Raw genomic sequence first — 117,804 nt, forward strand, 5'->3', positions numbered from 1 at the left:
TGAGTTGATTTTACTGATGGTCAATGAAAATAAAAAGATCTGACAGACAGAAGTCCTACCACAGCTTCAAGTACAGGGAATCCTGGTGTGGTGCCTCAGAGCTGGTTGGTGAAGATGCTCCAGGCACTCATGAGACTGAAAAAGTACCAGACGTGATGGCAACACCCTCTCCCTCATGTGAACTTGGTCTCCCATAGATTTTAATTTAGGCATTTTGTTCTTTTGAGGCATCTTGTCTAAAACCAGACTTTGCAAAATTTCACAGTAAATTAACGCGGTTTGAGGATGTGTGTGTTACGTAAATATCTGATTAAATATAACACAGCTGCTGCCACTTCATGTTAAAAAACCTACCCAGAGAAAGTGTGCAAGAAGAAATGAAAAATTATCTCAGCATGTTGTATAGGGGAGTGTTTTTGAGTTAAAGAAACAAGAATACAGGAGAAGACATATTGGGAAGACCAGTGAACAGTACAGGGAATTATACTGGAGATATATTAATAAAAGTTGTCCTTCGGCCTCGTGAACAATTGTTTTCTCTTAGTCTAGGGGGAAACCCTGAGTAAATTTACTGCTTCCTTGCTTAATGTACCCCAATATGAGAAAAAAATATCAACTTAAATCTCAGGTAAAAGCATTTTCTTCTCCCCCAAAAGGGCTTGCTCCAAGGGTTTGTCTTCATTAGCTGCGGAGAGCAGTGACACATTATTTTTGCATTCCTGTGGACTGCAGCAAATTGTCCCTCTTGGCTGTCATTGTTTCCTACGGAAGCAACAATGGCTCCATTTATCACGAGATGACACCACCCGGCATATGGAATTACTGTTCACACTGCAGCACCCAAAGGGATGCGGTAAATAAAACCCCCAGAACACCTAGCAACCAGCAAAAACATGAAAGGAAAAGTACAATCGGTTCAGAGAACGAAGCACCTTTTCATGAATCACAGCGCCTTCCATTTCTAAGCAGCAGCTCTGAAAACGTTGACGAACTTAAAAATCGCCTCACAGGGTGCAGGGGAGAAATCAAGGGGCTGATGGCACCAGGGAGGCAATGAAATTTCACCATTAGAAAAGGTTCTGATAAACACAGAGTTCTGTGGAGGCATCAAAGCATGGTGCAGCTGCTGGTATGTCAAAGGAGGATTGTGCTGCCTCCAACAACTCCCTGGTGTCAGCTCGTGGTTGGCGTCACTGACACGCTGGAATAAGCAAAGAGAGCAACTCCAGGCTCTTTTTTTTTTGTCACTTGCTGCTGGTGGGATCAGTGTCTCCATGTTTTCCTGTGCAGGAGGTAAAACCCCCCTTCCTGTACTGATGGAAGGTGTTTCACTGCAGGACACGAAGGGCTTCTCCCCGGCAGGGCAGCCAACATCCACCTCAGCTGAGAAATGCCTGAACTTTTGTGTCCTCCCGCAGGAATTCTGGGGTATGCCTTGGCTATTTCTCTGACGTCTGGTTCTGATAAGTTTTTCAGAGCCTAGTGTCTCCAAGGAATTCTGCAGGAAGAAAGTGGGTGAGGTCATTCAGCTTTTCACTGAGTTTGCTTTCTCTGTTTTCGGCCGTTCTGGTGAACGACCCTCCGGCGCTCGGGAATATTTCTGTCCCCTTTGGAGCTATCGACCACTCGTTGGTTTTATCTGTGCACACACAAAAGTTCCATGGCACTGGCGGGGGAAACAAGGTTGACATTAAGCAGGGCAACATAAGCAGCTCAGAGATGCAGCTGTGAGCTGAGTTCATTTATGAGCTCAAGTGCTGGCAGAGCCCGCGCTTGTTTCTCGGCCGCTCTGCTGGCCCCGGCCTGGCTCCGAGTCGCTGAAGGCCACGGAATAATGGCTGGTTTGTCAGCCCCTTTTATTTGCGGCAGAAATACTCAGAATGAAGCAACAAGTAAAAGAAAATGCGTCTTATTTTCTCTGCTTCACCAGCACTCTGCCTCGGCCGGTGTGTGACTCGCATACGGCTCTCCTCGGTGAGACTCTTCATATCAGATTTCATTTCTTGCTCCATGGGTTGCCATGGAGACGATGCTGAACCGCTGCTTTTGTAGGCCAGGAGATTTATGACTGCATCCCCAACCATTCTGCTCATCAGAGCCAAACAGGATTCTCTCCAGTATTATGTTTTTTACATAAACAGAAGGGAAAACAAGCAGGCCCTGCGTTTCTTGAAATATTTTTCACAGTCAAATCCTGTATTTTGGATTTCTTGAAGCCTATCAGAGTCTGTTTCTATATATATATATATTACAGGCTATTTATGCTAAGTTACTGATTTATAAGGAAGGTATAATCACTTGTACAAGCTCCTGAGAGCCTAGGCCCGGCAAGAGTTAAGTGCCTGTATCAAAACAGACCCTTCTGCGTTAGCCTTGTTCTTATCCTACTCATTCCAGCTTTTTCGCGGGCAGAGACAGTGGGATTCGGTGAAGTCACAGCATAAACGCCCTCTTTAGAAACGCGAACCATGTGATTTATGATTAGGTTATTGTTTATCAAGCCCACAGGAAGCCTGGGTGCTACAGCACACACAAATACAAAGGGGAGCACGTCCCAGCAGCACAAAAGAGCGCGTCGTTAATATTAATTGTTAGCCAATCCAAAGCATCTGACAACAAATCTTCCTGCTGCCCAGTCAGTCGGAAGCTCTGGGATAAACGTTCTCCTCCACCTTCCTGGATGCCATTAATCACACCGGATGCACATTGTCCCACCTTCCCTCAGATGGGTTCAGTACCAGACTCCCTGGCGTTGCACCAATGGCTAAAGGAGGTCTGCTCTGGAGCAGCTCCAGGAGACCTTTGGATGCTCTGGGAGCTGCAAGTGGAACTGAAAAATATCTTGTTATAATATTGCCAGGGAGCACTCGTGGGACACGGCCAAGCAAGCCCACGGGGCGCAAACACAAGTGGCAGCTGCTTCTCTCGAGTTGCTCGAGTGCCTTTGCCAGACGGGGAGACCACAACGCTTCCCACAGGGGAAAGCGGGTGCCAGGAGCGGGGTACCGGGCTGGGCTCACACGTGTCGCAGCAACACTCGCGTTTGCTCAGGGACAGCACTCTGAGGCGGCTTCGGGGCAGCGCTTTGGCTGGGCTCTGGATGAACAGCGTGTCAGAGGGATTACCTTCACAGTGCAGAGCAGAAAAGGCCAGTCATTTCACTCAGCACGTGCCTGAATATTCCTTATGGTATCCTTCTCATTTTCCTGTAGATTTTTTACCTCTTCACGTTTCCCATCCCCCTGGCAGGGCAGTTCAGAGCAAGGGTTCAGCACCAGTTGCCACTACACCTTTACCAGCAGCCTTCCAGGCAATTTTCCATCCATTAGCACGGCGGTATTGCCATCTAAATGAGCGCAAATCATTTTCCCTGTTAATATTTAATGAAACACAGACTGACCCATTACACTGAACCGTGACACATCCGGGCACAAGGGGAAGAAAACAAGCGCCAAACACAACCTAAATTATCTGTATCAAATCCTCCAAAAAGGCCAGAAATTCTGAATTTTCAGCTTGAGGCATGGCATCAGTCCAGGTCCAGTGGTGGACAAGTGCTCCCAGCTGTCTGGAAGCAGGGCTGGTTAACGTGTTTCAAGTGGGTCAGGCTGTCTCACTGGTCACCAGGGAAATGTAGGCCACTGCACTTCCATTTGCACAGCAGCAACTCAGCAGAGTTGTCAGAGTCACTAGGACACAAACCCCTCAAATAAATCCTGAATGTGGAAGCAGAGCTGAGATAGAGTAAATCTGTAGTTGGCGTCCCTGTGGTACAACCAGCAGTCCTTGAACAGATGCTGATTTATTGCTACAACAGTGCCGCACCAAGGCTTGCATCTGCTAAAGGATCCAGTCCTTTTGAAAAATATATGATGCCCCATTAATATGTTGAGAGGCATCTATTATTAACTAAGTAATTAGATAATTATTAACCTCAAAAGAGCAGATTTTCTAAAAAAAAAAAAAAAATCCAAATTGGCCTAAATCAAGCTCTCTGCTGCTACAGCCAGACTGCTCCCTGTAACCGAACCTGCAAATTTAAAGGCATTTATTTTGGGAACATGCACCATCACACAGAAATAGTGGTCCTTGGGCCCCAAATAACAGCAAAGGCCAGCTCAGCTACAGGAGCCTGACCGTGCTAACCTGGAGTTCTTTGTTAGAGAATAGCCAGGGAAATGGGCTGCGCTGCGGAGAGGATCGGAATCCGAGGTCGGCGGCGCCTCAAGGTCACCGTGGCTGCCAGGAGGGAAGGAGCCTGCAGACCACGAAGGAAAATAGGGAAATGGATCTCCCACTCTTCCCAAAGTGGTTGGCTCAATGAGGTTGTAATTAACACGGAGCAGCTCGCTAGATTAGCGTCCGTCTAGTATTGACACATATAGCCAAGGCTGGTAATGTGCTGGAGCAGTTAATTAGTGCTAACACGGCTCTGAAGATAGCGCAGCCCTACATTCCAGCAGGGTGGGATGGAGCAGTTTTGTAGGAGATCGCAGCAGTTTTAGGTCAACCATTGCAGAGCAATCCTAGGCTTACCCCTGGGTTTCACCAGTTGCAGGAGGGGAATGGCAATCCCTGCAGCTCAGGAATGCAAACACAGCTCTGGAGTTCCTACAAAAGTGCACACACATGGATTTGTAGCTGTTCAGAAAGCCCTACAAGCTTGAGGCATCCCTGGAGCTACAATTTTCTGAGCAGGAATGAGGCATGTTTAAAATGAGCACTTTTCTTTTATATAGAGAATGTTTGGTTTGGTAGAACTACAAATTGCCTGATTCCTGATGTTTAATAACCAAATCTATACATGTTATAGTAGAAGACCTTCAGAGTGAAAAACAAAAATTAGATGGAAATTCCAGCTCCCAATTTTCATGCTGGAATCCAGGGGTATACATTTATATATATTCACACCAACCATGGCAGTAGCTGCATGAACAATACTGTTATCAATTCCAGACATTTTTCAGGCACCAAGAGCATTATCTAGAGACAATGTAGAAGCCACATTGTTCAAAATCACATATGAATAATGCCACTGTTGACATTTTGAGTGTGCACGTAGCTCCCACAAAAGCACTGAGCATTTTTTCCTCCATATCCAAATACCTGCCCAGAAGATCAAAACTCTTTTCTTAATAAATGACTTAAAAAGTTGGACACATCATGTATCCTCATACAATTCAGTTTTCCAAATGAATCTGCTGTTAAAAGACATTAGTTCGTTCCTCTGAGTGGAATTTTAGGCATCAAAAATCTCTTCAGATCATGAAATATACATTACTTAAATATTCCAGTCAAGGGTCTTAATAAATTAATATTAAATAAAATAAATAAATAAATAAATAAAACCCCCATGCACATGACTGAAAAGAAAAACAGATTTGTGTCTCTGCTTTCCTCTCACAAGATTGCAAGTCTTCCTGGGAAGAAACTTGCACCCTTGGCTTTCAGCATTCCAACATCTCTCTCCATATCTGTCTGTCTTGCACAGAGAAGATCATCCCGTGGTCAATACCCAACATGCTCAAACAATATCACTGCAAACATTTCCAGAGTTAAAGTGCCAATCCAGCCTATTTCCCTAAATGAAACGTGCGTGTGGCAGAGCGATTTGATGTGTTCTTTATTCCCAGCTGGAGAGGGGAGCATCGCTGCAGTGATTTGAGTGGTTCTGCCCACTGTGTCTCACAGTTGCAAAGGCTTTTGGCTGTAGAATTAAAAGCCTGATGATTGCTCACCATTTAGGGAGGAGAAAAATGCATTTTTTTAGAATTTCAGACTGAGTTTCTCCAAAAGAACTGGCCTGGATATGACACAGAACGAAGTCTCTGATGACCTGCCTTGTTTCTCAGATGGGGTCACACACACACAACATCTACTGCAGGTTTTGTTGGCACTACATTCACTTCAGGAAGGATGTGGTGGTCCCTCACTGGCTGCATCACCATCAGGCAGCTTTGCTCCAGTGATGGTGATTCAGGGAACTGTGGATAGGTCAGGAACTCACAGAATATTTTAAATTGGTGGCTTCTCACTATGTTAACAGTACTCTCTTCTAGCAGCCTTTAACTTGGCCCCTCCCTGCTTGGGCCTTGGCATGGAGGAATCTTACTGATGAAGTTTGAAAATTATATTAACTTATTTGTGCAGCAACATGAAACCATTCAACATTTTATAAAAAAAAAAAAAACAAAAAACCCAAACCACTCCAAAATCCCAACATGATGGGTTTGGTAGGTGCAGGACACCTCTGTTTCAAGAACCTGAATTCCAGCTGAGCAACAAAAGCTAGATTTAGTTAACAAAACTAGATATAGCTGCTAAAATACCTGTAAGGAATTGGATTAATAAGAAGGGGAATCCTTCTGAGCCTCAGCAGGCAGCAGCCCATGCAGCCAAGTTAGCAACATAACCCAGCCCCAGCTATTGTTTTATTGGATTCCTGTTGGGGGGGAGAGGGGGCCGCAGAGCAGGAAGGAATTTTTATGCATAGATGCATACAGAAAAGGCCTGTTTTTTCATCTATGTAAAGTCAAAACATACTGGAACCATAAATTACATCCTGGAGAAGTGTTCAGAGTTTGTATCCTTTTAAGGAATACAGCCTAAAGTTTAGCACCCCTCTTCCAAGGTATAATCTTCCATCACTGGGAGATGCTGCTGCCTGATCGCAGCCAGAGAACTGGCTCGGCACCAAGAACCCCAACGTGCCAACATATGGAAACAATTGCTTCCCTTCAGATTGGAAATGACATACCCTGGGTGTGTGCACAACATCCCTCATCAATCACCCCAAATGGTTGGGTATTTGGACTCGAACTTAATATCCAGTGGAAATCCCCAGAGCCTGCTGTGAAGGGCAGCAAAGGTATTTACGCAGAGCAGAAAGCAAAAGAGCTGCTGCCCCAGACTGAGCCCCTCTGGACAAGGCTGGGTTTCACAGATCTTGCTCCAGTTTCACAGAAAAGCAGCTAAATCCCGAAGTTAGACCTCTTATTGCCTTTTATTTTCCCCTTTCCCTTGAAACAGAGCCACACTTGCCATTTAAAGGCACCTGTGACACAAAAAGTTCAGGGAAAAAAAAAAGTCTTTGGAGCAAAATCTCAGCTACTCTAAATAAGAACAGCCTACATAGCCAAAACCCACCCCCAGGACTCCAGAAAACCCCCACACCTTGGCAGCCTCAGCAAGGGAAGTGATGGCAGAAGTTTAAAGGTGAATATCTGTCCACAGGTTACACGCTTGGACATGTCACACCAGTGACAACCTCTCTGTCTCAATGAAGCTGCCATGGGCTTGCAACACAAGGGGAAAATTAAAGAGGATTTTTGTTGAATGATCTAGAGATCAGAAAGGCAAATTCCTGTTGAGAATGCAAGGAAAGCCTTCATCCAAGGAGTTCTCTGGGCCCATTCAGCAAAGGATGGTGAAGGGAAACAAGCAACTTCCTAAAGAACTGCTGGGACAAGTGAAAAGCCAGGAGGGGACTGTGTTTTAAATCAGCAGACACCAGTGATGGTCCAGGCACTTTTGGAGCAACTCCTTAGGCTTCCCAGAAAACTGAAATTGTGGCTCAGTAGAAGTGAACATATATTTTTCCATTGCTTCCACCAGAGCCAGGGGTTCACAGCAATGTTGGAATTCTATGCGTGATGCCACTGATTATTTCATGCCAATGCAACCTCTGGAATTAGCTCTCCTGTGGCTTATAGGAAAAGCAAGGTTTTCACATGAGGACAAGGGGCAGAAGCATACCTGGCTGTACTGTACAGGAGATAAAGCATCACCTGGGCTTTTTGGCAGGAGCGGGGCTGATGTGATGGTTAAGGCCCTGACTGGGCCACCAAGACAGACTGAACCCCCACCTCTGCTCCTGCAGCAACTCCAGGTTTTCTCCAAGCCTTCCCAAGGCAGATTTTCCAAAACATGTGAAGATGCAGACAAGCACTGTGGAGGATTTACAAACACCTCTCTGCAGGCTGGATGCTTATCAGCACCTGTTGGGGTTTTTTTTTGGTCCTGTCTGAGGGAACATTACAGGTGCCATTACTCAGATCCAGCCAAGTTCTGCTTCCAGGCACAGAACATTTCCATGCAAGTGAGAGAGCAGTGAGGTCATATCTAAGGGTGGGACTGAGCCCCAAGTATAGTAGGAAAAAGGATTTGCTGCGTGACAAAAATAGGCCAAGTGCCTTGGCACATCTGACAAATGCCTCAGATGGCAGGGCACAGCTTTGGGGGGCTATTAAAAGAGTTCCTGTTTCCAGGGATCAACTGATTCCTTGTCACAGGTAAGTTGGGGACCTCCTTCTCACTGGCAATGTAAATGGGTCTCAGCATCAATGGGCAGCAGGAAACTAACCATTATTATTTCCTCATTCCTAATGTTTCCCTTGCTGTCATTTGTTGATCAGCAGTTCCAGGCTGGATTCTGCAGATCACAGAGCCTGTTATCCTCCCTTACTCACAGGAGCCACTCAAATTTTAGGGGGAAAAAAAATTGCAGCCATTTACAACAGAGGTTGCCAAATCAGGCCCTTTCTTGCTGAAAGTGGGATGTGATGATCTGCCTAGGTTTGGATGTTTCCAAATGTAAAATAAAATTAGGTCAGAGCTGATACACATCCCTAAAGTCAAGGGCCCTGCTGCAGACAAGGATTTAGGTAATAGCTGTGATCTGCTACTAACAAGCAGTTAATTTGTGTTCCTTTCTGGTGTTTATCATTTGTAAACAGAAAGACCATATTAACACCTAACACTCGAGGAACCCCTTCAGTTGTGGGTTTTGTGTGACTCATCACAGTTTATGTTCACTAAACAGCTGAGGAAAAACCAGCTTGGTTTTGCTGCAAGGAAAGCAGAGTACCCCGATGAAAAGACCACAGCCTCTAACACATCTCAGCTTGAAAAAACCAGAAGTGGGCAATTACGGTTCCCAGCAGATACTGCTCTGGTGCAGGAGAAATATTTGTTGGCCTGCCCCTGGCTGGCAGACTGGCAGCTGTTGGGTGTGTACCACACAAAGAATACTTTCATTTTCTGGCACGGTGCAGCATTGCTGAAATACCAAAGGCCATGGCTAATTAAGTGGAGTGATGGAACAGAACGATTTGATGATAAGATTTAATCGGTATGAAGGTTCCCATAGAAGGGTTACTGTGTCTGTCTGGGAGGACCAGACACCCAGCTCAGGGGGGCATTGCTCAACTGCAGCTGAGGGGTAAAGGGCACAAGGGGTGCCCTGTGCTCGCTCCCAGTCCTGGCACTCCAGCAGCAATTTAGGGAACACTGGACCAGTCTTTTGCTGTCACAGTGGCTGAGAATCACCGGGATCAATGATAGCCTCTTTCCCCCACGGTGACTGCTGGAGGATGGAGTCACAAGGGAGCTCCTATGGAACCCGGGCAGGGACGGGACTGCTCCAGACACTTTACAGGAGCACGGACCCGGGGCCAGCCGTTAACTCCCTGAACGCTGGTGCTTTCAGCTGATCAGTCTGATTTTTCAATAATGAAAGATTATTATCTTAACTTTCTAAACAGGAAATCAGCCCCGGATATGCCACTCATTACACGGATCCTTGCTCTGGAGCGCGGCTGACACCACTGGAACAGGTTCCCCCAGTGCTCCCTGTCTATACCTGCATAGAAGCTCTCCCCAAGTCTCCCATTTGGGGCTCCAGACTGGACTGAACTGGCAGTGCGGCAGTCTCCAGGGATACAAAGTTCCACAAGGCCAAAAATCACTGATCAAAGCACAGGCCAATAACCACAGCCATATTAGGAGCAGTAAATTGGCATTGCCAAGGGGAAAGGCTGGCCTTTCAGAGCATTCTCCTTCCTTGGACATGGACAGATGATCCAGCATTCTGTCACAGCCACCTCCATCTGCCTTGACACAAGGCCAACACCAAACAGCCAGGAGAGCAGAGCCAAGACCTTTCCTAGAAGAGCCCAGAAGATTTCCCACAAGGAAATGAGATTTGCCACAAGGGAACACAGAGTTTGTGCTCAGCACATGTTTAGGTCACCAAGTCAGACAACAGCACCCATGGAAGGGTTACAGGCTTCAGGATCCTCCAGGTAAAGGTAAACACAATCCTCACACTCCAAATTTCACTACTACCTCTGCAATGACTTTCCCTGCAGAAAAAATTTAAAAAATTAAAACAATTTCCTGATTATATCTCTCACCCTTCTCAGTGTTTGGCAAAATCTGTCCCGGTTCTAAATGTGGCATTTTCTGCTACACAAGCTTGACTATACAGACTAAATCTTAAAACGTGGTTTCATAACTCCCATTTGGCTGTGAATCACTGCAAGAGGGTCTGCACAATTAAAAACCTTGCAGCAGCTGAGCTGTAACAGCAGCCACCTGACCCCCAAGCACCAGGTGGCACTGGCTAGAACATGCACCTATGAGTTAAATTGTCTCTGATTGTCACTCCCTTCTGCTAACAGTTGGCAGGGATCCCTGATGAGCCAAGAGCACTAATTTACAGAGATTTGTGCCTATCTGTATCGTGACGCTCCTGTCCGTGCTCCTCTCCTTCACTAGCAGGGAAAAAGAGCCAACAAGTGCTATTCTCTTTCCCCTCCCACCCTGGAGGAAAGAAAGCCAGCACATGATAGTTCTTGCTGCAACATAAATGATTTTCTTCTGATGCTGTTCCTCCCTTTGCTGCCAGAGACCTGGAGAGCCCAAAGATCTGCCCAGTCAGCATCACCTTGGCTTCTGTGTCGTGCAGAATGAATCTGCTTCATCAGTTACTCAAGAGAAAGAGCCCTGAGCAAGCAGCCCTTCCCCTCCTTAAACCAGGGCAGACAAGAAACTGTCCCTCTGCTCAAGGAAACATCTCCCCTTCTTCCTCCTCTCTCTCTTAATTAGTGTAATTGTCAAAGGCTTTTCCCTCCACATCTCAGATGGCTCAGAAGTTGCCAAACAGGGAGCCACTCTCTCCCAACTCGAAAATCTGTTTCTATTAGCCCACAGAAACAGAGCAGCTCAGAGCATTAGAGGAGAATTGCACTTATTTCAAACGTATCAGGCTCTGGTAGTTGGGAAAACACATTGGGTTGCTAGAGTACAATCTGCTGTGCCTCCAAGTGTTTTTTGGCATTAAACAAGTGATCCATAGGACAGGGGTTTTTTAGTTGAAGACAATGCAGTTCAGCCATAAGACTCTGGTCTCCAAGGCTGCTGCTGCCTCGCTGCTCTCCTGGAACACCCTTTGGTGACAGCAGCAGGCTCAGCTGATCCTCTTGGCATAGTCAGCAAGGGTGTTGGCTCCCAAACCAGTTGCCTCAGAATAAGTACACAGAGTGAAGAAATGCAGGATTGCAGCTGCTCTCCAGCAACTTCTTGCAGAACCAAGCTGTGATGAAAGTCACAGCAAGCAGCAGTTGAGGGTGAGTGGCTGATCAGACAGTGCTCCCAGGCCCCCCAAGGGACACCTGCTCTGCCAGCCAGGCAGCTCACCTGCTACTGACACGCTTTTAGATGAGGCTTTCCTGCTCACCCAAGTCTCATTTTATGGAGCACTTAGTTCCCCAAATGCCTGCTTGCAGGGAATAAAAGGCCGGTCAGTCTTTATGCTGACAAAACACCAGCAAGAGGGAGAGAGCCTGTCTGAGCAGTTGGTTAAAAATTGGTCTAGACTTGCTCTCATTAATTTGCTTTAGAGACGGCTGGGAAAAAGCACAGGAGACTGAATTTTACCTGCCCTGAGACAGCCCTTGTGGCTCTGTGCTGCTCAGCCAGTGGACACTGCAAACACTTGGCCACCCATGGCCCAACTCGGTCAAACTCTCTCAAAACCAGCAACTCTACCTTCAAATAGCTCAATGGAGGCTCTTCCAACCTCACAGCCTCCAGATGTAGAGCTTTTAAACAGAAGTCTTTCCTCATGTGGTAACTCCCAAAGGTTTGGTTTATCCATGCCAGAAGAAGGCTTGTTACTGATCCAGGGTTATACAGCAGGTGAACTCTCAGTTTTTATAGCTGTTTACTCAGGAAGGGGGAGAGAGCCAGGAGGAAACACCTTGAGTGACATCAGCAGGGGAATTTTTAACATGTACTGCTATATGGAGACATCTCTGCACACAGATGCTCCCCATAAAGTATACTTTGAAAAACGTACCTATTTTTCATTTCTGAATTTAGGCAAAAATTAACAATTCAACAGCTAAACTTGCTGGCAGTAGCCATAGTGCAATCAAGTAAGGTGACATCCAGTATTGGAGAAAAGTTCAAGGGTTTTCACCTGCTGCTGACTGAACTCAGCTGGTGCCTGGATCAGTTTTGGGGGGCTCTACAACTCAGTGGAGTTTAATGACACACCTTGGGACCTTAAAACCCCTCCAGTGCCACCCCCTGCCATGGGCAGGGACACCTTCCACTATCCCAGGATGCTCCAAGCCCCATCCAACCTGGCCTGGAACACCTCCAGGGATCCAGGGGCAGCCACAGCTTGCCTGGGCAACCTGTGCCAGGACCTCAGCACCCTCCCAGGGAACAGTTTCCCCCAATATCCAATCTAACCCTGCTCTCTGTCAGTTAAAGCCATCCCCTCTCGTAATACTGAGACAGGAAGTGCAAATCATTTCTACCGAGTTTGTTTTGGTGTCTTTTGCTCCCCAATAGTATAACTGCTCATTTAGCAGCCTAACACTGGAGCTAATTAATCCTGCACAACGTAATTGGGATTATGGTGCCACTGGTGAACATGAGCAGCATTTATCTGCGAGAGATATAAAGTCTCTGCTGGCAATTTCTGTGCCAATATTAAACACTCCATCACTATTCAGGCTAAAAGACTAAAGAATACAAGGAAGGAATTTTTACACCAACTCTACCCTCTGATAATATTCAAATATGTTTATACCGTTGTGTACTGGTTCAGAGGTCAGCATGCCCTAAATGATACTATTGATTACTCTAAAACCAGAACAAGGTATAATCTGGGTTTAAGTTTCTGCAAATACCAAAAATGAAATTTTGTTCTCATTCACAACGATTTTCTTCTGCTTACTCCTGATTCATATGAGCGCAATGAAGGTCAGGTTGTACAGAAAGCTGCAGTGAAAATGACTCCTTGCTTCTCCCAAACTAAGATTATGACTCACTCACATCTACCCCTGGATCCTGGTGGCACGAAACGGATTCCTGGACCGGGCAGCCCATTTTGAAACTTTGTTTGGTGTTTAATTCCTGATACAGTTCTGCCATTTCTTTCCCTGATCAGACCGTGGTGCCAACTCTCCCAAGTGCTACTGACTTGCCGATTTCAATGGTTTTGACTGCTCTTATCAGCTGCTTTGGACACTGATTAGCTGAGGACGCTATGCCTCATCGAATAGTGTTTCCTGATTTGCTGCCAGCACCAATGTTCAGCGATCGATTGTTCCCAGAATCCCCAATCACCTCTCTGCGCGCATTCCCAGATGCTCCGTAGTCTCCTCGTCCTTCTCCTTTGTCCTGCCCCACAATGACACCTCTGACACCTTCATAATGTGGTTACCAAGGGCTCCCCCGTCCTCTCCTTTCCGCTCTGTCATTTGGATCCGAATCTCCTTTGCAACAGAAACCAATTAGAAGCAATTAAGTGCTTGAGTTACAAAAGGAAATGGTTCTCAGTTACAAAACCTTCACCAGCCAGTTCAGTCATTTCAAGACAAGGGCGAACTGAACTTTTATCACAGTGATAAACCAGAACTGATACTGTGATCTACAGTTAATGTTTAAAAAAGAAATGCTCTCCATCAGGGCCAAAGGCCCATGTTATCTGACAATTTTCTCACGGTGGAGACTTCTCCCATTGCCTCCTAGAAGAGGAAGAATCACATCTCTTAAAATTTCCAGTTATTCTACATTCCAATCCCACTTACAAATAAATGCCTTTTATTAAGAGATTTTCTTGGACTTGACAAAGATGTTTTTCCTGTCTAGGAAGTCAGGTACATTAACAAAATCTTCAGAGAGTTCAGGTTAACTGTTACTGTCCTTTCCATTCGTTTAAGGGTTCTAAATTAAGTCATAATGAAATCTTGTCACTGGGTCAAATCTCATTAAATGAGACTTCTAAGAACGTTAGACACTGCCCAGCATTTTTTAAGATAGGGACTGTAAGATGAATGCCCTTTTTCCACTGGAATTCAGACATTTTTATATCAAAAATGTTACACTTCCAGTTGAGGCACAGCCCTTCTTTCTTTTCCTGCCCATATTTTGTCAATGATGAGGGTGAGCCTTTGGATCCCAAAAGCTAATTTCTGCGCATTTCTCAGGCTGCTAAACTTTATGTATTCCATCTTTTATACATCTTTCTTTTGGCTGGCAGTTAATTGCTGTCCATTGTTCTGCACTTCCCCTAAAATTCTGGATGTGCACAGAAGAACAAACACTTCCATAATAGCGGCCACATCTTTCAGAGTTCAGGAGAGGGAAGCTTTTCCCTGTATGGAGCTACTGGATGCTTGATGCTTTCCAGGATTCTTCCTTGGCTGCACACAGAAAGCCCGTAAGAGCAACTCCAGAGGATCCAGGGTTCACCTCTGGACACCACTTGCCAGATTTGGGGAATTAACAGGCCCAAGTTTCCCTTATGAAGCTAAACTCCCTCTATAATACCAGTAGTAGAAGTAGGCATGATTTCAGAAAGCCGAAACAGGGTTATTCTGCAAAATCTAGACTGCATAAAAGTCAATTACATCCATCTACTCTATGGCCCTGGATATTTCCCGCTACACTTAAAATACCACAGCAAAAAGATGCAAAAAGCGGGATTCCTATATTTTTCCTAGCCAAGGATCCCAAAAGTAGTTTATTAGCATGAAGTAATTAATGTTATTAACATTTATACTTCTGCCAGAAGAGGCAAGACCTGGGGTACTTAGAAAACCACATAAAAGATCTTATGAAAACCTAATTTGTGGAAGAAATGAGGGAGGAAGGAGCTTAGCTTTTAATCCTGTAATGAGGGACTCACTAATGAAAAAAATTACTTTAGAAGGCTTTCCCAGAAAATACCTCGCTTCATAAGATTAACTTGTATAACATCCCCATCTTTTGGATTTGGAAAGCTCTTTGAAACTCTGTTTATCCAACATTTGAGTGGCTAAGTTTAAAAAAAAAAAAAAAAAAAAAAAAGGAGAAAACAGAGAAAAAGAAATACCAAAGAGGCAGTTTGACAGAGGAAGTCCCTTCAAGAAAGGTATCTGTACCTAGGTTAGAGACATCCCTGCTCATCCCCAGGCCTGAAACACCTGGAATTGCACAGAGCTGGAGCTTGGCTCCACAGGGGGCCCTGGGCAGAGCCTTCCTCCTTGGCTGTGAGGAAGCACCTCCTGAAGGGGGCTGTTCCTGCAGGCACAGAGGAGGAACAGCGATGGATGGAGATAAATAGCCTGGATAGAGGCTGCCTCTTCCCCTTCAGCAGTTTGGCATGGAGCCTAGGATAATCCATCCCAGGTTGTTTGAGCTTCCCATTCCTAGCTCCTGGTCAGCTGCAGTATTACTCCATAAGGAAGTCAGGGAAGTTTTACCTTCCTGCACCCTGCTCAGTGTCACCAGACATACCTCAAGCAGCCTTTGGGTGCTCACAGTCTTGGAAAAACAACATAGCCAGAGCATTTTTTCTGTAATTCCAGTTTACACCAAAAAAACCTCTTTGCTACTGCTCCAGCTCAAAGCAGAAATGTGCTGCAAAGGAAGAGGACAACCTCCAAGGGTGATCTTTCTGCAGCCAGACCCAGCTTCCAGAGCCTGGGAGACATTTCACTGTGGCAGGAATCATGACACCCACCACATCCAGTTTAAATTACTCTTTCAGAGCCTCCTTCTCTTGGGACAGGACAGCTTCAGTCCCTACTTCTTTCAGAATCCTCATTTAGGCCCAAGAAATAACTTACCTGAAAAGGAGGAGAGTTTGGGGTTTACATTTACCGCCAGCACCTGAAGGAAATGACCCCTAATGTGTCACTGGAGCCACTTAACCTGACCACAGGTGGATTTAAGTTCTGTCAATGACAGATTTGTTTCCCCCAAGTGAAACATATCTGCAAACATAAGTGGGTACACTAGAGAGATTGAGGAAGGCACAGAGAAAACTGTCTACTGTGCCTATAGCAAGAGTTAAAAGTAAAGGTTTGGTACCTTGCAGAAGGATTTAGGCACCCTGGGTTCCTGAGGAGAGCAATGAGGTGCCAAAGTGGGCTTCCACTTGTTTACTGTAAGCCAATTGCCTCTGAAAGGATTGTAGGATGCAGTCACAGAAGGATTTAGTGGGGGCTCCAGGGAAGGAGCTAGAGGTGGTGAGGGAGGGATAAACTAAGTTTCAGGATCCTAGTAACACTGTTTACTGTAAAGCAGGATGAAGAAAAAAAAAAAAATTGGTTCATGTAATTTTGTTTTCTTGGATTAAACTTGCTTGACTCAGGGCTAAACTGATGGCTCAGTGATTGAACTTCCCTAAGCCTGCACATGCATGACTTCACTTTTTTAATATTAACATTTTCTTCATCATGAAAGAAGAGCAGATGAAATTTGAAGAGATGAAAGAAAACTCACTGGATACCTATTGTAAAAAAACCCCAGGAATTTATGGGAAAGCTTAAAGATTTGAGGGAATCCGAGGGTGTATTACTGTACCTACGCAGGGAGGGTTTTTGAGGAACACTGGAAGCCCCAGCTCTACCCCTGGCTGGCGGTTTTTCCCCTTGTGTGTTTGTTTTATTACACTAGACAGGCACTTTCTCTTTTCTGCATGCCTGGCTAATGCAATCCCCAGTGGGGTTACGCTGTCAGGAAGGATCACCCCCAAAGATCCAATGGAGTGTGGCTGGTGAGGCCGGGCTTCCCAGGGAGGCCGAGTCCTGCACAAAGAGGAGCCATTAGTGATCACTATCAGCTGAAATGGAAGAGGTGGAGGAGAGCAATGAGCAGGGGGAATATAAGGTTGTTCCTGACTTAGCTTTGTGCAGGGAGACGGATCAGTGGCAAAAGCCTGAAATAAAATGCAAAGGCAAAATCCCAAAGGGACAGAGCAGAGCGACAGAGGTTTCTGGGAGCTCGTAGGCTATAAAAACCTCCAGCTGACCTCAGACTCAAGGGGACTAAAAAAGACTGGAGAGAAGGGAGTGCCTTGGAATTGGCCAGTGGGATACGACAACTCTAATCTGAGGCAAAGGACCGGAAAATAAAATGGAAGCAGCTCAGTGTGGAAAAGCCTGTGGATGGTCCCTCCACTCCGTGCTGCCGCTTTCAGAGGACATCAAGAGCTCTTTTAAAGTGCTTCAATTTTTTTAGGCTGCTCCACTTGAAATTTTAGGTTGTCAATATCCTACATCCAAATCTGCAGCTCTTGAGTAAGGAAAATGGTAACCAGGAAACAGGAGTCTGAGATTCCATGCTGGACTAAGAATAAACATCTCTGTCACAGACAGATGGATTGCAGCTCAGCTGTGCAAAACATGAGAAAAGATGTTTGAGGAAAAATAAATTAGTGGGGAAGTGTAAAGCAGGGAATTGGTAGGATTTATCTCAGCAAAAAGAGTATTTTCTGTAGCAATTGTGATATACAGAAGCAGAACCAAACAGTCCTCACCTACCGAGCAGCAGGTATTACAGGTTACAGCTACTAATGTAGCCAAAAAATACAGTACCATAGAGGTAAAGATTCCCATTTACCCCTAATTTTCTAGGTAGCAGATTTCTTTTCTTTCCTGAATCCTTGCTTCAAGTGCATTAGTTCAGTGGTTGCTTTGGGTCACTGTGAATAGGTTGTCCTCTCAAGTATTTTTCTCAAGGCTGCAAGCCTTTGATTTGTGTTTATTTGGTTTCCTGCCTCCATTAGATATTTAAAATTCAGAGGGTATTTTCCCTTGCTTCTCTTGTTAGATGCATCAGTTGTTTGACACTAAATAATGTAGAGCTGCCATCTCATCTTTTCTTTCCGAGAATACAAGCATCTAAGGTGAAACCTGCCTCCTACTCCTCTCCAGAAGTTAATTCCTCCTGGCTTAGAGCAGCACAGAGGAGAATCCATTTTTTTCTCTTTTGCTTTTGTAGTGAGGGCAGCAAAGCTACCACATTGTTGCTAAGGTTCTTCTGAATTGATAATTCTGTGGCATTTTTAGCTGGATGGCTGCAAACTGTCTTCTTTACACCATTTGAAAAACCCAAGGGGCTTTCCTATAAAGCAATTTAATGTATCCCAGCCTTTCCCCCAGGACCCAGCACCAGGAATTCTGTAGTGATCTGCTTCAAGGCATTGAGCACATCAAACCATGTTAATTATCATGGCCTCATCACAGCCACTCCAGCTTTTATTTGCTCCATTTCCCCACAGACAGGTTTTAAAAAATGCAAATAAGTCCTGGCTGTGGCTTAAAAAAAAAAAATTAAACAAAATAAATTTCTCAGCTTTCCAGTGTGTTTTCATTTCTTACACTTCCTGAATGCTATCGGAAAATGCAAAAAAAGCAACCAGCAATGGTTATCTCAATAACTCCAGAACAATTCACTTATTTCATTCAGAATGTTGGCAAATTTTTAAACATACCTTGACTAAGCCTATTTCTGTCCCTTCCTCCTCCTTTCTTCCCAAAATTTTACAGAATTCCCACTGAAGGGCAGCTAGGGAGTGCCACATTTCCTACCCCACAAAGAACAAATTTTATGGCTGGGTCAGAACAGAGCTGTTCTTTCATACATGATAATTTCCACAAATAATTGCGCGCAGAGCTGTGAGGCTGTTCTTGGGAACTTCAGGGGTATTAACACCAGAAAAATTGGTTATTATTTATTCCACAGGACAAATCCCAGTCACATAAATAGAAGCTGGAAGCACTCACACACTGCCAGCTTAAAACAGGGATGCTGGAAGTATCACAAACACTTCTCACACGTATGGAATGACACCCTACTGTATCCATCAGATAAATACACCACGATTGCTACTTTAAATAACAAAATGTAAGAATTTAGTGGGCTTAACACTTTGCTTCACAGAAGTGATGTCACAAACATTGGTGTGGTGTCTTAGAAATAAGACAAAGCACAGTCTTACCAATCACTCTGCACCTACAGTTCAGTTTAAAACAGTGGAAATCGTTTCTTCCTTCTCACAGGCACATTGCTGCCTGCTAGATTATACTGGCTGCATAATGAATTTAAGGAATCAGCATTATGGCATTCCGGCTATGGCTTAACTGTGATAAACAGTGCCTAAATCCTATTCATCTTGGTATATCACTCATTCTTTGGAGCACACGTTACTATTTAGTCATCATTTTGTTTCCAAAGTGTCAGCAAACTTAGATAACTGCACAGGTTTTTTTTTTTCTCCCCGAGTTATATTGTGGGTCATTAGTGAGTTTTAACTTGGTCTGCAAATTTTTTGTCTGCCTGTCTCCTGACAGCAGGCAGTTATTGCTGGGAAGAGATGTTACTGTTAGTGCCCCTCACACAGGTTTTCCTACCTGATACTGATATTTTTCTCCCAGTTGAACTGAACTACTCACAGCAGTACAACGGTGGTAGAGCTCCAGAGTGGATGTTTAAGGAAAGTTTCAGGCTGGTTAGTTTTAAACAGGGGGAAAATACAAAACATCGCCAACAGCTGAACAAGACTCACAGTGAGTCTCAAATCCCTGCTGTGACCTGCCCAGAGCACCCAGCACCCCTCTAAACTGAGCATTCCCTTATCAGCTGATTGGCCTCTCTTCTCATGCCCCAAACATCTCCTGAGCTTTTGCTTCCAAGCCCTTTTTCAGACCCTCTTCTGCCAAGACCCTCTTCCCCAGCCGCCCCTTGTCTCTGTGCTCTTCACATAGAACTCATTTCCAGTGGTGCCACTGACTGCAGCTCCCAATAAACTCCAGGTAAATTTCTCCACATTGATCTCCTTAAAACTCCTATCCCTGCTCCCTTCCTGTTCTATTTACCATCTCTATGCCTGCGGTAGAATTTTATTTTAAATTTTATTATTATGTAAGGCTTTGAAGAGTTGCATGTAACCACTCTCTGCCCCCACCCTTTGCAGAACAACTCTGTAACTACAAATTGGGCATTACTGGTTTGCTTGGGATAGTGACTATCTGGCATGGCTTCAAGTGCTGAACTCCATGCAAGAAAGTCCTGACTTTTCCAATGTCCCTGAAACCAGAGTGATTCCTCTGTAATTAGGAAAAAACAAAAAAAACCCAAACAAACAAAACAAAACAAAACAAAACAAAACAAAACAAAAAAAAAAAAAACCAACAAACAAAACAAAACAAAAAAACAACCAACCACCAGCACCAAGAAAGTGGCTAAGTCTTTATCTTATCCCCCCTACTCAAACACTGTCCCATTAATAATGCATTTCCTTGGTTGCATGACCAATTACTGTTCCCACTAAAGTCCATGGCAGCATTCCAATGGAACATAAGTTGCTGCCTGCAGCAGAGGACTTGTGTCTCTTCATTGTTTGTTTTGTTACCTCCCTGCCAAATCCAAGAGAATGCCAGGTCACCTTCCAGCTACTGGAGAAACCCTGGTATGCTGGGTGTTCCTCTAATGCAGCCTGTCAGACCCAGAAAAGAATTGCTCCCAAAAATCCACAAGAGACTGGCCCCTTTTTTCTGGAACACACACCATGGTTATGATGGCCAAAATTTGCTTCTTGGTGCTGATCAATTGCCTATGAAACAAAAACATGGCTTAGAGCTTATTGCCCACTTTTAGAACAACACAAATGCAGGAAGAAATATTCTAAGACTTTCCTGTTTCCAAACTGCAGGAATCACAGGTGTTAATTCCTAACACCAAAGAGTTATTATAGCTATGGGAGAGCCCACAGTGCCTTTCATCAGAGATAGTGATGCTTGTTGGATTCTGAGCCAAAAACTTCTCCTACTCCCCCATTAATGCTGTTCAGAGTGTAATTCTTCACTTCTGGGGTAAAGACAACTTCATCTCAAACAACTGATTTACAGTATTATTCACCAGAAACTACTTTTAAATACTTACATTTGCATTTATGTATATTAAGTTTTACAGTAACATCATCTAATTGTGGAAGACAACTGGTCTCCTCCTAATTACTCAAACCATTCTGAAATTTTGATTGGTAAAACCTTCCAACCCACTCCTGCAGCCCTTTTAACCAAAAGTGAGGTTGTTCCTCCTTTGATCTTGCATGTCAGGATTTTTTATTCAATTATGCCAATATTAATATCAAATGAATTGGGGCAAGTTTAGTTATTTTAAGTCCCTACAGTGTTTTTTATTTTTGAGGCAAAAATAACTTCCCTTTAATCCTAATGCTTCTACTCACTACACAACAGACTGTGAGGAGCCTTGAAGAAAGAACGATACTACAGAAATCCCAATTAACAGGATTACTTTTGTACAAACAGACTCTAAAAAACAAACGAGAGCACAGAGCAGTGTTTGCCCTCATCCCTCACTGCAGCATTCCCTCCACAGCAGAGTGCTTGCAGCAGCACGGAGCCATGCATTAATCAGGAAGCTCGAGTGACTAATCCAGTTCCCTCTGTCTAGTAAGAGGATTCCAGCAGCAAACGTGCCCAGTTTTCTAAGAAGAAAGCAAGCCAAGCAAGGCAGCTCCAGAGGACATCAAGAAAATAAGAAGTGACAGATTGGTGTCACCTAAGAGAAAGTATGGCAGGAGATGCCACCACGCTTTTCTCCACACAGAAACCAAGAAAGAGCAGGTCCAGCAGAACATCCCTGTTCTGCAAGGTTACATCATTCCTGATGAGGCACAAAGCTCTCCTTCCGCTCACGGCTTTGGCAAGCTTTTGGGTTTTTTATTCTTTAATCAAATACAAACGAACCCATACATTTCTGAAATGCCTGTCATTTATGAGTTAAACTGATTTTAATTAACATGCCTAGCCTTTAGGCCCAATGAGGTGAATTTTCTTAAATTCTAGTGGAACACAAGTCAGGCACAACATTTTCCCCTCAAGAAAGTCAGCACTGTCCAAAATTCACAAATAACTTGTGGAAGTCTATTCCCACTATTTATTTCCAAGTCTCAACCCTTTTTAGATAGAAGCTATTAGGAGAACAGAATAGAAACTATAGATAGAAACTACTTCTATTTAAATAGAAACTATTTAGTGGAAAGTATTTCCACTTACAGCAAGAATGAAGCTGCCCTACACATCTTGCTGCACTGCATTTTGAAAAAATAAAATTCAGGTGTATTTACGGTCATAACTGAGTGATAGTAGTATGGAGTAGAAAAGGAAATACATCTCAACTCAGTTTTGATGTCTAGTTACCCAACTGTTTTTGCTTTTTTTTCTATCTTACCATTGGGATTCTTTGGCTCCTCAAAACCAATGATGTTCTCATTAAATCTAGAGACACTGCTCCGCTGTTCTGCACACTGTACTTTCACAAACGGGATGGCTTTGGACTCAGGATACTTTACCAGAATTTGAGGATTAAATAAAATGAGAAGATTAATGCCCACAGTGCCAGCCAAGGCTCCATTAGTTTCAGGAACACACCAATACATTACTTGCAGCACAGAAAAATGCTCTCTCTTCAGGTTTCCTCCCAGAAAAAGTGAGCACTTTAAATGGCTGCTTCCCTCTCCTCAAGCCTTGCCTTTCTAGGGAGTTGGGGTAAAATTCCCAGGTCCTTGTAAGCACCCAACTCCACTTCTGGAACATATTAAAACAATTTTTGGCTGCTCTTCCTCTGTATCCAATGAACCCTTTGTTTTTTGGCTTCCTTTCTCCTTGTTCCTCAAAATATGAGCAAAGCATGTGACTGGAAAATCTTTGACTAAGGGAGTATTTTCTGCCAGGTAGCTCCCAGGAAAATGTAAACTACTTGTTAGGCAGGATACAGTTTTCCACGAGGATGAAACAGTTATTGAGCTCCTGCTGCACTCGAACTTTGCCATTTACCATCAGCTGAACAAGAGCTATTGACCACGACTTCAACAATGGGGGCTTGTGTATAATCACAGAACAATTCATAAGCAGCTCCTGCAAATTCTAGAAAGGAGATTTTACTGCTTAATGCAAAGGTCCAAAGAAAGTCAATCTAATGGTGAGCAGAAATACCTTTCTGGTATTTCTAGGCACACCTCGCACTGATGTAAAAGTGCAGTGCTTAGGTTAGGAAATGCCCCTCCTGAAATTCAAACCATGAGCTGTAGATGTGGTGCAGCTGCCCAAACTGACACCACCTACCCCAGGAAGGGGGACAGGGCAGCCAGTGGGAACACCAGCTTTAGCATCCTCATAAAGTCTCCTGGAATGATCTAATCCTGACCCACAAGCACTGCAGCAGTGAGGATCTAGGTCTGATGCAGTCCCGACTGACTCCAGGATGCCTCTGGAGATAGCACTGGATACAGGAACTGGATCCACAGGATTTATTGCAAGCCCATGGCTCAGGACTTCCATGGACTCCAGATGACAGATGTGGGTGCAGGTTCCACCACACAGTCTTAACTCAGGAGCAAATACACATCCATAAGGAAAATCACTTAAAATCTTCAGTTTTAGAAAGAACATTAAAAAGGCAAAGAGATCAAAACATCCTTTATAGTAAGCATGGATGTAAGCTACAGGTAGACAAGGAAAAAACAGGGTGAGAGGCCACACATTTCATCATCTTGGAACAAGATTTATCTGAATTATTATGGAGAATTTTAAAGCAGAGCTGGTTAGATAATCCTAGTTTGAAACAATGTATTTATTTTGAATTATCACTATAACCTTTATTAATTATCACAAAGAGCCTGGTCTATAACAGACTTGTTACACAGAACCCTCAAGTGTTCCAGTTCAGTAAATATGTATTTTTTGTGAGATTACAAACAGTAGAACATAAATTTATTATTATTTTTCATCTAAAATATGACTCACAGTGTAAAGATTAGGTACCATCTGGTTGTATGTAACAAGTCTCATTGTGCACAAATAACCACCAGCATTTCTAAGCTTTTATCTGTCTTTCAAAGCTGCAATGAATTAGATATTGGCATTTTAGACACAAAATGTTGACATTCATGGTGTAAGTTGTCTAACACAGCAACCAGGAATTCTTACTTGGTGGGAACAGGGAGCATTTATGTTTATCCCTAGTACAGAAAAGCATTCCAATGCTCTTGTGACACTGGATGGAGGGAGGCACAGAAAATACGATGCAGCAGAAATGTCAGAGTTTTGTGCTTAGTGAGGTTCCCTCCTGTTAGTATCTAGTGTTGAAATCCAAGAAGTCAAGCTTGGAAATCTCCTTTTCGTTGGAAAAATTCGTTTTATCGATGCGGGAGCTTGGGCTTCCAACTTTGCTCAGCCAGGATTTCCTGCAGGAAAAATAAGAGAGGGTTGGCAGATAAGGAACTGCACATGTGGAGGTTATTCTCTGTCATGCCTTCACTCATTTTTACTTTTTTAAGAGCCATAAAAAGCATCTTTCAATAAGGAAATTACCCCAAATCTGTTATTTTCTCTTTTCCCTCCCCTTCCCCTTTAAAAGCAAACCCCACTCTTTAAAGGTATCAGTGTTCAGGGGATTTACACGATATTACATAAAGACACAGCTGACAAAAAGGCTAAAACAGACTTACTGCAATGATCCCTTCTAAACACTATTAATAGCATTCCAATAGGTATAATTACCTTCGCAGATTCAATACTGTGCTTTTAGCAAGGACCTACAAAACACTGATAACTGAAAAGTGTCAGGAAAACAGAATCCCAACAGCCAGTTTGCTCATGGCTGGCAACTAAAAGAATTGGGACTGGAAAGGAATGAGTTCAAACCCAGCAAAAAGGCATCAATTATGTCAGAGCAATAATGATTTGTAATAAATACTGAATGTTATACTGGATAACTGGATACACAAACACGGGAAATGCCGCAGGTGAGTGCTTACACAGAGATTTATTTACAAAAAAATACTTGGCCAGTATTTTTGATTGTAGTAAACTCCCACAAGTAGAAAAGAGAAAATATTTTATTGTACCATATTGAAGGAGAAATATATTTCCACACAAATAATTTTTGAAGTTAGTATAGATATCTAACTGATTACTATTAAAATAAATATTCATCTAAATTCTGTTTTGAAAACAATAGGAGCTGTCTTATTAATAGTTATGCTAATTATTCCTTTGCAGAATCACACTGAGCATTGTATACTGCAACATTCTAGCAGTGAGACCTAATTTTGATGTCTTTATAATGAGAATCATGCACAGAAATTACTTATCTTGAGCCACTAAATCAGTGTATCACATCTGAGATGCAGAAACACACCTTGCTAGAGATCCTACATGCAAGATTATTTTAAAAAGCAGTTTTTGACACCAGAAAACACTGCAAAACATCCCAAGGGGCTTCACTGGTTACCAGAGACAAATAATTTCCCCTTTAATCATGTTAGTCCCCCACAGATTGGTCTCATCAATAGCATGGACAGTGCTACACTTGTATTTAATGGGACTTGAACAATCAAACAGCCTCTGCATGGAAAAACTTCCTACAAAACAGCAACCAGATCCAGGTATCTCATCTTCTGAGTGGGACTTGCTTTATTTTAGCATAGAGAAATTAAAGGATCTGTCAGATGTTTCTACTTCTTCCTACCTCTTGTTCTTTGCTGTATGTTGCGAATGACCTCCCTTCCTGTCTTAGATGAAGCTTTTCCAGTAAGGAATATAAACCAAGAATAAGAGTCCAGGAGTAAAACAGGAGAACACAACTTCCCAGTTCTGCTGGAAGCCTCAAGGCAGAGGGGATATTTCAACAGAAGGAAACAAGCCTAAGGACAGACCAGACCCTTTTGTTTCATATTCAGGAAAAAATCCTGAAAATGGTTCTTGTTTATTTACCAGGGAAGTCTCTAATAGCTGGATGTCCTTGAGTGAGAAGAAAGAACATGTATTTGAAATACGGAATTAATCTTCTAAAAATAGAAATTGCTTTTTAAGTAATGTGATCGTTTGGTCACTATTTCCTTTTTTCTTCCCATTTTGAAGGCAAGCTTATCCTAGACAAAACCAAAAGGAACATATTTCTTGTCCAGCCTTCACATCAAAAATTCATCCCTGGGTGCTTCCAGCTCCCAAGTTTTGCTGGTGAAGAAATAACTACAATCTCTGACCAGAGTAAACAATCCATGCTCAGCTCCACATACTCCCTTTCACATGAATAAGGATGAAGCACAAATTATGAAAATCCAGTTAGAGCAACTCAGCTCCATGGAAACTCTTTACAGGACGTGTGTGTTATTCCTTATTTAATGCAGGGGGAAGGGGAGGAGGCAATACCTGGGAACTGCACAACTTTGGGGCTCAGCTCTGCATCAAGGGGACTTTCCTCAGCCATCTCCCTCTCTCTGCTCAAGTGACAGCCCAGTCACCAGCACTATGAAGAAGCACATTTTTTACAAGCTAAGAAAGCAGAAAATCAGTATTTCCTTAGAAGTTAAATGTCATCTCTAATCTCATCACTACCAGAAGTATTTTTAAAAATGGTTAAAACTTATCAGTATCCAGATCAACAGTGAAGAAAAGGTTCTGCACACTCCTCTTGCTTCACTCAGCCTTCTCAATTCCCATTCACCTCAGATCTCTTCACGTGTGCACAGATGAGCTACAATTACTTGCATTTGGAGTCTTAGCTTGTCATTTATAGCATCCATGTTAAAATTCACTGCTCCTTCCCACTTCCCCTCAGGAGTGCAAGGACTCCCTCCCCCTCGCAAATCTGAAGCAAATGAGGACATTGCTGAGAGGATACCACATAAGCTTACTCTTGTTTTAAAGTATTTATTCCCAAAATGATGGCTCCAATGAATCCTGAAAAAGAGATAACCTCTAAATAGCCATTTCTGACCATGTTTAATTTCATGGAATGGTTTGGGTTAGGAGGGACCTTAAAGCCCATCCAGTGCCACCCCCTGCCATGGGCAGGAACACCTTCCACTATCCCAGGTTGCTCTAAGCCCCTTCCAACCTGGCCTTGGATACTTCCAGGGATGGAGCAGCCACAGCTTCTCTGGGCAACCTGTGCCAGAGCCTCACCACTCTTACAGCAAAAAATTCCACCCCAATATCCCACCCAACCCTGCCCTCTGACACTTTGAAGCCATTCCCCTTTGTCCTGCCACTCCATTCCCGGTAAAGAGTTCCTCCCCAACAAAAGCACTGCATGCCCCTGAAGTCACTCTTGGCCATGCTCTGATCCCACTGAATTCTGGATAACCATGGACTTCTGACCTCCCCGTCCAGGGGAGAATCCAGTGCTCCTGAAACACCTTCCCGACCAAACCACACAGCTTCTCTATCCCTGTGCTCATGGGGGATACTCCTAGGAGCTTATTATTAGTAATTGGATCTGTCACTCTTTCCTTCTCTCCTTTCATAAGCCAAAACAAACCTTGCTAAGAGACACTGCCTTGACACCCAGGCAACAGAACCCTTTCCACTCCATATTTTCTTGGAAAACAACATCCAGAGAGCTGAGTTTCCACTCAAGGACATCCCAGTTTATATCTTCGTGGAGACATCCTAGCTGTGCACAGTATTCCAAGAAGGAAAACACTCCTACCTGTTAACTTGGCAGAATGGAACCTGGCCAGGTATCTGGAGAGCTCCCTGGAAAAGCTGTTTAAGGAGTTACATCTCTGTAACACAGGATAATCACAGAATCCAAGGTTGGGAAAGAACTCCCAGATAGATTCCAACCTTTGACCAAACACCATCCTGTCAACTAAACCACAGCACTAAGTGCTATCATTAATAATAATAATTAATATCACTGGCACAGCCCTAAAATCCATAGTGCTTGAAATACTACAATAACAGAGTAACTTTCTGATTTCCTGAATAATATTTATTTTTTAACTCCAATCTCTGCTACAAAATAGTTCTCTCTAAAATAAACGCCTTGCTTGGCATTATTCTCTGAAGTATTTATTTACAATATGAAAACTACTATATGAAAACTACTCCTGCAATAGTTCATTTTTTGTATGCAAAAAGATAAACATTTATCCTGGTATTGGAGAAATTTACAGTCCGTGGTGCTAGGGAAGGACCTGGAAATGCCCTCCAGCATTAATACATGAGGAACTAGGCACAGGTTATGAATATGTTCCTCTCCCTTCACCTCAAGCACAGCATCACTTAAGTGGAACAGGAGAAACCTGTGCTTTTATTTAGAGGATGAGAAAATAATGGCACTGGCTTGTTTACACTTTATTTCCCTTTGTTTAGGATAAAATACTGCAGAGAACGTTAATTTTTGAAGATTATATTTACATCTGTGACAGCATACAGACAAGGCTTGCAAATATTTATAAAAACCCTCCAAAAATATTGTTGCCTTCTGCAACAGCACTGTCCAATTTTCATAAATCCTAATATTTCCACATTCGCAGAAGAAATGTGGAATGCTCTCTCATGGATGTCTGGCTTCTCAGCTTTTGGGAAGAATTTTAGCCATGGTTTTCAAGCTTTGCTCTGTAATCTTTAGGGCCAGGAGCATTTACTCAAAAACCTTTGTGTTTATAAACCCCAATTCCTCTACATAAAGACACCTCCCACCTTTCCCTCCTCAGCCTACTGCAGAGCCATTCCTATTGGCCCTACACCTCTGCTCTTCCTACCACGAAAAGAAGTAATTGTAAAGAAAATTTATAGGGTTTCTTGTTGTGAAAAAGTAGCAGGAAGAATGAAAACCCTGGACAAGGAAAAAAAAAAAGGTGTGTTAGGAATACTGGGATTTGAGAACAAGGCAAAGTGCATTCCATTAGGCTGGCCCCACCAGAGCCCACCACATCCAAGCCAAATGAGGGGTTACTCCAGAGGATTAAAGTAAGGAAGCAAAAGCAGCAGGATTGAAGGATACAGACCAACCGGTGGGTGGCTGGAAACGAAGGGACCTGCTGAGGCGTGGGCATGGTGGCCCAGAATAGAGCTGCAGCCTGGAGGTGTGTGGGAGCCCGGCTGCTCCGTGCATCCCAACAGCAGGAATGCCTCAGCCCGTCGGGTATTTAATGCAAGGTCTGGAAGTGTTTTAGGAAGGAGAGAAAGGTAGTTAATCAAAGCTGGTGTTTGACTCTGTTTTTAAACACAGCTGTCAGATGAACGTTGTTAATTTGTTTATATTTCTTCCTTCCTCGCTGCACTCAGGGGCAGCATTTCCCTTGGGAATCCACAATGAGCTTTTCCTCGAAATATATTGAAAAGGATGTCAACAGCAAGGACAGATTAGCAGGATATGAGATTTTACAGATATCATGGGATATGGCCCTGAGCAAGCCTCAAATACACATTTTGGTGCTGTATTCCTATTTATAAACTTGAGAAAAGTGACTTATGTGTTAATCATCACATTGTGTGTGGTATTGGCAAGGATTTTTTAATGTCAAAGCGATCATGGCCAGTTCGCATCAGGAGCGAGTTTGGCTCTATGTACCTCAAATTTACTGTGACACTGGTATGTGATCTACGTTAAGTGTCCTCACCTATTGCTTTGTAGAGGAAGAATTATCCCGCAATGACAGAAACCAAGCCTGGAGTTGTTTTGGTTTTGTCATATACAACACCAAGATCTGTTGTTCATTTTCCTGCTAATCATCGTGGTAATCTTCAAGGAGGATTTAATCATTTCAACATGAGATCATAAGTATATTTTTATTAAAACTTATCAGCATACCTCTTTGTTTAGGCCTTGTTAGGCAAGTCACTTTTGGCTTCTTTCAGAGATCTTATCAGAAAAATCTCAGCAACACTGCAGTCATTTGTTCCAAAGTAAAGAAGTGAGTGAAAAGTCAACCCAAATTCGGCCATTCCAGTAACTCAAACAAAGCTTTTATGCCTACACTGACCTAGAGAAAAGTAGGAGACAAAGGAAACTTCCAGTTAAGCTTGTGTCCTGTCTCCCAGTGCAGTAAACATCCCAGGAAGGCAGCAGCAGCCAAAAGGCCCATTGTGTTTTCCCCCAGGAATGTCTGCCCCTACAGGAACACTTGGCTCCCCAGGCTGACTGGGAATTTTGGCTAATCCCTCCCACTGCAGGGAATGCCACTCAAGGTTCTCTGTCTTTCTACATCTATTAAACCCAAGGCCACAGGAAGCTTAAATGAGGAGTTACTGTTGCTGTTGGGGCACCAACAAAAGAAAAGCTTTTTCTAAAGCTCAGCACCCATCACCCCTCTAAGACTGAACAAGGACTAAAGGACTTCAGCCTCTGACCAACTTTACCCAGTAAAATGTTAATTAAACCCATACATTGGCCATTTCAGAGCCATAATGAATCATCACACTTGACCAGCTCAGCTTTACTTCAAACCCACGTCCTTACACAGCCTGGCAGAAATCCAAGAGCCACGGGTCCGGCTGACCAACACGGTCAGGAATTTGAAAGACAACACTGCCCTGTACTGCAGTCCCAAGGCCCAGCCGGACACAAGAGCCACGAGGAACGCCACCCACATTTCCACACTTGCTGCATCTCCTCAGAGGAGACACTTACACCGAAGAATAATTTATTACGCAAGAACTAAAAATAATGCCAGGCCAAACCAGAGTGAATTCCTTCAAGCACCACTGGGATTCTATTTGCCTCAAAAGTCTCCCTTACTTTACAAATGTGTGCATAGTTAAAGGATTGGGGGGGAAAAAAAAAGTTCACAGAGAAATTGCCATTTCCAATTATAAAAGTCTTAAAGAAAAGCATCAACACTTTTAAAGCATCCTTTTGTAAAGCTCTGAGCAAGTCTGAGGGCCAATATTTAACATTTCCAGTGTTGCAGTAACTGCACATAAATTTAGGTTTTCCTAGAATGCCTCTGTTGGAATATTTCACAGGCTAACAAGGTTGGCCTACAACTAAGAACTTCGGGTTTCTTTCTATCCTTAGTTTGCAGAAGAGTTTCGAAATTTTTTTTGTCCAGCATTCAGCCAGCTCAGCTCTATTTTTTCCCCAATTTTACACTATGTGTCCTAATTTGTTAATTTAAATTGCACACTTTCCAAGGAAGCAGCTACACCTCCCCTTTTAACCTCCCACCTCCAACTGCTTTTTTTAAAGCAACTGTGATGTAACACAGTAGATGTTTCAGAATATAAGAGCAACAACAAAATGTTTTAAATACGTAATATTAGAGAGCACAAGTGCTCAGGAAAACACCAAGTATATTCCACTAGCTAACAGCCTGCTTAAATTTTATAAGCCAAGAAAATTAGAGCTTTACCAAGACTTGTTTTCATAATGCTCTACTTTTGGTTACAGATATAGCTCCAACAAGCAGAAAGCAAAAAATTAGCAGAAGGATGTTGCAAGGATTCTGTTCTTGATTTGACAAGAGCTCCCTGTGGTTTCCAGCACACCAGAGCACGGAGGTGCATCCAGCAGGGTGCGTTTACAAGGCAGGGAACACCGCACCTGTCATCCACAGGAAGCAAACACAGTATTCCCTGGAAAGCAGAGCAAGGGCTAGGATATGTATTATTTATTGTTTCCATCATATAACCCCCCAAGACCCTCTGTCTGCTCTGCCTTGAGGTAAAGCTCCAGACACAACAGCCTGAGGCAGGAGGGGCTCCAGGATGGGATGTGCCAGGCTGTCCCTTAGAGGCCATACGGAAGGAAACACCCCTTTCCACACTGTCACATCCCAAGGAATTGTATTCCACTGACAGTAAGAAAATAATCTTCCTTCTTCAACACATTGCTTCTTTATCATGTTTTTCTTATGACTTCATCCGTATTCAAAATACCATTTCTGGCAGACCTGATGTCAATTTCGTTTTTCCCTGGCTTTCCAAGTTCCATGAAGTTATGCGTTCACTCTCTGCAGGCAGGTATTAAACACCTCCAGCAAACTTCAACAGGAGGGATGCTGGATAGATCAGCTGAGATAGCAAATAAAAGCCAAATATAACTCAGCCAAAGCTGCTTGATTTCCTCAAAGTTTACATTGCAACATCTCTAATTGTTGGACTTCATACTTTCTATTAATATTAAAAAAATACAGAAAATACTTTTTCATCACAGCCTGCCAAGGGCAAAGCTCATCCTGGGGTCCATGGACTGTCACTATGAATATACTCACTGAGGAAAAATAAACACCCTTAAAGCTATTTAAGGCAGCCATCAGAGCATGAAAAAGTATCCCAGTTCAACATTTCTTTGTGTAAAAAATTGTTAAACAAGGCTTTTAATACATGCTGAAATGAGATCTGATATGTGTTCTTGCTGTTCAGTGTTGTACTACATTGCAGTTTTATTAAACCTCATTTTCAGAGTATTTACCTAAAAACATTCTCCTGTTTATCTAGAACAGTGATAAAATTAATGAATCAAAAAAATAAATTTCTTTGAAGCATTTTTCCTATAAAATGAATCCAGACTGGAAATCCCAAAATTTTGCCTTCTCAAGGCAGCTCTGGAACTTCCTACTTGAAGTTACCACTTACAGAAAACAAACCAGGTTGATTTTATTATCATTGAGGGTAACCAGCTTCATCGTTCCACCTTAACTTCCCATGGGTTCGGACATTTTCCTGCTCATTCCAAATCTGCCCATTAATAGTACATGATTTTGGCAGTGAGAGCTTCAGACTTCAAAAAGTCAGAATAAAACCAGAGTTCTACTAAAGGCAGCATCTTATTTCTACTAAAGTCAGCAGCATCTTGTATCTACTAAAGTCAACACTTATTAGGGACAGGGAGATAGACCTGATGTCTACTTTTACAAAATTTAAACAAAGGACTACAACTACAGAAGAAAGAAATATCAAAATCAAAAGAAACCATCTTCAGAAGACTCTTTCATACTATTTATGCATTCCCAAATAGGTCTTGTTAACAACTATTTATAAGTACCTTGTCCAGCAAAAATTTTTCATTTTGTTGTTTATGCCTCATAATTCCTTAATATACAGCAGGTTTTGATATTTTTTGAGATGCTTGGTAAGAAGAGAATTATTGGCAAAGCATAAATACATTCCTAAACTCCATCTTCCTGTTTTTTCCATTTTTCCTTCAAGCTTCAGGGGCTGTCAAGAAGTATCAAACATCTCATTTGTTTTCTGTAATTTATGACATTTTCTTTTTTTTCCCCTCTCCTCTTTTTTGAAGTTTCCTTCTGCTTGCACAGACCTGTTCCTGATGGCTTTTCCCATGGAGTCTGGCTGCTGCAGGAGCTACATGGGTTGGGATGTGAATTGAGAATTACAAAAAACAGCATGGAAAACCACAACTAGTGGCTCATTTTACTGAAGTTTGTCTACAAGTATTTCAGAAAAACCCTCAACTCATTTCATAGTCAGCTTGGAGTTCCTTTTGGTGCTTCCAGTGACAAAGACTTCCAAAGGCAGGGAACTGAAACTCTCACACTGAAGACACAGAGGGATTCCTAGAATAACACCTCTCAAAAGGCAAGCTCAGGCTCTTTGATTTTCTTCATGGTTTATTTGAGCATTTCTAAGTATACAGAGAATAAAAGATGTTTTCAGCTTTTGGCAACACCAAGACCTTCAAAGCAAAACAACAAAAGTAATAATTTATAGGAGGAATTATGCAAACTTCCAAACATTAGCAGTGTATGACTGGAGGAGCTGCTGTGAAATAGTAATTTCACAAAATTCATGTCAGAACAGTTCGTGTCATCATGCTTTTTATAAAAACAAGCTGCCTGGATGTCCAGAAAAAACAGTCCAAACACTATATAAATCATATCAGTTAAATATGAACTTCACAGCAGCTGCACTGAAATTCAGGACAGACCATGTGTGGGATGAAGAGAGCTGCTAGACCATAGATCTGCCTCCAGATAAAGGCACTAAAAGCCTCCAGGAATCCCCACTCCAAGATAAGGAGTTTTACGAATATTTATGATGATATGACAGATTTGACCTCCAAACAGATGTCACTGAGATCAGGAAGGAGCTCAAGAGTACATCACCTCTGTGAGTCACATTCCAGGCTCTCAGATTGGGTACCAGTAAAAGGAGGAATCACTGGAAATCTTTCCAAAGGCACAAAAACATAATTTCATTCTTTATAATCTCAACAAGCAGGAATAATTGTCATTTCATTCAGCACGACGCTAGGACACGAGTGCGAAGTCAGTCCCATTTCTTACATCACGCTGAATCCTTCGCCTGTGTTTGGAGAAATGAGTGGTTTCTTATTCTGGTGGAATTTTCATCAGCAAACCTACATGCAAAGACATCTGAAGCAGCGTAACTGCTGCTACTGTGTAAATAGATCCTACTGAGGGCAAATCTGCATTTATACCTAGGATAAAAATATATGAAAAGATAATCTTGACTGTGACAACTCCACACAGAATATATTCTCAACCACATATTGTTTTCCAATTCCAAAGACATTAATTTTAAACCAAGCCATCCCTCAAACCCTTGGATACCAACCACCAGAGCACATTTCTCTTGGACAGACATACTCAACTATTTAGGCAAACCAAAGTCCTCCAGGAGACTGGAAATCTTGGCACTGGGAAGTCAACAGATGTCAGAACCCAGTCAGCAAGTACTTCTAGGAATTCATTAGCCAGTGAACACCTGTAATGCTGATTCCAAGCATTAAACACACATAATGCCATAACCAACCTCATACAGAGCCACTGCATCAGTTTTCTTTGCAGTCAAGGGCATTTGGCCATAGAACTTGCCAAATTATTAAATAAATATTTCAAATTACATCAATCACTTTCCTGCCCTTGCATGAAATTCTGTGTGTGGACTGTGGAGCCCAAATAAAGAACCTTGCATTACAAGTTCAGAATTCAGACATGGAACTTGGCTCCTCAGCAACCTCACTACAGGACAAACATCTCAAGGGGTATTAAAGAAGGTGCCTGCAAGTAAAGAAATGCATCTCCACCAGAGAACAACTTTCCCCCATAATACAAAGCAGCAAAAACAATTTTTATTTAACTAAAACACCCGTTTTGGCTTGAAACTTAGTACAGGACATCACAGGCTTGCCTATATATTTATTTTTTAACCGAAAAAATGGAAACAAGTTCAGAATTCAAATATTGACAGATCTTCTACTACTGTGATGTAAATCTTTCTGTTCTTTCATTCCCCTTTGACTTCATGGTACAAACAACCTTCTCCCCTTTATGTCATATTGCTTATTTGTCCCTATATTGATACAGTATGTAGAAAAATGCTATGACATTACCTTAATTTTTAACCCTCTCAAATAGATAAAACTCCACATTTCAGCTTTAAATCATTATTTTCACCCCCTTTTAAACTGTTGGACGTTTTTAATGACTTACCTTTCCCAATACTGGAAGACAAAGCTCCAAAATTCATAAATATTGATGGGTCCATTTCTTAAGGGTCCTTTATCTTCAAGCTATATGTCAAGAATCAGCTCAGTGACCACCTAGGAAACCTAACCACTACAATAATTTTCTACTCTGGATATTAATTTATAAATATTTTTAAGCCAAAAGTCTGATTCCCCTACAAATATACTCAAACAACTGGCAATATAACTAACTCAAGGAATAAGTCTACCAGCTTGAGAAATCTGGGCTGAGCTTCTCAGACAAAGAAATCCAGCAGGAACTTCAAGGAGCAACACCTCCAGCTAAAAAACAACATGATTACGGCTGAGGACAAGAATACTTCATTAAATATTAACATCTCTTGCTTTGCCTTGCTCCTGCAGCAGCAAAAGGATAAGCACAGACAGAAAAACCTGCCCAGCTAATCAAGTTATAGGTGCTGGTTAAATGAAACTTTGACTCCTCCACCTGTGTTTAGCTCTGAATTGCTGGAACAGATTTTCTCCAAACCCCACAGGACTCACAGATCCAAAATGCTGGATGGTTCCCAAGAATTGGTAATGGGATGACAGTTCCCTACCTTTCACAAAACACAGATCACTGATTTTATTAGGAAAAGACACACATTTTTCCCAGATATACAACTAATACATGGCTGGGGTAAGCAGCAAATACCAACTTGACTGAACCCTGAAGCAACAGGGCAGCAAACAAAACCTCTTTATTCCACCTAAACACATTTACAACCCTTACAAGACTAATTAGAAAACAAACAGGGAGAACCCTAAGGAGAACAAATTACCAGAACAGAAAACTATGCATAAACAATTCAGGCCCTTATCTGCATGTATAAATTTAACACAATTACATTTACCATGAGGACATGGGACGAAAACAGTTGTGTGGCTGCAGCTTTAACATGAACCATAAGCAGCTCAAAGCTGCCACATTTAAACAGAGCAGCCACACAACTCTGATGGAAACCTGGCTGAACAGCAGATCCAAGCAGAGACACTAAAGGGGGTGCAGGGAACACTTAATTCAGAATAAGGAGTTGCTTTCCCATTCAGTTTTATGTGGATAAATCTTTTTGCCTCTCTCGTTTTTGTCTCTTCACCACCCTTACAAATCAAGGCTACCTTGCCATATCTACAGTCCTCTGCACACCTGAGGTACTAGCTGCATGTTCCCAGCACTCTGCTGCCTGGTGGCACAATGTTGACTTAGGAGCTCTGCAAAACTGACAGGTGAAACCTACGAAACTGGTTTAGAGCAGAGTTAAATGTGGCAAAGAGTAACTACGAACAAGACCAGTGTGCTTAAATCTGCAGATCAAGGCAGAGCAACAAGTCCCCACAACACCTGAGCTCCACATCCTCTGGATTTTATGCCTGAAACAGCCACAACGTGCATCAACACTGGCAGAATCAGAATCCCAGCGTGAGTCAGGTGAAAAGGGACTACAGTGGCTCAGCCCCACCGTCCCAGAGCACATGACACAGGATTACAACCAGCTAGCTCTGGAACATCTCCAGAGAGGGAAACTCCACAGCCTCTCTGGGCAAACTCTTCCAAGAAGTTCTTCCTCCTGTCCAGCTCCTGCCTGTTCATCTTGTGCCATGCCTGGGCCCCTGGAACAGAGCCTGGTCCCTGCACACAGGGACACCCAGGGCTGAGGGCCCCTCTCAGCTGGGCCCCTCTGGAGGCTGAACAGCTCTCTCAGCCTTTCCTGGGCAGGGAGATGCTCCAGGCCCTTCCTCATCTCCGCAGCCATCGCCGGCCCTGCTCCAGAAGGTCCTTGTGCCTCCTGTCCTGATGATCCAGGACTGGACACAGCACTCCAGATGTGCCTCCCAGGGCAGGGCAGAGGGGGAGGATTCCCTCCCTGACCTTCTGGGAATGCTCTTCCAGTGCATCCCAGGTCCCATCAGCCTTCCTGGCCCCCACAGCACTGCTGATCAGGGATACTTTGTTGTCCACTAAGATCCCCAGGTCCTTCTCCACAGAGCTGATCTCCAGCAGGTTGGCAGGAAGAATCTATGGAGAATGAGGGCACCTCCCCAAACCTCCTGAGGAGGTTCCTTGGCTTCTGAGGAGTCTGTAGGAGGCAGGGACAAAACAGCTCCACTGTGTGAGGGGACACCAAGTGACAGGTGACAAGGACCAAGCTTTCCTTTTGATCCCCATCCTCACACATGGAAGAGAATCAAAGAACTGGCTACACTTTCCACTCCTATGTTTCTATAAAAATCATTTTGTAGGCTGTTCCAAAGTAACAGAGCTCAAAGCTGGGGATTTTTATGTAAAATGTGATAAAGAGGACCTAAATCTGTTCCATGATGTTACTACGCAACATTCAAACTGCACTCTTTCCTGATACGTTTTAAAATAAATCCAATTTCAAAGAAAATTCCAGGTCCCAAGCAATTACTTATTACTTGCAGTTCTTCAGGGCACTTCAGTGAATCCTGGGAGAGATTGTGTTTGCTAAGGCATGCAAAACACTTCCCTTATGGCAAAATTCTTTCAGACAAAGCAACTGTTGCTGGCTAGAGAATACAAATCATCCCAGCTCATCAAAAGGATTTTTTGTAAAGCAAATTATTCTTCATTAATTATTACTTTATATACATGCACCACTTTCAGCAGCTGTTTCACACAAATTTATGTCTCTTGAACTGATATTCAGCCCTATGAAATAACACAAAATAAATGAGGCATGACTGTGAAGGTCACCTTCCCCCATACACCTTTCAGGAACCTCCAGTCAAAAACCTTCAAAAATCCCATATTAGAAATGTTTCATTTGCTGGAAGTTGAAAAGAATTTTGAACTACCAAGTGGGACTGGGCACCAAAAAGCCTTTTAATACTTCAGAATAAAAAAAAAAAAAACAAACCCACCCAATAATTAAAAAATTAAAGTTGATTGAGTTAAAGAAATTCAGTCCTGTCTGATTCTTCATCAACAATCAACTTCATAATGAAGAAGCAGAAACCCTCAAGTCTCTGCATATTTAAAACTCTTATATAACTTCTTTTAACAAGTCACAACGCTCTGTCTGCCTTCTCTGTTTTACTGCCATGTAGAATATATTACTTCCCTGCTTAAACTGATTTCTAAATAATATAGTTCTCCAAACGACTAGAAGTTCCAGCCAGCTTGGTTATTTAATGATGTTTGGAGTTTTTAATCTATAAAAGAAAATCCTGGAAAACTGTATAAATAAGGCAGTAATATGCACTCCAAAAATTAAAAAAATAATAAAGTATAGGACTAGAGCATAACACAAGACATAATCTTGGTTCATCTTCCACAAAGACAAATTAAAACATGTTTTAAACACTGCTTGACTAGAAAAAAAAGCTTTTATCCTCTGGGACCTCTCAGAAGATATCACAGAACTGGAGTTGTAACACAAGGGAAGAGGTTAATTTAATGAGGACTTATATATTAAAAAGCAATTAATAACAATGATTAGTTGCTCTGTAACAAGAAACTTCCATGTAACTCACTGAATTCTGCATTCCTAGCAGAAATTAGTTTCATTTTTTCCTAAACAAATCATTGGAGCACTGGCTCTCCAATTGCAAGGTGGGAAATGCTTTTGTAAACGCAAAGATCTCATTTCAACCAAATCCTGCAAGCATGGTGTTTGAAAAGAGGGAAAGATTACAAAACAAGCACTGGAATAAGTTCTTCTACAGTGGCTGAAATTCCATTTTCCAACAAAGCTGTCAACCAGCTTTACTGAAATAAGTGATTTTAATTACACTTGAAAACCTCAAAACTGCTGTCTTATTTGCAAAAAGTCCTGTTCAACATCAGCCACCAAAAGAAAATCAATATTTCAACTCATCCCTTTTTCTCCTGGCATTGATTCCTCTGCAAAGCAGCTGGAAAGCAGCATTTTATTAGGGGAGTTGCTGAGAGAAATATCTAGAAGGCACAAAATAATAACTTCCACATACGCAAGTAGATTGACATCTAGTGTAAAAACACTGAACTACAAAGCCACATCAACGAGGATTAATTTAAAACATTTTTTTAAATTACAAGAGAATCAAATCCTCCAAATATAAGCACCTAATTTTTGTTTTGTTTTTAATAGCTACACAGAGCCAAAACCATTGTACCACTGACGGAGGAAATGCAGCTTCCAGCAGAGGAGAAATGAGATGTCAGCAGCGAATCAGAACAGCAAATGAGAAAAATCAGAAATAAGGTGTGTCAGGGAGTACAAAGAAATGGAACACAGGCCAGCTGGTCAAGGAGAAGCTTTTTCCACTTCTAGATGAGGTGAAGTGAAGAGCTAGAGACAAAGGCAGAATGCTTGCATGACTTAATTTTAGAATATGACCGAAAGAGATCTTGGATACTTTCATTTCTGTGTTGCAGGTCCAGAGACTGACGAGGAGAGGCGTAAACAGTCTCTAATCAACCACGTTCTTTAACACAATGAACAGGGAAATAAAGTTTGTATGTTGTAGAAAAGATAAATACAAGGCATTTCAAAGTCATTTGACTGAAGATTGACCCCTTGCATCAGCATCATGATCCTAGAATTTAGTGTATTAAATATCTTTGGGCAAAGACGCTTTCATTCCTCTCAAAGGAATACATTTCAAAGAAACCTCAAGAATTCGTCACCTTTTTAGTCTGTCCAGTATTGGTGGCATTGGCAGAGATTTTGGACCTTGCCACATTTTCCTGGCTGTTTCAGCCCTATTTTCAAGTTTCTGCCTGTAATAATTTCACAAAAGCAACATCTAAAAAACAGTATCTTAAAAGCTGAGAAAAGAGCATCCAAACAATTCCCAACTCATTCTCCATAACAATATTAGGACATCTCTCTGCCTTAAACCCAATGATTCACTGTTTTCTGATACCCTATTGCCCTGAGTGATGGCGAAGGTCAAATTTTGTTGTTGTTGTTGTTTTAAAGTAAATACAATTCCTCAGCTTGCCATTGACCCAATGTGTTAATCATTACACAAATGACAGTTTGTGCTGTTGTAGATATGACCTAAGGGTTGTTTCGACTCAGGCAAACACAGGACTCCAGGGAACCTCTGCATGAGGAGTCTGAGGTGAGCCAGGACTTTGGGATAAGCTCTGGAAATGGCAAATACAGCTGGAAAAATGAAACAAGGGCTGCTCCCAGGGCCATTTTTGCAAGGGCACAGGAGTGAGCTCCACTCTGAACCAAACTTTCCCGACAGTAACGACACTGTACATGCCAAGTCAGCCGGAAAATGGTTCCTTGGCACCACTTAAACCTTGCAGAGTTCTGAAGGGAAAGCTAAGGAGAATGTGCTCAATCCTCAAGACCCTGCCAATCTCAAATGCATCCATTTTTGCTCCTCAAGCTAAGGATTTTCAGAAACTGCGAACAGGCAGAACCCAAGGGAAAAAAATCCAAATGTCATTTGTTTTTGTTTTGGGCTTGAAACCAAACAACATGAAATTAACTGGAGAAATGCCCAATACAGCTCTGTGACTACCCCCAAGTAACCACTGCAGAGAAACACTGAAAACACTGGTTTCGGAACAAAATGCTTGTTCTGTTTTCCTTGAGTGTCTGAATTACATTTTGCATCCCTACCTTCTAAGATACAAAACATCCACAGTCCAAAGACAGACTGGAAGAAATGATCCATCACCGATTCAGGATCTGCTTTTTCTCATTTGTCATCATTATCACACTGGGCCTGATTAAAAAAAGGCAAAACTTAAATATAACATGGCCTTACTTGAACATAATTACTTTATTTTTACCATTTTTTTAGTTAGGAGAACTAGGCACCAGAGCAACAAAGTGTGCAATGAACCTGAACAGAATAAGAAATACCTGGAAATTATAATACTCTTACTATTTCCTTTCCACTAAGGATTAATAATAATCCCTCATGTTCAGATTTATTAATCAACTGACAAAAAACATGAGACCAGCTAAAATCTGAGATCATTAAACCAAATTCAGATGTTTGCCTGCCTTTGGGTTTTGGCATTATCTTGGCAATACAATATGGAAGGCTACAAACCTTTATTTACAACAGAATTTCAATTCCTATAGATTAGTTTTGTACCAAGCACTGGGGCCTTGAGCAAAAAACATCAGGTATGGTCACAAATGTTTAATTAGCGATGCAGTCAATCAAGATGCTATCACTGAGTCATTAGTGAATATTATCAGTGAGCCTAAAAACAGATTTAAAAACCACGCTCCGTATAATTAGCTAAAACTAACATCCCTTTCTAGAGTTTTCTTTATTCAGCAACTAAAACACACCAGTAGTTATTTGCTAGAACAACAGCCCTCTTGGCATAATTTCTTAAGTTATAAGCCTTTCTCCCAGAGAAATTTAATTTTTAACCTTTCTTTAAAAAGATCTTGTCATCAAGACTCATATGCTTTGAAAACCCCCTTCCTGAGGCTTGTTTTATATTTTATTCATCACTAGACAGCTTAAATGTCATCAAGGCAGAATTCCTTTGTCATCCAGTCACTCTGCCACATTACAGTGGTATAAAATAACCAAAACTTCAACCTAAATTGCCACCAGAGGATCTCGCCTCCTGCCAAGATGGAATGGAACCAGGACACAAAAGTGCTCCTTGATTTCAGTCTGCTGGTGTCAAAACAGCTGCTCTTCCCTCTCTTGCAGAAGGACAGACTCACCAACAAAACCAGAAGTACCTGGTTGTCCTGCCCATCTTATTCTCTGCTTTTTGGAGCTGGTTACAGAACCAGAACTAATATTTTCTTTTACCCAGCATTTAGAGTACTTCACCTTATTTGTTCCTCTTCAGCAAATCCCAGGATCGCTGTATAAAAGCCATACAGAGGATACTCTGCACTTGCCTAGGCTAGGGGGGGAAGTTCATCACAGTCCTTCCCTTTTGTTCTCCTGTATTTAGATGTGACCTTGAGACGAATTCCAAAAGCCACTGGCACGTTCCCCACCGATCCACTAAGAGCAGGGAGGCAGGCTGAGAATGGGGTTACCAACCACAAAGCTCTAAACAAGTGGCATCAACACTCCCTGGAAATGGACTCTGTGTTCCACCCTTGGGCAGCCTGTAGCACCTGTGTCCCCTTCTACACCAACTTGCACTGCAGGATTTGCCCAATCTTATGACCAGCACAACGTGCCCATTCTGTATTTTGAGAGTGTGGATCAGAGAACTTATTCTCACCTAAAGACAGCTGTTCAAAATTAACACTTGCTACATACCAGGTATAACTTCATTGGCATCAACACACTGTTGACAGGACTACAAACTTTGTCCTCTGAGGTCCTCTCTAACAACAGTCACGATAAGCAGCTGCCTGCCAGGAAAACCACCCTGCAAACAAACACTTGGCTGCCCTGGACACTGTCCCACATAACCCCACAGGCTGCACAGTCCTCGCCTTCTGTGCTCTGGCACATCCATTCCTGCTATTCACTGGAAACACTGAGATGGGCAGCACAGATCACCTGGCCCAGAACAAAGAATATTCTATTTCTGTCCAGTCTCCCACGTCTCAAAGCACACACTGTGATTTAAACAGGCCAGAGGAGTGAGGGAAGTGTTTCCTATAACAAGTCAGGGAGATATGCACAGGCACAATCCCACTGAAGGCACCTGGGCTCTGCACTCAGCCATCCATCTCAAGGTGAAGGTCATCCTTCTGGAAAGCCACATCAGCTGAAAAAACACTTAAGAGAATTTCAGGAAGTTCTATTTTCAAACCCCATGGTAACACAGACCTTTCAGGCCTTTCTATAGAAGTCACATTCCCAGTGACTTGATCCCCTTGGGAGAAGACAAATTTCCATGCAGGACTCCAGCTAAATCCATTAAGTTCATTTTTTATCTCCATTTGGGAGGATAATTAGGAAGAGGAGAGCTAATAACACAGAGTGGTTTCCTCAGGGCAAAGGCATTGGGCAGGTCTCCAGCAGGAAGGATTCTTAGCACAGGTCCCAGCACCATCCCAGAGCTCCAGCATCCCCTCCCATATCAATCCCACACGGCCAGGGGACACTTTAAGTTCCAGGCACCTCTGCCACCACCACACTGCTTTATGCCTGAGGTCCACGTGTGCAAGACTTGGCAATTCCCAGGTCTCTGGCAGACATGGCTTGCACGTCTGACAACTACAAAACTCAAAACGATTTTTAATTCTATTAAACAACACCAAGGAAAATATTTAGGATTTCTCAGAACACGTGACTCAGTAAACACGAGGTCGTCAGCCTTCCCCATGCTCCTATTATTCCCAGCCAGAAACATCCCATTTGATATTAGCTAAAATACTAAACCAGACACCAAGTTGAACAGGTTTCTGTTAGCCTACATAACTGTGACTCAACTCAGGCAAAACAGCAGCTTTCAAAGATGAGAATAACACACAGTTCTTATAAAATACTGCAGGTCTGGGGTTTTTTAATGCTCATCTCTGGGTCTACCAGCACTCAGAAATTTGCTGTGTTGTAGTCAAAGGGAGCATCGCCGAGAAATCCTGCTGCTGTTCTGGTCCTACACCAACACCCTCTGAAAGGATAATGAAGACAGCATCACATTTCAGAAGAGATTTCCTGGATACCTGCTGAGCTGACCTTGTTTACAAGTACTCACTGAAACAATTAATTGCTCATATGTTCCACTCCACACTGCATTTTCTGCCCATACTATCCATATGGACATGAGCCAGAATGAAAATTTCTATGTAGTTATCCAATTAATTATTATAAATGCTAGCATTAAAAAAAAAAAAAAAAGCCAGCTGGCATATAACAATATATAACAACGGCTTTACTTATGGTATGTGAGAACTACAAAACACATGTTTGTATTTTATAGCTACTAACAAGGAAAGTTGAACAGTTTTGTTTTGTTTTAAACTACAGGACCAGAAGAACAAAGAGGAGAGTGGTGAAGGGAAGAGGGAACAACTTGAATCCAGAGTCAGCACCAGAATTTCTGTGCAATTGAGCCCATCATCTCCTTTCAGTACTAATTCACAAATGGAAACCTATAGCACATTCTCATTCTCTCGCTCTATTCTTTAATTTTACTACCTTATTCTTGGTAGTAGGAATTTCATGTTGATAAAGCAGAATGAGGTCCTGACTGACTCCAGCCTATCAGGTTTTTTTTTCTTTGTACTCTTGAACATTTTGAGATTAGAAAAATGGATTTCTTCTGAACCTGGCAGAAAGCAACAGCTCCATCTGGGCCAGAGGAATCAGCTGATACAATAATGCAGCTGTAGGGCTTGAAGCAGTCCAAAAGCAATTACTGGAAACTAAATAAGCGCATAATACACCCTGAAATTCTGGTCAGTACTTCAGTGACATTAGTTAACCAAGGCACAGAGCCCCAACAATTTACAGGAAGAAACTCTGTTCCAAGGATTAGCACGGGACTGGATTTCAACACTCCCACACTCCCTCTCAACTCCAGCACAAATTTGCCATAAGAGACTGTACTGATTCTGCTCTGTGCCCCAGTTCCTCCACAGGCAGCATGGGAACAATCCATGTGTAACTACTCACCAAAATTATCTTCAATTTTAATTCACATAGGCACTAGGAATTTAGAAAACAAGTGATTATCAAATTTTGTCTAAGCCCCCATTCCAAATTTAGGTAGCCCCTTCAGCTCCACTACAATGCCAAAAAGCAAATATGAACTCTGGTGGTTGAAGCTGCACTGCATTGCTGCTGATTTGGGATTTAGGACATCACAGACTGCAGTTAAAGCATCAACCCCCCCAGGCTGGGAAACAGCAGGTCCTGGCAGCTGAACTTGACACAAAACTGCTCACGTGTTGTATGAGCTGGACAAGATGGAAGTCTGGAAAACACAGAAATCCATTAGATATTGATCACATCCCAGCCAAGGCTTTTTAAAGCACAGGTAAACACGAGGAGTGATGTTTGCGATGAACAGCAAAGGTGTTTCCCCATCCCTGAGATGGAGTGACACTGCTCAAGCACTTTTCCAGCAAAACAGGGAGCAGCACAGGCAATAGAAACCTGCTGCAGCAGCAAAGTTCTATCTCTGCGTGCACTCCCAAACCAGAGCCAGGTTACAGGTGTTATTCCCTGGAAAACTGATTTGCTGGAGGCTGAACAGATTCACCTCCAAAAAAGAACTGAATTTGCAGTTTGCTGGGAGTCTTCACTCCAACAAAGGAGCCCTGCAGCCCCTCTGACTGCCAAGGAAGACCTCCATTTCCAGGCTCCAGCTCCTGGATTCACAGCCAGGAGAAGCAGGGCAGGTCAGGGAGATTTGAGACTAGCAGCAGGCAGCTGCTTTTCTCCACCCCTCCTAGAATACCCAGCCAAACCTTTTCCTAAACTCTTGAAAATCTCCCCCACAAATCACCAGCCATATGAAATTAAAGATTATTTTAACTCTATCCAGACCAACACGGAGGGAGTATTGTGCTGCCTGAAAAGTTCCTAGCACTGACATTAAAATCTAATTTCAGGGAAGGGTTTTTATTATACAGTGAGCAGGGACAGAGGCTCAGGATCAGCATTTATAGAGTGTGATGGCTTCAGGCGAGCTCTTCTATGATGCACCAAACCTGCTCAGATGAATGAAACGTCATTAAACAATTGCTGGGAGATTGTAAACTGGAATGGATAGGGATTTTGCACCAAATGAGTTTGTTTTCTAGCACATATTAAAATTCAACAGCTCCAGAGAGTGAAAAAGGGAAGGAAAACTCCTTGCCCAGGATCCTCCCCCATCAGAATGCCCACTGGGAGTTCAAGGAAATTACTCAAACTGAGTATCAGCTGCCCAGTTTTAAAATGGGCATTAATTAAATTTAATGCCTAATGTTTTTTTCCGAAGTTAAAAACTCTACCTTTCCTCAGCCCATCCCCTTCCCATGAAGTTCTGAACACTTTCCAGACTGATTTCCTCGGTTCCTTTAGCAGGAAGAGCCCAGAGCATCACAAGAGCAGAGCACAAACGTGAACACCAGTGGAAAGCACTGAAGGTTCACAAACAGAGCATTCATTATAGATGAGCCCAGCCAGCTGTTTCAGCCCAGCTACAGAAAAAACATCCAAGAAGACCAGCTTTGAAAAGAAAGCTTCTAATCCAGTCACAGAGTGACTACAGTAAATCAGCTGGAGAGCAAAAGGCTGGCAGACCAAACCCAGGGATTTCTCCTACAGATTCTCTCAAGAAGACTTCAGGATCCCCCTTCAGAGGGGCCCACATAAAGACAAAGACACCAAAAGTAATATTAACTTTGCAGGACAGCTGGTGACGTCCAGCACAGTTCAAGGGCAACATCTCAGGGCATTATCTTAAACAAATAAACATTGTATTTCCATGGCAAGTCAGATCAGGGAGTACAGGGAGGGAGGAACTGGGGAAAAAGAACAAGGGAAAATTGAGTTATATAATGAAGTTACCCAGAGAGACTTTTTTCTACTGCTGCAATGCTCCAATAATGGCTGAGGGAAGAGCAGCATCAGAAGTAATTTGGATTTTTCTGCTGTTGGCAAATGGTGTCTCCTAAGCACACGAGTGTGAAACATACTCATTTTTAATAAAAACATGGTAAATAAACTGAACAACAGCTTGCCAATGAACCGAAGCAGAAAGACAGTAATTTAAGGAGTAAAATAAAACAGCACCCTCAACAGGTTCAGAGCTCTTTCCCCATAAAAGCTGGAAGTAGCTTCCTCTCCCTTTCTGGCTACCATGGCATAAGGAATAGAGATTTTGCTTCCAGTCCTAGATTCACCTGGTTAAGGAAGTGCTGAAATCCCAGAGAAGATGCTTTTCACCACCACAGCATTGATAATCAGCAGCAGCAAGACCCATAATTTGTGCATAATTATACCAGCAAATTCAGAACTGAATCCACCTCCTTAGCACAGGGCTCCTGGTTAAGTCTGCCAAATGTTTTCCACTTGGGATACAGCTTGGCATTCCTGTCAGAGAGCTTCCTGCTGTACTACACATGAGATTTAATATACCTGGAAAACACTCCTTCCTGATTTCCCACCAGGAGTAGCTTCAACTGAATGTTAATATACCTGGAAAACACTCCTTCCTGATTTCCCACCAGGAGTAGCTTCAACTGAATGTCTGCCCAGTTGTGACACCCCTTCTGGGGACGGTAGCAGCATCCCCATAGAGGTCTTCTCATCCTCACATTATACAACTCTAATATTAGTTTAATGTTGCTTTCTCCTGTGGATTACAAACACAAGTCTCCAGACCCAGAACAGCACCCTTCAGATAGAAAAATGGTCATAACAGGCTTGTTCCCTGCTCAGTAATTTCCAAATATCAGCACACCAAAAGGAAAGCAAAAAAAATTGCAGTTCTGAAGTTGTTAAGAGTCACATGAGCTGGTTTGTATTTTCAGAACTTGTTTGAAACATCACATCCAGAATAGGTTTCCAGGAAACCTACACTAAGTACATGCTTTTATTGATAATTACCAATTTGTTGCCAAAGATCTATTTTTGTCTGTATGCACAGTAACCCACCCTGATAAACTAAATAACAAAAGCCATTTAAAAATCCTAGTTTAAGCTGAATTTTACTCATTAGTATCTCTCTGAGTGTTGTGGTGGAGTACTAAGGACACATTAAACACTTTATTCAGCACAAAAAGCCAAATGAATGGCACTGAACTGCACCACATCCTACTGCATTGGCAATAACAGAACACCTTCACTTTGGAAATAACCAAGCATTACACGTGGCTAAATAATACAAAATATCAGCATTAAAGAATGCATAAATGTTCAGATGAACAAAAAGCTCCCAGTAGAAATCATGCATTACATCAGAAATTTTATTTTGAAATCAGTCTCCCACAAAGCTCAACCAATCCTTCATAGAACAGTTACTGTGGTTTAGTTAAGATTAATATTGAGCCAAAAGAAGCATGATTTCCCAGTGTGAAAGAAAGGAACATGACTTCTAATTAGACAATAAGATGCCTAAATTGAGTGCTCAAACAACAGCTCAACTTGCCTGTGTTTACAACACAGTCCAATACAGCCTTGCAATCCTTCCTGCTTCTAACTGTGCAGCCAGGATGTTGGCACTGAGTGTTCCCACAGACACCCACAAGTGAAGCCAATAAAAATCTGGAATCCCATAAGAAACTCAGGCTTGGTTCCTAACACTGCTAAAGGACTTTGGAGCATTGATGCAGCATCCATCAGAGACCGCAGAAAAGTGAACTATCTTGCCCAACATCACATTCTGAGCTTTCCAAGACAATGCAGGCATTAACATTGCTTATTCCAGAGCCAAAATCCTAGAAATTCAGACCTGTTTACATGCAGGGATATCTGGTAAATTCTCTATGAACAAAAAATACTTCAGCGATAAGAAATAGAAGCAGATACATGATAAGGAATTCCAATTCCACAGAGCTACTGTAAAAAAAAAAAATCTACAAGGTCACACAAGACAGCTATTTTTATACTCCAGCAGAAAAAACAGGGGTGTGGAAAGCTCTTTTTTGCCTTGCACTATTCTCTATCCAGAAAGCCCCAAGCATGGCTAAAAGCTTTTGTGGTTTGAGGCACTGCAGGGAACAGGTACACCCAATGCAGTGGAAAGCAGAGGAGCCGTGCCAGGAGGCCACTGCTATTTCTGGCCGTTCCTGGTGGGCCGGGTGACCTTCAGGCCATGGGGACACCGCTCCCCTCAGCCCCTGTGGGCACACAGCCTTCTCCTGGGCCCCACAAGGACAGAGGAATTCCCTTGGGACACTGCACAAGAAGAGCCACTGGGCCTCTGGTTTTGTGATGGAAGCACATGCAACCCTCCTTCAGCTAAACAGCTCGCTCACTTTATTCTCAGTGACCAAGAACTCCGTGTTCTGCCTTATAATGACCCATTCCCTGACTTTGAAACAGAGTACAGTTGCTACAACAAATTCATTAGTCCATTCATCTAATTTAATACGGCTAAAAAACCCAAAGAGCAAGGTTTACTCCTGTTTCTCCCAGGCCACCATCAGTAACAGTTCAGTAAATTTTATTTATAGGACCAATAACTACAATAATTCACCATTTAGACTGTCAATTTTAAGCAATAATTATAGAGAAGAAATTAATACCTCAAACGTTCAAGATGAAAAGAGTATCATATTTACCATTTTATTACCCACAATAATTAGTTTTCATTTAGCTTTCCAGTACACATTAGTCTTACCTTTAAACAAAAAAAATATTATCAAACATTAAAAACCTAATCTTACTATATTTGGAGCCACACTGCATTATAATATTCCCATCATATTTTCCTGTCATTTGCTCTGATTAACTGAAACACTATAAATCACCTTCAGCAGTGGTTAATGTAAAAACCCTTCTTCATTACCATCATAAATGAGAAGAAATCGAACACCTTTCACTGGCTTGCATTTAAACAAAGTTAAAAAAATATCGAAGAATATGATTTTCATTTTCCTCTGCCCTTTTCTCCAAAATCTGTCACTGTCAGCTTCCCAAGAACAGCACATCCCAGGAATATTTCAGCCATCCTACTGGGGCACATCTCTGCCTCACTGACAAGTTCATGTGCAAATCAATGTTAAATAACACTTCTAGTTTGAGCAAAATACTTTAAAAATATCCTTTCAAAATGGAGAAAAATCTCAAAACACTGACTAAAATCTGTTCATTTTATAACTAAATATCAATTGGGCATTAAGATCTAGATTTTTTTTTCCCATGCATATTTTTAGTAGTGTTTTGTTCCATTTAAGGGCTATTCTCTGCAAACAAATAAAAATTATATTGGGAAAAAAGTATTTATTCAATGTCACTGGGTACAGACAGGAACCCTGGCTATACCTGATTACCAAAAAGGTGACAAATATGAGAATAACTAGTACAGAGTTTCCTTTTCCTCTTCTACATAGTAAAAATCTAGATTTTTTTCTATGCATTTATACACTACAGTAATTTAAGTCTTGTGCCAGTTAAATCTTTAATATTAATTCTTAACTGACTTTGGTAATAAAAAATACAACATCCAAATGAAATTAGCATTAGTTTCCTAATTAAAAGCCATTTCCAAGACAAGCCACCTATATTTAGAACTCTGCCTTTCTCTAGAGACAGGAAGAACACTCACTGTGCTGTTATATGTTTGTGCCTAAAAAATATCCTAAGATTTCACATTTTTAAGTGTCAGCCTGATTTGAAACCTCGGCTTTTTGAAGTAAATTCTGAATTTGGCACTTCACAAAGACCCCCGCCTTCCCTTTTTAATGGATAACTAAACAATTCGTCATCGAAGTTCAAAAAATTCTCCCAGGAAGGCAACTTCCAGCTTGTCAATGCAGGTTGCTGTGGCAACAACCACCATGACTACACAGGCTCCAACCTTATTTAATGGGTAAAGTGGAAGAAATAGCACAAGATACTATAATGAAAAACCCTGTGCTGTGAGTATTCCTGGGGAAAAAAATTAATAAAACAAAGTACTACACTCCTCTACCCCATTTTTAGTCATCAGCTCATACCCTGGCTGGCAAAAACACACCTCCACTTTACCATAAACCCTTATCACGTTACAGAAATGGTACAGCTCTGCTTCTCTTGGGATTTGACAGGTAAAACTCTCTGAAAACGAGCTTTTTTTATCTAATGAGAAGAGGTGTGATCTGTGTGGTGCAGAAGCAGCAAAGGGAACAGGACTATAAAACAGAGTGAGGAAAAAGATGGATTCTACCATAACAGTCCAAAAATAGATTCCCTGCAAACAGAGCACAGATGGTTGAGGATCTTCAGAACTAACAGCTCCATCTAGAGTTAAAAACCAAGAAAAAACAAAGCAAGCTTTCTGGTAAAAGGTTCTCAAGGCTTCTTAAAAACACTCTCTAAAACATTCTCCAAGATCCCCCAACTCAAAAATTTGCTTTGAAATACTTTACATAAAAGTCACCAGGTCCCTGGGAACCTAAAAGGTTTTCACTAAAACCAAACAATGCAAAATTGAAAGGAAAATATCTAAAAGTGCTCAGCTATCCCTTGGGCTTCCTGCAGCTCAGTGACATTCCCACTGCAATCTGAGGCTTGGAGAAATTTGTATGTTTTACCAGTTTTCAGTGGGATCAAGATTTTAGCACCACAGAATATCAAAGAATTAACCTACCAGCCACTTCCAAAGAAATCCATACCCATGTTCAACACTAAATGAATGTTCCAATCATGGATACAACTTCCTGCACATGCAGCACTTCCCAGGCCCCAGTTGTTCACACTTATCTAAAATTTAACACTGATTCCTGCAGAGCCAGGAGGCTCCTGCTCAGCTGTTTGCCTGTTTTGCACAGCACTTTTCAAAGTAACTCAGTATGACTACGTTTTATGTCTGCTCGCCCCCTTGCTCCTCCTAAGTTATATCTTACCTTGCAACCTGCACAAAAAAATAAATTATATAAAGCCATTGCTTCTTGACGTTGAGCCTGTACTGGATACATTGTGGCTGTGCCTCCCAATATAATTACTGATACAAAAACAGAATAAAATGGGGCAGAAAGTGGGGAGCTGCTGGAAAACCATTTTGTTAGAGGTCTGCTGCATTCCTGCTCCAGAACAAAGGCAGGCTTTGTTAGTCACTCCATGCTTCTGGCAACACTGGAGAGCCTTGTGCTTTTTTCCCCACATTTTTTTACACTTTCCCTATCTTTATTGTCCTCTCAATCCCTTATTGCTCTCTTTCTCCCCCTTATATTGCTTTGCCTATTTACCTGTAGGACACCTATACTTTCCAATGGCATCCCTATTCTTTTTAGCTCACGTTCTTGATTCTATTTAGCATCATAAAAAGATAAATATTGCTTAGGACAGACCAAAACACCTTTATTACTTCCCCTTGAAGTGCATTAACGTTAAAATTCCAGCAAAACAACTGACAAGTTTTATTACCATCACTATGTGATTTTTAAGCTGTTCTGTGCTTCATGTTTAATTGAAAAGCTGGTGTAAGTGTGAAAATATTGATCTAAATGATACTGCACAAACTGTTCTAGAAAGATTCCCACAGGGTGACAAACATCACCAGGAAGCTTTCTTGAAATACCTGACTATTGGCCCATGCACTTCCTCCTCTGCAAAGTGTCCTGCTCCCTTGAACATGCAGGAGCTACACATTTTTAACAAGTATCATCAAAGTGTCTTAAAGTCCTGAAAAGCTAAAACGCAAACCAGAACATGCATAGGCAGTTGGTGATGGAATTTTTTCCTCGTGATTTATCACACTTGGAATACAAACACATGTTTAGGGTTATTGGTTTGTTTCCCACAGCAGAAGCAAGCCTTATTTTGTTGTCTTGTTTTTTAAATATAGCATTTTAAATAACATTTAAATCTGAGAACACAGTATTATGAATGCATAGCATTATTAAAAAAATTCTGAAAAAACCTTCCAGAACCTCAAAACCATTTTGATCTGCTATTCACTAGTACCAGTAGAGAGAAATAAGGAGCAGTTCACACATCAGAGTTCCCTTTTCACATGCAACTTCACCAAGTTAATGGCAAAAATAAACTTACTGCCTTTTTCATACATTGGAGAGCACAGAGGGTACAAGGAAAAGTCTTCCTATTTCAGAACTTTACTCCAGAACCCCAAATTTAATAATCCACGCATCAAAAACTACACTGGCTTCAGCATTGCCACATTATTCCCACATCAGAGGAACACGTTGGTTTCCAACATGAAAGAAAGGAGCAGCAACTGGAAACAACTTTTTATTTCTTCTGGATCCGTATTTTTAAACAACAAAGTAGGACAATAAATAGAAAACAAACCCTGGTTTCTCACACGGTCAGTTTCATTTTCCAAGTTAAATAAAAATGTGGTACCTACATAGATTTACAAAACATAAAGAGATCTGGGTATGAACAAAACTGTTTCCAAAAAGTAAGCATAAACTTGACATAAGAAAAAACTTCATATTACTCTAGCTTTGTAAATATTCTGCAGCCCAAAATAAGCAACCTCATGTTAAGCACAAAACCAAGGAAAATTACTTCAATGAAATGATTTCAATTTAATCATTCCATTAAATGAATTTAAATGAAAATCATTTAAACCTCCCGACTAGAATGTGCAACACTTTTCTGTGCACAAAGCCAACTTCTCTTCATCCACGTCCAGTTTTGAAGCAATTCCTGTATAGGAAACCATTGGCAGAATGTGCATTGCTAATTTCCCATCTAGAAAAGGAAAGTTCTGCCCTTCTTTGTTGAGAGAACACACCCCTGAAGGATTTTTTCAAGTTCCCAACAATTTCCCTGTATACACTTGCAAAAAATGATAGTTGGAAGGAACTCAGTCAGGCTTTGTGTTTTTCCAGGCATCATTTCCTCAGTGATAGCTTTAGCCTCCTGGAAACTGGCAATTTCTTAATGAAAATATTAACCATTCCTAAAAAGACACCAAAATACTTCAAAACTCATTTTCAAATGGCAGAGACTGCAAGCCTTGGCCAAAACATGCATTTATCTATTAGGTTTTTTTGGGTTGGTTTTTTTTTTTAATCAGAAAAAAATCATGTTTAAACCCAGTTTCCCTTAAACTGTTTTCAAAGTGCAGACTGAGAAAGCATTTCAAGAAGTTCTTCAATTTTTTTAACAAGAGAAATTTTGATGAATTAAAAACCAGATCTTCAGTCACATGAATAAAGGCTTTCTTTTCATTTCACAAGAAATGAGGCTGTTAAGGAAATACCCTAACAAACCGTGTGACACTAGAAATGAAAACAGTATTTTTCAAGCTTAAAGACTTGTTCAGATCTCAAAGAATGCACCTTCTTACCTCCAAAACTGAATGAAAACATTGTTACACTACTAACACAGGGATCTACTTGTCACTTCGTATTAAAAACACTTCTGTAAGTGACTTCAATGAGAGAAAGGAAAAAAAAAACCCAAACACAGAAATACTTACATTTCATTCACTTTCTCTTCTGGGCCCTGCACTTGGCCTGTCACAGTTCCTTGGCTGGTATTTTTAACCCAGCCAACCACTCCTAATTTCTTGGCTTCCTGTTCTGTGTACTGATTTAGGAAATAACGAGAGAGGACAATCAATGGCAGCACAGACAGAACACATCACCCCCCACTTGCATTTGCCCAGCTGTAAGAGCTACACTTTAAAAATAAAAATCCATGAGTGATGCTCATCCTCAGGCATTCCAATGTTCCTGGCAGCTCTGGAGTTGCAGCAGGCAGAGCTCATTTTCCAAAAAGAAAAAAAAATTGATCACAAAGAACTCCACTAATCCCACACCATTCCCTTGTACCTACTTTATTCCTTTCCACAGCTCCTATCACTGCTCATTTGACCCTTTGATCAACATAGTTTTTAAACTCATTAAATCTGCTACATGTACAAACGTCCCAGTTCCCTTTCAAATCCTTTCCACCTGACTTCCACCCTTTAAATCCCGCCCCCACCTACTGCATTTCTACTGACAATCAACAGCAAAGGTTATAATCTAATTACTAGAAAAAAACAAGCATATTTCTGCAATAACAAAAAATTTATGGTCTCCCAGCCACCCGTGATGAAATTCACAAATAGCAAGAGTCAAACTTCAGGTCTGTAAGACCCATTCCAAAAGAAAAACCGTGCTTTGGGGTGATTTAGCCAATGAAAAGGCAGTGCTAACTATGAAGATTGTTTTCCAAGGTGATTATGAGCAGCTTCTCCAAACCAATTTGCCCAAAAGCATAGGAATGCAGCTGCAAACCTTCTCCTCAGTACTGGCACCAAGCTGTGTGTTCACATGGTCCTGGGTCAGCTCAAAACAAGGCACAGCAAGCTTGGACTTACCCTTTCTTCTTGACAGAATAACTAAATTCAAGGCAAACTCCACTGCAGTCCTCTGTTCATTTCCACTTGGTACTATTTCACAATGCACATAAACTATACATAAAATCTCTCAGGTTTAACATTAAGCATGGGGCACTATTTTGAGACCAAACCACTATTCTTACTTTAATTTTGCCCTCACATTTTGTGGGTCTCTGTGAAATGCAAAACCACCTGCTGCACTTCAGAGCTGCTGTAGTCACTTGCTTAGGGTATGAACCACAAAGCACTTATTTGCGGCACATTTTTAACCAGATTTTTCCACAGTAACCTTCCTTAAATACAGGTCCTGAGTTGCCATCTGAAAAGTTAAACTGAAACACCTTGTTTCAGATTTAACCTTTCTAAAGATTAAGGTATTACAACATTCTTGTGGCTGTTACATCACAAATCACCCAAACCACAATCTACACAAGCAACACATTAGCAAGCTTCTAAAACTCCATTTTAATATAAAACCGTTTTAAGTCTACTCACAGTACTTAATCATCCAACCAAAGTTCAGGCTGGACATGTTTACACTCCACAGACCTGCTGCTTTATTTTTAGCACTGGAAATATTATACCATAAAGTAGCTAGCAAGTCCAGCATTGCCTTACCATCCTGAAGCAAACACCTAAAAAAAAAAAAAAATTAAAGTCCTGTGAAAGCGTAACACCTGTAGAAATTTCAGTTAATAAAAAGGAGCAATGATATGCATACAAGCTACCCGTAGTGTTTTACTATGGGAATTTCAGCGACGTTAATACCAGGGAAACCGAACAGAACTTGTGTTGGAGCCTTCCCTTCGCCACACGCTGACTGTCATTCACGCACCGAAGCGGCAGTGAGAACGCCGCAGTCACTGTGTGAATGTCACTGTGTGAATGGGAAGGACGGGAGGGGCTTTTCCACATGGCCGCGCTGACAGAAGCCGCGAGCGGGAGAGCGCGGAACGGGAGCAGCCTGTGCTCCAGGGGGAGCCGAGCCTTAAGGCGGGGAAATATTTACACCAATTTAAAGCGAAAAACAAACAAAACAAAACCCCAAACAAACACACAAAATCCCTCTCCCGTCCCGCTGGGAACGCGGCGGCTCCCGCCTCCCCTCGGGCCGCTCCCGCCCTGCGCACGCGCAGTTCCGCCACCGCCGCCTCAGCGCAGCCCCTCTCAGCCTGCCGTTACCTTGCACCCGCCCGAACACTTCGTAATCCACGGATTTGAGCGCGCCCGAGGCTTTGGCCAGGGCTGCCATGGCAGCGGCCGAGGAAGAGCCGCAGTGGCGGCCGCCGGTGCTCCGCGGACCAGCGGTGCCCGGACGGGAGCGCGAGAGGCTCAAGCTTACCGCGAAAGCGGCCGCCTCGGCGGGGATGGGGCGGGCCCCGGCGCCCCGAACAGAGCCTGAAGCGTGAGGGGAGAACACCCGACAGCGGCGGGCGGAAACATCGCTCCTCCTGTGAGGGGAAACGCGCCTGACAGCGAAGGGTGACACAGCTCTTCCTGTGAGGGAAAACATCGCTTCTTCTGTGAGGGGAGAGCGCCCGACCCCGAGGGCGGGAAGTGCCCCGTGGTCCCGAGGGCGAGAAAACCTTCCCGCCGTGAGGAACGCGCCCAGCAGCCCTGAGGGGTGGTCCTACAGAGCCCTCACAAGGTGTCATTCCCATCTCTAGTTCAGATTAGAAATGTGTTCAGAGAGCAGTGTCCGAACGGCACCATCTCCTCCTCCGGGACTGGTGCTGCCACATACACACCTGGAATCTCCAGCATTCACGGCACAGGTGAGCAGCATTAGTATTTCCCAGGCACTTACAGGAATCATCGAAAACAAAATGTGTTCCATACATTGCTGAATTGAGGCAATTTTGCCTGATAAGGTGGAAAACTAGGTAGTTGAATACTAAAGCATAAGAAAAAACCCTCAAAATTTTTTGGGCATCCCTCCCTGAATGAGGCTGAATGACCAACTTCTATCTCCAATCTCCACATGATTAAAAAAACCCACTTCACCCAGTGTTTTAACAGTCCATTTCTCCCCCCTGTGCTGGGGCAAATGCCAGATTCCTTAGCTGGAGCAGCAGACCCCAGAGAAAGCCAGCTCATTGCATGCAAGCTATTCAGCCAGCTTTCCGTGGTATCCAGAAGTGCTAATGTTCTCATTAGAAAACCTTTCCAAAACTATCATCATGACATTTCTTTTGTCTATGTGCTACATATACAAAATCAAGTCAACAATTGATTATTTAATAGGTTGAGAGCCTCCAACAACATGCCACAAAGGTTTTTCTCTGGTGTGTTCTATGTCTGCTTGAAGTTTAACTCTCCCCCTACCATATTAATTTCATTAAAAAAAAAAAAAAAGGTTTTTTAGGCTGAATTCTACATTAGAAACAGCATTTATCCAGCCTTAGAAGATGAACTCTCACTGCTCTTGCTCACCAACCGATAAAGGTAATTTAACAGCAACTTTACAATAAAAATAATTTTATTTACTCTCTCCATTAAGCAATTTCCATCCACATGCAACTTTTATTCTACAGTAATGCAGCATAACCTGAGCTGTTTACAGGATCTCAAGGCTAGAGGGAGGGTCAAAATAAAGTCCTAGAAAAATAACAAAATTACTTTTCCCGGACGCACGAGTTAACTAGAGAAACAACCACTCAATTCAGCTCAGAACACAAATATTCACATAGAAACAAAAAGCTTCCAGTATGACAGGAAATAGGAACATGATGGACAAAACTTCATTTGTTTTACCTATATAGCACATTAAATCAAATCTTTGCCTTTCACAGAGGTCATACATTTTTCTAATGTGGAACCAGCACCATTTTGGTTTGAAAGAGGAGCAGAACACAGAAAATATTTGGTAATTTGCTGCCATCTGGCAGCAGTGAAGAGCAAGACCAGCTAAAAAAATCATCTACAGTAGCAGTTTATTGCAGTAGAAAGCCACACAAGCCTTGAAAGCAGAGCTTATCCTTGTTAGGAAAATTAATCCACGAACACCAGAGGTTTATGTCCAAATAGGAGACAGAGGAGTCCTTTTACTTTATTCGAATAAAGGGAGAGGCCATGGGGCATTTCCCCTGGGGTCTCTCAGTTTTTCGGAAGACGCAGCCTCTTTTTTATCTTAATTTCCCGGCCGCATTTCCCTCTCTCTTTCCCCATTGGCTGAGGTACTTGAGAGGTACAGACGTCCCAAAATGCCTAAGACCTAAGATTCCTTTTTTAATGTATAACCCCCCACTAATTTTTAATTTTTATGGGTTTTCCCCATTGTTGCTTTCATCTTTCAATATTCAGTTTCATTTACAAACAAACTTATGGTTTGTTTGTAAAGGCAAGTATCTTCTTTTCCATTCACCAATCAGTAGAATCCTTCCCATTGTTTCTCTTATCTCTCAGTGCTAGTTTTGTCTACTAGCAGACTCAGAGCTTGTTTGTAAAGACAAATCTCATTCCGCTCATCCTGGTGCTGATGACACTTTGCTACCTGCAGATTCCAGCACCAGCAACAACATTTTTTTATCACTAGAGTCTTTGACATTTCATTTATTTGTCATAACATCTTGCCCATCTTTCCTTAGACAAGTCCAACTTTCTCCTTATTTCATGACAAGTAGCAGAAAACTCCAGAAGATGATACTGTAAAACATTTAATATTTTGCTGCCTAAGTAATCAATATTAGAAACCAAAGGTTACCCCAACACACTAATTAGCATAAGAGCTTTAGCACATACTACCAAGAAATGCAGGCAGCCTGCAGAGAGTTCTGAATTTCCCTCCCACTTCCAGCTGTTTATTCCAGGGTGGTGGCATTGGCCTAAGGAGAACCTGTTGGCTGCACTTCCCAAAGCTACAGCCAGTTATAAAAATAACAATAACACATTCCACCAGCAGCCCTCTGCCCCTCGTCCAGGCATAAAGCCTTTAAAAACTCCCAGTATTCACTCCAAGCACAGTAAAACTTTCCAACAACACTGGGTTTTGGCTGTGGCATGAAAAAGGGCATAGTAAAAATTATTATTACTGGAAAACACCAAAGCCCAACAATAGTGCCCTTGCAGCCAAACACCAGGGAACAGCACAAGCACGGCTTTGCAAGGAGCAGCCTTGGCACGTCAGTGACAACGGTCCCACAGCACCTGGGCAGGCAGCACAAGTAGAGTCCCTCCAGGAGCAGGAAGCTGGGCTGGAACCACAGCTACAACACAGAGGTAAAACCAGGACTGAACACACTCATGATTTAAAGGCAAGAGCTCTGCTCAACCCTCAGCTGGAGTAGAGCTCCTGCACCAAAGAGCAGAGGGGATGTGGGTGGTTCCCAGGTGAGGCTGGTTGAGAGGGTCAGACCTATTGGTGCCCTTGATTCTGGCCTCTAACAATAAAAAGCAATGATTAAAGCATCTCAGTTACTAAGCTTTTGGGTTGGTCATTTGAAAGTTGTATGTTCCTTATGCTGTTTGTTCACCTCAGGCACAGAATAGCTGAAAAACCAACTTTCTGGTACTTCCATTACTCACTACTCCTGCTATCTCTGTGTGTGGCTGTCACCCCACACCACTGTGCACACTTGATGTTTCCCACTCCCAAAATGACTGCCTTTGGTATTCACATGGATACCTCATCAGGCACATAACCTCTCACTTTCCTGTATTGATTCATCCTTCACCTTCTAACAGCACTGCTATTTTTCTGCACCATTTTTAGGTTACCTGGTTCCTTCTCATACCTGCTGTGATTGCATTTCTCTCTCCTGCTACTTGTTATCATAAAAGTTTCTTGACATATCTTTAGCTGCGCAGCTCTGTTTATCTGAACCAAACTCTAGACCTGATTCACTTGCAAACTGTCCCCAGACGATTTTGACGAGTGTTTCCCAAAAGACACCAAAGCCTCCAGATAAATAAATAATAAAGATACTGCTTCTGTTGCCAGGTTATTGCTGTTACCTAGGGAGCATGGAATATCAGGGAAGAAGATTGGAAGCCATGTAAGCTTGGTTGACCTTTCCAGCATTTTTCCCCCTTATTTTCTGTAAATGGTAATGCAAATCAGATTTTTTTCCCCTGTCCTTTAAGATAATGCGCTGTTGTTCCTTTGTTTTCTTCTTCAGGCAAAATTATGAATTTCTTGCTTTTTTCACTATTCTTTCTCTTTTCCTCATTCCCATATAATGTTTTTTTCTCTTAAATTATATTTACTCCTCATTTCTAAATGAAAATTAATGTGATTGCTGCCTCTGCTTCAAAGCTGTACGAGCTTCTTCAGGATCTTTTTTGCAGTTCTTATTTACATAATATCTAAATGTACTGAAACCTTTCAGCAGGGCTGAATCTCCCAGTTTTTCCTCTTTACTGGCTATCAGGAACTTTCTCTTTTTAGCACTACAGATTATATTTGGAAGTCTAAAGGGCAAGACAGGCACAAAGGGGGATTGTTCGAGAGCTTTATTGTGGCTTTTGAGTGATTAATGACTTTATAGATGAATCCGCAGTGTGCCCATAGCGCAAAGAGGTGACCTGGTTACCACACTTGTCTCCTGATCCATTTATACTCCAGGATCTAAATCCAGGGACGTGATCCGTGTGGGAAGAACCTCCCACCGGTGCAGCAGCCCCTGAGCAAGGGGAGCGTTGTGCAGGGTATGAGTCACACCCACACAGATCAGATTTCAGGAGTGCCGCCAAACTTTGTGTGGATGGGACCTAAATTTGTCCTTCGTGCTCCAAAATCCCGGATTGCTTATGTAAGGTAGCACAAGTGACATGTACAAAACTGTGAGTCTGTTATTTTCCTCTGGCTAGACTATATTGTTTAGATTTTGTGTTATTTTTCATTTTGGTGTCATAGCCTGATTCTGTAGGATGTGAAGTCCTAATGGCTGTTTCTCTGAAAGGAGCTTTTATTTTTTAAGCTGGGCAATAAACCAATAAACCCCCACCAATTAAACCGCATGAAAACAATGTTCAAAATGTTTCAGTCTAAATTAAGCTTTTAAAAGTATTTTCACTGATACTTAAAAAAAAGGAAAGAATTTTCAGGTAAATAATTCCTAGTTGGTAGCAGTGAAGTTTTAAGCTGAAATGATAATGTGATAGATATTTTGAGATAAATTCGTGTTCTATATGTTATAAACTATAAACTGTATTACAAGCAGAGGGTTTCCACCAGGCTGTGGAAACCCTCCTGTTTGCCAAGACTGATTTGCAATTGTAGAGACTCCAGAGAATAGCAGGGCAAAACCCAGATTAGCAACCAAAAAGAATGGCCAAGCAGGAGATGTGCCATCCATCAAGGAAGAGCCACCTGCCTCCTCCGGTGATTAACACATGATACCAATCTAGAAGAGAAAGACTGAGAAATGTCACCATCAGCATCCCAATACCGATTTCTCTTCTTGTAACCTCATTCAGGTGTCCTACTCTGCCGGGAAGAATTATTCAGGACCAAGCGGCCAGAGAAAGAAAACACATGAATATGTACTTCAGATAGGAACTAACAATAAAACTGCCTCAGGGGAGAAAATCTGTATAAAACCTGACCACTGGATCTAAGCATTCGTGAACGGGAGAGGACTGGTTCATTTGTGACCGTCTCTACGTTCACCCAACTTCGATAACCCGGGATCGAGGTTGTCTCTTTTATTGTGGCTATTTCAGACTGTTATTATTTTTAAAATTACAAATATAAAATTACTTTATATTAAATTGGCTACTGATTTGTCCATAACAATAATAAGGAACTAAACCATTGGGTAAATATAAAATAAATACTTGCTATGAGGAAATCAGTCCTAGAAACTTGCATCATCACTGCAAAATTCTTTTAAACTACAAAATGTTGGGAATTAAAAAATAAGCATATGAACTGATCTGTCCTATGGCCAAAAAAACCCAAAAAAACAAAAAATGAAAACAAAAAACCAAACAAACAAACAATAAAAAGCAAAACAAAAAAACAAAACAAAACAAAAAAACACATTGGGGTTAAGTCTGTCGGTCCTCTTCTGCTGGCATGAAGGCTCAAGTCAGTCTTGGCTTGATGACTAAATCCAAACACAAACCCACCTACTATAACACCTACATATCAATTGTTTTGATAGGAAAGCAGGTTGATCCAACATTTGATTTATGAAATATCCATTCACGGGAAATTCATTAACATTTGAGGAAAACATTGAGATTCTACTGTTATGTTTTCTCCTGTTGCACATGCTGAGGAGGAGGAGATGTGGGCATTTAAGGCCATTTTTATTCCCATTGAAACATAGAAAATTTTAAGCATCACCCTTCCCACGGCTGCCAGAACAATGCTGTCAAATTTGGGGAGGATTCAGGGCTCTATGATAGATCTAAGAACACACAGAAGAGCATGGGTTGCTAAGGGAATGGTTTCTTGGGGAGATGGGTTGACAGCATCACATTTTGCAGCTCTGTGAAACTATTTGATACATTCTCCTTAATTGTATTAGACCTTTATTTCTTCTCAAAAGCAACAAAGAAAAAATAGTGAGTATTTCAGAATCTTGCCCTGTATTTGTGCAGCCTGTGCCATCAGAGGAAGTCTCACCGAATTGATTACTGCTTCACTGCTTGGAATTGGATAACTTCTGGATTTCATTCTCCAAGTCTGAACGTTGTGGCCAGCTCTCATCAAAAGTATGCTTCAAAGACATTTACTTGTGACAAATTTGGTGAAAGTCTGCATCTGGGTGAAGAAAGATGCTCTCTTGCCTTCGAAAGGCAGTCAGTCCCAAATTTTCATCCATCTTTATAACTTGATGACACCTTCCCTATGCAAACTAGCAGAAACTTGAGTGGTTCTGATAAAAAAGGAAGAATCAGCATGATTTTTGTAGACCACACAGGACTGTATAATCATAGATGGCAAAGCGGCCTTTTTATTTCTCACACGGAAGAACTCAGCACTAAAAAAATGCCCAGATAAAAAGTTAACAACAATCAAAAAGGGAACAACTTTTCACACTGTGCATGATTCAGAAATTACTGCTGCAGAACATGATGCCAGAACATAATGAGCTTAAAAAGCAGATGAATGAGGGGATGAAAAACCCATTTAGCACTATTAAACAGAACAGAATAGCCTGTGACTCAGGATGTCTGCATGTGAACTAAGAAAACAGAGAGTATGCAATGGGGGAAGTAAAATTGTATGCACGCCCAGTTCTTAATTTTTAGTTCTGAGTTTTAGTCTTGTCACAGGAAAATGTTCTTGCACATTTCCGCAGCAAAGACTGAGGCCACTCTGAAAGAAACTGAAGGCTTTCCTGGAAAAAAATAAACATTTTTGCAGAGGCTGCAGAGAGAAAAAGGAAGAGAGTCTGGGAATCTAGTGAGAAAATAAATGAATAAATGAATATCTATAAATGAATAATAAATGAATATCTAACTTCAAAAAAATCACAGTGAGGGCACCTGAAGGAGATATTCTACAAAGTAACTCTGATTGTACCAGCTTCTCCCTGAAAAGCCCCTGGAGAGTTTTGGTGGGTGCCATCCCCTGCTCTGTGCAGTGCAGGATTAGGTCAGGTGCCCTGGGCTGCTGGCTATGGCTGCATTCAGAGTGCTGCAGCTGCTGTGATGCAGAGGTGCTGTGCACATCCAGCTCTTGGGTGCTTTGACCTTGGTAACGCCTCTGGCACCCCTGACACCACCCCAAATTTGCTTTGTTCCTGACTTCCTATGTCAAAACTCCCTGCTTTTCAGAGGTGCTAATTTTCTGGGGATGTGTAGGAGTAACCAGAGTCATTCTGGCACACTTTCTTCTAATTTCAGAGCCTGTCAAGCCTCCTGCTAATACCACTCCAGATGCTGATGACTCTATCTTTCCCAGGCGAAGGGGGCTGGAATCTCCAAGGACAACCATTTTTCCAGCAATGCCTTTTGGTAAGCAGATTGATTCAGAGCAGGCCTACAGGATTTGAGCAGGCATTTGGCAAAGCATGAATCAGGTTCTGTATCCATCCATTGCATGCTAGTGAAAAAGAAAACACATGGGGCTTGTAGATAGTGGTATCACAGCCACAGTGAACACCCACCAGATTGCCCTGCAGAACCCTCTCTGGAGATTACAAGCTGTCTTTTCCCTGCTCTTTTTGTTCAAGAAAGATTCTGTTTCTCACTTGAATTTTCTAAACTCCCCCGAGCTCTTTCACCCAGTTCTCAGTGCTTTGCCCAGCAGAAGGGCAGTTGCTGCCTTTCACAAGGCAAGGCTCAGTTTTCCACTGGGCTTGGCCTCGAAGTAACAACACACAAATGTGGCAAAAGCAACTGTTTTTTCTCTCCCTGGGATATCCCTGAATTTCCAGGCCTCCTGTGCTCTTTAATTGGAACATTCCTTCTATCCTAAACTGCCTTGCCGACAGTTATATTTCCAAGGTTGTAAGGAAGTGTTAATTGACAGTCATTGTTTCACCTTGAACTCTTCTTAATGGGATACCCGGGTCAATAATAAACCAATTTACAATTCCTGGAATCTTGGTGATAGTCAGCAGGCCCAGCACTGCCATAATCATGCCCCTGACATAATTACACTTATTATCCCCATGTTACCAGGGCATAGACATAAACAACATGCCAGGTTAGACAAATGAACACCAGAGAGCTCCGAGTTTGTTCCATGTGATCCTCCCAAAGGTTTGTTAATCTGCTGGGTGTCTCCCTAACACACCATGAGAGAAGCTGCTGCTTTAGAAACATGCCAAAAAGTCTCCCATGCAGATTCCATGCACAAAACTACTCAGCCAGGAGCAAAGGACAGATAATTCTTTAGCAGGAGAGAAAGGATTGGTTGCTTAAGGTGAGCCTGTTTTGCCCCCAGAATTCATAAATATTTAAATACTTCTGATCCACATGTTCAAACAGTGAACACACAATTGACCCACAGGATTAAAGCCTGAACAAGTACTTGAGTTATGGCCATGATAAACACAATTATTTGCGCTGAATGCTGATTGAAACAAGACTGAAAACCTGAGCAAATATTTTTGGTTGTTATTTGATTTATCCTGGCTTGGGAAAGCAGACCTTATATATTTTTTATTTTATTTTTAAATAGACATTGTCAATTTTTCATCTTGACAAGGAATAGACAAACCAGAGAACTGCAGATGAAGCCACAACAGATGTATTTGTCACTTAATAAATATGATCAGCTACTCAGGCACTTGGGGTAAGGTGTGTCACAATCCTCTCTGGCAAACACAGGGCAGCTGCATGAGACACCCAAGGCTATAATCAGCAGTTTCTATGTGAGTGACTGCCAAGGGACTGTGTTTCCTTGATTTCCTAGAACAGCAGAATCCCTAGGAATGACCTTTGTGAGTTTGCTGTCATCACATGCTTCTCTGGGGCTGGTTTCTGTTTGGCAAGAGGGTGAGAGAGAAAAATCCATCTCAATGGCTCAAGAGGAACAGAAAATAACCCTGATGTCTCTTTCCCCAAAGCTGGCTGCATTTCTGTCACATCCAAGAAATTATTATATATTTCAAATAGCTATGAGTAATTTGGAAAGAACCTCTTCCAAAGAGGCTCAAGTCTATTGCTTTTTCTCCCTCCAGGCACAATAGTTTCCAGGGATATCTTTGGGAGTTTCAGGCAAGTAGAGGAAACAGCCTGTCACAGGCAGAACCTCTGCTGTGGATTTGGGACAATTATGCTTTTCAAATCTTAGGCAATAAGGCACTAAAAAAGAACAACGCCAGGGAGTGGAGGGGAAACCCCACTTTTTCTATAAATTAATTTATTTCACCAAGGAAAACTGAGGTCCTGTTCTTGTACAAAGACTGTCCATTGTAAGCACAGTAACCCACTAAGTTCAGCTGGAAAAGAGCAGAGGCCAAACAATATCTTGTGAATGGATTTAATTGAGGACGGATGTAACTCTCATAAAAAGAACCACTGGGAATGTAAAGTGAAGGATAACAATGCTGCATCTATTTGGTCAACCCTGTCTATGTCTTTTAAACATCATACAGGTGCACATAACACTTGAACCTCTTCACCTCTTATTTCTGCTCAACAGAAATGTTCCACTTACATTAGAACACACAGATCCAAACAGGCATTGCAGAAAGAGAACAATATTCAGTGTATGTGCTGTAGGTACACTGAACCCGCCTCCCCATCCAACTTGAAACATGTCATGAAGTATTTAGACAGCCTTATTTTAGGGACCTAAAATTAGTTCCTCTGAATCACACTTTAGAAGAACCTATTTTTGTCCCATACTACACAGGAAACTTTAAGTTCCTCATTCAGATGCTGTAATTACTCTTGCCCTCATCCCCCAAATAGACAAATTCTCTATAAAACAAGAAGTTTATGTGACAGGGATGTTTCTGAATTGCCTCTTTGGCACCTTTTGGCGCCAACTTTGGATGACTGACCAGTTTAGAAACATGGGGCTGAGCGAAAGTCTGAGGATCCTCATAAAAAAGCAGCTGTTCCTCTTCATTCCTGCAGTGAGGCTTTGTGAGATGGGGGGGGTGTGTGGGGGGGTGTGGGGGTGGAGAGTGTCATAGACTTGGTCAGGTATGATACAGGTAATATGAAGCTCCTGTTGGCTCAGCTATTCTTTTCCAAACTGTAAAATCATAGAATGGTTTAGGTTAGAAAGGAGCTTTAAAGCCCATCCAGTTCCACCCCCTGCCATGGGAAGGAATATCTTCCACTATCCCAGGTTGCTCCAAGCCCTGTCCAGCCTGGCCTTGGACACTTCCAGGGATGGAGCAGCCACAGCTTTCCTATGCCAAGACCTCCCCATCCTCACAGAGAAGAATTTCATGTGTATATCTAATCTAAACCTATTCTCTTTCAGTTTGAAGCCATCCCCCCTTGTCCTATCACTCCAGCTCCTTGTGAAATGTCCCTCTCCATTTTTCTTTTAGGCTCCCCTCATGTACTGGAAGGGCCTCAGGTACTGAAAAATAGAAATCTGTCACTCAAAAATTATCCAACTTTCAGCCTGGGTGGAAAAGGACAGATGGGTCACTAAGGAAAACATCTGCACTAAGTAGTCACTGGAGAGCTGAGGCAGCAGGAAGCAAGGCTGAGTGACAAAATTGCCAAATCCCTGTGCCAGTGCTGGTGCTAGCTGCCTTCAAGCATTCCCCCACGGGGGAACATGTGAACACCCCCCAGAATGACCCACGCCACTGTCAGCACTCAGAGTTTCTCATGAATGGGAAGATTGTGTTTTTCTCACAACTACACCGCTCGGATTCATCAATTCTCAGGAGGCAATGCCAAAACCAACAGGTGGCTGCCACATTTGGGTTGCTGGCAATTCATATTCCTCCTACTTAATAAGAGAGGAAGAAGCTGTTGATGTGAAGTGGCACAGACGGGTCCTGTGTTATGAAAGCCCCGTCCTTCATCATCTGACTCAGGAACTAAATGTGCTCTCACACACTGCTGCAGCCAAAACATATTGCAAACTTGAACAACACATTTATTTTTGACTCACTTGGCAAAATGTATCTTTTTTTTTTTTTCCCCCTCCTCTTTTTAAAGAGCAGAATGGCGGCATAGCAGGGAGGGGAAGGATTAGTTTTTGTGGGTTTTTTTATAATTACTAAATTAGTAATTAGTACAATAATCAACATGCAGAAAATACATTCAAAATGCAAGTACTACAGGTATGTTACTACTGTAATTATGAATGGAGCAGGAATCCCCTCTCCCCTTGTTTCACTCAACACAGGAATGGAAGAGATCTGATGAGTTGGTAAGCATGGCTGCCAGAGGGGCTGATGGCATAATTTGGCATGTTTTACCCCAGAAGGTGAGTGTTTAATCCTGGGGGGAGGCATTCATGTGTCTGAGGCCACAGCTGAGAAGGCAGTTGTTGGTTCAGACAGAACAGGCTCCCTGAAGTCAGAGATGTTCATTCACATGCCAAATACTCCAAAATGCTTGAAAAATCAAGGCTTAGTTTTAACTTGGGTTAGAAAGGGCAGGAGTAATTATAACATGGCTACAAAGCAACAGAAGGCAGCTGTGAAGGTCCTTATCTATCTGCCAAATTCAATTTCAGAAAATTGGGCTACAATTTAGATTTTTTTTCCCCTCCAAGTCCAAACAAACTCTGCGTGCTTCAAATTAAACAAACACTTTCCCACATTGGAAATGTCTGAACAAATCACCATTGTGATTATCAAGAATTGCCTCTAAGTGACAAAAATTAAGTCATTTCAGACTTTTCAGTTTCAGTGCACACATATTTTCACTTACCCTTTTCATTAACCATAGATACTGTTTTTTTATTACAGCTTTTCAGCCAGTTTGCCCTTGAGTGAATTGGTGATAAAACTATTAATTTCATATTGTTTATTTCTGCTTTCACCAGAAAAAATGCTAAACCAAGGTGTACTTTATCCTCATAGAAAGCTGACCATGATCAAGTTTCACTTTTAATTCAAGCCAGAAAGGGCAGAGATTCATCTATGAATTGTTCTGCCTCATGCAGATATGAGGCAACACAACTGTAAAGTCCCTGTGAAAGATGGCAACAATTTTAGTGAAGTCCAGCTATTTTGTAATCATGTAAAAGTTGATAGGTGTGATCCATGAGATCATGTGATACAGAATCTTCTAGGAATGGAAGGGTATTTCAGAAGGATGGGACACTAAACAAATTCCTGGTGCTTCCTTTATTAAGAATACAGGTCTAAGAGAATGAAGAAAGTAGGTGATGTAAGTGCACTCCTCAGGAAGATGCCATGATGCCTTTGCCTGTCATACTTAGGTTTTCTATGGCATTTCTCCTTCCCCGTCGTTTTCCAGAATTTAGTTAGCTTTTTTTTTTTTTTTTTAATTATAAGCAGAGCTAGTTTGAGCATAAATATCAGAAAACAGGATTTGCCCTTGTCAGTAGCTCTAAATCTTATCAGTTTGCAGCTGTTGTATGGCCACGATGTAACTCTTGAGGATAAATTCAATTATATTAGGACAGCTGGAGATAACAGCTATCAGTGCTGTTATCACATATCCCTCAGCAGTTTATCCCACGCCCACGGCCCGCGGGCGAGCTCTGCGCTCCTGACTAGCGTTATTATTTCAAATAAGCCTCTTAGGCAGCCGCGCAATCTGCTACCAAACTCCAGGGCTAATTACAGCACCACCGAATCAATTAGGTGGGCAAAGACCTCGGAGATGATCATCGAGTCCAGCCTGTGGCCCGACACCTCCGTGTCGGCCAGACCGCGGCACTGAGGGTCCGCTCTGTCCCTGCCCCGCTCCAGGGATGGCGACTGCCCCGTTATCTCCAGCACCCGCCCCATCCCCACCTCACACCGAGTGTTTCTGAGCGACAACCAACGCTTGACTCCCTCCCGATGAGAGAAGCCGGCGGGGGAGTGCTTTCGCTCCGAATTACGCTTCTAGGTGGAGGCAGCTTTCGGAGAAGGGCCTTTTAAAAAACCATAAAGCCGCAGAGGGCGAACCCTGAACTCGGGCCGGCCACCGCGGCCTTTCCGCCCCCTGCCCGTGGCGGTACCCAAGGGGACACGCAGGGCCAGCGCCGTGGCCGGCCCCGGCAGAGCCCCGGCCCCGCGGCCCCCGCCCGGCCCGGGCCGACCCCGTGCCCGCGGAGCGCCCGGAGCCGCCCCGGGCCCGCCTTCCGCCGGAAGTGAGCGGCGCGGAGCCGGGCGGGGCGCGGCGGCCGCGGTCACCGGTCCTCCCCGGGCAGCGCCGACATGGCCCGGCCGCCGCAGAAGGAGATCGTCTATAACAAGCTGCTGCCCTATGGCGAGCGCCTGGAGGCAGAGGCCGCCCGCTTCCTGGAGCACATCAAGGGCAACCTGGCCCGCGCCGTGCAGCTGCAGGAGCTCTGGCCCGGCGGGCTCTTCTGGACCAGGAAGCTCTCGACGTGAGTGTCGGGGCGGGACGGGGAACGGGGCCTCGGGCTGCGAGCGGCGCGTCAGTCCCTCGCCTTGCCTTGCCGAGCCGAGCCGAGCCGTGCCCGCCAGGAGCGCCTCCCGCATAACGGAACCGCTGGCGCCCGGCCGGGCCGGGGCTCCCGGCCGCTGTCCCGTCCGTGCCTTACACAAGGCCAGCGCTTCCACATCGGAAACGGGGACAAAGCTGGCTCCGGCCGCAGGAGCTCGCCTGCCACCTCTGAAACTTGCGAATTCTACGAGTTAAGCGCTTGTGCATCTAATTCGTGCTTTTATTTTTAATACATGTATACTTTTTAATGCCTGTTTGGCCACCTGTTTCACCTCTCCCCTTCTTAAGCAAGTTGTGGTTGATACAATCTCCGTGTAACTTCTGCTATAGGGACACGAAGTCTTTCTCAACACAGGCAATTTGTTGGGTCAGTGTTGGCAGGATTAAATTCTGGCTTAAAACTGTGTAAACACCGCCGGTGCCCTTGATATCTTGGCTGTACTCTTGCGTGGGGTAGTTTATGCTGATGTTGGCCGTGCTGTGTAAGCTGGCGTGGTGGTTGTCATACAGATAAAAATTTCGTAGTGATTTCATAGATAGCACTGAGTACTACATAGGTTTCTTCTCGTGAATTTTACGAAGTACACTTGACCCTATTTTATTCGGGTCACTCTGGCACTGGATATGGCATCATATGACAGTGAGTTCCGTAGCTTCAATCAGTAAATTCTGTGGACGTTTGTCATGTTTGTTGCTGAACGCCGTGCCTTCACAGTGTTTCCTGTGTGCCAAAAACAACAAGGTATGTGTGTTTTGAACCGACCGTTTTGAAACTTTCACTTACTTACAACTTCTCTCCTTTCATAAGTCCTCTTTTTATAATATCAATTGAGAATTTAATATACATGTATCAGTCGAAGCCTGTTAGATACGACTGTATCGGAATGTAAGCGTCTTTCTGGTTCCCAAGAGGCAGTCTTAGATAGAATTACGGTGGTGGTTGCAAAATGACTCACATGTTTGTGTTATGTGACAGTTTGAACCTGCTTGGAACCAGTTCAACACTGCTTCCCTTCCCACCCCCCTCAACCATCTGCTAACTCATGCTGGTTTCAGCGGTACCTGTTGCCTATACCTGTAGTGGAACTTCCTTTTTGCCATCGAGTTGAAGTAAACTTAGGAGTCCCTACTGTGAGAAAGACGAGGTTTAGCTGAACAAGCACAGCAATTAATTCAAAGTGTGCCTCCCTGTTACTCACTCTGTAAATAGCAATTGCTGTTACCACTTCAGGCTCCAGGGCAGTGAATTTGGCCTGTTGGGAACCACTGCTGTGCTGCTTTATGAATCACAGAAAGGTCAGCAGGCTCCAATTTGTGGTTTTCCACCTACACTTTGAAGTTTGAATTCGTTGTGAGTGTTTGCAGCTTGTCTGATGCCTGTTAGTACCGAGATTTTCTTTGTGGGATTTTAGATACAGGGAGGCTCTGAGTGTGTTTGGAGTGGGCAGAGAAGGAAACAGTGGGCTTGGTGTAAAAAATAAGCTGGTGTAGTTAATGTTAGAGATGTGCTGCTGCTCGGTTTGACATGACAAAGTACTTCTAGGGATAAAAGGCTGAGAGAATCTGGATTGTTCAGCCTGGAAAAGGGAAGGCCCGGGGCAATCTAATTGTGGCCTTCCAGTACCTGAAGGGAGCAGACAAAAAGATGGAGACGGACTATTTGTAAGGGCCTGGAGTGCCAGGACAAGGGGGAACGGCTTCAAACGGCCAGAGGGCAGGGTTAGATAGGATATTGGGAAGGAATTGTTCCCTGTGAGGGTGGGGAGGCCCTGGCAGAGGCTGTCCAGAGAAGCTGTGGCTGCCCCATCCCTGGAAGTGTCCAAGGCCAGGCTGGATGAGGCTTGGAGCAACCTGGGATAGTAGAAGGTGTCCTTACCCGTGGCAGGGCGTGGCTCTGCATGGGCTTTAAGGTCCTTCCCACCCAAACCATTCTATCATTCTGTGAAATACTGTAGCGAAAGTTCAGATGTAGATAGATAAAACATTTCCAGCTCTGTGGTGTTCGTGACAATAAAATGCAATTTCTATTGTCTCTTGACAGTCAGGGACTCATCTCCAAATTCACTTGCTCCCTTTTTCCCATCTGAAAAAAGATAAACTTAATAAAAAGAAAATGCTCAGAATCTTCATAATGGCATGATGGCTGCTTAGGTTTGTTGCCAATGTCTGAATTGCAAAGACCAGAATTTTTGCAGTATTCTGTGAAATAATTTATGTCTATTTATTGTACAAATACAAATGTTAATACAAACTGGGATATGTGTACATACGAATGAGCAAAGCAAACAGTGGCATGCAGATGATACACCTGCATAGTTAAACCTCCTCAGCTTTTTACAACTCTATACCACAGGAGAGAATGAAAGTGAAACTAAGATTTATTTTTTTTTTTTTAAATTAAAAATTTGAGTACTCATTCATGGTGACAGCTGAATTGTGTATTTTTATACCCCACACAGCTAGAACCATGACTTGCACATACTTATCTTCAGACCAGATGTTTCAGCTGTCTGATGTCACAAACTGAATGGGGGGGGACAGAAAAGAGGCAGAATAGGACTTTATCCGACATAATGTCTGTAAGCTAATTTGAATAATTCTTTCATGGGTCATTTTCTGTGGTGACACCTGGTTCTTTTGGGATGTGTGTGTGGACTGTGGTGAGAGAACTTCCTCTCCTGTGAGGAGAGTAACTTCTGATTTGATGAGGCTTCTGAATCAAGTAAAACTTGCCCCAAAGAGTGGCAGTTAAATCTGCAATAATTGCTCCAAGATTCCTCCAGCTTTGTCTGGTAAAAGCTTGTAAAATACTAACCAGTTGTGAAAGCAGAAGAGTGAATCTCGGCTTGCCACAGCATGTGTGGGAAAAGCAGGTTACATCAAAATCATTTGCTTAACTGGTCTTGCTCCATAATTTTTTATGGTCTTTAGGTCAGCAGTATACATTGTTTCAACTTCTCCCTCTTTCATGATTTATAGATTCATCTAAAAATTAAAAAAAAAACCCTAAACATAGTCAATACACGAACGTATTAATATAATGTGGACATTTTGTGGTTACTGTGCATGGAGTTAACTCTGCAGCCAGGCAAATGCACACAAATGCCTTTCTGTGCTTTCTGCTCCAGCAGTCAGGGGTGTGGGAAGATGAAGGACTCAATTGCTGTCCCTGGCAATGTTATTTTATGTTCTTGTCAGGTGTAGACTTATAAAATGACATTCAGCTGTCTTGCTGTAAGGTGTGGAAAAAAGGCAGCTCAACTGTTTGGAAGGAGAATGACAGGACACAAAGTTAAAGTGAGGGTGGAAGTGTCTCGGTGGGACTTTGCCAATTATTTTAATCACTATTGCATAAAAGTCACGTTTGACATCTTTCTCTCATCTTTATCAGGGAAACAGAAGCTTTCTTTGGCTGCGTGAGGGATGTGTGTGCTGTGTACATGTACATGTGATTTAAGTAGTCCTGCTGAGCGTGATTCATTGCTTTTCACATCATTTGTCAAAAACTGAGCTTTAAACCAGTCATGATCCTGTCCTGTGTGTTAGGAAGTGCAGTTGGAGAGCCAGGAATTTAGGAGAGTGTGCTGTTCAGCTTCTGGAGGAGAGGTAATTTTTAACCGTAGCAGAGCAGCCAACTTTCTAGGGCAGCTTAGGATGGCCGCATGATATGATAGTACACTTCCTAAAAATAGGCCTATTGTACTTGTGGAGGGAGAGGTTGGATACCCAGCACTCTGAGATTGGGGAATTGGCTTTATATTTGGGGTAATTTTTTTGTAATCTCCAGAGACCCTGTGCTCTGTACAGAAAAGCTTGAGTTGGAAACAGAATTTTCATTTCTTGATCATGTTTTTTTATGTTGTGTGGGTGTGTTTTATTTGTTGGGTTTTGGTTTTTTTTCCCATGTAGCTGAACAATGAAGGATAGTAATTTTATCATTTTTGCAGGATAAGAACTCTTAAAACCTCAAAGGAATCAAAAAGGCAGTGGATTTAAGATTCCAGGTATCATCACAATGTAGTATTATCTGCTTTCAGAAGTCTTATCTTTTATTTTGCAACAATTTAGTTCTACAATTATAATAACCGAATTATCCTGAAGAGACACCGTTTCTGTGATGAACTTTATCTGTCTGATTAGCCCCAGGACATCCTTCAGGGTTCATGAAGTTCTGCTTATGTTCTTTTATTTAGTAACGGTGATATTTCATCCCTTCTGAAGGAATATCCTGAAAATATTGCAGTTCTCAGATTTTTTGTGTTTTATCTTGAGGAAAAGGCCGAGCACCCCTTTCTAGAAGTATTTCTTTTCTGCCACTGCCTTAATGCTCAGCTGGATTAATACAAATAATTGACCCCTTTCAGCTCTGCCTCCCTCCTCCATAAAGAAGCTGTAAAATATGGGAGCAATTTGGCATCAAGTCCTGCTGCTTGGGCATAGTAACATCTTTGTGTTCAGCATGTTTCCGTGTACTTTACTCCTTTCTTAATTAAACAGCATTTTGTGTAGCAGAGCTGTTGTTAGCAAATGTCACGAAGGAGAACCAGCCAAACATTTTATTTTCAGTTATATATAGCAATGCTGGCAGATAAATTGGATCTTGTCTTGATTTGAAAAGACAGGTATCTGCTGTGGAGAGGCGAGCCTCTCTAGGAATGGGGAATTCCAATCCCTTCCCTCTGTGTTATTATGATTTGGAAGATTTAAAAAAAAAACTTTTCAGTCAGAGATATGGGAAAAGGAGTAACAGTCCTTTACTAGTAAATATAGCAGGACAGACAAACAACAACAGCAATAATAATAAACAGAACCAAGAACCCCGAGGGGCTTTGTCTCACAAGTCCCGGGCAGTCTGATCTCTCGGGACCCCGAGAGCACCAAGCCGAAACGCTGGAAACTTGGGGCTGATGGCTGGAAACGGTGGGGTGTCCCGGCAGGCAGGAGGGGTGTCCCGGCAGGCAGGAGGGGTGTCCCGGCAGGCAGGAGGGGTGTCCCCGGCAGGCAGGAGGGGTGTCCCCGGCAGGCAAGGAGGGGTGTCCCCGGCAGGCAGGAGGGGTGTCCCCGGCAGGCAGGAGGGGTGTCCCCGGCAGGCAGGAGGGGTGTCCCGGCAGGCAGGAGGGGTGTCCCGGCAGGCAGGAGGGGTGTCCCGGCAGGCAGGAGGGGTGTCCCGGCAGACAAAGTGAGCAGTGCTGGAGAAGCCACGGCGGCTGGACCCGGCTGACCCAGATCCAGCAGGGCAGGCGAAGAGCTCTGAGCTCCCGGGCGCTCCGGCAGACGAAATGGACCGGACCCCTCCGCCAACCGTGGAATTCACGCCGCTAGCCGCCGCTCGACCATCCTCCTCCCGGAAAACCGAGCAGCCAAAAAAACCCCCGCCCTCAGCTCCCGGGAGGCTTTCCCCTCGCTCCCCCTAAACTAAGTGATCCACTTCTTTGTACGGGGCGAGCACTCTTTTAAGCATCAGTATTTAGACTCCTAGCAACTTATGGGGGGAAAAATTCCACAGGAAAATTTAACCCCCAGCAGGTCTCTGTGTTTCTTTGTAGTTAAAAGTTATTTTCCAGGCTTCTGCAGTTTCTTTTTTGGTTGGGTTTTTTTTTGTTTGGTTGGTTGGTTGGTTTTTTTGGTTTGGGGTTTTTGTTTGTCTTTGGTTTTTTGTTTTTGTAATCATACATGTTTCACCCATTTTTCTTTCCCTGAGGATTCTTTTTGCGTGTCTTTTTTAGGCATGTGAAAAGTGTAGGTGTTCAGCTCTTGGTGGTGTAATTCTGTAGGTAGGAAGTGTCTCTGGCCAATCCGGATTATTTAGGTTCCTGTGGTGGAAAAGTGGGTTATCCTGTATTTTGTTTGTTTCCTTCTGTGTTTAAAGTAAAGTACAACTTGTTGAAATGAACACTAGTGAAAACACTGCCCATCAAATGTAAACATTCCCCCTTGAACTTGACAGGAAAAGGGAGTGGAAAGCAGCTTTCTTATGAATCTTTAAGAATATTTAGACCAGTAATAAAAAGGGAAGTTGCCTCCCAGTGAGCAGTAATTTACAGTTGTGCCACACCTAAAGTGCTCTACTGGCACCTTATATAGCCTTATATAAGTATTCTGCACCAGTAAAACCTTATATAGGTTTTGCTGGTGCAGAATATCTTTCAAGACTTGAAACTTTTCTTTTTTTCAATCTTAGGTTAAAACCAGCAAACGCTTCTTCTGGAGTGAGTCTGAGGGATCTGCCCTTGCTGAAGGTAGTGGGACACACCACTAGGCAAAGCTCAGTGTCTAAATCAATTGTTCATCCTTACTGGAAGCTGTTGGATTTGGGCTTGGCTTCATACTTTTTGGGTTGTTTTTTTAGCTTCTGGATTGTGTCCTGTCCGTGAGGTTAGAGTGTTTGTAGAATCTTAGAGGGTTGTGAATTTTATTTGGTCATTCTTTTTCTTCCTGCAATTGCGGTTGTAAATCTTCCTTTGGTGTGTGTCTTCAGGTTCTTACTTGTTGGACCGGAGAACGAAGCTTTAGTTTTGTTTCACTAAACAGCAAATCTGGCTCAGTTCTTGGATAAAATGGGGTGTTTTAAAATATTGCTGATTCCCCTTGTGTTTCGTTTGCAGATACATCCGACTATATGGGAGAAAATTCAGCAGGGAGGATCACGTGCTGTTTATCAAACTACTGTATGAGTTGGTGACAATTCCAAAGCTGGAAATCAGCATGATGCAAGGATTTGCACGCCTTCTGATCAACCTGTTAAAGTGAGTAGAGATTTCTGCTGACTTTGGAAACTTTGAGAACAGTTGATCTCTTGCTCAATGTTGTACCTTTCATGTGGCAGAGTTCTTACGGGTTACTTAACTTATCCGCCCTGTACAGTACTGGTGGTTAAAGGGCTCTCTTTAATGTGCAAACGCCATTCCAAGCTTTAGGAGTGGGACTGAAAGTGGAAGAATGCCAGTTTTCCCCCATCAGGAAAACCAAACAGCTCATAGAGCCAAGAATTAAGGCTGAATCTCATCTAAGGAGAAGGTGAAAACTGGCTCATGACTCAATAATGTATATTTCACTTAGTCAGGAAAAATCTTGGCAGTGTCACTTGTGCTGAAGGCTGCCAGAGGCCAGCCTGGTCCTGCCTGGCCTTCCTGCAGTTTGTGCCAAATTGGGAACGGAGATGGGGGTATTCTAATGTGCAGTGTGTCCATGTCAGTGTTGAATCCTGAAGTGCTTGGTGTTTTATTTCCCATTAGGAAAAAGGAACTGCTTTCCAGGGATGATTTAGAGTTACCATGGCGACCGCTCTTTGAAATGTTGGAAAGGATATTGTACTCCAAAACAGAACATCTGGGATTAAATTGGTTTCCCAAGTAAGTTCACATTTTAAAACACTCGATGTGACTCGATTAGTACCTGCTTTAAAGCACTTTGTAATGTGCTTTTAATATCTGGAATTTGATACAAGGGAATTATTCTGTTTCTGTTTTCGGGAGGCACCTTTCAATAATTGCATGCACAGCGACACTGAATCATGTGTCTCCTTCTGCCTGTGGCTTGTGTTTGTCATGCTGTTTCTTTCTTTATGAATGTGATTAATTTTTAAATACATTGAAACAGAGGTCTTGCTCAATTTATTTTTGAGTGATAACCCACAGCTAAATAAATTTGGTGCGAAATATTTCACAGTATCATTGTGGCTTAACCCCAGCTGGCAGCTAAGCCCCACATGCTGCCCTTCCTGGTGGGACTGGGGAGAGAACTGGAAGGGTAAAAGTAGAAAACTTGTGGGTTGTGGCTAAAGATGGATAATAATGTGAAGAAAATTAACTTACCCCGGCCAAAACCAGCACAAGTACTAAGCTTAAATGTATGCTGTTCACTTCTATAACACAAAAGTTGTAAAGCTGTGGGGGAAAAGATAAAAAAGGTATTGTCATTCAATATTTGTCCTGTAATCATTCCCAGGATCTGGAATCCAAATATAAATCAGTCTGCACTCCAAGAAAAGTGAATTATTTTCTATAGGAAAATGATGTATTTACTTGAAGTGATGCCATGATAGAGAGAAATAATTTCTTTTCTCCAGTGAAGAATTTTAGACATGTTCTGCTGATTTTAAAAATGAAAGCTTGTTTTCATTGGTTTTTCTTCACTGTCAATCCTTCTCCATTTGTCAGATTTTCAGACTTAAAATTTTCATAATTATCCCAGTCAGAGAAGGTCCTGCTCTATAAATTACACACTATAAAAGATAGCACATGGATAATGCATTATCTTTGGTTGAATTGAAACTTTATGTTAAGAAATGCAGGTGAAAGTGTTTCATTTGTTCTTAAAAGAATAATTTTCTGAATGATACCGAAGCACTGCCACTGATTCCTGAGGGGAAAATCCTGTTGCTGATAAGGAACATGAACAGGAAATATATGGAACAATTCAGGCTGAATTTCTCTTGTGGCTGTGTACCTGAAAAAAATCAGTTTGCTAATTTGAATTATTTTGGTAATTGTAGGTAAAATGTGAAAGAGCAAAGCCTTTCTAGGTTTATTTTATTTTTTTTTATTTTTGTACCTGCACACCTGGCTCCGGAGGGATGGTGTTGAGTAACTGTTCACTGTGTAGTGGGGAGGGAAGTTTTCCAGGAGAATAAAGGAGGTTAAGCCGGAGGGAAGATTTCTGTTGTGATGATCTGACTGAAGCGTTCAGCTTTTATTAACTTTATTCCATGTCAGACTCTCCATGCAGTGCGATTGCTTCTCATACAGTGCTCATCCTTTTTTGAGGGGAATCTTTTTGGTGGAAATCAAGGTTTTAAAAGCTGATTTGTAGATGTTTAATTTATCTCCTGTTTTAATTGAATTTTATTTTTGTTTACATTCAGTTCATATCAACCAGGCTGGTCTTCACCTAAAACATTTGTGCTTAATGTATTACATAGGTGGTAAGAATGATTTTTTTTTTTTTTTTTTGGTTGAGCTCTGGCCAATGTCCCTTCTGCATGTTCTGTTGGACTGTAACACTGTCACACAGATGGAATTCTCTGCATAAATAATAGTATTTGGAAGGCCAATGTTAACCTGACACCACTGGTTATGAGAATGTCGCACTGGATGTAAGCCTTGCTAATTGGGGACCCAGGCAGAGTGTGTGGAGTGGCTCTTGAGGCTCTGTTCTCACTAATTTCACCAGCAAATATATTTCAGGGGTTTAAATGAGAGCTTAATTTTCCATTGGAGTAATTGTTGTGATTGTGGATAAAATCAGCATTGGAGCAGGAGCACCTTACAGAGTGAAGGTACCTTCCTCTTAAATCCGATGAAATTGTGGAAAGTGCTTTAGCAGTGAGGTAATGGCTTCTGGAGAATCCACCCAGCAACAACCTTGGGGCTGTGAAGAGATTCCGTGTCAAGAGTTCACTGGGAATTTTTGTAGGGAAAGAGTCTCAGGAGTTTTGGTGTATGATAGATGCAGAAGACTGGTGGAAGTGGCAGTGGGATTGCAGTGGGGTTTTGCTTTGTTTGATTTTTTTTTTTTTTTTTTTTTTAGAAATAAGGGCTTAGTTGTACTAATCCAGTGAGGGATGGCTCACTCTAGATGGAAGATCACTAAAATAATTTGTGAAACTGTAGCTGGTTGCTCTTTCCATTGTCTAAATTTAAGTGGTGGAGTGTCCACTTCAGGATTAGACTTTACCTTCGGGCCTTCTCCTGAAAAACTGAATTTTTTCTTACTGCTTTTTGATAATGTAATAGTCAGCTCTCTCATTTTATGCGCTAGTAATTTTAACTAAAATGTGTTTCTCTCTGTAAATGCAGGGGGGGAAAAAAACCCAACAATTTGCAAATCAGTATCATCATACCCTTTCCTAAAGAAGAAATTAATCCTGTAGTGCTAAAAAAAGATAACAGTGGTAGGTGTTAAGTGGTGCTGGGTGTTCTTTAATGTATCTCCCCAGCTGCATTGTCCTGTCTTTTCTTCGAGTCCCCTAATGGGAATATTCCAGGATGTCTCCTGTAGCTGGGCTGTTCTTGAACACTCTCTTGAATGGAAGTCCCTTGGGTATAAAATTGTCTTGCTGTTGCTTTTTGTTTTCTGCCTTCCTAAATTTGTAATCAAAAGAGAGGAGACAACATCCCAATCTTTCTCCTTTGCTCTCTCACAATGACAGGCGCTGAGATCTGACTAAAACCCCCTTAATTTAAAAAATTTGTTGATCTCTGGCCTCAGTGTTTGTTAAAATTCCTGTCCTTCAGGTTTTCCTGTGAGAGCTGACTTGAGTGGAGTGATAGTGTGGGGAGAGCTTGTTTGTTTTTGTCACCCAAACATTTATCATGTGAATTTTTAATGCTCTTAAGGAATGTGCTGGTTCATGCTTTATTTATCTGCTCTTGGAACAACTGTTATCTTTTTTTCTAACTCCTTCAAGGACAATATTCCTGAGCTTCCTGCAGAGTTTGGTGGTTTTTTTGTTTCATGACTGCTTGGCCTTTCCACGTTTTAGAGTCAGTCAGCTTGAAATTTTCTTTCTGGGAGAGGTCCTGAGTTGCATTTGTCACTGTTGCATAAAATGTGCATAATTTTGCATCTTCTAGGGCACAGTTTGACTGAAGCAGTGCTCTGAGGCCTGAGTGGGCTTTTGCTGGCTTGTGTTGAGTGTTGAAGGGATTTGGTGATTTATCCATTTTTTTTTATTTCTCCTGACTGTAAACTCCTGGGATGAGTTTACTTTGTGTAGGATTGGAGAGACAATAGTACATGTTCAGTATTTGTGTGTCTCAAAATTAATTTACCTTGGTAAAATTCTAAAGGTGATACATTTGCATCATCTTTTTCTGAGCAGAAAAGCATTGTTTAACATGCATTTGGGATGATGAATGAAAGGGTGCAATATTTCTGTTTCTAGAGAAAGCATATCTAAAATACGTAAGGATTTGTTCTGCCAGAACTTTTTCTTTTTTTTTTTCAGGGAAGGTTTTTGGGTAAAAGTGCAAGTTAGTCTTGAGGTGGTTGTGTAATACATGGAAGGTTTAAAGAACGTGACAATTTCCTAGCTTTGTGCTTGCAGTTGGTTGATCACTCTGTGCTACCCTTCCCTTTTATTCTTTGAGTTTATTCTGAGATTTAGTCTTTTTAAAGGTTTGATGGCATCCTGTGACAATAGGTGACAATAGGTGTTGAAATGATTTCCAAATAAGTGTTCTTGCTGTGGATGAAATCACTTTTAAAATCAGCTGTTGCTTGGGAGGGACTCCAATGAAATAACCCTTTGATTTGCAGACAATTCATTTCTTCTTAAAACCACTGGACAAAGCTCAAAACCACATTGAAAAGGACAAATGTGGCGTTAGAAGCCTAAAAACAACAAATTGCCTTTATTTATCTTACAAATATTTATGAATTGCACAAACCCATTTTCCTAAGTTTTCATCTCCCCCAGAAGTCACTTTGCTGGTTGTTCGTGGACAAAATGCAGGATGTCACTTCCATGAAATGATAGTAATTCTTCATTTAAATTCAAGAAATACCGGAGTAGTATATAAAAAATAGGACCAGAAGTTGAGCAGAGCAATTTTAATAGTTACAGTTGGAGAAGGCAATTAGCTAATGCATGTTCAAAGAAGACATCTAATTGCATCAATATTATCTTAAGCTCTGGAGGGAAAGGTCAGCAAATGGCTGTTTATTTTATGCTGTCTCTGAAACTTAGTAATATATTATTCCTAACATTTCCTTTTCTCATTTCAGTGCTGTTGAAAGTGTTCTGAAAACACTCGTGAAGAGCTGCAGACCGTAAGTGTTTGTTTTATAATTTTTTTTTTTTTTTTTTGTATCTTTAGTATTAATTTAGGAAGGAGGGGAAAAGTGTTTAGAAGACCCCACTTTGCCTGTCATTGCTTGGCTACTGTTTACAAGTTTGGGGTGGAGGGTAGAGATTTTTGTGGGGTTTCTTTTTCCTTTTTAACAGCCTTTGTTGCAATAATTCTGGTGTATAAAAAATGTATCTAATGTGCATTTTAAATACTGCATTGCATGTATACTTAGTGTGTTTTAAAAGAAATGAAACCACCAGTGTTCCTGTAATGTTTCTATAAATGATCCTTGTGCCTGATGTGATTTTTTTTTTTTATATTGCATCAAAAGTGAGTAATAGCTGTTTGATTTGGACCGGCCTTTACAGTGAAATGGTTTTGCATTGTACAGATTCTTCTCTGGTTCAACAAGATAAGAATCTTTTTAATTGGTGCTCTTAAAATGATGCACCACAATGTCCTTGATTTACCTCTGTTTTGTGAAGGTTTTGGAGGTGAGGGCTCCCTGCCTATGGTCCCTGGACACATGGTTTTACTCTAAAGCAAACATTTATGACAAATTACTAGCTAGCTTTCAATATGCTTAAAAAGAGCCCAGCTTTAAAGCCAAGTCTGTGTATATTCACTGGTTGCCTTGTTTTCAGGTATTTCCCAGAAGATGCCACTGCAGAGATGCTGGATGAGTGGAGGCCTTTGATGTGTCCCTTTGATGTGACCATGCAGAAGGCCATTACCTACTTCGAGCTCTTCCTGCCCACCACCCTTCCTCCTGAACTTCACCACAAGGGTTTCAAGTAGGTGTCACTGAGGAGTGCTCTGTTCCAAATGCAAGGAACCATCTTTTACTGATTTGAAGTCACTGGTGGCTTTCAGCAGCATTTTTGGCAGGAGTTCAAGACAGGAAAAAAGGTCAACCTGCCTCTTTGTAACCTGCAGGAATCTTAGTCCCTCTTCCCTACTAAGCAAAGTACACAGCAAATCAAACTAAATTGAATTTAATGGAGTTTGTAAAGGTGCATTGAAGTCAGGGACTGGTGTGGAAGGTGTGCATCCGTGGCCTCAGGGGAATTCAGAGAGGGAGCTGATGGTACTTGTGACCCCTGATCAAAAGGGACAAATTTCACAGCACAAGGCAGAGTGAGATGAAGTGCCATTTGTTTTTATCTGGTTTACCTGTGTTGGGATGGCAGAGCTGAGGTAGATAAGGAAACTCCTGGAGAGACAGATGTGTGAAAGGGGGCCCAAAAAAGAGTCAGAGGAGACATAAAGAAAAAAAACCAAGGACTAAAAGTCAGACTTGGGAATATGCTGTGAGCAGCAAATTGATAAAAGCGATGATCCCTGTTCTTGCTGAATGAATTTAGGGACAGGTGAATCCCTGCAACCAGCCGGCAAAGTGAGGGATAAATATTCAGTGAAAGAGCTGCTTTCTCAATGTTAGAAATAAAAATGTAAAAATATTTTGCCTCTGTTTTCTTTCAGGCTTTGGTTTGATGAATTTATAGGCCTTTGGGTTTCAGTTCAAAATCTTCCCCAGTGGGAAGGGGTAAGTATTTTGCTTTTCACCTGCACTGAGAGAAATCCTCATTTAAATATTCCTACAATGTGCTTCCAAGAAATTGAAGCCAAACAGTGATATAAATGGATTTTTTCCCTTCTGCTTTAACTAGTACAAGAAAGCAGAGACAATAATTTCATTATTGTTAGCGAGCAATTACTGTCTAAATAAATGAGACTGCAGTTGTGCTTGGTGAACATTGTCTAATGGCCAGTTCAGGCAGCTTTTCATTCCAGCCTTGGGTGTGCTGGCATTTTCCAGACTGCCTGCTAATACTTTGAATTATGCAAAGTACAGTTGTGATTTCTAGAAATTACACTTCTGTCCTGTCTTTTAATACATCTTGGGTGGTCGCTGATTTTGAGTGGTGACATTTTGCCTTCACTACAATGAGCTTCTGTTGACTTTGAGATGCAATAAAGAGCCTGTACTCCCCTTGGCAAAAAATTCCCTTGGGCTGTAACTTGCAAGGCACATAGTCTGCAGTGTACTGTGTGCCCCTACTGCTTGTCTCGTGAGGAGATCCAAAGCTGGGAAATGAAAACCTCCCTCTGGAGGCAGCCCCTGCAGCAGCTCAGGTGCTGCTGGCGTCAGCTGAGCTGTGCCTTGGCTCTGCTGCAGTGAAACTTGGCCTATCCCCAGTTTTTTTCCCTGCTCAGTGTGAACATAAGCTCATTGGCCATCTGGCTCTTTTTACTAATCTCCTGCCTGGATACACAAGGAGAACTTCTCTGTGTCTGAGGAGAAAGCTGATTCCCAAGTCGCTGTGGGTCTTCCTGTCTTCTGTCCCAAATCCAGGGAGGCAGCCTTGGGAGCAGCACTTGGCAGTTGTCCAGATTCAAACACTGGTGATGCCAAAGCTGGTTTTGTGATTCTGTGTTCACTTTTGCGTTTTTCTGATAGTTTCCCCCCCTGCAAAAAAATCATAATTCTGTCTATTCCTTCTGACAGAACTGTGACAGCCTGCACTTGAATATCATGATTTAGTTTGTTTCTGTCAAACTGTGTAACAAACAATCATCAGCATTCTTTCACAAGTTGTCTCTGATATTTTTTTTTCGCTCTTCCACTGTATTCTGACGGTTTGTTTGCTTTTTTCCCAAAGCTTTCACTTTTTGTTTGCCTTTCTGTCATGTCCACTTCCTAAAGTCGGGTTCATTCCATCAGGCTGGGATGCAGATAATTAGACACACGGGTTCTGACTCTGCAATCCAGTTTAAGCCTCTGTATGCTGCAAGCTTTTCCTCAGCTTGCTTTGGCAGGAGTTAGACTTGATGTTTGAAGGGGAGCTGCGGAATCAATTCCTTGTGTGCATAGTAAGGATTTTTTTCTGTGGGCATTTCCTCATACCAAATGAAAAAGGCAGATCATTAAAGAAAATGTAACCCTTGTCTTCAGGCTGTGTCTGATGTCCTGAGTTGAACTTGGGGGTTTTCCAAAGCTGTCACGTCCTTCAGCCTGAGAGGTGACCTGCTCCTCTGTGCTATGTGTCTTGGATTTAGGCATGATTATTTAAGGCCCTTCCTTTTGACTTTGTCATTGCTTCAAAATACTGATAGAAGCACCAAGAACCTGGCAGGTCTTTCCTGATACAGAGAACCTCCTAAAAGTGGGTGATGTGCTTTTCATCATCAGGATACAAGAGTGAGGCTTCATCTCCTTTTTTTTTTTTCCAATCCTGATAACTGTTTTTCCTGAGGACATCTTCCAGTTCTCTTTTGGACTCCTCCTGGGGCTGTCTTCTGGTGATGGAGTGTCTAATTCTTCATGGGCAGTCACAGACTGCCCTCCCAGCTGACAGCTGATGCCTGTGACCTTTACAAGCCACTGATGGGTTTAAACCAAAGCACACAAATGTGACAGCCAGCAGCACACACTGAGTAGGATGGATCCTGCAGGAACTAATTGTCCTAAACAGCTAAATATTGGGAAAAGTTAGATGGATGAGTTGATGGAATTTTCTTCCATGTCTCTATATAAATGCTATTTTAGGCCAGTGAAACATGTCTTGGTGGTTCTGATGGAATGAAATCTCCCTTCCCATGTGCTTTTCATGCCATGGGTAGCTTTTATCTTGTGTATAGGATGTAGCTGGAGGGCTTTGCATCTTTTATCCTCAATATATTCTAATCAATGTTCCCTTTTTTCTGGTTGTTTTCAGCATCTAGTCAATCTTTTTGCTCGCTTGGCCACTGACAACATTGGGTACATAGACTGGGATCCATATGTACCAAAGGTAACAGTGCTCATTTCATGATATCCCTTACTTATCTTGCTTGGTGGGTTTGTTTTTTTAAAACACCTTTGGATTAGAAAATTAATTTATTAATGTTTGTTTTTCTTCCTGTCAGATTTTTACTAGGATTTTGAGGAGTTTAAATCTGCCAGTGGGAAGCAATCAGGTGGTTGTTCCAAGATTCCTAACAAATGCTTACGATGTAGGACATGCAGTCATGTGGATCACAGCCATGATGGTGAGTAACTACTTCATAAAATGAAACAAAAGTGAATGTAAAGCTTTAAATACATATTTAAGATGAATATTTGCTCTGCTGAGCTCACTGCAGAAGTGTGGTTTAGGGCTTTTTTGCCCAAATTATATTGTCAAGTCCATCGTTCCACTGTCAGTGTGGTATGGGGCTGGAAAGGTTTGTGTCACAGCTGCTGCCTGTGGCATTTGGGAAAGGAGCAGGCACCTGTTTTAGTGTGATCTCGGCAGATGGGATGGAGACAATTTGCTGTCACTACTGAGCTGAGGATGGAGTGTGATTTGCTGCTTTGAGGTCTTGCTGTGGGTAGAACACATCTGTGCCTCGTGCTGCTGTTTACCTGTTCATTTTATCTTGGTCTGCATGATAAAATTCTGTGGTTGATTTGTTTCAGGGTGGACCAAGTAAGCTGGTGCAGAAGCACTTGTCTGGCTTGTTCAATGGCATTGCCTCTTTTTACCATCCCTCAAATAACGGGCGCTGGCTGGTGAGTCAAGTGGTTTGGGTGGCAAGACAAGAATTTGGCCGGGATTTCAACCTGTCAGCCCTGTGTGGTCCAGATTGCCTGTTGATGTGTGGTGCCTAGAGCCTTGGATTATCAAGATCCACGATTGCACTATCATTCAAACCATAGTCCTATTCTCATGTCACTGCGGAGGTCCAAAACAAGACATCTGATTCAGATATAGCCAGGAAAAAGAAGTCAGCACTTGAAATGAGGCTGACACACACCATAAGTATTACCTGTGTGATGTGGCTCTTTTCTTACTGACCTACTGCCTCCAAGTTACAAAAATCTAGGATGGGCCTTGGGGCAGCTTGGCCTAGTGGAGGATGTCCCTGCCCGTGGCAGGGGCTTGGAACTGCCTGAGCTTTGAGGTCCCTTCCAATCCAAACCATTCTGTGATTCTATTAAAGAAAGCAAAAAGGATTTTTAATACATTGTCTAGTTTGAAACACTTTTTTTGGATGGTGTAACTAGAGGAATCTTCTGTTAAAGAATGTGAGAACCTCTCTGTGATAGCTGGTGGAAAATAGAGATTAAAACAGCAAGGCTGGTCACAGCAGTGCCAAGGGAGCTTGTTCTTGAGCAGGGTGTTCTCTTACATGTGAATGTGCAGAGAATGCTCCCAAAGATGTCCTAATTACGTAAATAATCTTGATTCTTGAGTGTATCATTTTATGTGATTTTCGTGACTCATTAAATCATAAGGCACAGTTCTGGCAGCACAATTACTGATTGTAATTGTGGGAACTTCATTTGGGGAAATTCAGTTTAACAACAAATTGTGAGCATTATATTTTAGAGCTCTACTGGGTGTTTCTTTATTGTGGTTGTATAACTCCAACACCTTGCCTTACTCATTTTTTGTTGTGCCCCGGGCAGCTCAGGTTGTGCTGCTGCCAAGCCACTGACCAGCATTTCTGGTCTGTTCCCAGAACAAACTGATGAAGCTGCTCCAGAGGCTGCCCAGTGGTGTGGTGAGGAGGCTGCACCGCGAGCGCTACAAGAAGGTGACCTGGTTAACTCCTGTCCCTGAGAGCCACAAACTCACGGACCAGGATGTGACAGACTTCGTGCAGTGCATCATCCAGCCTGTTCTCCTGGCAATGTTCAGCAAAACTGGGAGCCTGGAGGCTGCCCAAGCCCTGCAGAACCTTGCACTGATGCGTCCTGAATTAGTAATTCCACCTGTACTTGAGAAGTAAGTTTCGGAGGAACGTTGCAACATCCGTGTGCCCTTCCAAAGAAATAAATAGGAAAAGCAGTCATATTAAATAATACATTAATTGCTTGCTCTGAGTGAGTGCCTGCAGTGAGAGGAGGTGCTGATACATCCTCCTGAGCAATCACCTGGGTCAGAATGGGAGCAAGGGAGAACTCGATTTTTTTAATTCAATTTGTTTTGTTGTTTTGTTTTGTTGTTTTTTTTTAACACCTGGCAAGTGGCATAGTTCTGGGAGCTGTTGACAGCTTGTGTGCTGTGACAGGGTAGGCAGTCCTCAGGTGGCTTGCATTTCTGGGAGCATTTTGTATCAAATAGTGGGTGGATCAGTTGGAAAAGCAACTTTGCATCCTTTATTCATAAGCCACCTGGTAGGTTCCAGATACACGGGATGATTGTGTAGCAGTAAGGATATATTTTATATTTCTGTTTGGTTCAGAGCGTGTTACAGGTTGTTTAAAATCACTGGCATTGCTGACTTTGTGATTGCCAGACCATGTGCCCCGGTGAAATACTTGGTTTGTACTATTTCTAATGCCTTGGTGCCTGAAATTCCCAAAGGAAAATGGTGCTCTTTCCTGCTCCACTGAAAGCTTTCCTCCTGGCTGCCATCTGTGTTCCCTATGCAGCCCTTTGTACTTTAGGAAAACAGCAGAGCAGTGCGTTTGCTTGAAGAGCCCTTCCCCTGTTCCGCACCTCCTTGACTCAGCTGTTTGTAAAAACTCAATAAATCCACACTTCCCCAAAACGTCCCAAGCCCAGCAGTGATGGGTAGGGCTGCCCTTTCGGTTCTGAGAGCAGACCCAACGTCTGCTCTGTAGTTCAAACTATCCCTGGAATGTTTGGCTTGGCTGCAGTTCCAGATTTTTTAGGTGAGCTGTGCTCTGGGTGATGTAGGGCAGGGGTTGCACTGTGACTCCTGTCTGAACTGGAGGCTGTTGGTAATGACAGGAAGTGTTGTTATGTAGTTTGCTTAAAAAGTGTTAAGTGTTTTTAAAAAGAAAATGAAAAATCACAGTAATTTCCCAGGTTTTGATAAAGTGGTCTGGACTTTAATGTAACATGAAGTCAGAGGTCCCCTCTCTGTTTAGAAGCAACCAAGGCACGCTTTCATGTTTGCCACAAGAACCTTAGAGCTGGCATTGCCTCCGAGTCCAAACAGGGAAATCATGGTAGCTTTGGATGCTGCAGCACAGGCAGCTCTTAATTCCTGTGCTGCAGCTGTTCAGAAGTTCTTTAATCCTGAACTGGTGGTGGATAGCACTGATCCAATTGAAGGAACATTGTAACATAACAATATTAAATCTTTTGGAAAATGAATGAGAAAACAGTTTTGGAAACATTAAATCTATTTTGTCTCTAATGCAGAAAATACCATGTGCAGTCCACTTCTATTTTCTTTGAAGGCTTTAGAAATATTACTGTTGCCAATCTGACTGCCTCCCATTTTGCAGAACATACCCTGCACTTGAGACCCTGACAGAGCCTCATCAGCTCACAGCCACGCTGAGCTGTGTCATTGGAGTAGCTCGGAGCCTGGTGTCTGGGGGGAAGTGGTTTCCCGAGGGTCCCACGCACATGCTGCCTCTGCTGATGAGAGCCTTGCCTGGGGTGGACCCAAACGACTTCAGCAAGTGCATGGTGAGTGTACAAATACTGCCTTTTTTTAGAAGATAACCAGCCAACCAACTAATATTATAATTTATATAGAAATATTTTTAGATTTTTCTGAAAGCATGTAACTCCTGTGTCCAGAATTTATCAGCCTTTTTTCTTTTGAACAATTTTATTCCTAGAAATTCAATATTACAAGTCTCTTTGGCTCATTTAACAGTGCAAAGTGGTTGTGATAAGCATTGTACTGACTCTTTGGGCTGTTCTGAAATACAAGATTAAATAGCTTCTCCACAGCTACTAGCAAATACTCCTAGTCTTTTAAGATCAAAAGGAAGCCCTTTATCACTGGGTTTTCATTATATTACTATAAGAGTCCATGTTTTCAGAAAGTCATATTAATTGACTTACAACAAAGTAAATATTGGGGATTTGTAGCTTTAAAGTTCAGCACAGAATAACGAGTAAGGTTAAAATTGAGACTATTTTTACAGTGCTGTCTATTAAGTTTTATATATTAAATCTGAAATAGCTGTTGAAGTTTTCAGGTGGAAGAATTGAGCTCTGGATTTTTTTTGATTGCTTTTAGTATAATTTTCTTGAGATCCTGTACCTTAAGTGTAAAAGCTTTTTAATGTGTAGATACGATAACACTCATTAAAGAGCTGCTTGTACCTCTCAACAGATTACATTCCAGTTCATTGCAACATTTTCTACTCTGGTGCCTTTAGTAGATTGTTCTTCTGTATTGCAAGAAAGAGATGATCTTTCAGAGGTAAGAGTGCTGGGTTGGTGTAAAAACAAATCTGTAACTTGGTTTTCAATTTAATTTCTAGCAGTGTATGCAAAGATAGGAATCCTCTTTGTTTCTATCAGTGGGGCTGATACCAGTGTGCAAATAGGCTTTAGCAATGGCTCTTAGTCACAGCTTGTTGTAGAGAATGTTAAGTTCAGGCAATTTAATGTTTTTATGTCAAAACTAAATTGCTCTGGGCCCTGTGTGGTGTCATTTGACTTGGAGCTTTCCCTGCCTTGATGAGGATGTTGGACCCTGTAGTTATTTTAAATAGTGCATTAGATTTTTTTTTTCTTTATTTTTTGGGGCTGTTTACTTCCTGAAGAAACCCTTGCTCCTCTTTAAAGTCCTGCTTCCCTTCCCTGATTGAGATTCTATTGCTTTCTGTCCAGATACTTGTTAATCTCTTCCAGTCAAGAGACAGTAATGGCATTAGACAGTGAGTCGTATCCCCCTTAGCACCACACCTGTTTGCTCCTGGGACACTTTGTAGCTCAGGGAGCTGCAGGTTGCCCAAATTAAAAGGTGAATTTCATTGCTCCAGAGCTGCATTTTCAGAAATAAAGAGGAGTTTGTTCAGTGAATATTTAATGTAAATCTCTGCCAGGAGAGCAGGTCTGGCAGCACCCTTGGCATTTGCTGACCTCCTGCTGCGAAGGAAGATCAGTGGTGAGGCCAAAGGTTGTATCCATGGAGGCAGACCTGATTTCATCAGAAAGGTTATTTGGGTACACATCCAGGCCAGGAAGTTGGGATAGGACAGTGTCTGGAGCACGTAATGACTCTTTCATGGAGCACTTGAGCCTGTATGGTGGGAAATGCACTGAAGGGTGTTCTCACTTGGACGTTGGAAGTAGTTAATAATGTAGGAAATAAACTTCGTCTCCTTAATAAAAGCCAACCTTGTGTGTTTCCTTTGTTGGAAAACTGTAGGTGGAGAGAGAATTATGCTCAGCATCTGCTGAATTTGAGGATTTTGTGCTGCAGTTTATGGATAGGTGAGTGAACTAAGGATAGAGGAAAGCTTGGCATGAAGAACTTTATAAAACTTTCCAGTTTCAGTTACTAACCCTGCACTTACTGGGTTTATTTGTGTAGGTGTTTTGGACTTATAGAGAGCAGCACATTAGAACAAACCAGAGAGGAGACTGAAACAGAGAAAATGACTCATTTGGAGAGTCTGGTGGAATTGGGCCTCTCCTCTACTTTCAGTACAATCCTTACCCAGTGTTCAAAGGATATCTTTAAGGTATGTAGAACATGTGCTTTTCATCTCTTTTAGGAAACTTAATTTTGGGTCGACAACAACTAGTGCATTCAAATTCTTCCTTTTGTGAATGTGAACTCCCACATTTAACCGAGGAAAGGGCTGAGGGGACAGCTTGAATTCATGTCAGTTTGGTTCATGATTTTATTTACATCCCTACTCTCCTGCGGAGCGATGATAAACACAAGAAGAAATCATTCCAACAGTTTATTTTATCCCTGTATCAGTTTAGGTTGTGGATTTTCATATCTTGATAATACTGACCCACCCAAGCTCTTGTTTCTTTCCTCTCCCCCTCTTTGCTGCTTCTCCAACTGGGCCAAAGAGGCTGTTCAAGGAGCTGTGTGATTAATGGGATCAGAAAAATTACCTGGATTAAAATAACTCAGAGGGAGAGGGTGGAGAATCCAGGTTATTACAGGACAGGTTTTTTCCCTGGAGTTTGGGTTACCATATTTCTGTTTAAATAAATATACGCTTGGAGATGCCAGGTTTTGTACATTTTGAACATTGGTGCTTGGGTATGATTTTTGTTTGGAATCTTTTGGTAAATGCAAGTCTTAAGTTAATTCTTCATTGTCATTAAGTATTTAATTTGTCTTTTTCCTGTTTGTCCATTATTAAAGTATTCATAGGATCTACATTTTATATAGCTGAGCCAGCCTTGCAAGGTGTTGGGTGGAAATAACCTGCTTTAAAACTACTTAAATAGTTGCTACTTAATTCCCTATTAATTTGTTAACTAAGGGATGTCTTGGCTTTCCTTCACTGTGCACTGTGACACGTGGAATAAGTTTTTCTGTCATCAGCCTTTGACTTATTCCTGGAAAATATTTTCTGTGTAATTTTTGAGAATCACCCTAAACTTGTATTAGTCATCAAGAGTTATCCACCTCCTCTCTTCCCAAAGAGAACATTTCAGGCTTTCCACAGAGCTGCTTTCTCTGTCTCTCTATCCTGGTTTTTTTTCTGTGTGAATTGTGGGTTTCTGGTTTAAAAGAACAGAGGGTTGTGTAGACATAGTGCCGTCTGTGTAACATCAAACATTTTGGGATACCTAATTTGTTTTTTCTTTAAGAAGCAACCTCCATCTTTTTGTCCTCATTTTTAGGTTGCCTTGGAGAAGGTTTTTAACTTTGCTGTTTCAAATATATTTGAGACAAGAGTTGCTGGTCGAATGGTTGCCGATATGTGCCGAGCTGCAGTAAAAGTGAGAGAAAATCCTCTTAACTTCACTCCCTCTGTGAAAAAGAAAATAGCTAATGCTGCTGCTGTTTCCTGTGTAATATCTATATTTTTTTTCTTGTCAATACAGGTGGCTCTTGATATTACGTCTTCTAAAATTGGCTGGTTGCATATAGCAATATTTCAGGATATATATTCAGCAATAATTTATGCAGTATTTATCTTGCACATGTTAAATTTAGGTTTTATTGACTGAAAATCATGAAGTCAGGCTGACTGTGGTTTGAATTAGAGTTGGGATGCAGTCTAGCCTTGATGTTCATCCATGTGTGTGCTGAATTCCCTCAGACATTTTGTTTTAAAATGAACTTTTTGTGGTGCTGTTTGCAGTGCCGCCCCGAGGAGTCCTTGAAGCTTTTTGTACCACATTGCTGCAACGTCATAACTCACCTCACAGGCAGTAAGTTTCCAACATTTTCAGTGTTACTGGCTTGCTTTTGGGTTGATTTTTGTTAGTCATGAAAAGAATATCTAAAACTTCCGGGTGTTTTCCACAAGTTAATTTCAGCCAGTGGACAAATCCATTATTCTCTCTAAAAAACCCTGAAATGACAATTGTATAATTTCAAGGCCAAAATCTGTCAGGTTGCAAGACCACAATTCCTTATAAAAGTGGCAGTTTGAAATGTCTCCAGACATTCCTCAATTTCAGGATGGTACATTGGCTAAAGTGACTTCCAGGTGGACACGGGTGCAGTGTCAGTTGGAGGGTTCAGAGTTAGATTTTGGGGTGGAAGCATCTGGATTCTGATGCAACTTGTTTGGAAACCTTGGCTGCAGTGTGGTGACAGGAGTGCTTATCCCTTGTTCCTCTAGATGATGATGTATTACATGATGAAGAACTAGATAAGGAGCTGCTCTGGAATCTTCAGCTTTTATCAGAGGTATTCCCAGCAAACATTCTTCTCATGCTTGTGTGTCACTGAATCCTGCTTAATGTCCCTGAAAGGAGAAAAAAACCAAAAACTTCTACTGAAGCAATGTAAATGTTGTATGAATGGCACTGGAGAGCTTCTGCTTTTTACCTAACTTTGAATGCAACATGAGTGGCTGTTGTTTGAAGGAAATAAACACAGCCTTGCATGTGGAGTGAATTAAAGCAGTTACTGGGGGGGGTGAAAGAGGAGGGATCAATGCAGGGAGAAACCTAAGAAGCTTTTGGCAAATAGAAATATTTTTAAATTAATTTAAGAAAATACAGGAGTATTTCTAGAAAATTCAAGACGGGGTCAAGCTGGCATCATTGAAACTTTTCCAGCAGCTTGTGGAAGTATCAGTTCACGTGCAAATTCAGTGTGAGCTGGAGAGTGGAGCCTGGTGCAGCTGGACTGAGCAGTGTGACCCTGTCCGGCCCTGCAGGAGCAGACTGATGTTTGCAATGTCTCTCTCTGTGCCCCCAGATCACTCGAGTGGATGGCAAGAAGCTGCTACTGTACAGGGAGCAGTTTGGGAAGATACTGCAGCGCACTCTACACTTAACCTGTAAGCAGGGTTACATTCTGTCTTGTAACCTTCTGCACCATCTTCTTCGTTCTGCTACACTTATCTACCCCACAGAGTACTGCAGTGTGCCAGGTGGCTTTGACAAGCCTCTTTCTGAATACTTTCCTATCAAGGCAAGGACTTTCATTTATTTAGGATTAGAGGATTTGACTTTTTTTTGTTGGTGGTTTTGTTTTGTTTGGTTTTGGTTTTGGTTTGGTTTTGTTTGTTTTGGTTGGTTTATTTTTTTTTGTTTTGTTTTTTTGTTTTGTTCTGAAAAAAGCAGTCATACGCTCTATGGTTTTATTTGGCGATTTCCGGACGGTGGTAGCAGCAATGGAAAGTGATGCTTTGGGCTTTGAAATATAGAGCAAATGACAATTAATTTAAAGTATATTGATAACAAAAATGAATACTGACTGTTGTTTGAGTGGTTTTATAGTTTTGAATAGTTTTATATGACGTACTGGTGGTTTGTGATGTGTGTTTTTTACCATGATTACATGAACGACAGTAAGTTAATACACAGCAAGGAGATGTGGTGTTTTACAGGTCAGCAGAATGACAAATAATTATTCTACCATGAGCTTGAGATAAAATGAAAGCAGAAGTGGCAATATTAAAAGTTATTGAAACTGTCAGAAGTCATGTGCTTTGCTGTTAAGACTTAAAGGTCAATTTATCAATATTCCAGTTTAAAGGCAACAATTTTCAGCTGGCCTGCTTCAGTATATTTTTCAGCATTTTGCTTTGCGTAATTCCCAGTTGCAGATAATCTCTTTGTTACTGAAAGCTAGCCCAGTTTTGTAACTGATGGATGGGACATCCATTGGGGCCAGTTAATAATTTAAAAATGAACAAAAATATCCTAAATGCCAAACACCGAAAACCCCCAACAAAACAAAGAAATCAACAAACCCCCAAAAAAACCAACAATCACACAATTATTTTAAATTCCTCCTCTGAAACTGAAAAAAAATCACAATGATTTTGCTGTTCTCTATGGGAATAAGAAAAGTCTGAGTTGTTCTTAAGAATGCGTCTGAATTTATATCCAGTCAAAGGAATAATTAAGTTATATTTCAATTAGACCCGTGAAGTCCTTTTCCTGTTAGTGCTTTCAGATATGTGTTATTTTTTAGGTATGCATAGACATATATAGGATTGGGATTTCTGTTAGATTTTATGGTGGTAGTATTTTTCTTGGAATTGACAGGATTACTACTTTATAGCAGTAGTTAGTTCACATGTGTTTGGGGCTTTTTTCAGCATATTAAATGCTGGGGTTTTTAAGAACACAATTCAAGTATCTTGATTAATAAGGAACATCTTTATTTGCTGCAGGACTGGGGTAAACCAGGTGACCTGTGGAACTTGGACATCCAGTGGCACGTTCCTTCATCAGAGGAAATAAGCTTTGCTTTTTATTTGCTGGATACGTTCCTGCAGCCTGAGCTCACCAGGCTGGAGCTCTATGCACTTGGAGAGCTGGAAATGTCCAGGTAGGATGGAGAAGGTGCATTTATCTATTCCTAGTAGTTACTGCCAGCCATACAGGCAGTACAAAAATTAAGAGGAAAATACTATAATGTTGCACTTTGATGTTATTTTAAGATTTCCAAAGCTCCTACTTCAGCTGAGATAGCATCAAAATTTCCTTAAAGTAACACAGGAAAGAAATTGCTCACATTTTGCATTTTAATTTATCTTCAGATTGTAAAATATTCACTCCTCAAGTATTCCCTCATCTTCCCCATGGAGGGAAGGAATTGTCTTGGCCTTGGAGTAATGAGTTATTTCATAAGTTATATCTGAGATTTAGATAAAATTCTTCAAGGCAATTTTCACATTAGTTTATCTTACCTGCACGGTTTTGAAATACAGAGTCTCCCATGTTTTCCAGAAAATGAAGTTAAATATCGGGGTTTGTAAACTGTAGAGGTTTTAGTATTTATTCTTTTTCTGTGGGAGGGAGAGATTAGGGGAAAAAGCAAAGCAGGCTTAAGCTTAAAAATCAGCAAAAATAGTTTTATTAACACACGCTAAAAGAATGAAAAAAAAGTTGAGTAAAAGAAAACTTAAATTAAAACAGGATGAAACTTTAAAACACTCTTCTCTCCCCCTACAAACTATTAACTTTCTTATTAAACAACATAGAAAGACACAACTTGTGATTTTCAGTCAGTTTCACTATTTAGACATAATCACTCATTACTTTAGAAGAGTCTTTCTAGGGTTTTCATGGAGATGCTTGCTACAAAACAAAGTAACCCAGTGGCTCCTGAATGTCACACATCTGCTACCACTCAGAGTTTTTGCAGACTGTGATGTTCTATCAGCAAAGCTGCTCAGTGTATCTGGGGTACTATTTATAAATACTTCTAGTCTAGAATCATCTTTGTCTCAAAGGCTGAGACCTTCCTTTAACCCAGAAGCGGGGGCTTCAAAGGGGGGGGCTCAATTAAATCTCAATTACATCAGTCCTTAATTTTGATCAGAATTAGCATTTTCCCCAACAACACTAAAATGCTGTAAAGAACAGTCCATTTCTCCATAGCTTACCCCAGAGAAGTCCAGTTGAAAAATGTCCACTTCTTCAATCCTATTCCAATATTATTAGTTCTTTCACTTCTAATCCACTGACTTCATTCGGTGTCTGTTCCAGGTACCCTCTGTTTTCTTTCTTCTTTCTCTCAAGGAAGAGTTGTGCTTTAAGAGTTCCATGTTGCTAGGAAAGGTTTAAATCTGCCCGGGCCTGCAAGGGCCACGTGCAAGTGCCGAGGCTGCATGAGGCTGAAGAAAATGCAAAGTTGTGCTGATGGAGGAAGCTGGTAGATGTCCGTTTTTCCACCCCTCGGCCTCATCCAGGGTGGCTCAGCTTAAAGTTGTTATGAAGCTGCAGGCTTTCTTTCTCCCCTGCCATCAGCGATTAAGCTGGGCCATGTTTTGGCCCCTTCTGCCACGGTCCGAGCACGTGGCCAGCACTGCTGAACTGCAGCTGCCCCTCTTCCCTGCCAGCAAGGAGGGGAAAGGGGCTCAGCCGGCCCAGGCCCCCTCTATGCGGGCAGCGGCCCTCAGAGGCCCGGCTGAGCCCGGCCCGGCCACCCAGAGGGGCAGCAGGGCCCAACCCGGGCCCGGCCCAGCCGCCTCCAATGTTACCTCATGGCTGATTCCAAAGCAAGAGAGAGATGATCAGCAGCAGATTAGTTTTAAATGTCCTTTCCGAAGTCGCATTGGCATCCTTATTGGTCAAAGTAGCTGCCAGTATCTTGGCTAGCTTTCTCATAGGTCCCTGTCCTCCCCCTCAAAACCGCTCCACGGTCCTGGCAGGGAAAAACATTTCACATTTCTCTATAACCAGAAAACAGAACTATGCTAACCCACGATAGTAAATGAATTAGGATGTCTCAAAAAAGCCTGGCTTGATTTCTGCAGTGCTTCCTCCCGGGTTTAGAACTGATGCAAGTAAAGAAAAAGCTTTCATAAAACTTCACAAAAAAGATGTGGTTTGTAATTTGTGTATTTTCAAGCAATTAACAGATAAGTAACCAGGTTTTCCTCTTGGCTTAAGAGATGATGTGCAGCAGTGTCTTGCCATTGTGCACAACTGCCTGATTGGCTCTGGGAACATTCTGCCTCCTCTGAAAGGAGAAAGAGTGGCTCATCTGTAAGTAACATTTATTTTATATCCCAAACATTCTCGGTGATTATGCTCCTTCAAGCTGCGTTTTAGTGCTTTCTTACTGCCGTTGTCACACAGCTGCTGCTAGAGGCTTGCTTTTAGGGAACACTCATAGTAAATACCAAGGTACAGAAAATTCACTTGCCGGGAAAGGACTCAAACTCTCCTGTCCTTCCCTACAATAGGGAGCCATGTGCGTTTCAGTGAGTGTGTTCACGGGTTTGACAGAGACCAAATTTCTGCCAGTTTAATAGAACTGATGAGGTTCTGTTAACTGGGAAATCAAAATTCTGGGTTCAGGGTGTCCTTATGGTGTCCCTGCGTCTGACAAAGTCTGCCCCAAAGGGACGGTTAACTTATAAATGTGAGAACTAAGACATACTATTACTAAATCCAGAAGTCTGTGTGCTGCTGGCATGAAATTGAACTTGTTAAAATGAACTAAACACCAGTGAAATGCACAGACTTCGTTATTTCTGTAATGTGTAGTAATAGATAGTTTGTTTTCATGCAGGGTCCCAAGTCTGGTGTCTTTGGAAGAGACAAAGCTGTACACTGGTGTTGAATATGGTGAGTAGATCCCTGTCTGTTCAGGCAGGCTCTAAATGTTGGTGGGGTTTTTGTTTGGTTTGTTTGTTTGTTTGTTGTTTGGGGTTTGTGGTTTTGGTTGGTTGGTTTTTTTTGTTTGGTTGGTTGTGGGGGTTTTTTTTGTTTTGGGGGTTTTTTGTGTTTGTTTTTTTTTTTGTTAAAAACAATGGGTTCCTTTGGAGACCATAATTTTGATTCTTTTCTTCATAGAAATGGGTTTTTATGACCAAGAACAGTTCTGTGTACACGCAGTTTTATTTTCAGCAGCGATACACAAGATCTGCTGCAGCAATCTCCCTGGGGACGGGAGCTCTGTGTGCTCCTCAGTTCCCATATGCTAAATGAACTGCCTGAACTTAGAAATAAAACCAGCTGTCAAGGCAGATAAAGAAGGTTGTGTACCTATAAAACCCAAGCAGCTGAGGTGATAAACCGATGAGAGCCATGTCCTTAGATCTAACAAATGGTTATTTTTGTAATAGTTCATATTGCCAGTTCTGAATAGTCTGCTCCACAATAAATTGCTTTTTATGCTGTTGTATTATTAACAGAAAATGTTTTGTTTCCTTTTAGATTTATCCAGGGAGAATTACAGAGAAACAATTGCAAGGGTTACAAGGAAATTGCTACGTAAGTTTGATCACTCCTATAACTAAAACCATGTCATACTTCAGTAGGATTTTATAGATGAGGAAATCGTATTGTTTACTTTGCCTGTAATGCTAAGTTAAGCTTTGCAAAACCAAATTATTCCTAATTTTAAAGCTCTTTTCCTTCTGATTATACATTTCGTTTCTCCCAATTGCAGGTTACATTCTTGATAATTCAGAAGATGATACCAAGTCTTTGTTTCTAATAATAAAGGTATGCTTTACATTTGTAAAACATAAGGCAAGATGACTTGTTTTGCAAAACAGTCACTCTTATCCTCTTTCTTTCCACAGATTATCAGTGATGTTTTGCAGTTCCAAGGGTCTCACAAGCATGAGTTTGATTCACGGTGGAAAAGCTTCAATCTAGTGAAAAAATCAATGGAGAACAGGGTCAGTGACTTGGCTTTGTGAAGCTTTGGTTCCTGAATTGCAGATCCGATACTGAAATCTAAACCAAGGGATGCCTTTTTTTACAGCTTCAAGGAAAGAAGCAACACATCAGAGCCTTGCTGATCGACAGGGTTATGCTGCAGCATGAGGTATTTCTTCCCCTCAATCCTCATTAATTTGCTTGAAAAGCTGCTTTGCATAGTTAGCTAAATGTCATGATAACAATATTGCTGCACTGGTGTTTCAATATGTGTGAAATATAAAAACAGTCTGTCCTTTCTTTGTGCTCCCCATGAATTCAGCTGAGAACTCTGACAATGGAAGGCTGTGAATACAAAACTTCCCACCAGGAGATGATCAGGGATCTTCTGTGTTTGTCCACAAGTTCCTATGGGCAGGTGAGGAGTAGCCCTTTTAAAACTGAGATTTATGGAGCATTTTCTTGGTCTCTTCAAGTGATTCTGCATACTAAATCTGTTGTTCTGGCTGTTTGCTTTTCAAATGATCTTAAGAACACCTTGTTTCTGGCAACATAAAGAATCTTCTGGAACTTTGTAGCTATTCTCATGTAAATGCCAGAAACAAGAAGTAGATTTTTATAAACAGGGTGGGATGTTAACAACCTTCCACAAATAATTTTGTTTCTGTGCACAAATGCATGATAAAAACTTTTATGTATAAATAACTGAAATGGATGAGGATGTTATTTTTATCTAGTAAATTTTTTGTTTCAGGTCAGAAGTAAAGCTCAGCAAGCATTCTTCACTGCTCTGGGAACCTACAATTTCTGTTGCAGAGATATCATTCCCTTAGTTCTGGAATTCCTGCGTCCTGACCGGCAAGATGTCACTCAGAAGCAATTTAAAGTACTGCCTCACTAACTTGGTTTTGTGGCTGTCTTTTGAAAGTGTTTTTTCATGAGAATTTTTAATGGGGAAAGTGGGATTTGCATGTTTATCAGCATGAATGATATTTTCATGGCTAATCGGCATGACTGGAGTAAGGAATTATTTGTATTAGATCTATTTTCAAGAGAAATACTGTGTATAAATCTGTTCACTGTGTGCTCAGGTATTACCAAAATGTGAGTTAGCACCTATTTTTAAGTTATGGAATGGAAATTGAGAAGCTGTAGTCAAGGTGAAGCAGTTGTGAATCATCTCCTCTACCATAATTTAGAAATCAGGCAGCCAATCTGTGAATAAATTAATTGGCAGGGCTTCCAGTCTCATTAAATGAAGAGGACTCAGTGCAAAATCTTCAGTAATTTGACAGTGAGGCTGAATGTTTATGGACATTTTAATGATTTGGTAGCTTCGGCTGAGTTTTTATTCTGTGTGGGTGCGTGCATATGGCAATATCACAGATGAGCCGAGCTTTAACCTTCCCAAACTCCATCTTCCATTCCACAGGGTGCCTTATATTGTCTTCTTGGGAATCACAGCGGGGTGTGCTTGGCCAATCTGCACGACTGGGATTGTATAGCACAGACGTGGCCAGCAATTGTCTCTTCTGGGCTTAGCAAAGCCATGTCCTTGGAAAAACCATCCATAGTCCGACTCTTTGATGACCTAGCAGAGAAAATCCATCGGCAGTATGAAACCATTGGACTGGATTTTGCAGTGAGTGACCAATTCCTTGATGTTCAGGCCTGTCTGTAAGGACAAGGAAATTCTGTACTCTGCTGATTCCAAAGCAGAGACATTAAAAACTTGGGAGTTCAAGTCCCAGATCTTTGCACTGTCCATCAACAGGTTCCGGAGAAATGCATGGAGGTGGCTGTTCTGCTGCAGAAGTCAGCACAGCCAGGTTCGGAGTTCCAGGCTCTGGGAGCAGAGGAAATTCAGTTGGGAATTCAGCGACAGAAGGAGAAGAATGCTGAGGCCGTGAGGTGAGTGCAGCTTCCTTGAACTGCACATTAAATGTCGTCATCCAGAGTGGCTAAACTGAAAAATCCCAAATATCCAAGGATTGCTGGGCTTCATCTTCTCTCTACACTTCTATTTCTTCTTTGCCTCTTCCTTTTCACCGTCACACACCTTTTGTTGAGGAACTTTTCATCTGTTTTTCAATGGATCTCTCAGTACCATGTGGTTGATAACTCCCTCTCTTTCTCTTAGGAACTATGAAAATTTGGTTAACATGCTGCTGGACTGTGTGGAACAGAGAAATCTGTAAGTCCCCCTTTTCTGTGCATGAAAGCGTTTTTTCAGGGTGCATTGGAGGTGGTTGCATGGATCAATATCCAAGAGGATAGTTACCGTGGTTGTGGATTTATTTGCACTGGAAGCTTGATTTGTTAATATAAGGCATCATCGCATCTTGGAGTTAAGTTTTTTCCTTAATTAGTCTGGCCTCTTACTGAGGAGTTTTAATAATTTTTTAATTAAGAAGCTCTGGTTCTGTCTGTAACACTGACACCAGAATAGATTCTAATTGTTCCTACAATACTTGTGTTAAAAAACTTTTAAAATAATATCCCTGTAAGTATTTTACACCATGTATTTTATATTTCTACCACCTGTGCGTTCCTAGAACTCTGGAGGTTTCCCAAAATGAGTTAAGCTCGTTGATTACAGCAGTGCTATTAATTTATGTATTTACATGATCTTAATATATGTAATAATTTCTAAGTAAAACCAGTAGATAAACCTTGGTATTTACACTCTGTTTTGAATATTTGGGTTTTTTTCAGGCCCTGGAAGTTTGAACACATAAGCATTGGCTTCCTGTCCCTGCTCCTAAGGGATGACAGGATCCTGCCCGCCCGTGCCATAAAATTCTTTGTACAATGTCTCAACCACGATGCGATTGTGGTTCGGAAGGTGAGCCCAGGAGCAGGATTTCCTTTTGGGTCTGCAGCTCTTTAGGCTTTACATCAGGTGCTTGTGTGGTTTTGTTGGGATAAAGCACAAGAACTGAGGTGGAACTCCCTCCTCCCCTTTCCAGCCACGCACGTGTACAAAATTCCCAATCCAAGAAATGGCAGTCTTGGCAGCACTGTAGCGTGACATGTAAATCTGTAAACTGTGAAGATGTGGGATGGGCTGAGTCCTTATTTATTTCAGAGTTCTTTTGCAGAATTTCTTTTGCAGATGGTTGCTTTTCCCACCTGCACTTGTTATTTGAAGGGAGCCGTCAAAGTGCTTTGCTTGTTCTGTTGCTGCCTCAGTGAGGCTCAAAACAAACCTTCTTTTCTCTCCAGAAATTATTAAAACAATATTAAATTCAAATTATTAAAGCAAAATTATCAGTGAGGGTTTTCTGGCCTATAACGTAATGCATGTCCTGTATCCCCTGAAATAACCAGGATTATTTCATTATGGGTTCACTCCATGGATGATGAGCCACACTTAGGGATGATGAGCCACATCCTTCTGAGGGAAATGTATGGAATAAATACATTAATGCCCATTTTTTACTTTTCTTTAGGTGGCCATCTCAGCTGTGGCTGGGATTCTTAAGCAGCTTAAGAGAACACATAAGAAAGTGCCCATCTGCCCTTACAAAATAAGTATGTTTCATTTAATATAAGACATATCTTACATTTATCCTAAAATGTTTTTAAAAGCCTTCTGGTTAAATTAAACATAGAATCATGAGCTTTTATTTTCTCCCTGATTGTTAATGTTCTAAGCAAATAGGTAAATATGTTGTAGAAGTAATATAATTGTTAGTTTTTCAGTTTGCTGGGGTTTTTTTTGGTTTGGTGGGGGGTTTGGGGGATTTTTTTTTTTTCTTGTTTTGTTTGGTTTTTTGGGGGGGAGAATTGGGTTTTTTTCATTTGTTTGTTTTGGTTTTTTGTCCTTTTGGGAGTTGTCTCCTCTCCAAAAACCTTGTAATTTGTGAGAACAATTTGTATGTCTCCTTTTTAATTTATATATATATATTTTTTAATCATTTTTATACATGCTAATATTGATTTTCCTTTGGATCAGGTGGGAGCCTGAAGCCTTCCAACATCCAGGCTGGTGACAGAGCTGACAACCAATGGCTGCACTACAATAGCCAGAGCCTACCAAAGACCAAGGAAGCCTGGGAATCCTGCTGTTTTGTGGAGAAAACACACTGGGGATATTACACCTGGCCCCAGTGAGTTGCATTAGCATTGAGGTGGAGTTGAGAAAGTCAGCAGGAAAAATTCTGTGGGAAATGAAATCATGTTTATTATGTTTTTTTAATTTTCCTTATATATATATATATATTTTTTTTAATTTGTTTGGACCACAAAAAAAGTGCAATTTATTTTGTCCTTTTTGCTCCTTGCTCATTTTACAATTTCTGGGTGGATTTTGTGTTGGTTGGTTTGGGGCTTTTTGTTTATTATTTCGTTTCTGCCCGTTTCTATCTGTATGGGCTATAGGCACAAAAAGGGACAAATTCCACATGGCTGTTTAACTGCTGCTGTTAAAATGAAATATTCACATTGGAAATTAGATATATGTAGAGTATTCTATCCCTAATAATTCTGGATTGCTTGTATTGCAAAACCTTTAATAACATATTTCTTTCTATTGTAAATTTTCTTCTTTAAGTTTTGATCTTTTGGAGTTGAGGATAAGTTCTATTTAATATTGAGAACATAGAAAACAACACTACAGAAATCAACAATGTGTGCTAGTGTTTTTTTATTTTTTAACTTTTTATTACTTATCTTTTGTTTTTAATATGCAGAACTATGACAGTTTATGCTCCAGTTGAGCAGCAGCCAAAGCTTGGGCGAAGGAGAGATGAGCTGACAGAGGTAAGAGGTGGAAGTTTGGGGGTTTTTTTAAACAGTACCTCTCCTTTCTTCTTTTAATCTTGTCCACAAGATTACTGTGAAGATTCCCCACAAGATGATTTTAGTCGTATTTTTCTAATTTTTATTGTGTCAGCATACCAGAATGAGTTTTATTATTTTGATGTATTGTTGCTTCTGTCTCAGGGATCGTGGAATAATTGTATTAATGAGCACTTTCTTGTTTCATGATCAGAGTTGAGACCAAGGTCATGTCCCATGACAGTGGGAAGGACTAATTTTTAGGGGTTGTGATAATTCCCTATAAAATGAAGCGGGAAATGGACAACCAAGGCATCTCTTCCCTTGAGAATTTAAATGAAGCATGGGACTTGTAAAGATTGGGATATCACTGTGACAAGCAAACACCTCAAAGCTAATCCTTTTTTTTTCTTCCTGTTACAGGCAGAACAAATTATATACGATCACTTTTCTGATCCCAAGTTTGTTGAGCAGTTAATAAAATTTTTGTCTTTAGAAGACAGAAAGGGAAAGGACAAATTTAATCCTCGCAGATTTTGCCTCTTCAAGGTAAGGAGAGCTCAATCACTAAATTGCTCTAATTTTGTAGACAATTCCCAGACCATGGAAAAGCCACAGACTGCTGGGCTCATACTGTTGCAAAACATTGATTTTTAAAGCTGTTCTGAGTAATTCTATCAATCCTCTCTTCTGATTAACTGCTTAGGGAAACATATTTAGAGTATTGTAATAGTCTGAAGGACACTTGGTGTATAATGCTCTTTAAAAAAGGCAAAGTCATTTCACTTTCTGCATATTCAAACTCCAGTGTTGCGGAATTTTATGATGTTCTTGGGAAGACGGTGTTTTAGATAGTTCCTCAAGACCCCTTCCCCTCTTTTTTTCCAGGGCCTTTTCAGAAACTTTGATGATGCCTTTTTCCCAGTTCTTCAGCCCCACTTGGAGCAACTGGTCGCAGACTCCCACGAAAGCACCCAGAGATGTCTAGCTGAAATCATAGCTGGCCTCATAAGAGGTTCTAAACACTGGACCTTTGAGAAGGTGCTGGAGCAGTACTTTTGGGTCATTCTTGGAAGTTAAAGAGTAACTTTGAATTATTAACCCAATTAGAAGTTGAGGTCTCGATTGCCAAACTTGGAGCACAATTCATTGCTTGGTTTGGTGCCTATTCTTGCCAGGTGTTAGGAAAATGCTCCAGTATTAAAACTAGGAACAGTTTGTTGTTAAGGAGATGGCAAATCTGATGTGGTTTGTAATTTCCAATAGAAATAAATGCTTATGTCCACCTTGGACTGCTAAATATTTATTTAATTCAGGGCTAGCTGTCTATGCCAGAAAGTAATCCTGGGAGAATCTGTACAAAAAATAAAGAAGATATTTTAATATCTGCACTGGGTTTGCGATCCTTAAATAACAAAATCTTGTCTCCTGTGTTTTTACTGAGCAGGTGGAAAAACTTTGGAAGCTTCTGTGTCCATTGCTTCGAACAGCTTTATCCAACATCACAGTGGAAACATACAATGACTGGGGCACCTGCATTGCCACCTCCTGTGTAAGTATCCCATTTTTTGTCTCCTAAAGCTGGATCCACTGTGGATTAACATGCCTGCAGTGAACTGGAGCTGTGATACTGAGCAGCAGCGTCAGTGGTAGGTCACAAATATCTTGGGTCAATAATTCTTCCTCATCACTCAGCAGAACTCGGTGTAGTTTGTCAGCCAGAACCCTAATTAGCAAAATTCAGGCATGGTTATTAAGATATTTCAAAAATGAAGCTAAAATGCCTTCTATTCTGATTGTATTTACCAAGTAATTAAAACTGTGTATAGTTATATTGGGGTTTTCATCTATTGAGGGTCATTGTGAAAACATACTGAATGTTGCCGGCATTTAATAAATAAACCCAGAGGATGCAAAACAGATCTCTGTCAAAACTTTCCTTGTTTATTCCTTATTTTATACGTTATTTACATTTTCAACCTCCCTCATTTACTTACATCTCTGCTCCCTGTTCTTTTCCAGGAGAGCAGAGATCCTAGGAAACTGCACTGGTTGTTTGAATTGCTGTTGGAATCTCCACTGAGTGGTGAAGGAGGATCATTTGTAGATGCCTGGTAAAATTAATTTGAACTGCTTTATTGTGGTTGACCAGAGTAGGAAATACAGTCTGGATAAGCTGTATTGAGAGGAAGCTGTGCCAGCTGCCCTGTAGGTGAGGGGAACAAAGGCAATGCTTTTCAATTAGCTCTCCCCACACAACGGCAGATTCTTCATGATAATTTTTTTAATATAACTCAATTAACAGATGGGAAGATTTGGGGCTGGCAGAGCAGCAGTACTGTTGTTTTACTGGGCAATTTTTACCCATCTTTGCTCACTGAAGGACACTCTGATGCACTGATACACTTGTGCACATTCCCAAACAAAGTCTGGAGGGGACTGGGGAAGGAGGAATGCTCTGTGTGACTAAAAATGGTCTTTTCTGATTCCCAGCCGGCTTTATGTGCTGCAAGGGGGCCTTGCCCAGCAGGAATGGAGAGTGCCAGAGCTGCTGCACAGGCTGCTCAAGTACCTGGAGCCCAAACTCACCCAGGTCTACAAGAATGTCCGAGAGAGAATAGGAAGGTCAGTGTTGTCTGCTGCAGTTCATGTTGGGTTTTAACTCTTCATTTTATTTGGGTAGTTAGGTAGCTGAATAATTAACCTGAAAAGCATTAATGCTTGTAACAAAAATCAGATAAATAATTAACAGACCTGCTTCAGAAGTTGCAGATGATTTGTCTTGTATTTGTCATTTCTTGATAGGATGTTTTGAATTGAGAGGGACCTTAGAGCTCATCCAGTCCCACCCTTTGCCATGGGCAGGGACACCTTCCACTATCCCAGGGTGCTCCAAGTCCTGTCCAGCTGGGCCTTGGACACTTCCAGGGATCCTGGGGCAGCCATAGCTTCTCTGGGCAACCTGTGCCAGGGCCTTGCCAATTTATTTGTCTATATCTATGTTTGACATCTCTAAAGCTTTTAGAAGAGACATTTCGTTTTAAGTAGCTTTGAATTGAAGATGAGAGGAATTTTTCTCCTAAGTATTAACCCTCAAAGGTCATGCGATCGATCTTGGATCATTTGGAGTTCACAGGTCACTGCTCTCTGGACAAGAGTCGTGCTCACTGTGTGTTCCTGCTGGCTTTGTTTGTTTTTTTAGTGTGTTGACCTACATATTCATGATAGATGTTTCCTTGCCGAACACTGCTCCAACTAAATCTCCTCATGTCCATGAATTTACTACCCGGATACTTGAAAACCTCAAACCTCTCATGGAAGCAGATGAAGAAATCCAGAATCATGTTATGGAAGAGAACGGAGTCGGCGAACAAGACGAGCGAACTCAGGGCATTAAACTCTTGAAAACAAGTGAGTTAAGGAGGTCAAGGAATGGGGGGTATTTTAGCACATGATGACTGAAGTCTGCAAATTGTGTAGCAGAATTGTTAGTATTTTTCTTCTTAATCAGTGATTGTTTCCCTTTATTCAAACAGTTCTGAAGTGGTTGATGGCAAGTGCAGGACGATCTTTCTCTACAGCTGTCACGGAGCAACTCCAGCTGCTACCTTTGTTTTTCAAGGTGCATCCTTTCGTTTCTCCTTTATTGGTTGTGTTTGATTAAAAAAGGATTGTGTTGCATCATGTGGCAACAGTGACAGTCGTCCAGGGAGGTTACAACCACGGGCAGGGCAACAGACAAGACAAGTCTTTGTTATAGCACGAGAATCCATTTATTCCCCCCTACCCCGGGCCAGAGAGGGGGTGAGAGCAAAGAAGGGTAAAGACAAAGAGGGTGAGCAGGGGCAGGGCTGTAGGTTTTATTGGGTATTTCAGGGGAGGAGTCTTAGGTGCTTAGGTCAAAGGGGGGAGATCAGATTTCAGCCTCCTCAAAACAGGACTCCACAGGATTATATATATAAACTGAAATTATTTTATTTATATATATTTATTATATTCGAAGACTAGGTTATATGCAGCATCGAACAACCAGCTCTAGTGGAAAGTGCCCCTGCCCAAGGCAAGGGGGTGGAACTGGATCACCTTTCAGGTCCCTTCCAACCCAAACCATTCCATGATTATCTAAGGGACTTTGAGTTATTTTTGTTTGTTTCCTGACTACACAGTTCTTTCTAAGCAGCTCCTGTTTTTCCTGTATTCTTGGAATCTGTGTCATCCAGTCTTACTTCTCTGAAATAATCCATACTTGTGTGCCCAAAGTGCACAGGCATCAATAAATTACCCAACAGTAATCTGTGTGACCATAAAATAAAGGTTTATTGAAGTGAGAGTGACCTTGGTAAAGCTTTGTCTCAGTTTTGGACCTGGATCTAAATTACGAAATTATTTGGGTTTGATAGCAAGAGAATGGCCAAAATCTCACCTGGGTATCATGATTATTTACTGGGACTATTTAATGTCATATTGATTGTTTTTCCCAGCTAACCTAATCTTTCAGTGTTGTATTGAATGTATTTTTCCTAGACAGCTGTCCTTTCATGAGATTACCCTTGTTTTGAGGAATTTGCTGTCACCAATCCTTATTTACTAACAAGGTTTTGGTCCCTCCCTGCTCTTATTTAGATTGCACCCGTGGAGAATGACAACAGCTACGATGAGCTCAAAAGAGATGCTAAGATGTGTTTGTCCTTGATGTCTCAGGGTTTGCTGTATCCTCAGCAAGTGCCTTTGGTACTTCAGGTGCTAAAACAAGTGAGTATGGTCTGAACAGCTTAAAGCTTCTTCTCATTTAAGAGAAGAGTGTACAATACTTACAATTCTAAGTAAATCAAATACTGATTTAGATCTGAAAGACTTTAAATATAAAGTGGTTTAAAACACTTAGTAAGTGCATCTTGTTTAATATCTAGGCCACTTACTTTTGATAACCAAGTGAGCCACATTTTGATATATTAACGTTTGGTTCAGTAGTGGATCACTTTTAGTCTCCTCATGAGCATAACAATTCAAAATCCAGTTTCAGAACGAGTCTTCAGCTAAGGAAGTGCCATTGAATCTGATTTTTTGGGGGGAGTTTACAATCTGTTTCTGTTAACAATCTGCTTTGGAAGTAACGCCTGTGAAAATTATGACCTAAATAATATCTGCCTCCTTTGGAGATAAAAAGTGTATGAAACAAAATTACCTGAAAAAAGGAAGTTCTTTGCAACTGCCCCCCAAAATTTTTTTCTTAAATATTGTTCACTTTCCATTAGGGGCCTGCTTTCTTTGACATTTTTGCCTTCTCACCCTGATTTATTCACTGCAGACAGCAAGAAGCAATTCTTGGCATGCCCGATACACCATTTTAACCTACCTCCAGACCATGGTGTTCTACAATCTCTTCATCTTCCTCAACAACAGTGAGGCAGTCAATGACATCAGGTGGCTGGTGATAAAACTTCTGGAAGATGAACAGCTCGAGGCAAGTGATGCCTTCTCTGCACTGCTTTCACACCCCTGTTTCTTGCCTTTGTCAAGTTTTATGGAAAAGCTGACATGTAAATTAATTCAGGATGTGTTTCTAGTTCAGCATTCTTCCTGCTTTGAAAATTAGCTTTATAGGATTTGTTTCCTTCATATTCTTTCCAGGGAAATAGTTGATAATTAAATACTCCATTAGTGATTATTTTTTTTTTTTTTAAGTCCACTGCCTCTGCTTTTTCACAGAATGGTGCATGGATCTTGGTTTTGGTACATGAAACAGGGATATTATTAATTCCACTATAAATGTGTGTTGGTAGAAAAATGCAACATCTAAGGTCAAATCTGTTCCTGTGTGAAGTGTGTAAAACCACTATTTGTTATTCTATAGGTCTGTCTCACATCTAGTTATATCATATTAATGACAAAAATACTCTTTATATTTACATCAAGAACTACCTAAAACTGAGGGGCTTGCATTAAGTTATGTGAATTTAAGTCATGTTTAGGCAAAGTGAAGAATCTTTAGTGTTAACCTCCTGCCTGGCCTGTCTCCCCTGCACCATCATTTTCCCTGGTGTTCATGCAGTTAGCAAATATAAATGAAATCCTGGTTTTGGATGATTTTTTCCTTCTAGAAGAAAGATTCTGCATCACCTTGCAATCCTACAGAAGCTGTTTGTCAGAACACTTACCTCATAATCTCACACCATTTTGAAAAATACCTTTTATTCACTTGAATGCAATTTATCCAGTTACTTTAAATGTACCAAATTATCCCTCTGCACTGCAGAGGTGCAAATCCGAAAAGCCTACCTGTGTTCCTAACCATTCTGGATCATGCTGTTGCCATGGAAGCTTTCACTTTTCTCTGGAAAATAATCTTGTTCTTTCTTGGTAATAACTGACAAGATGCAGTATCCTGCTGAGTAACTCCTGTGTAGCTTTTGGATGCTGGATTTTTAAGATGAGAATCATTAGCTTTGACTAGGATTTGGTGTCTTTTGTCTTTGCTCTGTAGAACTGAGGTTTTGATTTTTGGGTTTTAAGATACTTCTAATTTTTTGCTTATTTTGATACAAAGGGCCAGACCTGACGATGATTGTTTTAATATGCACAGTACTCATGTCTTGATAAGCATTTTTCATATTGCACTGCAGTTTTAAAGAAATTAGAGTATTTTCTCTTTGTTTAAGTAGCCCCTTGCAACTTCTGCAGTTGGGTTTGGCTGGTGCTGTTGAGTGGTTTTGTTCTGATATTGTTGCACTTTTATAGACCGTGATCAGTCCCTTCTGACCAAAAAACCCAAACCCCATGGGGGTTTGTTTTTATATATTCTGTATTTCATCGTGAGTGTGATCATTTATACATTATTTAGTGCCAGAGGTGATCAGCTGCTGATTTTAAAGGCTTTGCTTCCAGGTGCTTCTCACAGCAAAGTGTTCCTTCTAGCTGGGTGATTAATTTAGAAATTAAAGTGGTTGTAATACAGGGAGTAGAGATGTAAATGAGCCCAGCTCTCCTGGGAGCTCGCTCACTTCCCAGCCGAGCTGCTTTGTGTCTGGCTCTTGTATTAGCGCATCGCGTCTCATTTAATAGCTCAGCTCTTCAGGGACTCAAAAACAACACTGCCGCCCTCTCACCTCATCCTTCTTCACTATCAGCAAAGTAGATCACGTTAGAATAGTACCTTGTAGAAATTTAAATGGAATGGGCCAGAATCTCAAGAGCTTATTCGAACTCCCTCTGTTTAATTATCGCAGCTCTTGCAGCTGTACTTATGGCTTTGTGAGGCTCAGAACATGGTGTTCAAGGATGAGATTTATTATTATAATCTGCTGCATTGTATTCAGAGCACTGGGAGGTGTTTGTGCTCCACAGAGACAAATGTTCTGTTTGCAGTTACCTGTGACAGAATGTACCTATCAAAAATCTGATGGCAGCATCTCAACCAGTTAATTTGGTTTGCAAGTTTGTAAATGTTGGGAGTCTTTTGTCAGAACATAATTATGGAAAGTGGGAGTGAGTTTTGGAGGGACTCCCAATTTAAATACAGTTTTACATGTCTCTAACTTCCTGGCTTTGGGAGATTTGAGGAGATGAGAGAAATTAGTAATACTGATGGGTTAGTCGCTTGTTTTTAAAAGCAAGGATGAGTTGTCTCTACTCAGAATTCACTAACAAGGTGCTGTGGCTGGTTTAAAAGGAATGGAAAAGGAGATTGGTATTTTGAATGGCTTGGCAATTAGATGAAAGCTAAGTTTAGTCTTGTTCTTTGAGGTTTCTGTGATACCCTTAAGAAGAATATTTTTTCAGCCTGGGTTTCTGTTTTTATTTTTCTCTGCATGTAGTGCAGAGATCTGGTACTTGAGACAAGAGGTCTATCATGCATGTTAATCATAAAGTTTGTTTTGTTGCTTATTAATCCAGCATTTGTTGTGTCTTTCAAAGAATTATTGTGCTTTGGGTAGAACAGAATCAGCCGCAGAATTCCTCCTGCATTTTATTGGAAAAGCTCTTCTGCTTTTGTCAGGGAAAAAACGAAATGCTTTTGAGTAAAGTCCACTTTAAAACTGATGTCAGTACAGAGCCTGTTAGGAATTTTGTGAAGCAGGTTGATTATTTAGTCTTGGTCAAGGTTTGTTTCTAAACTTTCTAAAGCTCCTCTATTGACAATAGAGTTAAATTACATTATTTGCTTGAGTAGAAGGTCCCTTGATGGCAATTTTTGTGACAGTAGTTCCGTATTACAGCAAAGCATGGTTTTTAATTTTAAAGAGCCATCTAATAAACAACTAATAGCAGGATAGTACTTCAAAGGCTTTTGCTGAGCAAGATTTGCCCACTTGGATTAGTTGGGTGTGCTTAAAATGGCAGTAATGGCATAAATAAATTGTGTTCTGTCCCACCTGTGCCCAGGTGAGGGAGATGGCTGCCACCACGCTCAGCGGGCTCCTGCAGTGCAACTTCCTCACCATGGATGGGCCCATGCAGACTCACTTCGAGCAGCTCTGCAAGATGAGGCTCCCCAAGAAGAGGAAGAGGGACCTGGCCTCAGTGGGGGACACAATTCCTTCAGGGGGTAAGAAAGCTCAGGAAGAAATCAGTGTTTTGGGTAACATAAGACTGCCATAGAATTTGATGTGTAACATAAATGGTAAGAATACACAGCAAAGGCAAATATTTTTATTATGTATTCCTACGTTAAATTAATTTCTTACTCTTTTAGGACTAACACTAAAGAGGTTTTTCCAGTTTCCAGTTCACACAGATAAGGATGCAGATGATAGCAAGTTTCTCAATAAATACGGTTCCTTGGCTGTCAAAACATAGTTCCACTCCTTGCCTACCTTAATTTCTATTTGTTAGCTGTGTGGATTTTTTTATTCTAAAAAAAAAAAAAAAAACCAAAAAAACCAACACAGAACAACCAACCAAAAAATAAACCAGAACAAACCCCCCCTTAGTTGATGCTGATTTGAAACTTTGGCTTCTGCATCGGCATTTAGCACATCTGAGTCATAGTCATTTGACACAGAAGTTTGGCTTTCCATATTGTCCAGTAGTTCTGGGATTTGAGAAAACACTCTGAATGCAGAAAGAGGGAACATGGAGGTGTCATTTATGAGTTATTCATTGGCTTCTTTGAGAGAAGGAAGCTCATTTGGAATGTTTATAAAAGTGTCCAGCAGTTGCAGATTGATTCCTATTGGAAGAAGGCATAAAAAATTAAAGATATGAAAACGAATCTGGGATTCTGAGTCAGGAAGCAGAACCTGTCTGGAGGTCCGTGGTAGCGTCGTGGCTGGATCGTGAAAATGCTGCTCCCTTCTCGAAGCGTCTCCTTCAGAAGCCGCTCAGAGCAGGCCACAGGAACAGCCGTTTCAAGTCCGTGCACACATACATGCCTCAGCAGAGGAAAGACAGGAAGAGCCTCCTTCCTGTATGATGTTTTCCAGAAAGGTTCATTTCAGCATGCCAAAAGGATCATGGGCAGGAGACAAAGACCACGTGCTGCTCAGGGGTTAAGTATGGACTCAGTGGCCAATGGTCTGAGGGCACAGGGGCACTACAAAGAGCAAGGCAACTCATAGAGGGGTTTGAGGGATGAACAACTGGGGAGGCACGGTTAAGTGACCAATGAGGGAAGCAATCCAGGGTAGACTGGCAGTAGTTTTGCAAGACATCATGAAGGAAGTCTTCTCTTTCAGCCTAGGCGGGGAACCTCTATGGTAAATCTTCTCAGGGTGAAGCCTGGAAGTTTCCTTGAGGGGATTTTTAGGGTTTCCACATAAGTTCATGTCTGTAGAACTCTCTGGATTTCTACAGAGCTGGAGGTCTCTGCAGTGCCAGGGGGTTTGTTGCTGATTTTCTTTAATGATGTGGGTTGATGCCCTGTTTTTGCAGACCTGGTGAAGCGCCATGCTGGCGTCCTGGGGCTCAGCGCCTGCATCCTGTCCAGTCCCTACGATGTGCCCACCTGGATGCCACAGCTCCTTATGGATCTCAGTGCCCACCTCAATGATCCCCAACCTATTGAGGTAAAAATACAGCAGTTCTCTATTTAACAGAACACAGCTGAATCCCTGTGACTCATTGTTAGTTCTCTTTTCCTAGAAAAGCATAGGAACCTATAGAGAAATTTAATTTCTGCTGCTTTTTACTAAATGACTCCAAATAGTTTTAAGGCATGATCTGCTTTTAACTATTTTTTGTGGTAGGTCTGTCCTTACTTTCAAATGTAAAGCATTAAATTTAAAAGCTGCAAGAACTGTATTTTTACTGAGGTGGGTTTTTTTTCAATTAAGATGTCCCTTTTGTGCATTCCATTCTAGGAAATATCAACCTGAACCAAAACATCAGTCTGGAATTTTTAAAATTAAGTGTTATGAGCTGCCCTAGAAATAAGTTTTTAAAGAAATAGTTGCATTTATCTCTTATTGTTTTGTTCTGTCGGTTGGGTTTTGTTGACTGTGGCTGTTCTAGCCAGAGAACTGAGATGAAGAATTCCTTTGATGTTTTCAGACCAAAACCATCCTTTTGGATCAGCCAAGGAAAAGGCAGTGGGAGAAAAGCACTTGGCTTTTATTTTTTAAGAATCTCTAAATGTTTCCCAGTTCAAAATTGTAGGTCCAGGAATCCTTTTTATAAGAATGTTGGAGTCATGACCCTGGTCAAACGACTAACCAGAAATGTGGAAATTAAAACCCTGGGCTGAATTCCCCAGAGCCCTCCTATCCTCTGGGTCTGCTCCAACCCTTGGTGGTACTGAGCAGTTGTGTCTGTTGTATCCAATATTGGGTTTGGTGTGGAGCTGGAATTCCTGACTGACAGAGCTCCATCCCAACTGTGCCGGCAGATGACTGTGAAGAAAACGCTGTCCAATTTCCGGAGGACCCACCACGACAACTGGCAGGAGCACAAGCAGCAGTTCACAGATGACCAGCTCCTGGTGCTCACTGACCTCCTGGTTTCACCCTGCTATTATGCATAGGTGGGTCAGCTGATGGGTTTTGCCATAAGCTTCACTCTTAGGATTCTACTCCAGAGTTGGGAAGAATCCTTAACCACAGGGAAAATGCTGCAGTCAAATTTCTGGCCCTTGCCTCCCCCAGTGCTTTTGGTCAGATTTATTTTGGTTAAATATTTTAAATATTGCCCATCTTTCTGTGAATCTCTGTGCTTTGCTAAGACATTTATTGATGTTCCTTTTTTCCATTTTCTGCCAGTTTGCTGCCTTTTAAATCCCTGGCAGTGCCCCTAAAATGCTGCTTTGTACTTCTGATGCCTCTGAGGACTTTACACCACCCAGTCCAGGCTATCACCTACATCTCAGCATGGGGAATGGCTGCTACCACTCAGTTTCTTCTTCCACGCTCTGGCTTTGCCGCCAGGGCTCTTCACACAGGCATGTCCCCAAAGAGTGAATCCGTTCCTGGGGTTTCTCTTTGTTACACTACAAGATTCCCATCTCTATTGTATTGTGATGCTTTGTGACAGTATTCCAAGAGAAGCTTTAATTTATATTTTCAAATAAACAAGAACATGAGGCAATATTTGGTTTTTGAACTCTTTCTTCTTTCTTTTCAGGTTTCTCCTGGGAAAAATGAGGATGTGGGAATTTTTCTGCGAAATAAAGGAAACTCAAAAGAAATTGATCATGTAGAGAACTTTGTGCTGGAAATCCTGATGCCTAATCAAAACCACTTTAAAATACAAATGTAGAGACCTGGTTCTATTCAAAAGGAATTGCACCTCCCCGAGGAGCGGCTGGGGGAGCCCCAAGGCTGCGTCTGCAGGGCCTGATCGTGAGTTCATGGCAAGACCCTTCTCCTTGGCCTGCATCACACATCAGTCTTGTTTCTGCTTCCTTGCACACAGTGACCTACACTGCACATCCCTCACCCCTTCTTCTGCCCCTGTTCCCAACATTAAGGATACGCAGAACCAGAGAGTGCCACAAACCGGAATTTTCTCAGTGGAGCTCTCCAGTTCTGCCGATGGAACTCCTCCCCCAGTCTGTACACAACCGCGGGGGCCTGCCTTCCTCAGAGTTTTATTTTTCACTACTGGGATTTGAGTACCATCCAGTCCACCTCAGGGCAGCATTGCCTTTTTGTATTCTCTCCCTTGTGCAAATGTAAATAGCCGAGCTCTGCGCAGGGGTGGCAGGACGCAGCATGGGCAGCTCCTGCTGCCTGGCCAGGCTTTTGGGGGTGTCTTGACCACGTGTGGAATAAAAAATCTATGATTGCCTGCATATTTTTAAGGGGGAAATGGGCGTTTCCATGTAATTAGAGCCCACAGATAGGAAATGATGGACTGTTAGTGGTGGTTGAATCCACGGAATGAAATGTATGCATAGTGTGGAAAGGCAGTTTTTAACAGTGTATTCTCCTGAAGACTGAGCAAGCATATCTCGTTTGAAGATTGTGGAAGCTCTGTGTTTTTTTGCTTGCAGCTTTGTTAAGAGACTGGTATCAATTGGCTGTTTAACAAGCTGTTTAATATGTATTACATAGTTGTAAAAGACTGTATAAATTGTAGAGGCATTGCATTGACAAAACATTGTACAGTTTGCAACCTTTTACATAACACCATTGTGAGATTAATTTGTAAAGATTCATACTTAGATGTTAATACAGTAGTGGTTCTGGCTTTTGTATCAAAACAAATGCCATTTTTAGTTTTTTAAATTATTTTCTTTAACAGAATATCTGTGTCTGAGAGGGTGTGTTTTGCTTTTCCTGTATCTCATGACTGTCTCATTCATATTTTACTGCAACACGTGTGGCCATTTCTCAATGCTGACATCACATACTCTGGTGTGATCCATTCATAGAACATGAGGTACATGGAAATAATTCATAAACTGGTGTGTGTTTCATCTTTCATGCAAAACCCCCCAGGAGCACTGAGACCTTTGTGTGGCTCATCCCCAACTTCCAAGCACAGCAGTGCTCCTGGGGCAGTATTTAAGGAGTGTCAGCACATGGATGTAACCACTGTATAGCGTAGTGCCAAAATTATGATTTCAATTGTGTATGTAGTTTAAGACCCAATAAATGAACTGTTTGTAACTACTGCATCTTCCTATATTTCTAAAGAGGAAATGTGTTGGTTTGAGACCATAACTTCAGGTTTTTACGGTGCTTTTGAGTTTTTGGATGAGGCTTGTGTTTATCCTGGGATTTGGTAATGAGTTAAGGCAACATTAAGGATTAATTAAAAGATCTTGTTCTAATGTCTAGGAAATCAGCTTTTGCATTTCTGGAAGAATACCTTGTGCCAGGAAAATGCTTACTAACTTCAAGAGAAGGAGAGGGTTTTGCTGATAGAATTAAATCTTTACAAGTGATGCTGCAGAGGATCAACTTTCAAGGATCTTTGGCTGGTGGAAGTGTTGGAACAGATATTGCATGTGCTGTTCAGCAGCTCTACTGCTTGTGCTGTACTTGGGAATCTCTTTCCTTAGTCAGGGTGTTGCTGGAATTGGTTGAGGTTTCAGTGCACTCTAGGGAATCATGCTCTAGTTCAGAATGGTATTAATTCCCAACACCTTATGAATCCACAGTAAATTGCTTTATCCAAACAGATCCCCCGGTAAACACAGCACAATATTCAAAATACATTT

General features: G+C 41.8%; 2 protein-coding genes across 3 annotated transcripts; one reads left to right on the forward strand and one right to left on the reverse strand.

The window, feature by feature from the left end:
* Window positions 1-23,553: 23,553 nt before the first annotated feature.
* ACYP2 (acylphosphatase 2) lies at window positions 23,554-56,542 on the reverse strand. The gene is made up of 4 exons (XM_040059987.2): window positions 56,372-56,542; window positions 55,808-55,824; window positions 54,281-54,390; window positions 23,554-24,337 (listed from the first exon to the last, which is right to left on the reverse strand). Exons 1-4 carry the CDS (start codon window positions 56,439-56,441, stop codon window positions 24,223-24,225), a joined length of 312 nt encoding a protein of 103 aa, XP_039915921.1. The 5' UTR covers window positions 56,442-56,542; the 3' UTR covers window positions 23,554-24,222.
* A 13,315-nt stretch (window positions 56,543-69,857) lies between these two features.
* On the forward strand, window positions 69,858-117,250 carry PSME4 (proteasome activator subunit 4). Of its 2 annotated transcripts, XM_040057877.1 has the most exons (48): window positions 69,858-70,082; window positions 76,768-76,908; window positions 77,398-77,514; window positions 79,026-79,085; window positions 81,890-81,934; window positions 82,599-82,748; window positions 83,437-83,500; window positions 85,674-85,748; window positions 85,864-85,986; window positions 86,396-86,488; window positions 87,442-87,707; window positions 89,183-89,369; window positions 90,028-90,117; window positions 91,072-91,136; window positions 91,237-91,387; window positions 92,517-92,615; window positions 92,981-93,050; window positions 93,467-93,534; window positions 94,051-94,266; window positions 95,477-95,634; window positions 97,704-97,799; window positions 98,329-98,384; window positions 98,976-99,032; window positions 99,211-99,266; window positions 99,347-99,445; window positions 99,532-99,594; window positions 99,748-99,843; window positions 100,180-100,311; window positions 100,858-101,067; window positions 101,200-101,336; window positions 101,566-101,619; window positions 102,141-102,270; window positions 102,878-102,959; window positions 103,384-103,537; window positions 104,120-104,189; window positions 104,631-104,756; window positions 105,096-105,248; window positions 105,655-105,759; window positions 106,230-106,321; window positions 106,701-106,832; window positions 107,410-107,618; window positions 107,744-107,829; window positions 108,831-108,959; window positions 109,516-109,671; window positions 112,590-112,752; window positions 114,078-114,211; window positions 115,030-115,164; window positions 115,761-117,250. In XM_040057877.1, the coding sequence occupies exons 1-47, from the start codon at window positions 69,910-69,912 to the stop codon at window positions 115,162-115,164; spliced, it is 5,523 nt and encodes a 1,840-aa protein (XP_039913811.1). In that variant the 5' UTR covers window positions 69,858-69,909; the 3' UTR covers window positions 115,761-117,250. The 2 variants fall into 2 exon arrangements, with proteins under 2 accessions (XP_039913811.1, XP_039913812.1); XM_040057878.2 differs by lacking the exon at window positions 79,026-79,085.
* The last annotated feature ends 554 nt before the right edge of the window (window positions 117,251-117,804 follow it).

Source organism: Hirundo rustica, chromosome 3 (genome assembly GCF_015227805.2).
Source record: "Hirundo rustica isolate bHirRus1 chromosome 3, bHirRus1.pri.v3, whole genome shotgun sequence".
NCBI classification, from domain to species: Eukaryota; Metazoa; Chordata; class Aves; order Passeriformes; family Hirundinidae; genus Hirundo; species Hirundo rustica.

Excerpts from the sequence above, each read along its gene's own strand:
- PSME4 (XM_040057877.1), top strand. The coding sequence starts at position 69,910 with ATGGCCCGGCCGCCGCAGAAGGAGATCGTCTATAACAAGCTGCTGCCC. Across the intron at positions 77,515-79,025 it reads GGATTAAATTGGTTTCCCAA|TTCATATCAACCAGGCTGGT; the intron begins GTAAGTTCACAT and ends GTTTACATTCAG. Across the intron at positions 85,987-86,395 it reads TGTGGATCACAGCCATGATG|GGTGGACCAAGTAAGCTGGT; the intron begins GTGAGTAACTAC and ends GATTTGTTTCAG.
- ACYP2 (XM_040059987.2), bottom strand. The coding sequence starts at position 56,441 with ATGGCAGCCCTGGCCAAAGCCTCGGGCGCGCTCAAATCCGTGGATTAC. Across the intron at positions 24,338-54,280 it reads GAAGAGAAAGTGAATGAAAT|GAAATCCTGGCTGAGCAAAG; the intron begins GTAAGTATTTCT and ends TTTTTCCTGCAG.